At 40.7% G+C, this 144179-nt stretch overlaps 2 protein-coding genes across 6 annotated transcripts; both read left to right on the top strand.

Annotated features, from left to right (window-relative positions):
* Positions 1-16614: 16614 nt before the first annotated feature.
* Positions 16615-27430, top strand: LOC128534657 (myelin-associated glycoprotein-like; the record flags this gene model as incomplete). Its single annotated transcript, XM_053509107.1, has 9 exons — positions 16615-16999; positions 17217-17528; positions 17611-17868; positions 21575-21832; positions 22920-23207; positions 25877-25970; positions 26077-26095; positions 26906-26990; positions 27113-27430. Coding segments are annotated over 9 exons (1728 nt in total), but the record flags the coding sequence as incomplete, so codon positions are not given.
* A 12864-nt stretch (positions 27431-40294) lies between these two features.
* LOC128533917 (B-cell receptor CD22-like) lies at positions 40295-135869 on the top strand. 5 transcript variants are annotated; one of them, XM_053508145.1, is made up of 15 exons: positions 40295-40358; positions 57742-57827; positions 57963-58328; positions 58469-58780; positions 58863-59120; positions 70285-70542; positions 88218-88475; positions 93657-93914; positions 95919-96176; positions 98875-99132; positions 103103-103360; positions 130266-130574; positions 133389-133479; positions 133626-133680; positions 134070-135869. In XM_053508145.1, exons 2-15 carry the CDS (start codon positions 57770-57772, stop codon positions 134502-134504), a joined length of 3432 nt encoding a protein of 1143 aa, XP_053364120.1. In that variant the 5' UTR covers positions 40295-40358; positions 57742-57769; the 3' UTR covers positions 134505-135869. The 5 variants fall into 5 exon arrangements, with proteins under 5 accessions (XP_053364120.1, XP_053364122.1, XP_053364124.1 ...); XM_053508147.1 differs by lacking the exon at positions 58863-59120; XM_053508146.1 differs by lacking the exon at positions 95919-96176 and having other exon boundaries at positions 40296-40358.
* Positions 135870-144179: the final 8310 nt, after the last annotated feature.

Genomic DNA, 144179 nt, shown 5'->3' with positions numbered 1-144179 from the left:
TGTGCTGGTAACTGTAACCTGTACGTTACTGGACTGAGTTGTTCCAAGACTTCGAATGGACCAACATACCTTGGGTTAAGTTTTTTGCAGGGCTTTCAGAGGCGCATATCTCTCGTGGAGAGCCATACCTTGTCTCCAGGTTGGTAGGTTGGAGCGTTGGATCTGCGCCGGTCGGCATTGGTCTGGTACCTCCTCACAGCTCTCTGCAGATGATGATGAGCCTCCTCCCAGACTCTTTCGCTCTCCCGAAACCAGAAGTCCACTGCTGGGAGGTCTGACGGTTCCCCATTCCAGGGGAATAACGGAGGTTGATAGCCTAAGATACACTGGAAGGGGGTGAGACCTGTTGTGGATTGACGTAGGGAGTTCTGGGCGTACTCAGCCCAGCCCAGGAACTGGTTCCAGGAGTTCTGATGGTTGTGGCAGAAGGTTCGGAGGAAGCGCCCGATTTCCTGAATTTTCCTTTCTGTTTGTCCATTGGTCTGGGGATGATATCCTGACGACAGACTTACACTTACTCCTAAATGGTGAAAGAAGGCTTGCCATACCCGAGATATGAACTGGGGTCCTCGGTCGGAGACAATATCCTCTGGGATTCCATAGTAGCGGAAGACCTGGTTAAAGAGTACTTCTGCGGTGGTCATGGCTGTTGGTAAGTTCCTGAGGGGGATCAGGCGGCATCCCTTTGAGAATCTGTCGACCGCCACCAGCACGTAGGTATGTCCTTCCGATTCGGGCAGATCCGTAAGGAAGTCTATTCCGAGATGTGACCATGGTCGCTGAGGAATGGGCAGGGGAATGATCTTCCCAGCAGGAAAGTGTCGAGGGGTCCTGGCCATGGCACATTCCCGACACCCCTGGACATACCTTCTGACATCGCGTCCCATGTTGGGCCACCAGAAGCGTTCTTGTAACAACGCGAGAGTCCGGTCTATTCCTGGGTGCCCTGTGCCTAGTGAAACATGTACTGAGTGGATGAGGGTGTTGCGATCATCTTCTGACACAAAACGACGTAGTGGTGGACAGTCTGGTGGAGGTGCTGGAGCCGGTTCTGAGAGGAAAGAAGGAAGTTCCCACTGAATCGGGTTTACAAACAATTTTTCGGGTAGGACGGGTACGGGTTCCTCGATGGAATCAGTGGGAGAATACAGGCGGGAGAGCGCATCTGCCTTAATGTTCTTAGTTCCCGGTAGGTAGGAGATCTCAAAATCGAACCGAGTAAAGAACATGGCCCATCTAGCTTGTCGTGGGTTTAGCCGTTTTGCCTCCCTTAAATATTGTAGGTTTTTGTGGTCAGTGAGGACTAGAAATGGTTGGGCTGCCCCCTCCAGCCAATGTCTCCATACCTCCAATGCCATTTTAATAGCGAGTAATTCTCGGTCGCCAATGTCATAGTTTACTTCCGTCGGACTGAACTTGCGTGAAAAGAACGCACATGGATGGTAGGTGGGTGGTTCTCCTTGCTGTTGGGAGAGAATGGCTCCCGCTCCGACGGTCGATGCATCCACTTCTACCACGAACGGCAGTGTGGGGTTAGGGTGGACAAGGATGGGAGCAGAAGTGAACATTTGTTTTAAGTGTTGGAATGCTGCGATGGCTTCGGGAGTTCACTTCAATGATGTGGGTTTGCTGCAGAGGAGGGAAGTCAAGGGGGCTGCTGTGGTGCTGTAACTCTTGATGAACCGCCTGTAAAAGTTGGCAAATCCTAAAAATCGCTGTAGCTCTTTAACAGTAGTAGGTTGGGGCCATGTGGTTATGGCTGCTACTTTCTCCGCGTCCATCTTCACTCCGTTCTGGTCGATGACGTAGCCCAGAAACTGTACCGAGGGCTGGTGAAATGAACATTTTTCAGCTTTCAGAAATAAGTGGAACTCTCGTAGACGTTGGAGTACCTGTGTAACATGATGCCGATGTTGTCTTTCTGACTTGGAGAATATGAGAATGTCGTCAATGTATACGATGACGAATCTGTGAAGGAATTCTCGGAGTACTTCATGCATGAAGTTCTGAAATACTGCGGGGGCATTGACCAGACCATATGGCATCACAAGATATTCATTGTGACCTGTAGGTGTCACAAAGGCTGTTTTCCATTCGTCTCCCCTCCTTATTCGCACCAGATTATAGGCGCCCCGAAGGTCTAGTTTCGTGAAGATGTTTGCGTCACAGAGACATTCGAGAGCTGCTGGAACTAGGGGTAATGGGTATCGGAACTTGACTGTGGCGTGGTTGAGGGTACGGAAGTCGATGCAGGGACGTAAGCCACCTCCTCTTTTTGCCACGAAAAAAAAGCTGGAGGCTGCTGGTGACGTTGAGGGGCAAATGTAGCCATGTTGCATTGCCTCCGAGATGTACAGTAGTTCTCCATGGCACTTCGCTCAGGGAGAGACAGAGGGTAGATACGTCCCCGGGGTAGTGGTTCTCCTGGGATCAGGTCGATGGCACAATCCCAAGGTCGATGGGGCGGCAGCTGAGTTGCCCTTTTGGGGCAGAAGATGTCCGCGAAGGAGGAGTATTGCGGAGGGATACTCACGGATTGTTGTTCAGTGGGGCTCTCGATGGAGGTGGTCTGGATTGGTAATGGTTGTGGTTTTCCTGGTAGCGTTGGGAAACATGTTGTCGTACATCTTTCTCCCCATTTCAGCACTTCACCTGTGGTCCATGACAAGATCGGATCGTGTTGAATTAACCATGGTCGACCCAGGATGACGTCAGAGGTGGAGTCTTCTAATACTAACAACTGGATCTCTTCCTGATGGAAAAGGCCAATCTGCAGTTTGACGGGGCCCGCCAGTAGATGTACAGACTCTTTGGATAGGGGTTTTCCGGTTATGGATTGGACCTGGTAGGTCTTTTCGGTCGGACTGGTCTTGAGCCGGAGGTACCGGCATAATTCCCTGGAGATAAAGTTGCCGGCTGACCCTGAGTTGAGTAGGGCTGCCACTGAAACCGACATATGACAAGAAGTGGGGTTTACATTAGTGGTTAGAGGTTGCAGTTTTTCAATTTTAGTTAAAATCAAACTCACCACAGTGCGAGATGGTCGGATGGGGCACTCGGCTCTGAGATGCCCCGTGTCGCCGCAGTACAGGCAGAGACCCTGGGACAGCCGTCGGTTTCTCTCCGCCAATGTTATCCTTCCTTTTTCCAGAACCATTGGTTTATCCTTGGGTTCTGGAGTTGCTACCTTTCTCGGCAATCCAGCCACTGGGACGACTTCGTTTCCGGAGTTGGTCTGGCATGATGCGAGTCGTACTGAACAACGAATAGAGAGCTGAATGAACTGTTCTAACCCCATGTCATCATCGTATGTGGCCAACATGCGTCGGAGAGCGGGCTCCAGCCCCTGACGGTAGGTGGTTAGGAGAGCACTCTCGTTCCATCCACTCGTTGCTGCCAAAGTGCGAAATTGAAGAGCATATTCTTGTACCGATAGAGTACCTTGGGTAAGATGATATAGTTGTTCTCCAGCAGACACCTCGCTGTCGGATCGCTCAAAGACCTCCTTGAAATGATCCATGAAGAGCTCGTACGACTCGATTAAAGGTCCACCATGCGACCAGATTGCCTCGGCCCACTGTAATGCCTGTCCAGATAAGAGAGAAATTACATAGGCAATTTTAGACTTCTCGGTCGGGTACAAGGATGGCTGTAGGTTGAAGGTCAGCGAGCACTGCAGCAGAAACCCCTTGCAGTTCCCCTCTGTGCCGGAGAAGGGCGCTGGTCGGGCCATTGGGCTGGCCACTGGGGGCACCGAAGAAGCCGCGGTAGCCGCGGCCGGTGATGGTGGCGGCGGTGTTAGCATCGCTTGCCGGAGTAGACTCACCAGCTCCCGTAATGGGTCTGTTTCGCTCATCTTGATGTGTTGGTGTGGTCCGGGCTTCTGTAACAAAGTGGGACTCCACACAGGGGTAAGTATCAAGATAAGCAGTTTTTATTTAATTCGGAGCACGTTGCGGCAGGGCTGGAATCTTTAGCTTATTAGCAACTAGGGCCGGAATCTGTTAACCTTCACTTCTCTTATTGTTCGCGAAGGGACATTGAATTATACAGCGACAAAAACCTGGAACTGACGATCGTCGACTAAGACCCACACACCACAGCAAGAACGGAGCTCCACGCTCAGGGACCGTGACTGGAACGCTGTAGAAAGCAGAGGTATAAGGTAAGTAAACAGGTAAGTATTAATCTTCTTACTTGAACGTTAGACGTTGGGTCCTCACTCATGGGTACGAGCCCGGACGTTGACTGAAGTGTGGTGTGTGGTCTTTATGCGTTTACGCTGATTACTGACAGGTGGTGGTGGTTAGTACTCAGGCGATAAAGGGCGCTGTGTTGGATTGAGTTCGGAGCCTGGCCTGACTGTGACAAATTTACATTTAGGCATTTGGCAGACGCTCTTATCCAGAGCGACTTTCAAAAAGTGACCATGGCGTTGGTGTGCTCGACTGGCCAACAAACTCACCAGACCTGAACCCATAGAGAATCTTTGGGGTATTGTCAAGAGGGAAATGAGAAATAAAGACCGAAAAATGCAGATGAGCTGAGGGCTACTGTCACAGAAAGCTGGGCTTCCATAACACCTCAGCAGTGCCACAAACTCATCACCTCCATGCCATGCCACATTGAGGCAGTAATTAAAGCAAAAGGACCCCCTACCAAGTATTGAGTATGCATACAGTAAATGAACATATTTTACAGAAGGCCAACAATTTACTAAAACTTTTTCTTTTATTGGTCGTATGAAGTATTCTAATTTGTTGAGATAGTGAATTGGTGGGTTTTTGTTAAATGTGAGCCTGAATTATCAGAATTAAAAGAACCAAACATTTCTAGAGTCTGTCTGCATTGAATTTATTTAATGCACAAGTTTTACAATTTGATTCGAATTACTGAAATAAATGAACTTTTCCACAACATTCTAATTTATTAAGAAGCACGCACACAGATACACATGGTTGTTGACAAATATTTAGGGCCCAAGCTGACATCAGCCCTATTACGTCATAGTGTGCAAGTTGGCGATGGCTTTTTGTAGGTCTTAACACGCTCAATAGACAAACAGGTAGTGTGGTGCGCCCGGGTGGCGATGGCGCAGGATGTTAGGGCCCACTCATCATTGCTTGAAACTATAATAATAATAATAATATTAATATTAATTTTATTTATTATAAATATTATTATTATTGATATTATTATCATTATTATTACCTTTGCTTTTTGTGTTTGTTTTTCAGTAGTTTTTATCCCTAGTGTCACTTTATGTTTGACTGTTAAATGTATGTATATATTTTTAATCTATTTATTTCTATTTTTATTTTGTGACTTGATTCTAAGCTTTGGCAGTACAAGTGTATGCTGGAGCCATCATACAGTATATTGTGCATATGATTAAACTCCATGCAGATATTGTAATTTTCTCTGTGCTAATAGAGTATACAGAGCGTGAGCCGTGCAGGGTGAGGGGTGTGGTGTGTGTGCGCTGAAGGCGTCAAGTGCGTGTGTGCGCAAAACCAATGCCCTTATTTTCATAATCTCAAAAGTTGGCAGCTATGCCACACATATTTTAGGAATAAAAATTATATGGTAAATTTGTCATCAGACTTTATAACACGAAGCATTTATATTGTGAATCGGACTTTATATAATATCTACATTTAATATGGGGATTTTTGGCTGCTGAATGCTGCAGAAAAGGTATGGAGGTGTTACCAACGATAACTCGATAATGAAACTCAAGAATTGATATCGGGGCGTTATTGTCAGGATGGACAGCTGTAATTTTTGATCATGCTCCAAATGTCCTCCTGACAATAACGACACTAACAGACATGACAGAATTTACACTGAGCAAAAAAGAGGCTGTAAGCATGTACTAACCTCTACCGAACACTCCAAATTAATGTAAATCTGTAGTGTACTTTAATGTGTGGATTCATAATGTATTTATTTATTCATTTATCATATTTTATTAGCTATAATAGACACCTAAACTAAAACAACTTCCTGTTTTAATAGTATTTTACACACCACTGACATGTGAGAGGAAGTGTGTGTGTGTGTGTGTGTGTGTGTGTGTCTGTGTGTGTGTGTGTGTGTGTGTGTGTGTCTGTGTGTGTGAGGAGGGGTGTGAGCAGGGGTGTGAGGGGGAGGTGTGATTACCATTTTTAACTTAACTGGTGAATTGAACATTCTAGGTAGAACCATTCTCTCTGTCTGTCTGCCTGTAATATTAATGACTAGCTGGATTAACCATCATTTATGGGAAATAGTTAAAAGGTTAAAGTTCAAAATAAACTGATGGGCTTTAATGCAATCAGTGATATCAGGTGTGTGTTTACATGGAGACAGTAGCGCATTAGTAGATTATTTTACAGTAGATTATTAAATCCCACACATAACTGTTCATAACATCACTTTTACTCCACATTTAGATTCACTGATGGTGCAGATTAAACTTCAGCCAGAGATCTAAGGACTGCAGGAGATTCAGTAAACTCTAGACAGAGATTTTTTTGTGATGCTGAGACAGCATCTAGTCAGAATTCTTTCTGAGACGGGTTTTAGATCCTCCCATGTATGAAATGTAAAGAGATCATTGAAAGAGCGAGTACTGACCAACGTACAGACAAAACCTCTCGTTTTATTATGGAGTATTAAGTTTTTAAGACTTAGCTGTAAAATATGTCGGCTACACTCTCGTTAGTCGTTAATTTTCTATTATTTATTCTATACATGCTGTAGGTAAATCTACCGTATGACTGTTTCACCAATCAGACGCAGCAGGAATTATCACATGACTCCATTTGACCAATCAGCCGTGGTAACAATAACCACATGTAGTCACATGACCACACCCAAACCGGATCTTCAGCTGGCATCCTTGGCATTATACAGTAAAAACATGTTCCGCTTGTAAAAGAATAATTTTATACTGCAGTGTCTTCTCTGTCTTCCAAAACAGACAGACACTTTAGCCTATAAACACTCCACTTCTAACCTGAAGAAACATAAGTTTATCTTTTTATTGAATGTTGCAATGTTGGCATAAATAATTATACTATAATATACTACACTATACTATAATATAATATACTATAATTGTAAGGGCCATATTTCATTCTTGTGATTTGTTGTTATGTTTATCTTATTTCAGTTTATTAGTTAAGCATTAAGCATTAAGTATCATACATATAATTTGTATTGTGACATCATTTCATGGGTTGTTCTGTGACATCATCCCACAGTTATGCAGTTCCATGTCTATCACGCATGTTAGTTGTAGTTGTTGTTAAGACACGGAAGGATACAGAAAGGTTTGGAGCACACAAGCTTTTGACCATGATAACGTTAGACAGTAAGCTAAAAGGAATACAGTAAAATAAGTTGTTGTAACTGTAATCTATCGAAGCTACAGAACACAGCAAGCGACTTGTCGTGACTACAGTGGATTTATGCAAGAAACTGTAACAACCGTTGTTTTTGATGTTGAAAATAAACAAGAGACAAAAAAATCAACAAAACGTCTGATGTCGTCAGTGACACTGTGTAACTAAAGACACGCGTCAGAACTTGTGAATAACATGCACCTACATTAAAGTCAAAAGCTTGGCTCCGCCGCAGAAATGAAGATAAGTGACTTAAGATTGTGAAGAGCGCGCGTGCGACTTCAAAAACGCGCATCAACCGAAACCGAAAGCGAGAAGAGGACTTGTCTGCCTTAAACTTCACCATGTCACACGGCGAGGACAACGCCGCTATCGCCGAATCTGAGCAGGTGATGGTGCTCGACGAACTGAAGAGCGCCAGAGAAGGCAAGTGGAGTCAGTTGACTGTATTATACAATGAACTAGAGGCGCTTATGGACAATGCTTGCAATTTGCATGACGTTAAAGCCAAGCGCCGCCAATATAAAGCGCTGCTAAACGACTTTATTGAAAGTAATGTAACAGTGCGATCGTGCGCAAAGGATGAAGAGCGTGAAACTGATCAGCAACACTGGTTTCACCCTAGATTAACGCGCTGCTCAGAATTCATGGTAAGAGTGGAGTCGTGGATCGCGGACACTAGTAATCGCTTTAAGTTGTCTCAAACAGTTGACGATGGAGTTTCGCCAAACGACAGTGTGTCAATGGCGGAGCGTAAGACGCCCGCCCCCCAAAGGCACGGAAGCGTAACGTCAGCGGCATCCAAGAGGTCCTTAACGTCAGCAGCATCCGAAGCTCGACTAAAAAAGGCAGAAGCCAACAGAGCAGCTTTGCTGGCTAAAGCAGCAACTTTGAGCCATCGGCAGGCGCTGGAGCTGGAGGAAGCACGATTAAAGGCTGAGGAAGAGCAATTGAAAGCACGACTAAAGGCTGAGGAAGAGCAATTGAAAGCACGATTAAAGATTGAGGAAGAGCAATTGAAAGCACAACTAAAGGCTAAACAAGCACAATTAAAGGCACAAAAGGAAAGGCTGGAAATGGAAACGGCGCTTGCAATGGCCGATGCTGAACTAAATTCTTACCAGAACCGCAAAAAACAACATTCTGCCAGACGGAGCGTGGTCGTCGAAACGAGTGGTGCACGCCCCCCGGAACCAGAGCAAAACGACCACTGCAACCACAGTTCGGCAACGGAATACCTCGAGCTGCCATCACGCCTCCGAGCAACCGACTTAAGCATGCCAGTGAGTGCCCAACCCATAATATCAAGCACCCTGATGGAACGGCCTTCAGGCGAACACTCACTTTACAACACTGACATAGTGGAGCCTCAGGGTAGGATGCCACCTCAGGCAGATCTTACAGAAATGTTTGCAAAGAGTCAGAGGCAACATTCCTTACCTCCGCGCAACGTTCCTCCATTCTATGGTGACCCTCTTGAGGTCACGTCCTTCGTAAGAGCTTTTAAACATGCCATCGAAACCAACACTGATAGCAATCATGAAAGGCTGTTCTTTCTCGAGCAGTATACTGAAGGACAGCCTAAGGACCTAGTGAGAAGCTGCCTGCTCATGCCAGAACATCGTGGCTACGCAGAGGCTATGAAACTGTTACATGACAATTTCGGAAATAGACAAATAATCGCTACAACGCTGATGCAAAAGGCACTCAACTGGCCGGAAATAAAGTCAGAGGACGGAAAGTCGCTAAAAACTTTCTCCCTGTTCCTAGTAGAATGTTACAATACCATGTCAAGCATCGATTACATGGATGAGCTAGACAATGCTACCAACTTGAGAGGTGTTGCCTCAAAACTGCCCTACAAATTGCGTGAAAAATGGAGAAGCCACGTATACAAGTACGAGGAGCGCAATCAGGAAAGAGCTAAGTTCGTGCAGCTGATGAAATTCGTAGAACGAGAAGCAAAGGTAATGTCCAACCCACTCTTTGGAGACCTGAACGTTTCGACTAGTGGTAAAAAACACAGCAGCAAATCCTCTCCAGGATTCAAGCAAAAAATTTAAGAAAAGAGGGGCAGCAGCTTTGCGACCGGCGTAAAACAGGTTGGTAAAAATCATAGAGACTCAATCACAGTAAAGAGTAGTGGTGCATTAGTTATTAGTGCCTTCACTAAACCTTGTGCATCCTGTGAGCAAGATCACACCCTAGACGAATGCCACAAGTTTAACAATGAGACATACAAGGTCAAATTGGACTTTCTAAAAAAGAATGGATTCTGCTTTGGCTGTTTAGTAAAAGGACATTTAAGCAAAGACTGCACGAAGAAAATTACCTGTCAGTTGTGCTCAAAGAAACATCCTCGCATGCTACACATTGCAGCAAAAGACACAGCTCAAGCGATCGCAAAGGCTGACGAAACCGAACCAGTTCAAACATTGCCTGTTGCAGCGAGTCACGAAATGAGTGCGTGTATCGGGGCTGGAGATGACTGTATTCTCTCCATAGTACCTGTTAAAATAAAGTCCAAAAAAGGCAACAAGACAGTAGAAGTATATGCTTTTATGGACCCAGGTAGCTCTGCTACCTTTTGTACAGAGTCACTAGCAAGGCGATTAAACGTACAAGGTAAAAAATTTGACATCATGTTAAGCACCATGAACGCGAAGAAACAAGTAGAAAGTTACGTGCTTACTGATCTAGAGGTTAGCAGTCTGGAAGAAAACACCTTTGTTGAACTCCCCAAAGTGTTCACACAAAAGAGTATCCCAGTCTCAGTGGAAAATATTCCACAACAGCACGACATTAATAAGTGGCCATACCTCAGCGAAGTAAAACTGCCTTACATTAATGCTGGAGTTGAAATTCTCATAGGTAACAAAGAGCACAGGCTCCTAGAACCATGGCGAGTAATTAACAGCAGGCGCAATGGGCCATATGCAGTAAAGACTGCTCTTGGATGGACCATAAATGGACCTCTTCGAGAGTCGGTCGAGGAAGGCACATGTGACAATGAGCAAGTGAGCGTTGCAGTCAACAGAGTCTCCATCGAAAGTGTGGAACAAATGCTGATACAACAGTACAACCATGATTTTCCTGAACGGAACTGTGATGACAAAGCTGAGTTGTCACAAGAGGACTATCAGTTTTTAGACTCTGTAACTAACTCCCTGCAATTTACCGATAATCACTTCTACATCGGTCTCCCATTTAAGAAAGCAGCTACTCAAATGCCCAATAACCGAAGCGCAGCCATGCAGCGCTCACTGAACCTCAAACGGAAGTTTAGGCATAACCGCTCCTTTCACAAAGAGTATTTAAACTTCATGAATGACATGTTTGAGAAGGGTCATGCAGTCAAGGTCCCCACACCCCACCTAAGTCGACAAGACAGGCAGGTGTGGTACATACCTCACCATGGTGTGTACCATCCTCAAAAGAAAAAGCTAAGGGTAGTCTTCGACTGTGCTGCCAGCTATCAGGGAATATCATTAAATAGCGAGCTTCTGCAGGGACCCGACCTGACAAACTCACTCATTGGGGTGCTCGCACGCTTTAGACAAGAAGAAGTTGCCATGATGGCAGATGTGGAAGCCATGTACTATCAGGTCAGAGTTCCGGAAAAGGACACAGACTTGTTGCGTTTCCTGTGGTGGCCGAATGGAGACGTGAGTCAGGACTTGGTTGAGTATAAAATGGTTGTTCATTTGTTTGGTGCAAAATCATCTCCAAGTGTAGCTAACTTCGCCCTTAGGAAAACAGCAGAAAAAAACCTCAGCAATGCATCTGCCGAGGCAGTCAACACAGTACTTAAAAACTTTTATGTAGACGACTGCTTGAAGTCTGTCTCTAGTTATAGTCAAGCAGTTGCGCTATATAGTAATTTTACCAAACTGTGCGCAAGTGGAGGGTTTCACCTCACCAAGTGGGCAAGTAATAGTCGTACATTGCTAGCTTCCATCCCTGAGGGTGAGAGAATTAAAGACATAAGGGACTTAGATTTGAGTAAAGACGCACTCCCTGTTGAAAGAGCTCTAGGGGTGCTGTGGTGTATTAATTCAGACACGCTCAAGTTCAAGATTAGTTTAAAAGAGCGGCCTGTGACTAGAAGAGGAATCTTGTCAGTCACTAGTTCAATTTATGACCCCTTAGGCTTCCTTGCACCAGTCATACTGCCAGCTAAGATCTTAATGCAGCAGTTATGTAAAGAGAGACTCGCTTGGGACGATGACATTCCCGAACAATTTATAAAAAGATGGAGGGCCTGGCTACACGAGTTGCATCAATTGTCTGAGTTTAGTGTAGCAAGATGCGTAAAACCAGTTGACTTTGGAGTCACAAATACAGCACAACTTCACCACTTCTCAGATGCAAGTGAAATGGGATATGGAGTTGTCTCGTATATTAGGTTAGTAAATGCTGATGGACTTACATTGGTGCATTCATGATGGGGAATTCTCGCGTAGCGCCCTTGAAACAAACTACTATCCCCCGAATGGAATTGACACCGGCAGTGGTCGCCGTAAACAATGACAAAATGTTGAAAGGTCAACTGGAAATAGAACTGCTGGACTCTGTGTTTTGGACCGACAGCACAACTGTCTTGAGATACATTGTTAATGAAAAACTTCGCTTTAAAACCTTTGTCGCTAACAGAATCTCCATCATACGAGAGTCAACCAAGCCACAGCAGTGGAGGTACGTCAACACTTCAAAAAACCCAGCTGACGCTGCTTCCAGAGGAGTTTCCTGTGAAAAATTCATGAAAAACAACAATTGGATCCATGGTCCCCCCTTTCTTAAAACACCAGAGAGTAAATGGCCTGAGAACATTCACGATCTGTCGACCAAAGAGGATGACATTGAGATTAAACACTCAGCCTCAGTGAATCTCGTAAAAACTACAGAGAGCACAGATGCCGTGAGTAAACTGATTAACTATCACTCTGACTGGTATAAGCTAAAAAGATCCGTTGCCTGGATTCTTTGCGTTAAAGACATGCTTAACCAGAAAACAAAAGGGATTAAGGGACAGGCAAACAACTCAATAACAGAAAACCATAAGTCTCTAACAATTAAGGACTTAACAATGGCAGAAAACGAAGTCATTAAGTTTGTTCAAAACCAAAAATTTAAAGACGAAATTTCCATGTTACAAAAGGGTAATGCATCCGTAAAAAGAAACAGTTGTCTTTTCAAACTAGATCCAGTACTGCAGGACGGAGTGCTAAGAGTTGGAGGACGTCTTGGTAGGTCTGCAATGCCTGAGCATGCAAAACACCCTGTCATTATACCCAAAGACTCACACATTGCAACCCTAATCTTAAGAAACACTCACGAACAGGTTGGACATTGTGGAAGGAATTATATGCTTTCAAAATTGCGGCAGAAATACTGGATTCCGACAGCAAATTCCCTTGTGAGAAAGTTTCTGTCCAGTTGTGTGACATGCAGAAAGATCAGAGCGAAGAATAGTGAACAAAAAATGTCAGAACTGCCACGCGATAGAATAACACCAGATCACCCACCGTTCACTAACGTAGGGGTAGACTATTTTGGACCCTTCGAGGTCAAACGGGCTAGAAGTAATGTTAAAAGATATGGCGTATTGTTTACTTGTCTGACAACAAGAGCCGTGCACATTGAAGTCGCGCAGTCATTAGATACAGACTCCTGCTTAAATGCTATTCGACGCTTCATGTGCAGAAGAGGCCAGGTGTCAGTTATGAGAAGTGATAATGGAACACACTTTATAGGCGCTGAGACTGAACTGCGTAAAGCTATCCAACAGTGGAATCAGTCAAAAATTGAAGGCGTCCTCATGCAAAAGGGGATACAATGGATATTTAATCCTCCTGCTGGGTCTCACTTCGGTGGAATATGGGAAAGGCAGATAAGGTCAGTAAAAAAAATCTTGAGGTCTGTATTAAAAGAACAAACACTAAACGATGAGAGCTTGCATACATTCCTGTGTGAGGTGGAAGCCATAATGAATGACCGTCCCCTTACCACCACTACAGACGATCCCACAGACCTGGAGCCCCTGACACCTAACCACCTGCTGCTTATGAAAAAACAGCCAAACTTGCCTCCCGGACTTTTCAAAAAAGAGGACATTTACGCACGTCACATGTGGAAGCAAATTCAGTACCTTGCCGACTTATTCTGGAAGCGATGGGTGCGTGAATACTTGCCCTTGCTTCAGGAGCGCCAAAAATGGTCTCAGGTGAGAAAAAACCTCTCGATTGGAGACGTAGTTCTAATAATTGATGAGTCTTCTCCAAGAAATTCATGGGTCGTCGGACGGATCACGAAAGTGTTCCCTGATAAAAAAGGACTTGTGAGACGTGTACTGGTCAAAACTAAAACCAGTACCCTGGAAAGACCCATCGATAAGCTGTGCCTGATATGTGAAATGGACTGTTAATTACCTTATAAAGTAGTCATGTTCCTTTCATTTGGTACGCAGCAATATGAATACCTTAAGGTAAACCGTTAAAAAATGTTTAAAGTGTTAAGAAAGTTAATTCTAAAGTGTTAAGAAAGTTAATTCAAATTTTAATCCAATAGTAAATGTTGTGGCCCAAGTGTAAAATGTAAAAAATGTGTGTAATTGTCAGTCTTCCTGCCTGTCAATTAGGGGCTGGAAATGTAAGGGCCATATTTCATTCTTGTGATTTGTTGTTATGTTTATCTTATTTCAGTTTATTAGTTAAGCATTAAGCATTAAGTATCATATTCATAATTTGTATTGTGACATCATTTCATGGGTTGTTCTGTGACATCATCCCACAGTTATGCAGTTCCATGTCTATCACGCACATTAGTTGTAGTTGTTGTTAAGACACGGAAGGATATAGAAAGGTTTGGAGCACACAAGCTTTTGACCGTGATAACGTGAGACAGTAAGCTAAACGGAATACAGTAAAATAAGTTGTTGTAACTGTAATCTATCGAAGCTACAGAACACAGCAAGCGACTTGTCGTGACTACAGTGGATTTATGCAAGAAACTGTAACAACCGTTGTTTTTGATGTTGAAAATAAACAAGAGACAAAGAAATCAACGAAACGTCTGATGTCGTCAGTAACACTGTGTAACTAAAGACACGCGTCAGAACTTGTGAATAACATGCACCTACAATAATATAATATAATATAATATAATATAATATAATATAATATAATATACACTGTTACGTCCTGATCTAGCTGCAGGTCAGGTCACAACAGACAATAAAGAAAATAAAAATTGGGAATGCCAAAATATTAAATAAAAATAAAAAAAACCACTAACCAAAGCCATGCCACTCCACCTAACTACCTAACAACAAAGCAAACCAAAATACATTGAGACTTACCTAACTCCCTCCCTAGCATAACCAGGACAAGGGGGGCAAAAAGGGCATTGACATTATTATTGAAACTGCTACTCAGTACTTGAGTTTTCACCGAATCCTTTTTTACTTTTGAGTAGTATTTTAGATGACTACTTTTTACTTCTACTTAAATAATATTATTCTGAGGTACAGCTACTCTTCTTGGGGTAGATCTTTTGGCGACCCCACCCACCTCCGCTTGCATGTGGGACTCACCCTGCAGTCATCAGTTCTGTCTGACAATCAGCAGGGGGTCATTTTAAGTTTTTTTGTTTCCAGGGAAAAAATGTTGTACATTAGCTTTGACTGTGTTAAGAAAAGCCACAAACTACACTTTACTGCATCACAGAGCTAAACAGAGCTGCATTAACATCCTGCACTCCGTGATCGTACAGACACACACTGAGTTACACTGAACACACTGTGATACTGTAGTCTATCACACAGGAAGTTCATTAAGTTTATTATTAACAGCAGTTAAACAATGTCTTACTGAATTTATGTTCTTCAACAGATCAAATGTTTTACATGAATTTATAATATTTTTTATATAATTTGTAAAGGCACAAACAGGAAGTGAGGTCTTATGCAGCACACATTATTAGAATATTAAAAGTATTTTTATAATATTAGGTTATTATTGTCATACCGGTGATTACAGTCATACATATAAGTAATACAGTATGTTACAATGTGTGTGTTAGTGTAGTGTATAGTTGTTTGTTTTTCCAATAAAATAAAATAATATATTTAATTACATAACATGCATTACCAATGTAGCTTTTAAATATTTGATTTACTCTGTGTGTGTGTGTGTGTGTGTGTGTGTGTGTGTGTTAGTCTTCTCTCCAGGTGATCTTTCCTGAACAGAGAGATGAAATCAGCAGAGAACTTCATCATCATTTGTTTTTTGTTTGAAGGTTTGTGTAGAATTTATATTTAATGTATATTTAATTTATATTTAATGTGTGTGTAAATTGGATTTTTCCTCACCACGAGGGGGCGCTAAGCTATAATGTAGATAATTTATTCAGATGGAGGGGATGTAGAGGAGGGCTTGTGTTTGCGGACGCTGTGGTTTTTCCGGAGATTTGAAGCCACTGTCGCTCAGGTTGAGGATTAGTTTCCCCTTTTCAGTCCATGAAGACCTTCTTTAGTCTGAAGGAGTCTGTTTATTGTAAAACGGAGTGGTGTGGAGTTGTGATCCATAGAGTCAGTGTCCGTTTCACACGCGCTTATATGCAGTGTCTCTCACGTGCACTTGACGTCACAAGTTCCTCTGACGTCACAGTTTTGTGGAGTATCACACTGCTGCTCCTCTGACTGACTGATCATCTCACCTGGACCATCACTGGTGATTATCATCATCTTCAGCTCCATCATATTCAGCCAGGGCTGAACGGTTTACAGCGTGTTACCTCAATCTGTTACCTGGCGACACCAAACCTATAAAACTCATTTAATATTTAGTTATTCATCATCATTGTTGTTATTCTTCTCATTTTCTATTTGTTTCTTTTGGGTTTGTAAATTGATATCTATATGAAATAACTTTATAAAGTGACTCCACCCCTTTATGCGTGTTCTGGTTTGAGTAGTTAATGAGTAAAACCTACAGTACTTATATCAAAGTGTATACTGTATTAGGGAATTGTGTTGGATCCCCTTTAAGTGTGTAATTTAATCCTCATACGTGTGTTAAACTCAGGCAGTAACTCAATCAGTTCGGTGTAACACAACTGCAGTCTGGAGGAAATATTTATACACACTTTACATTACTGCTGTGTGTGTGCGTGTGTGTGTGTGTGTGTGTGTGTGTGTGTGTGTGTGTGTGTGTGTGTGTGTGTGTTTGTAGCTGTTTTGTGCAGTGAATTCTCCATCAGTCTACCAGAGAGTGTAGAAGCTCTGAGAGGACTCTGTGTTCTCATACCCTGCAGTTTTCAGATTGATAAAGAATATGATGTACAGCTCCAGAGAGATCCTACAGGAGTCTGGACAAAAGACAGCACTGACCATCAAACAAACACAGTCTTTAACTCTAAAATCCCTGAAGAGAACAAGATTAAAGGTGAAATTTTAGGAGACCTCCACATGAAGAACTGCACCACCATCTTCTACAACATCAGTGAGAGTGACAGAGGAGTTTATTACTTTAGAATAGAAACTCCAGGAACACTGAAATACACTTATAATTCTCCATCAGTATCTGTAAGAGTGAGAGGTGAGAGCTGCAGCAGTGTGTGTGTGTGTGTGTGTGTGTGTGTGTGTGTGTGTGTGTGTACAGTGTGTGTGTGTGTGTGTGTGTACAGTGTGTGTGTGTGCGTGTGTGTGTGTGTGTGTGTGTGTGTGTGTATGTGTGTGTGTGTGTGTACAGTGTAACTGTAATTACACTAATAATGCACTGGAACACATTTAAAACTCATCTCTAATGTGATACTGTGTGTTTATCTCAGACTCAATAAGAGTGTATAAGGAGGATCAGGGGGAGGTGGAGGACCTAAATGAGGTGATGGAGGGAACTTCAGTCAGGATCATCTGCTCTGCTCCATCTCCTCCATGTCTCTTAAAGCCTCCCACTTTTACATGGAACTTCCTGCCTGAGAAGAGAAGACAGGAGCAGAACCACAACACCAGCTTCAGCTCCTCTCAGCTGAACTTCAACGCTACTCACCTGCATCATGGACTGGATTTCACCTGCACTGCCACCTACTGGCTACAGAACAAAACTATATCATTACAGACCTCTCTTACACTCCATGTTCTGTGTAAGTGCTGATTAATCAGTTCACATTCATTACACTTTTAATGATTCATGGAGTCTCCTAAATCCGGTTCTTCCTCCTTCAGATGGTCCTAGAAACACATCAGTATCAGCATCACCATCTGCTTCAGTGGTTTTGGGCAGTTCAGTGTCTCTGAGTTGCAGCAGTGATGCAAATCCAGCAGTGCTGAACTACACCTGGTACAGAGAGAACGGAGAACAGATAGGAACCGGAAACCATCTCACCATCAACACCACTGATTCTACACACAGTGGTTTATACTACTGTAGAGCTCAAAACCAGCACGGAGATCACAACTCATCTGTCTACCTGGATGTACTGTGTGAGTACAGGCTTTGTACATATATGCAGTTTTTATTCCATGCAAATCAAACCTTTGTGCTTTTTTTTTAAATCTTAGCAGAGGTTAATTTATTTGCGCGCACACACACACACACACACACACACACACACACACACACACACACACACACACACGCGCGCGCACACACACACACACACACTTTCGGTGGCAGAGTCTGAGATGGACTACATGTACAGTTGCCCAGGGTGAAATCTTGTCAGTGGTGACAGAAAGTAATTAAAAAAATCTAATTTTAAAATGCAGAATGATAATTCTGTCTATCGCTTGTTTGAATATCACATTTTCGTGTCATGTAGGTCAGTTAATCTTTTCGTTGACCTGATTTTAGTTCATGACTGAGACGAACACCAGTGCAATCAGTAAAATTAGTCATAAAGTGAAATGCTACAGAATAAACCACATTTCATTCATAAAACTGTGAATACAGTATGTACTGTACAGTTTCACATGTAGATTTCCTTCCTTTGATCTGTGTGAAATCATTAAGAATAACATATAACTAGTCTTAATTGGGGCCTGGTAATGTTCTGATGAATAAATGAACAAATTAATTAAACAAATTGGTTAATAAATTGATTAATGAATACATGGATTCATTGGGTTATTAATTAATTGATAATGATTAATTAATTAATTAATTAGTTAAAGATCAAAGCCATCAGATGTACATTTAAAAAAAGAGAAAAGAGAATGCTGGTATACATCACTTTGAGTATAATGTTATATATGTAATAAAATACACCAGTATGACACTTATGATCTACCTTAGTAGATGTTGGTAGCTTACATGATGCTGGATATCATTTCAGACAGTTTCACACATAATAACGTCTGTAGCCACAGCAGAACCATTACTGCCTAACTACAACATTCCTGATTTGGATAACTTTCACTGAAATGACCTCAGACATGTTTTGTGTGATTGTATTGAGTTCAGTGATGTAGAGTGATGTGACCTTGATGCTGCTCTAAACAAACTCTAGTGTGGGTCTACTATGTATAAATTAATGTTTCCTTTAAAAGGGCCGCCATCATACAGTACAGTTTGTCCAGTGCTGATGAAAAGCAATGCAGCATGTTTTTCATAGTCTTCATACTCTTTTGTACATGAATCCTTCCATGGCTTCACTTCCTGATGGAGTTCAGTTGGTTTTTTAACTTGCTAAAATCCAGCCATCTAACAAAAGAGACATCAGCTGTATTACTTACAGTTAAAAATGAAAGTGAACTTCATGTAAAACAGGTGCCTCACTGGTTGACTTTGAAGTGATCACCTGTTCAAATGAGAGAAATGTAGATTTCCCCTCTTTGTAGCTGGACTGTACATAATGCTCAGCCTATGATGGACAAGGCTTCCTTCTTTTCAGTCCATCCCCGTTTCTCATTGGACTCAGAGAGAGTAAACAGGCTGGTGAAGTCATTTTCACTGGCTGATGTATATTTATCTTTATTTCACATTTTACTTTATTAAAATGCATGCTATATCTTTCTATATTAAAGAGAGTATCTTTGTATAATATAAAAAGCTGATAACTGAGGCCATGTTTATATTAATCTTAGGGATGAGTGGACTACAGACTTCTGGACATATTTGGCCAAAGGAGTCACTTGTACCCGTTAGGTGCTGGTTTTGGCTATTGCTCAGCATTTTCCATTTTAATCTAATTTTAATTCAATAGTACTTTCAACAATGGACATTGTCACAAAGTATCTCTGCATAAATATATAAGTTTCACATTCATGAATTTTAATCTAACAAGCAATTTAGAGTTGTTGTGGTAAGAAAAATAACCAGATTTAAATGAATCCATCTGCATCTGAATGATACCAGCACAATTATGAAGTATACCTTGTATATAATTATATACTATATACAGTATCTAGGTAAACAATGCAGTTGTGTAAAGAGGAGCGTATGGTCTTCTGAAGAACATTCCATTTAGGTAAACTGGTGTTTGATATCAGCTGGGGTGTGAGAGATACGGGTTAGTAATCATTAGGGCAAATTACTGTATCCTGTATTAAAATACTGGATTTTTGCATGATTGTGGTGCTTTTGAGGCATGCAGAGATTGTGCATGAGGGTAGGAGAGATTAAATCTGTGTAAATGCCTCTGTACAGCCCAGGTCTGGACTACACACCCATGTAGACCAGCAGGTCCATTGTTGATGTTGGGACACACTAAAAATTGAATGTATTCACTAATAACTAACCTTGTTAAATACTACATACAGTGCAACCTCTTGAGTTTCCCTCAGTTATTTGATATAAAGGCTTAAACTTGCAGATCTTGCTGAAACATCTGCCCGCATTATTCAATCTAAATTGTTCCATTGTCTTTCAAAACAACTGCAAAAACACCCACACTCAAGAAACCTGACACAGACCCTAATAACTTGTGTAATTTCACTTTTTCTCTCAAATTACTTGAGAGAATAGTAGATTAGGTTCAGGCTCACTTGTGCAGCGCAGCCACCCATCAGGTTTATTTATAAAGCTGCCTATTATCTTGATTAGTAATAGGACAGCTGTGGCGTGTAATTCTTACCCCTCCTGTTGAATTGCTGTTATTTGTATTTTTTTCTGTGTTTTACTCTCAAGAGACTTTATCTCCAAATCACGATGGGATTCCCGGTGATGTAAGGGAGTCAGCTGACCATGCTTACAGGGAATATCCCAGGGAAGGCCAACGCTCAATTGTTGTCTATGTACATATGACAGGACTGTGAATTCTTCTGTCTCTTTGGGACAGTGTCACAGGACAGGGCCGCTGCTCTTAATGTTTGCAGATTAAGACATACTGTAAATCCGCTTCTTTTTAAATATCATATATATTTTAAATTCTGCTTCTCATCTTAAAGTCTTCACAAAATAGCACCTCACTGATATCTATTCACGTTCTCATACTCATAAATCCTCTTCTGCTGTCCGGCTCATAGCACAGCTGCCTGTTTAATAACCACAGGGTCTGAAGACTTCAGCTGTTCTGATCCCCACCTCCAGAACTCTCTCACTGATAATATTCATAATATTAACTCTCTCTCCAACTTTAGATCCCATTTCAACATGCACATTAACTCGCTTTTTTATTATTGTATAAAATTTTATGACTTTGTTTAGATTTAATTTATTTAAATAATTGTATTATTATTATTGTTATTATTATTGTTATTATTATTACTATTAACTTGTTTAGTAGTACTGCCAGTAGTGATACATCCAATAACATGAAGTTCATCTTAAATTCCTCATTTCCTCCTTCAGATGGTCCTAAAAACACATTAAAAAAAATTTAATCGCCAATCGCCATTTTATCGTGTTGGCTATAGAATATAAGCCTTGTTTTTAGGCTTTAGGTTTTGGTAATTATGTAAAACATTGCCAACATTCCTGCAAACCACACATTATCTACATTCTTTCGCTAATGTAGCACCACTGTCACAGCAGCAAATGCACAGATAACAGACAGAAATTATATTGGACCATAATTAATGCCACGAAAAAATATACTTTTGGGACACTGCTGTAAATTTCCATAAATCAATAAATGTTTACCTAATTACAAAAAGAAATTAAGAACCCTTTTGGGAGTCGGTCAAAACAATGACCCAAAGGTCAGATTATTTAACAATTGCTTGAATCCACATGTTCTTCCTCCTTCAGATGGTCCTAGAAACACATCAGTATCAGCATCTCCATCTGCTCCAGTGGTTTTGGGCAGTTCAGTGTCTCTGAGTTGCAGCAGTGATGCAAACCCAGCAGTGCTGAACTACACCTGGTACAGAGAGAAAAGAGAGCAGATAGGAACCGGAAACCATCTCACCATCAACACCACTGATTCTACACACAGTGGTTTATACTACTGTAGAGCTCAAAACCAGCATGGAGATCAAAACTCATCTGTCTACCTGGATGTGCAGTGTGAGTACAATGCTGTGCTGTGTGTGGTGGGGCATTGGTGTGTCAAATAGTTTATATTAATATGGGCTCCCAGTCATAAAAAGAAAGTCAACAATGTTTTGCTGTCATTTTACTAATGACTTAACTTTGCCAAAGAAATCATAGGAATTTGGAAAATGTTCACAAAACACAAACAGTGTTTTCTGCCAGGGTCAGGGCATCAGGGAACCATTTGGGGGTTTAGGGGTGACAGTTGGTGATGTTGGTGCTTGAATGGACAAAGAATGACCAAGGAGCAAACATGAGTAAGATAGCATTCCTATGTCATGCACCTCATTCTGATAGGGTTTTTTGGGTATTTTTACAATAGGACCCCCTGGATTATTTCCAAAAACACTTTACCTCAAAGTCTGATTCATTTTAATTAGTGAGAACACGATTGAAAAGGTGGTCTTGGGCACAGTACAGCATACTTGTGCATGAATCAAATCAGATAGAGAAGAATCTACCTGAACATGGAAGTAGATTGCTGTTTAGATGTTCTGTCGTTACTGCCAACTGTCTCCCCGAAATCTCTGTATACACACAGCCCAAAACTCAACCTACACAGCCATAACTGATACACTAGGAAAAGCAAGAGCATTGTTCTTTACATTATTTCAGAAATATCTATAATATTAGGCACAGCACAAAGAATGATGTCATTGCTCTCTTCTTCTCTTGTTTTTAATGGTGGCTTACAAATCAAGTAGGTACGCACTGCAATCTGCTGTATTGGCTGTATTAGTGGATGAAAATGCACAAGTGTACCCAGAGTTCTCAGTACTTGGGTACACTTGTGTATTTTCACCCACCAATAGGTAGGGAGGGGGAGCAATCATTCCTGGCCAGGGTACAAACTTATAATGCCTTATGTGAAATTACTCTAAGAATGAGTATACTGAAACCTTTAGGACATTTTCACCTACTAAATATTCCTGGCACTGAAGGTTGCAAAGTTCTTGATTTTTTAAAATATGGTCCACCTATGTTAAAAGTAAAGAATCTAGACTTTCTCCAACTAGACAACACTTTTCCCTCTCTCTCTATCTCTCTCTCTCTCTCCCAGATGCTCCTCAGGTCTCTCCTTCCTCCAGCTGTAACATCACTCAGGATTTGATAGTGTGTTCTTGTGAGGTTCATGGAAATCCATCTCCTAAACTGATATGGCGTCTCTCTAATCAACATTCTCCCACCAGCAGGGACGAGTCTGTTAATAACACAACCTTAAGAAGCTTCATCTCCATCAGTCAGTTATTTACACACATGCTCACTGTGCAGTGTGTTGGCTCCAGTAGGCTGGGCACTGACACACAGATTTTCTACATAATGAAAATGGTTCATCACTCTGCAAAAGGTTAGAAACATCAAAAAATCACTAATTTAAACCTTCACATGTTGTTCATAAATTAGAAGTGTTCTTTTCCACTTAACTCCTTAGATCTTATTATACACTGAGAAATAAGAAGAGACAAGACAAAATAAGATAAGATCATTAATCTTAACAATCTTAATAAATGAATCAATAAATGGGAATTCCAGTGCAAGAGAACTTGACAATAAGTGTTTAAATAATATCATATCCGCGGAAATATATTAAACAAAGAAATATTTTATTAATATATAAATTTAAGTATAGTAGAAAATGTAGACATATAAACAAATTGAACTAATAGAAACATAATTTATATTTTAAGAGAGTTAGTGAAACCAGCTCTGACCTCCATTTCCCAGCAAGCCCCATGGCCACCTAGGACTACAACATCTAACAGGGCTTCCACACGATCAGGTTCTCATGCCACACAGTATGAGCAGAATCTAAAGCGCTCATCTTTATGAAATCAGGTTTAGCATGCACTAAACATGTCTGAAGTTACCAAGCCTTTGCTTAGTGTTTTAATCTGCTTTTGACCACATTTTTCTTTTTCTCCAGATTCCAATTTTTGCTTTGACCCTGTCATCGTTGTTTGTACATTGACTGACCCTGCCTGTTTTTAACCTTGCCTCGAGAATAGTGTATTTTTTTATTTTTTTTATTGGTATTTATAATTATCGATCCTGTTTTTTTTTTTTGTTTTTTTTTGCACTTGTATGATTTAACAGATATATTAATTAAATAGCAAGTAAACTTGAGAAAAAAGTCCCAGACCCTGTGTAAAATCCAGTGCTGGACCAGTAGTGTTTGGAGTTAAAGACTTTATCAGCAATGCAAGTATCTATAAAAGATTATATTGGCTTTCACTGCAAAATGAGATAAATCTATTGTAGCAGATCAAACAACCTCTGAGAAATCCTGATTGGAGGATGTTCATATGATTCAGCAGGTGTACCTTGTGCCTCTTGTACAGAAGGTAAAATGGATCTCCTGAGCATTGTAGCTGTATCTGTTTTATATTAGCTGTATTTTATTTTGTAAATATTACTGCATCATGGCCCAAATGGTACAAACCGAGTGTTACTGATAATTTAAAGTTTCTAAAAGAAGAATATATAGTCATTTTCTCCCTGCCAGAGTTGCCGTCAGACAGGCCTCAGATTGCCAGATGGAATGATGAGAATTATACCACTGTCTGTTAATTTTAATGAATACAAACTCCACAAAAACAAATCAGATTTTTTTGTGTTGCTAAAAAGGGAAAAGAAACATAAACAATCTGATAGATGGAAGTAAAAAGTGTAAAGATAATTATGAGAAATAAAAATGTAGTTCAACATTGACCTGTGATCTTTATGTTTACAATAGCATAGCTGATCACTAACACTGCGGGGTCGTCATTGTAACATTTCCTTGATTTTACTAGTTGTTTGATATTTTGTTAGCAAAAAAAAAATAATAATATGAGCTATGCTATCGTGCTATATGTACCAAAAAATAATTAATATAACATTTACTGACTATATTTACAATTAAAACAAATTTCATGACCAGTCTAGTAATGTATAGGAGCTTATGTAATAGATAAAATCTTTGATAAAATTTCTCAATTTCTTAAACCATTGTTTTGACTTGTCATTATGTGTTTATATTCACATGCAGGAACAAGAACTTTAAATCAATGTCAAATTAGTAATCAATTAGTAGTTAATTAGTTAAGTAAGCAGGACTTGTTTTGGCCACATGCAAATAATCTCCACATGCAAATAATCTTTGCTATATTGATATTTTGTCCTTATATGTACAGTATATTTTACTAGTTAATTTTATTTTCTAACATATTTCTTTTATTCATATTTATTTTTTTTATGTATAAACTTTTTTTTTTTAAGGGCACTGGTGGTCGTATAAGCATTTCACTGCATATCGTACTGTCTATGACTGTGTATGTGACAAATAACATTAGAATTTGAATTTGAATCTGACAGCTATAAAAGTGAGCCTGTCTTTCTAAGCTGCCCGTAGTCTCATGATGAATTGATATTCACTAAATAATGTTAAAATATAAATAACTGTATATTTATATAAATGTTTACAGTTTCTAGTCTTGCAATCTAACAGTTTTTAATCAGCTAAATATACTTGTTTTCTTCTAAGTGACACCTAACAATTAAAGCCTGGGGAATTATTCCTCATAGTCCTGGACATAATAGATGAGGATTGTGGGGTTAAGTGGTGTTGAGCCAAGTCCACAAATCATAAGACTGAGTTACAAAGTCAGAATGGAGTGGGCAGTTCAGTCTCTGGATCAGCAATGGAAACAATCACAGCAAAGCAGTGTAGAGCGAGTAGCACCTCTTAGTGGTGGATCGTGGAATTACAGACCCCACTGTTCTCTTCAGTGCCACATTTCCAGGCGTGTTGTCCACGGATCAGTGCTATCTGTAGGGGATGGAGAGATTGTAATCCCCTGATTTACAGCTTAACTTCACTAGAACCTGAGCTAATGGTGTTCATGCTTACAAGCTGCTTGGGCTGGCTGTATAGCAGGTGTTGAGTTTAATCCCATCATTACAGGCAGTGGATTTATCAACCACGTGTTCAGTTTCAATGGGATAAATTTTTATATTAACTTGTGTTTTATCTCCCAGAACACAGACACACTGCAGTACTTTACCTGGTTCTCTCTGTGGTTCTCCTTCTGTCTCTTGGTGTTATTGGATTTCTCATCTACAGATTAAAGCAGTAAGTCAGCAGTAAGTTGAGTAATGTTTCAACAATTTAAACTTATTTTAAAGACTAGAATGTACCTGCATGAATAAAATTTTTTTTTTTAGAAATTTGTTCTTAGATTGTCCAGGAAAATAAAAGTAAGTCAAACTATTATTATTATTATTATTATTATTATTATCATAAGTGTGCATTGATGACCGTTAAAGACTTAAAATAAACATTTAAAAGGTTAAATCTAATAATAATCTGCTGATATTAATACAAAGAAATCCCATTCTGTAAGGTTGAGTATCTTACGCCTTGTTTACACTAAGTTGTCCTTCTTTGGTGCTCAGACAAATACACTCCCTGTTCGGTAATCGGAGAGTGAATCACAGATGAGAAATGGAAAAAGTAGATCAAAGGATAAAGATGAAGTTTTGTCTTAAAACCACTCCAGCGTGTTAAAATTCACTTATACCACTTCAGCGCTGTTATTTCAGCCAAAGTGAAAATATGAACTAATCCCAGTCAAAATATTCACTTTATCTTTTCTAATTAATATCTATTGGTGCAGGTGTTTGTTTACATTGAGACAGTAGCGCATTAGTAGATTATTTTACAGTAGATTATTAAATCCCACACATAACTGTTCATAACATCACTTTTACCCAACATTTAGATACATACTCAACAGTACACATCTAAGTACTGCAAAAGTTTCATTACATTCTGTCCAGACAGTTTTGTGTGACACTGTGACATACAGTACAGTACTCTAGACAGACAGACAGACAGACACATTTTTCTGAGACAGAAAGGTTTCTGATCCTCCAGTGTATGAAACATCATTGAAAAAGTGCAAGTTTGGACCAATGTACAGACGAAATATTTCCTTCATTAATATAGATTATTATTGTTCTTGTTATTCTTCTTATTATTATTATTGTTAATATTATTATGTGAAGGTTCTAGAGGGAGGAGACACGTACGCTTCTCTTCAGCTCTCAGCTGTACAGAACTCTGAATATGAAACTCTGCAGACTAACAGAGGTGACGTCACATCACTCATTAACACTCATTATTAACTTTATTCAGTTCAACTTATTTATTACTCCAGGTTTTAATAAAGAACCTTCATAAAGTGCTGATGGATGTGTGCTTTTGTGTTTCAGAGAGAAGAGAAACGAAGCACAAAGACTGAAAAGTTTGATTTATTATTATTTTTTGTCATGGAGTAAAATAGTCATTACTGAAGAATATTAAATTATATTAAATATTTAGATGTTTGATTTTTTTCATCATTTTATAGTTATATGTGATGCTGTGCAAAATTAATGGAACAAATGAGTTTCTGTTCTTTAGATTAGTTTTACAGGGAATTAATAAAGCTTGTATGTTTGATAGTAAAGTAGATAATATAGTCATTTTAATAACTGCTATTGATACAGTGCAGCTCACATAAATATTCGGTATGATTTAGCTGTAATTGCTATTTAACTCTTAATGAGTCTTGTTTCTGTTTCCATAAAGTTGTGTTGAACTTTTTGTACTGAAACTGAATAAACAATTCTCACTAGATTCACAAAAGTTTTGTTTATTTTATTTATACTTAAATGTCGATGTTGATAAAGGCAAATCAGCCTTAAATTAGCAAGATCACAGTGCAGTTATTTTATATTTAATTATGACCACAAAACTCGATGACTAAACACTTAGATACATTAAAAAAGAGACATTGAAAGAGAGACATACTTTCCTGTATGTAAGCAAATTGCAGCTATGTTACAGTGACCTAAAGGCCACTGGCCATTTTTATTGCAATGAAGGTTTGTTGGGAGGGCGTAGGAAATGTGCTCTGCTTTAAGTTTAGAGCAGAGTTTGTGCTTATGAGAATTTCATGTAAAATCCACCAGCCAAACCTATGTTGAGTTTGCATTTGAGAAATCTGTATTGTTTAATAAACTAGTGTTATTCCTTTGAGTTGAGAATGTTTCTATTGCCATAACATGGGTCATCTCATTGCTGTTTGTCCTATTTTAGCTCATAAAAAACGTAAGAAAACACAGACCCAGCCCAAAGGTGTCGCATAAAAACACCAACAATACACCAGTAAGATAATACACACTCGCAATCCTCTGTAGATCCTGCTTTCAATCCTTTTATTATAGAAAGTGTAATATATTGTTGGTGTATTGATGGTAAAAGAATTAAAGACCTAAATAACTACACTTAGTACATTGATGTATAAAATTGAGTAAATGTAATAAAAATCACAAGGTAATGCAATTGTTACTCCGAGTGAAAATGAGTCAAATAATTGAGTAGATGTAATTGAAGGTTGAAAAAAACTAAAAACTAGACTATTATTTAACAAACAAATGTGCTACAGTTACTAAATATTTTAACTGAATTAAATCATTCTGGTCTATCATAAAATTAATGTTAAACATTTATTTTTTTTCAAATTTGACAAGGCATGAAGTCTAAACCTTTCTGCAAATGACATGTAGCACTGTCGCCTTGCACCTCCAGGGTCCAGGTTCAGTTCCCGGCAGGCTCGAGTCCCATCTCTGTGTGCATGGAGTTTGCATGAGGCTAAAGCCAAAGAACGTGTGAATGGAAGTATATTCTCTTAAAGTTGACTAGAAGGGAAAAATGTGGTAAGAAAAGGTGCACAAAAAACAGAGAGGACCACCGTGTACAAACTTTGTCAAGCAACACTGATTTAATAACTTGGCAAAGTTTAAGAAGCAGTGGAGTCAACCTGGAGCCAGTCCCTAGCAAACTTTTGTTGCTCTGGATGTTTTTCTAGTCTCATGAGACTGAATTGTGCTTTCTCATTACAAGCCCGACTTTGTTGTTGTGACTTTGGAGAAACAAAGATACAATAAGGGACTTTTGAGAAAGAAGAAACATTAGAGAAAGCTGAGACATACATGAGAAATAGAAATGCATTTGAAAGAGAAGCAAATGAGCAGTATATAAGACCGTAATAAGATTAAAGTCAGATATAAATGACCATGAATGAGAAATATTAACAACAAAAATCCTTAATTAACAGCATACAGTGAGCCACAACAAACCCCACCTGAGACCAGTCAGTGTCCATACTGACCTCTGTCCACCACAACATTAAAACCAGCAGGTTAACGATATTACAAATATTACAGTTTACTATCACCACTAATTTGTAAAAATATATGTAAATAAATACATAAATAAAAAAAGCTTAAATGTGCAAAATACAATATGCAGTTTTTATTGTGTTATATTGTGCAATATAACAGACACCAGCAAAATCTGGCAAATCAAGACACTAAATGATACAAAATGTCACACAACCTGATAAAGATATTAAGTTTCACACTGCTTAACTCAAAGTATGATTTATACAGGAGTTACACAAAGTCCACAGCACTGTGACGATCTTCCAGTGAAAAGAATCAGTCCAAAAGGAACATTTTAAAGGGAAAATTACTTGTTGTATGTAAGGGCTACAGGAACAGTGCTGGAATTTGTTTTTTTCACCAGCTACATCAGTCTTCTCTTGTGGTGGATGTCCAAAGTCTGACTCCTGAAGCTGCTTAATATCTAATGGAACAAAGAAAATGTATTAAAACGTTGGAGATTTACCTAAACACCATTCAGCTACTCCATTCCCAACTGTCTGAAGGATGAGCTTGGTTTGAGTTTGCTCGTGAGCTGCTGCTTACCTGATTGATGATGTGGTGCTGATGGAGACTCCGGAACATTCTCCTGCAGTTTCTTTGTTGAGATTCTTGTTCTCCTTAAAGGTTTCTTAAGTGGTATGCTTCTGAAAAGAACCCAGTTAAAGTGAAGTGTATACAGTGGTGTGAAAAACTATTTGCCCCCTTCCTGATTTCTTATTCTTTTGCATGTTTGTCACACTTAAATGTTTCTGCTCATCAAAAACCATTAACTATTAGTCAAAGATAACATAATTGAACACAAAATGCAGTTTTTAAAGGAAGGTTAACGTTATTAAGGGAGAAAAAAAACTTCAAATCTACATGGCCCTGTGTGAAAAAGTGATTGCCCCCCCTGTTAAAAAATAACTTAACTGTGGTTTATCACACCTGAGTTCAATTTCTGTAGTCACCCCCAGGCCTGATTACTGCCACACCTGTTTCAATCAAGAAATCACTTAAATAGGAGCTACCTGACACAGAGAAGTAGACCAAAAGCACCTGAAAAGCTAGAGATCATGCCAAGATCCAAAGAAATTCAGGAACAAATGAGAACAAAAGTAATTGAGATCTATCAGTCTGGTAAAGGTTATAAAGCCATTTCTAAAGCTTTGGGACTCCAGCGAACCACAGTGAGAGCCATTATCCACAAATGGCAAAAACATGGAACAGTGGTGAACCTTCCCAGGAGTGGCCGGCCGACCAAAATTACCCCAAGAGCGCAGAGACAACTCATCCGAGATGCCACAAAAGACCCCAGGACAACATCTAAAGAACTGCAGGCCTCACTTGCCTCAATTAAGGTCAGTGTTCACGACTCCACCATAAGAAAGAGACTGGGCAAAAACAGCCTGCATGGCAGATTTCCAAGGCGCAAACCACTTTTAAGCAAAAAGAACATTAAGGCTCGTCTCAATTTTGCTAAAAAACATCTCAATGATTGCCAAGACTTTTGGGAAAATACCTTGTGGACCGACAAGACAAAAGTTGAACTTTTTGGAAGGTGCGTGTCCCGTTACAGCTGGCGTAAAAGTAACACAGCATTTCAGAAAAAGAACATCTTAGCAACAGTAAAATATGGTGGTGGTAGTGTGATGGTCTGTTTTTTTTTTGCTGCTTCAGGACCTGGAAGGCTTGCTGTGATAAACCACCACCTTGCCTTCTGCGAATATGCCATACAAACACTCACGCCAGCGGAGAAATCATGACAGAAAGCTAGACCGTAAAAGTGGCATAGCGGAGGTCTCTCCCCTAGATTTTTTTTGGGGGGGAGCAATCGCCATCTCGCCCGAGCTGGCGGAATAGATAAAGGACAGCGAAGAGCAAGGAGAGAGAGAGCTGTTGCAGAGCTGGGAGGGCTGCCGGCTCGCCGAACCGGCGGACTGGCTGGAAGACAGCGAGGAGCAGTGAGAGATAGAGGCGCAGGCTCACCATCCTGCGGACGCCGTTCAGAGGTGAGGCAGCTGAGGGAAACAGGTTCCCATGCTCCGACGCAGAAGGAAGGGACCAGGGAGGTCGAGTACGTCAGAGGGGGCCCGAGGAGGAGCGAGGAAAGAAGGAGGACGGGACCCGAGAACTGCACAAGTTCTGGGCAGAGGTGAATGGGGAGCGCATCAGTACGGCGACGAGGACGCGTTTCCTCCACCTCCACCGCCGCTGCTCGGCGTAGAGGATGACGCTGCACTGCTGAACAGTGACGACGACGCGTTTCCTCCACCTCCTCCACCGCGGCGTGAAAGTGCCCGGCTTCGAGGACGGCACGCTTCTTCCGCTGCCTCCCGGCTTCGAGGACATCGTGCCAGCTCCTTAGCCTGGCCTCGGGGACGTCACGCTTCTTCCTCCGCCTCCCGGCTTTGAGGACATCATGCCAGTTCCTCAGCCGCCCAGTTCAGCGGACGTCGCTTCAGCTCCACAGCCGCCCAGCTCAGCGGACGTCGCTTCAGGTCCTCAGCCGCCGTGCGCATATCATAAGCATTCTCACAGCCTCCTGTTTCATTCACCCCTTTAGAAGTCCTGCGTTAGGGCTCTTACACATTAAAACATTGTGTGCTGTAGCTCTACATACTGCACCATGTACTGTAACAAAATGCAAGCTGAATTGTGAGAGTTTTTGTGTACTGTTTTTTGGACCAATAAGTAATATTTCTGTCTTATCTGAATTTAGTAAGAGAAAATTAATCGGTCATGTAATCTTTTATATCTTTGACACATTCAGTTAACTTGTATATCTAGTTTTGATGAGATGTATAGCTGGGTATCATCAGCATAGCAATGAAAACTAATCCCATGTCTTCTAATGATGTTACCCAAGGAAAGCATGTATATGTAGAACAGCAGAGGTCCTAAGACTGACCCTTGTGGGACCCCGTATTTCATTACCATTACACTGGAGAGTTCTCTATTCAGATTTACAAAATAGTATCAATCAGACAGGTATGATCTAAACCATTTTAATTCCTGTCCCTGAATACCTATATGATTTTATAAGCGATCTACAAGAATATTATGATCTGTAATGTCAAATGCAGCACTAAGATCAAGTAAGAGTAGTATTGTGATGCAGCCTTGGTCTGAAGCTAAAGACAAATCATTTGTGATTTTAACTAGTGCAGTTTCTGTACTATGATGGGGCCTGAAACCTGACTGAAATTCTTTACAGATATTGTTTTTCTGCAAGAATGTGCATATTTGAGCTGACACCACCTTTTCTAATATCTCTGATAAAAACAGAAGGTTTGAAATCATTCTGTAACTTGTTATTTTAATTTAGTTTTTTAAGAAGACGCTTAATAACTGCCAACTTGAGAGGTTAAGGGACGTGACCTAAAAATACTGAGGAATTAATAATGTTTAGAAATGGCTCTTCATCTGTATGTATCACTTCTTTTAGATCCATTTAGAACTCCAACTGGATCTAACTGGTTTGTTAGATTCAGTTAGTTAGAACTGGATCTAACAAACACGTTGTTGATTTAGCTGTGGTAATAAGTTTATACAGCTCTTCCTGTCCTAGCATTGAAAGCATTGAAAATCTAAATGTGGAACTTTAGGCTGGACTGGATCAGGGAATGCTGTCAGAGGGTGAACATCCATTATTTTGTTCCTGATACTATAATTTTTAATCATTGAAGAAATTCATAAAGTCTTTACTAGTAAACTGTGATGGAATACTCTTTACAGATATCTTAAATATTGTAGCGTTTTTCACCCGGAAAGGATGTTGGAGAGACGAGTGAGCTAATTGCTGCCCAATGCAATGGCTGGGAGTACTTTATTTTGCACACAGCATGTATAGCATGAGCAGCACATTCACACGAGCACCTATATCCAATCCAGCCTTAGCATGAACCAGAGCACATTCAACAGGTCACACACAGTCTAACACATTCAAACCTGGCCGAAACCACTAACCCAAACACCCTTCCCCAATAGGGTGAACACATAGAAACCCCTGCAAGGCACGCTGGTCGTCAGCCGCCGCCCCGCCCACGCCACACTGGTCGGCGATAGGTTGCTTACGGTCCAGTTGTGGCACAGGCGAAACTATGCTTTGCGCTCTAGGCGATGCAGTAACGCGGCTGCACGCCGGCTCGACGGCTGATCACCACCGGAGAGTCCGGAGGACTGCGCGAGGGGGACGTTCTGGATCGAAGGTCTTGGGGATTGGTCTTCATCGCCACCGCACACGCGCTCTTCCACTCGCTCGCAGTACCGATGGCGCGCTTAGCCGCACGGCCGTCGGGATAAAGCGTCGGCGTAAGCGTGTGGGTTTCCCCGCTCGGTCTGCTACTGGATGTTTACCTGGTGCGACTACCTGGTACCGCCCCGGGTGTGTGGTACTAACACATGCGACGGTGGTTTGGATATTAGCAACCTAGCTACCCCGAAATTACCACGCAGAGTCCCGTCAGCCAAATTCAGCACCGCACCCCATCTCTCCAAAATGTCCGAACCCAAAATGTAGTCCTCCTCGACATTCCCCACAAAGAACTCGTGTGAATGGGTTCGCTCACCCATTTGGACTCGCTCGCAGAATGTTGAAACCGGGATCAGGCAGTCTGCAAACGCGCTCGCTTTGTCTGAGTAATCCAGAGCGTAGCAGCGAAACATCTCGGGTTACTTTGCTGTAACCCTGTTCCCTGAAAAGGCGGGAACGAGATGCTGCGTGAAAACGCTAAGGGAAACATCTTGTCATGTTGCCAGTTGTGAAGCATGGCTTATATAACCTTGGTCGGGTGACGTCATCTGATGAAACGCACCTGTAGGTTATAAATAGGAGTGAACCGGAAACATTCCTCAGATTGATTTGTCTGAACGGACGTCCGGTCACGTAGGCATTGCGGCATTGGGACGCAGCATCTCGTTCCCGCCTTTTCAAGGAACAGGGTTACAGCAAAGTAACCCGAGACGTTCCCTTTCAAAGGCTACACTCGATGCTGCGTGAAAACGCTATGGGAACGAGAATATCAAGGCCGCCACACTGCAAGTGTCTGGACCCCAAGGTTGTGTAGCGTGTGCGCACAAGGCCGAGAAGGTCTCAGAACTATATCTGGGAAGCTGACTCGAGGACCTGTGAGCCCGGAGTGGCATGAACATCCAGATTATAAAATCTAACAAATGTGTGCGGAAAGGACCACGCCCCCGCGTCACACACTTGCTGCAGGGGAATACCTCCTGCTAGTGCAGTAGATGAGGCGATCCCCCTGGTTAAATGAGCCCTGGTTCCTAGAGGCGAAGTGGGCCCACGCGCCTCATAGGAGAGGGCAATAGCATCTCTCACCCAGTGTAGTGGCGGCCGAGGACAACTTTTGCGCTATCAATAAGAGGCGCAAACACTGTTGATGGACCCTCGCCAAGACTCCCAGGAGCAGAGCTATCAGGAAAAGCGCATAAAGGCATAACCAGGGCCATGTACGGGCCACGGCGTCCAGACCCGGGGTAGCTGGAGGAGTCAGAGAGTCGTAAAGGGGACATTTTCTGATCTTGCGAGGCAAAGAGGTCCACCTCTTTTACCTGAAATTTCTCCCAGATTGACTGACTATTTTGGGGTGAGGTTTCCATTCCCCGTGTGTCAGAGATTGACTGGACAGAACAACTGCTCCCACATTCATATGCCCTGGAATGTAAATCGCCCTGAGGGAAAGGAACCTGGTGCGCTAGCTATTTAGCAGTGCAAGCACAGTCCGCCCTGGCGATTAATATATGAGACTGCCATAGTGTTTTCCACCGGCACTAGGACATGGTAGCCTCTCAATGAACTGCTGAAGGAAGTGCTTTAGGGCCAGAAATAGAGCCATCATTTCGAGGCAATTGATGTGCCGCGCGAGAAGATGGCCTCTCCAGCTCCCTTGGGCTGGATGGTCATCTAAGACCGCACCCCAGCCCATGAGGGAAGCGTCTGTCGTTAGCATCTGCGACGACAAGACGAACTTAGAGTGGGACCCAAAGTCAGAAACCGGGGTCTGAACCACATAGGAAGGGTACGAAGCACCTGGCGCGTAACCTTTATTGGGGATTGGCCCTAGAGTGAAATCCCCTGGTTCTTAGCCACAACTGAAATGCTCTCATGTGCAGAAGGCCCAAAGGTGTCACCGTGGATACAGCTGCCATAAGAGCTAAGATCTATGAAAGTGATGGTCACTTTCTGGTCTAGCTTGATTTCCTTGAGGGTGTTGAGAATGGATTCGACACGAGCGGGAGACAGCTGTGCCCGCTTACGATCGAATCCCATGTGACATCCAATATGTTGTCCTCTGAACAGGAAAGAGCACGCTTTTCATGGCGTTGGGTCTCAATCCTAAGAAACAAAGATGAGCTAGGATGACATGCTGATGTCAAAGCGCTAGCTACTGAGACTGGACCAGCCAGTCGTCTATGTAATTCAAATATGGATGCTCTGGAGTCGGAAGCGCCAGAACTACATCCATGCATTTCATATGTGCGGGGTGAGAGAGCTAGACCAAATGGAAGGACCCGATACTGGTAAGCTTCGCACCCGAAAGCGACCTTAAGAACCTCCTGTGTTGTGGCAATATTTCTATATGAAAATGGTCCTGGGCACATGAACCTCAGGGCTTCTTTGTGAAGAAGACAATATGCCAGTCTGAGCTCTTTTAAGACGGATTGCGAAGCGCAGTGCGACAAACCCAAATCTTTACGAGGGGGTGCCCGGCTCAAAAACACTCTGCTTGTGTGTTTCACGCCTTGCAAGCGTCAGACCCGGTCGAGACTGGGTGGCCGACAGTCCCAACTCTTGAGCACAGCGGGGAAGGAATTTCCGAAGGCTTGTTCATATAACTTTGCCTCATGAACCTAGTGGCGAACGAGTTAACGACATCGCCAAACAGGCCGGACGGCGAAATAGGGGCATCAAGGAGGAATGAGCGATTCTACGCTTGATGCCGCTGAGATTCAGCCATAAGTCTGTGGCCTTGCCAGTACTCAAGTCTCTCAGCAGGTCAGCCTGGTAGACCTGCAAAACCGTCATGGTGTGCAATGGAGCACTAACCAGACCTGCTGCCTGAAAAGCTTTTCACTCCAGGGAAGATAAAAGTCTACACAGCTTGAAAGGAAGTATTAGCTTTTTAGGGAGGATGATGTCCCAGGAGAAAAATAGCCTGGAAGCGTCTCTTCTATCTGGGTGTCATCATATAACCCTGTGCTTCCACCTCAACTATATTTAAACAAATAAATAAAGTAGATGGCAGGAAAACACAGGATAGATACAGCTTACTCCATGAAAGGGTTAACTCATATGGAGATTGCTAAGAAAAAGGGAGAGAGCGTTGTTGAGGCTCCATCCCCCGGCCAGGTGGGAGTGCTTGGGTGCTATTTCCATCTCCGCGGAGCGAGAGAGAATGTTTATCCTTGCCCATTCACAAGAAGCGCTTGCGAGCGGACAGAGGGATTTCCCGATCCAACGAGGAAGTGAGAGATAGGAGTTTTAAATCTGTCTCTCACAGCTCTGCTGGATACACGCATTTTAAGCCCCAGAAATGAGCCGCGGCCCGGTGCTTCTCAAGGAATGCGGGGCGCACGCGAGCACTTTATTCGAAGCAGTAAAGTGTAAAGATCGCCCTCCGATATGTGTTTATTAGACATGGAGGGATATCTCAATTAAAACTCTGCCATATCGGTGAGTTAAACACTTTCTTATTTTGCTGGTTTAAACACACACGCATACAGAACAAGGTCAGTGAAGACAAAAGATCTGAGGAATGTTTCTGGTTCACTCCTATTTATAACCTGCAGGTGCGTCTTATCAGATGACGTCACCCGACCGAGGTTATATAAGCCAAAATTTGCCGTGTTTGATACACACATGCTTCACAACCGGCAACATGACAAGATGTGTCCCGTAGCGTTTTCAAGCAGCATCAAGTGTAGTCTTTGAAAGGGAACAGTGGAGCCGGTGTCCACGAGCGCCCGTAGTAAGACGCCGTCCAGCACACAGTTGACATAAATTCCAGCGCAGTTTCCTTAACATCCCGACTGGAAGTTAACTCCAACATTTTGGGGGAACAAGGACGGTTGTGGGAGGCAGCTTCCTCTTAGCGCCCCCCGGAGCTAGTTTACCGGCTGCTGGGGTACGCTGTCTCTCAGGCCTGAGAACGTTGCAACGGTAGTCCCAAGGTCCCGTGCCTCAGCATCGCCGCGAAACCTCGGAGACTTACCTACCGAGTGCCCCTGAGCCATTAGGCGCTCGGTAGGTGAACCTGTTTCCGCCATTAGGGGTTCAGCGCGCTCGGCCTCGCACAGTGTCCCAGAAAGGGAGGCTGGTGCCGCTAACCTGATGTGCTCAAAGAGCGGCGGCGGTTGAAGTTCTCGGAGAAAGGCGCGATGAGCTAGCTCTTCCTGCTTATCGGGCTCGAACTCTGGATAGCCCCGGCACGCGGGGCCTCTTAAGTCCATGGCGAATGCCCCCAGTGGCTCAGAAGCGCACCGCTTGCGGACCGCCAGCTCCTCGCATGCTGCCTGCTTATGGACACCCTCGCCGAACCGGAAGTGAAGCGACTCCCGTAGCTCAGTCCTTCCGCTCATCAGCCAAGAGGTCTTTCAACGCCTGGTGCGCGTCACTCTCCAGCGACAGTGCTACTCGGATGGCGGTTTTGGCCGGGAACCAGCCTGCGAAGTCGGCGGCTAGCTCCACTTGGGCGAAAAATGCGTAGGGTTAGACGGCGCCATTGTAGGAAGGAAGGGGCAGCTGCAGGTCGTTTTGCTGGCTGATGGCGCACGAAGCTGTAGCTTGCTTTGGTGCTTGCGCAGTGTCAACATTGGGCTCCGCCCCGAGATCCAGTGCCGGGATCTTCATCTCTCCGCTCTGCTTTGGTCGAGCTTCTTTGCTCGCGCTAGCCCCATCAGAAAGATGCTCTTTCTCCTTCCTTAACTCCTCCGCTACTCGGCGGCCTGCTTGGATCTTTTTTAGGTTCTCAATAGTGCGCTCCAACTCATAACTCTCCATCCCACTTCTGACACCAATGTAGTGTTTTTCACCCGGAAAGGATGTTGGCGAGAGAAGTGAGCTTAATTGCTGCCCAATGCAATGGCTGGGAGTACTTTATTTTGCACACAGCATGTATAGCATGAGCAGTATGTATTCACACAAGCACGTATATCCAATTAAGCCTTAGCATGAACCAGAGCATATTCAACAGGTCACACACAGTCTAACACACAAACCTGGCCGAAACCACTAACCCAAACACCCTTCCCCAATAGGGTGAACACATAGAAACCCCCACAAGGCATGCTCATCTTCAGCCGCCGCCCCGCCTACACCACAATGTTTACATAGTTGAGTTTCCTGCTGCTGCTTCCTCAGTGTTTAACAATGTTAAAAATAAACACATACAAGGTCGTGCAGGTGTAAGGAGCCTTCTGAGTGGCAAAGGGAGAGAGCCCTGAGAGAGCCACAGCGGGGCTACGCAGATCCTGTACTGCCGCAACATGCTCTGTGCTGCCACAGCTGGACACTATACCTCACTTTCTGCTGTTCAAATCTGGTTTTGTCTGCATTTATTTTTAAAGTGTTCGAGTGAAACAAGCAGACTTACGGTTTGGTGTGCAGGGTGGACTGTTACAAATGAGTATAATTGTAAGGGTCCACCACCAGAGGTCGCTGTTTTTTATTTGTAGTTTTTGTTGGCTGACTCAGTTTCCTAGCAGGCACCTCGGTCAGGTGATGCGAGGGCACACCAGAGCCGAGGTAGCCATTAACCCATCTATAAATAGCTGTTTAGACTGGGAAACTGGGTCGAGCATTTTTGGTTTAACCACTGTCCGTTGTGTGGGCATTTTGTTTTGGTTTGTTTAGTTCTTTGTTTAGTTTATATTTTGATTTAAGTTGTGTTGACTTGGGCTCTCTTATTGGCAATGTTTTCTGTATATGTTTTGTGTGTCTATGTTGGTGGAGCTGTTGCAGTCATGTCTGGTGTGGTTGTTCTTCTCCTGTTTTCTTGTATTTAGCTAGAGCAGGTAAGTAGATAGGTGTGTGTTTGGCTAGGAGTGTGTTGAGCTAAAATCTAAGTTGAGTTACCGTAACTAGCATGCTTCTAGCCATAGCCCCTTTGTCTATAGCTTTTCTGTGTTTCCTGTCTCCCTAGATCCCAGTGAGCCTAGCCTTTGAGTGTCCCCTAGCCTAGCCTTTGAGTGTCCCCTAGCCTAGCCACTGGGTATCCCTTGTCTCTGTGTTTCTGTGCCCCAATTCCCTAGTGTGTGTTGAGCTATTAGGTAAGTGTAGCTTAGTGCATGTTGGGGCTAAAGACATGCTTAGCTAGGTGTATGTGTAGCTAACTGCCATGGTTAAGTCCAGCTTAACCATGTTTAGCTAAAAGCCATGCACGTGTCTCCCCTAGTCTCTACGTATCTCCCTCTAGTGTCTCCCTCTAGTGTCACGTCGGGAGTGTTGTCTAGTAGTGTCCAGTTTCAGCTCCACGCATAGTCTGTGTGTCCCGTCACATGTTTGTCCTCCTTCAGCCTGTGTCTCGCCACAGGATGTGTGTTGGTCCTTCTACCTGTGTTACGCCACAGGAAGTGTTACCTGTCCTTCAGCCTGTGTCCTGCCAGAGAGTCCCTGTTGGCACAAAGTTATTAAATATTGTTTGAGTTTGATTGTTTCTTTTGTTTGTTTAGTTTTTACTTATACTTTTGTGTTTAATGTTCATTGAACTGTATCAAATATATTAAGAGTGTGTTAAAAATATAATTCAGTTAGCCAAATGCTAATTTCTATTTGTGATATGAACTTAAAGCCATGTTCCTTGCTCAGCAGTACCATGGTGCTAAATGTGCAGAAACCTGGGTGTGTCAGAGCATGTGTTACTGCACATGGAGATCTGTCTTACCAGAATTAATACAGAGGAAGTTGCTCAATATCCAGTATCTAATGTTTGTTTGGTAGGGGATTTGTGGTCATCCATACTTTAACCAATTATTACATGTATGTTTACCATACATTCATGTATGTGGTGATCGTACAACCACCCACAGTGTTGTGCATACACGTATTTCTACTACAGACTTAATCTGGTAATATAGTTACACACTAGTGAGTTTAGCCTTGTGTTTTAATCATAATTTCTTAAATAAGAGAATAATGTAAATAACTTCCTGCTGGTTAAGAGACCCCTGGCTACTGAGAGAGAAAGAGGAAGTTAAAGTGTTAGTGTAACTGTGATGTTCATCACTTCAGCTCAAGAACTAACAAACTCTGGTAAGAGACACTGTACCTTTAATAATAATAATAATAATAAAAGTTTATTATACTTGATCATAAAGTAAACAAACTGTGTAATCATCACCAGCAAAAAAGTACAAAATTTTTTGAACTTGAGATTGACTCTTCTTTAGCGTATTTACTCATAAGTATTTTCTTCATCAGATGCTTCAGTTGCACTACACTATCTTAAACATGTATTTTTTCAGTTGTTTTCAAACGGATATTTCTCTTCTATTGTCATGTCTGAGTTGAGCAGGGAATTATAAAGATAAACATTATGTTGCGTCAATATCATGTTGCAGATTCATCTGTTTAGAACAGATGCGATGAGCTTTGTAATGTTGTAGTGTGAAATATTTCTAATATTTACAACCTGGCTTCTGTGGTGAAGTGACATGTGGTACACCTTTAGCTATAGTTCTATAGCTCAGCTTTGAGGCAGGAGATGGGGATTTGTTACTCCTGTATAACAGTGTGACTGAAATAGATGAGTATGTTAAAATTAAAGCTTAAAAAGCCTGTCCAGGTGAATGTTGATCTACTGGAAAAGCTCAGTGTAAAGCAAAGGCACTGGTATTGTGTTACACCCCCAATACAGTGTGTTTATAATCATCAGGTTATTAATTAACTTATGGAAACAAGATGTATAACATGAGGAGGGTCAGATAAGGGAGAAGCTTTAATGCTATTACAGTGCTGAGTGTTTAACCATGTAGATTAAAGCACTATTAACATTTTGAATTGTTTGGCCACAATGATGTTGTATTCATTTGGTGTACTTATATACACCAGAGGAGCTTGTGGAGGTTGTGTAAATCATACACAGTTTAACTGCACTTCAGGGTAAACTGCAAATATATGCTATTTTTGTGTGTGAGGCATGGGGGCTATATATATATATATATATATATATATATATATATATATATATACTCAACAAAAATATAAACGCAACACCTTTGTTTCTGCTCCGATTTTTCATGAGATGGACTTAAAGATCTAAAATTCATTCCAGATACACAATATTACCATTTCTCTCAAACATTGTTCACAAATCAGTCTAAATGTGTGATAGTGAGCACTTCTGCTTTGCTGAGATAATCCATCCCACCTCACAGGTGTGCCACATCAAGATGCTGATCTGACATCATGAGTAGTGCACAGGTGTACCTTATACTGCCCACAATAAAAGGCCACCCTGGAATGTGCAGTTTTGTCTCACAGCAAAATGCCACAGATGCCACAAGCATTTAGGGAGCGTGCAATTGGCATGCTGACAGCAGGAATGTCAACCAGATCTGTTGCTTGTGCATTGAATGTTTATTTCTCCACCATAAGCCGTCTCCAAAGGCATTTCAGAGAATATGGCAGTACATCCAACCGGCCTCACAACCGCAGACCACGTGTAACCACACCAGCCCAGGACCTCCACATCCAGCAGGTTCACCTCCAGGTTCACCTCCACCACCTGTTGAGTTGATTAAAACAGCTGTCCCCAATAATTCGGTGTAATTAGGATGCTTTAGAACAGCTTGGACTATTTGGAATGGTGTAGAACTGTGGATTTTCCCACAGACTATGACAGTTTGCAAAGGGTATCATTCTTTCATCGTCCCAGAAAGGCACCATACCTTACCCAAAGACACTGGAATGTGCGTCGGACCTTTTCGAGGAGTAACCTAGATAGAGATGTGAACTCTAGTCATCTATCCTGTAGTCAGATGAGACTAAACTGGAGCACTTTGGACATATTGATGTTGCTTATGCTTAGGGTAAGAATGAAGAGGCCTTCAATCCTATGAATTCCATCCCAATCGTCAAGCATGGTGGTGGTCACATCATGCTATGGGGGATGCTTCTCTGCCAGTGGTACAGGTAACCTTATTAAGATAGATGGTATAAAAAAGAGGACTCTGTCAAGATCCTTGATACCTGGCAGAATCAGCACAGAAGCTCAAACTGCCAGAGGATAATGACCTGAAGCATACAGTGCAAGTGGTCAAGCAATGGTTCAGGGGTAAGAACATACTGTAAATGTTCTGGAGTGGCCTAGTCAGAGCTCATGAACCCAATTGGGAATTTGTGGAGAGAGTTGAAGATCTGGTTTACAGCTAGGAATCCTTCCACTCTCCAACAAATGGAGGCTTTTGAGAAGAAAGAGTGGAGAAACATTCCACATCAGACCTGTAAAAATCTTGTGGAGACCAACAAGCAGCATTTGCAGACTATCATTAAGAACAAAGTATTTTCTATTGATTATTGAAACATTGTAATAGAAAGGGTATTAATAATTCTGAACATGGTGATTTTGGAATATTTGTCATTAAAAACCCATGAAATGTCATATTTATTAAAATATGTTTTTTCCAGTTGTTTATCACATATTAAATTAGTGAAAGTATTACAGTCTGTGAGGGTGTTTGGGTGTGTGAGTGTGTGTCTGTGTGTGTGATGTTTGTAAATGATTAATGACACTTCAGTTTGTGAAAAGTAAAATACACATTGAAAAAATATATATATATATATATTTCTACAACAAACAAAAACTGGCAGGGTGTGTTGTGTGTTATTATCTCTATTCTTTTTAGCAAATCAAAATACTTTGTTGGTGCTCCCAGTCAATAAAATGTGCAAATAAAGTAGGAACAGAAAAGTGTTTAAATAAAATAGAAAACAATACAATAGTTTTATTTCCAAATGAATTGCACTAGGTAATATTGATAGTTCTGTAATGGATTAAACCCTGTCCAGGGTGTACCCCACCTCATGCCCTAAGTCTCCTGGGATAGACTCCACCCTTATGGAAATATATTTCTATATATATTAACTGTGAGGGATTTATTTCCAATTTCCCTTAATATTTGATATGAATATGGCACAATCATTAGTAATGGATTGATGTCAGCGCAATCTTTATAAGTGTCCTTGTTTACTTAGTAAGTGCTCTTGTTTACTTAGTTCTCACATGATGTTTTTAACCTTGATTGTATTTTTCAAATTCAAATTTTATTTGTCACATACACAGTCATACACAGTACGATATGCAGTGAAATGCTTGTACGACCGCCAGTGACCTTAAAAAGAAAATAAAAACTATATATAAGGAATAAATATTAATAAAAAATATTTATTAAATAAATATGTAAATATGTATTGCATGAATGTGTCCATCATTGTCCAGTCAATGTCAATGTTTAAAAGATATTACTTCTGTAGCGGAATCCTTCAGGGAGCGGAATCGCTTCCCAGACCGCAACAGAGAGAACAGTCTATTGTTAGGATGGCTGAGGTCCTTCACGATCTTCCTGGCCTTGGTCCAGCACCGCTTGCTGTAGATCAAGTGCAGGTCAGGGAGCTCGGTGCGGATGATGCGCTCAGCTGATCGCGCCACCCTCTGTAGAGCCCATCTGTCCTGCATGGTGCTGTTTCCAAACCAGGTAGTGATGTTTCCCATCAGGATGCTCTCTATGGTACAGGAGCAGAAATTCCTGAGCACCTTAGAGGGCAGTCTAAAGTCTCTCAAACGTCTGAGGTGGTAGAGACGCTGCCGGGCCTTTTTCACCACGGTGTTGATGTGACAGGACCATGACAGGTCCTGCGTGATGTGAACACCGAGGTATCGGAAGCTGTCCACTCTCTCCACTGGTCTCCTGTTGATGATGGGGGTCTGGTAGTTCCTCTCCTGCTTTGTACTAAAGTCCACTATCAGCTCCTTTATCTTGCTGACGTTCAGGAGGAGATTGTTCCTCTGGCACCAGTTCTCCAGATTTACAATCTCCTCTAGGTAGGCCGACTCATCATTGTTGGTGATCAGGCCCACCACGACAGTGTCGTCAGCAAACTTGATGATGGCGGTGGAGTTGGTAGCCGCCACGCAGTCGTGGGTGTACAAAGAGTACAGCAGGGGGCTCAGAACACAACCCTGGGGGGCTCCAGTGCTGAAAGTGAGTGAGGCTGAGACATGTCCGCCTATCCTTACTGCCTGTGGTCTGCCAGTCAGAAATTTTCCATTCCATTTCTTCCATTGTTTTTGCCTTTCTTGGCCTTGGGTCGATGTTTATATCGTAGTATAACATGAATGTTATGTCATTTATGTTTGGATTTCATTGCCCAGGCTGACTAATTGACGCATGCATGCAAAATAAAACTTTCCAGCTGAACCCTGGCTCTGAGTCTCCTGATTCCTTCATCATTTAATGCTCTGGTCAGACCTAGAAGATTTTATTTTTATTTACAACTGTCAATATATTGAATGATTTAGTGTTCAAGGCCCATATTCACAAAGCTTCTTAAGCCTAAAAGATGCTCCTAGTGATGAAATTCTAAGAAAATTCTTAGAATTATGACATTTTCTTAGAATTTCCCCTTAAATTTAGGACTAAATCTTAGTAAAGATAAAAATGATTCACAAAATATTTTAGTCCTAAAAACAGCTCGTAAGGCAAAAATGGTTACGAGTAAGGAGGAGGACTTTTAAGAGTCTTTAGAGTTTCTATGGCAGAGGACAAAATGGCGGAAAGAAGAAATATTCTCCTAACACTGAACGTAAAGCTAAAAGTAAACACTGCTCTACTGTCCAATTAGATTTTCTTGTTTTACTTCCTTCCATCTCTCTCGGATGGTTGGCTACATACCATCCAAAAAAGCAACTTAAATAGACTGTCCTATAATCATGTAAATTAGTAAAAGCTGAGCCATTTTGCTCCTATCAATCTGAAATATATTAAAAGTAATAAAATCATTATGATAAATAAATGTAAGAACTTAAATGTACATTTGGCTGTTTAATTATATTTAACAAAGAAACTTTGCATAAAGTAGCCTGTACTCATGCTTATACAATTTTTTATGTGCAAACATTTTGATTTCACTGTCTTTTCTATTATCATATATTCTATTTTCACAAAGAGCACATTTCAAGACCTTTACAGAGGTCAGAGGTTATTTTTTATTAACCAATCACAGTCCTTGAATTGCTGCATTATCCCTAGCAACGGGGTCAACCACACCTCCTCACTAAGATAAAGGTTTTTGTACTGTCCTTACTCAGAGTAGCTCTGAGAAGTTTGCTAAATCACGTTTAGTCTAGGACTTCCAGATAGGACTTTTTAAGCTAAGATAGGAGCTCTCTAAGAGAATTCTAAGAAGCTTTGTGAATACGGGCCCTGATCGAATTATATTCACAATATATAAAATCATATATTAAGAAATATACTTATATATCTTAATGTATGTAGTTTTATATTTAACAATATACTTTATAATATATTGAATATGATTACATATATCTATTTCTTTATAATATGCTCATGCAGTATGCTTATGGATCATTTGCATAAGCCACATACATGACAATAATTAGATTAAAGCCAGACATAAATGAGATGCATGAAACACAAATAAATCGAGCCCATGCATAAAAATAAATACACTTAAATGTACAAACTACAAAATCTGGAAAATCAAGACACTAAACAATACAAAATGTCACATGACCTGACAAAGATATTAAGTGTCACACTGCTCAACTCAAAGTATGATTTGTTGTGGGCCACAGGATTGTGACAATCTTCCAGTGAAAATAATCAGTCAGAAAGGAGATGAAAAAGAAAAAAAAATGGAAAAGTTTTCTCACTGGCTACATCAGTCTTCTCTTGTGGTGGATGTCCAACAAGTTTATTTGAAAGTCTGCAACTCCTGAAGCTGCTTAGTATCTAATGGAACAAAGAAAATGTATTAAAACATTTGGGATTTACCTAAACACCATTCAGCTACTCCATTCCCAACTGTCTGAAGGTTGAGAGGTGGGCTTGAGCTGGCTCATGGGCTGGTGCTTACCTGACTGATGATGTGGTGCTGATTAAGACTCCGGAACATTCTCCTGCAGTTTCTTCTCCTCGATGGGCTAAGGTTCTAAGGTGGCATGTAGTGATGGGGAGTTAAAATCATTTTAGTGACTCGGTTCTTTGAATCTCGTTCATCAAAATGAATCTTTTTTTTAAATCATTTACTTAATTTCATTCAATAAAAAAGACCGCCAGTACGTCTACATACATAAATTTTGTCTATAGTTCCAGTAATGAAAATATTACAATGCAGCTAAGGGCATATTATAATAATCAGAATGAGTAGCTCACAATCATATCTTTTAGTCTGAGTCGTTCGTTCTTTTGAGTCTATTGCATTGCATAGCGTCTATGGATGTCATGTGACAAAAGAATGAATGACTCAAAGTAGAAGAGTTATTGATAAAGAATCGCTCAATTCTGTTTCCTGTACATAACCTACGGAGGTTTTGCAATGCTTTGTGCATGCGCGCCCAATAGAACATGAACTAATCACTTTCCGAGAGTTATCCTTTTCACAAAAAACATATTGGTCTGGTAACTGTTAAACACTGTATAATAAAACTACTGTTTTTCAAAAGCTGATCATGCTGTAACATTAACTTACTATTTTAAAAACCATATTAATAATAATACTGTAACCAGATGATTGATTTTTACCATTGAAAAACAAACAATTAAAAAACAAAACAACTTTCAACCTCACTAGCGTTAGTTAAATAGACATGCTAATCCACAGGTAGAATTTAAATTCCTTTTGCAATTTAAGATCAAACTTAAGCTGTGTAATTTTCAGTTAAAATATACTAAATGTTTTTTGACCACGGACTCTACTACTTTAACATTTTTTCATATTCTATCGTTTTCTTTCAAAGGCCACACTCGATGCTGCGTGAAAACGCTATGGGAATAATATATTTTTTTATTCAATTCAATTTTATTTATATAGCGCTTTTAACAATGGTCATTGTCTCAAAGCAGCTTCACAAAAATGAAAGAAATTCATAAAATAATAATAATAAAAAAAAAATAATAATGATAATAATAAATTGTGTTTGTGTGAGAAAAATGTGTCTAGATAATAATGAGATGAATGAATAAAATGTCTCTGATGAGCAAGCCAAGGGTGACAGCGACAATGGCAAGGAAAAACTCCCTGAGATGGCAATGGGAAGAAATCTTGAGAGGAACCAGACTCAACAGGGAACCCATCCTCATTTGGGTGATAACAGATAGAAATGATATAACATCATGTGTGTTATGCAGCTGAAAGTACAATATAACAGAAATTCTTTAAATTAACATGAAGTCCAGTTCAGCATAGGGATGAGTCAGTAGGTGCAGAGGGCAGATGGGATCTGAATCACTGGGAGCACAGAAGCAGGATGTGTAGCTCCAACCATAATAAAGCAGAATCCAGCTGGAGCTGGTCCTTCTCTGGATGCCTCAGGATCCTCGCAGGGTTGGCCTTTGTCTGCTGAAGCTGGTACAATCTCCAGATGCTTTGGGATGGGTAGAAAAGTACAGAACAAATGGAGAGAATTAGCGTAGTTGCCATTCAGGATAGATGTACTGGAGTATGAGGTTATGGGATGAGTTGAGTGCGTCTTGAGTCTACTTTTAAACTGGGAAACTGTGTCTGAGCCCCAAACACTGTCTGGAAGGCTATTCCAAAGCTTTGGAGCTAAATATGAAAAAGCCCTACCCCCTTTTGTAGATTTTGAAATTCTGGGAATTACAAGAAGTCCAGAGTTTTGCGATCTTAAGGAGCGTGGTGGATTGTAGCGTATCAGAAGACTGGTTAGGTATGTGGGAGCTAAACCATTTAAAGCCTTGTATGTAAGTAATACTACATATTACTTACATAAATAATGTAAACTGAACATTAATTCTAAACTGAACAGGTAGCCAGTCCAGGGATGAAAATATTGGGGTTAAATGATCATATTTTCTGGATCTAGTGAGAACCCTGGAGGCTGCATTTTGGACTAACTGTAGCTTGTTTATTGAGGATGCAGGACAACCACCTAGTAAGGCATTACAATAGTCCAGTCTGGAGGTCATAAATGCATGAACTAGCTTTTCTGCATCAGATACGGATAAGATGCTCCTAAGTTTGGCGATATTTCTAAGATGGAAAAAGGCTGTTTTTGTGATATTGGAAATATGATTTTCAAAGGACAAGTTACTGTCTAATATTACGCCCAGGTCTTTTACTGTTGAGCTGGTAGTTACAGTACATCCTTCTAAACGCAGGCTGAATTGTGAAAGCTGTTGTGTGCTGGTTTTTGGGTCGATCAATAATATTTCTGTCGTGTCTAAGTTTAGTAAAAGAAAGTTATTGATCATCCAATCTTTTATGTCCTGGACACACTCAGTTAATCTGGATAACTTAGGTATTTCGTCTAGTTTTGTTCAGATGATTGGGTATCATCATCAGCATAACAATGGAAACTAATCCCATGTCTTCTAATTATGTTACCCAAGGGAAGCATGTATTATTTCACTGGCATTACACCAGACAGGGGCGATCTCCACAATTACTCGATTAAAGTGCTTCGCATGCGGCTCGCATTCTTTACAGAGAAGCTATAGGCTGCGGCACATTCCTGGGGCTTAAAACGACGTGCATCTGGCAGAGATGTGAGAGACGGATTCCTCCTTTCTTTCATGGAGTAAGCTTTATTCATCCCGTGTTTTCGTGCCATCGACTTATTTATTAATTTAAATACAGTTGATGTGGAATCAAGCGGTGTTATATGATGACACCCCAGATAGAAGAGACACTTCCAGGCTATCTCTCTCCTGGGACGTCATCCTCCCTGAAAAGCTAACACTTCCTTCCAAGCTCTGTAGACTTTCATTTTCCCTGGAGGGAAAAGCTTTTTAGGCAGCAGGTCAGGTTGGTGCTCCACTGCACATCATGACGGTTTTGCAAGCCTACCAGGCTGACCTGCTGAGAGACTTGAGTAGTGGCGGGGCCACAGAATTGTCTCTTCGTGTAACAAAGCAGATGGACCATGCTATTGTCTGTTTTATGGCTGCGATGGTTTCCGCGGAGAGGCACTTGTGGCTAAATTTCACAGGCATCAAGGATAAGGATTGTGCATCGTCTGTTCTCATGCTCCGCCACCACTGGTGTTTCTAGCAACACCAGTCACAATAAAGTGTTAGCTCTTTGTTTTTTTCCTGCCATGTTTCGGGATGCCAAACATCTAAAATCCCCCCGTTTAACGAAGCCACTGAGAACTGGCAGCGTGGAAGCTACTGCCAGGTATATCTCCTTGGGTACTAAGCACTGTAGAGAGAAGCTACAGGATTAAATCTCACATCACCCTACGCATTTCAACGGCGTGGTCTCCACTTCCGTGAAACCGGAAAGGGCGCATTTGCTGACTGAAGTTGCTGAGAAAAGGGGCCATAGAACATGTTCCCCTACCAGACAAAGAGTCAGGCTACTACAGTCGGTATTTCTTGGTTCCCAAGAGGAACGGGGGGCTGCGTCCAATTTTTAGATTTTCGCGGGCTGAACCGCTATCTAAAAATAAATAAATACAGCTTCAAAATGTTGACTGTCATTGTGCGCACAAGGGTCCAGACACTTGCAGTGTGGCGGCGTTGGTATTCTCGTTCCCATAGCGTTTTTACGCAGCATCGAGTGTAGCCTTTGAAAGGGAACGTCTGGGTTACTTTGCTGTAACCCTGTTCCCTGAAAAGGCGGGAATGAGATTCAATTCAATTCAATTCAATTCAATTTTATTTATATAGCGCTTTTAACAATGGTCATTGTCTCAAAGCAGCTTCACAAAAAATTAAAGATTTTTTTTTTTTTTTTTTAGAAAAGAAAAGAAAAGAAAATATTTGGAAGTGTGTATGTGTGAGAAAAATGTGTCTAGATAATAATTAGATGAATGAATGATGAATGAAATGTCTCTGATGAGCAAGCCAAGGGTGACGGCGACAGTGGCAAGGAAAAACTCCCTGAGATGGCAATAGGAAGAAACCTTGAGAGGAACCAGACTCAACAGGGAACCCATCCTCATCTGGGTGATAACACATAGAAATAACATCATGTGTGCTGTGCAGGTAAAAGTTCAATATAACAGAAGTTGTGTAGATTAACATGAAGTCCAGTTCAGCACAGGGAGTCAGTAGGTGCAGAGGGCAGATGGGGTCTGGATCACTGGAAGCACAGGAGCAGGATGTGTAGCTCCAGCCATCATAAAGCAGAATCCAGCTGGAGCTGGTCCTTCTCTGGATGCCTTAGAAACCTCGCAGGGTTGGCCTTTGTCTACTAAAGCTGGCACAATCTTCAGATGCCTCGGGATGGGTAGAAAAATACAGAAAAGATGGAGAGAATTAGCGTAGTTGCCATTTAGGATAGGTGTACTGGAGTATGAGGTTATGGGATGAGTTACGCGTATGCCAGATTAAAGAGATGCGTCTTGAGTCTACTTTTGAATTGGGAAACCGTGTCTGCTCCCCAAACACTGTCTGGAAGGCTATTCCAAAGTTTTGGAGCCAAATATGAAAATGCCCTGCCCCCAGATGCTGTCCACATTAGATTTTTTAAGAAGCGGCTTAATAACTGCCAACTTAAAAGGAATTAATGAGGAATTAATAATGTTTAGAAGTGGCTCTCCAACCATATGCATCACTTCTTTTAAAAATCTGGTTGGGATTGGGTCTAACAGGCACGTTGTTGATTTAGCTGTGGTGATATGTTTATACAGCTCATGTCCTATACCTGTAAAGCACTGAAAATTTAATGGTAAAGCTATAGGCTGAACTAGATCGTGAGATACTATTAGAGGTTAAACCTCCGTTATTTTTTTCCTTATGCTATCGATTTTTTCATTAAAGAAGTCCATAAAGTCTTCACTTGTCAATAGCTGCACATACTGTCTTTATACGTGATTCGAAAAACTTCTAATTTAGTTTTTCTCAATTTTCGCTTGAGGTTACGGGTTGCTCTCTTTAGGCCGCGAGTATGACTATTGTACCAAGGTGCAAGTGTTTTATCTCTGACTTTTTTTAATCTGATGGGAGCAACAGTGTCTAATGTACTGGTAAAAATAGTGCCCATGCTGTTAGTCACTTCATCTAGATCATCTGCATTTAGGACTCTAAAAAGAAATTGGGACAGATCCAGCAAATAACTTGTGAATCTGTCTTTAGTAGATCGGATTCATAATTCTACAAATCGATAACGTGGGGAGACACAGCTAGTCTGTTTTACGGGTAGAGTATATATCAAGAAGTGATGATCTGTGATATCATCACTTTGAGGTAAAATCTCTATATTAAAGACGTCTATACTATGGGATATAATTAAATATAGCGTATGATTACAGCGGTGAGTTGCTCCATTTTGTTTAACCCCAAAGGAATTTAGTAAGTTCATAAATGTTAATGTTAAATGAACCAGTCAGATGGTTCGTAGTGTCCTGGAAATGTTGTCAGAAAGGACCGCTCTGCTAGGGTGCAGGTCATCAATGTGGTAGAGCCTAGGACGCTCCCAGAAAACAGTCCAGTTATCAACAACGGGTAATCTCTGTTGTTGACACCAAGATTGTAACCATTCATTAAAGGCAAATAATATACTGAACTTCTTGATTCCTCGCTAAAATGTGGGAAGCGGTCCAGATACAATGATCTTCGTCATGGGTAATGTGCTGTGGACCTTCTCAACCAGGATCCTGAAGTTCTTCTTTAGGATCTCTGTCTGCCTCTATGAAGAACCACAGCTTGAATGTTTTTTCTTAGGGCCGCAGGCACCTGTGCAGCAACATCAAGAACACGTGCACCAGGTAAACAGCGTGTGTGCACCTTACCTTTAGCCGTTGTAGCACGCACGTGCCGGGCGATGGAGTCTCTGATGACCTGCACATCGTGTGCCATCTTGCGGAGAGGAGAGAAGCCGTTTCGGGTCGCGATCTCGAAGACGGATGGTGGCAGAGGAGGTGAGGTCCTCGTCTGAAGCATGGCGTGCGCCTTCCGCTGCTGCTGTATCCAGGCTTTGTGGTATCCCAGTGCCTGTGTGAAGAAAACCCGGGTGGGCCGCGTCCTCGGTATTGGAGAATTTACCTGGGACAGGTGAGTGACGGTCCACGACGATTTTAGCATGGCTTTCCGCTGCTGTAGCCAGGCCAGCTTCACCTGTAGGTTGCGGATCAACTTCTCCACGGCCTCCAGCTCCAAATCCTTCGAGTGCAGCTCCAATGTATCCTCACCTGCATTCAGAGGCAGAGTCACAACCGTCATGGTGTGTGGAAATGGAAATAATTCCTAGAAGCGGTGTGCTACAAAACAATTAAAACTTAACGTTATAACAGGCGTTTTGATAGAATATATTATAAGATACTATAAAATACAAGCATGTGTGTGTGTGTCGAGAGAGAGAGAGAGTGTGAACCGTCACGGTGTCAACCCAGATAGCACAGGTACATCGCGGTGATGTCTGCTAAAGAGCGTATTATCTGGTAAACATTGCGTTAGTTTTTTATAGTTGTATTTTGATCGTCTGTAGATCGCCTGTTTGACCTGTTAAATGATACATCATCTTTACATCCATCGTCTTTACATCTATACGACATCTATACGATGTATCTTTATCATCCGAAATTTGCTGGTATGTGGACAGGAAGCTGCAGCATCAGCTATGACTTTAATGATTTAAGGGGAAATACGTGATTATTTTTTTTATCCAGATATTTTACTAGAATGTATAGCACATTTAAAGGCGAACACTACATTACTTTGTAGATGTAAATGCAGGTTCATGTTCCTTTTCCCATTTTTCTTTCTTATACACTCAAAAAAATTAACTAAAAATTAAGCTACCTGTTACATGTACTTAAATGTAATATGTGTTTTTTACATAATAATTTTATGTAATAGTAATGTAAAAAAATTATGAACATGAATAAATTATGTTGTTTTTGCATCAAATTTAACAACTTAACATGTATTAGATTCAATCATGTTGAGATAATACAAAGAGATCTTGTCACTATAAAAACGAGAAATATCGCGAGAAGACATCGCGAGAAGATATCACGAGAAAAGAACACAGTTTGTTGAGAAGACAAACGTTTGGCGGGCATGTGGAAAAGGTAAGCAGGAATTTATTCCCATCTTTCTAAATAGAAACGAAATACTGAACATAAATGTCACCTGCTGTTTAACGATGTTTAGTCACGTTATTTTGGTTAATCGGTTAATATTTTCGCTTAATCTGCGGGTCGGTTCTGGTTTCGGTCTGTTCTCATGAGTTGTGAAGCGATAGGAACAAAGTATAAATATTGTCCATTTGCTAATTCTTGTTCTCCGACAGAATCGGATGCTGAAAAATTCATCAAAGATTTCCTTCGCTTGGCCCCAGGGAGGATGTCATTTTTTGTTATTTGTTATCCATGTATATATGTTATAAATATAAAGTGTATTGTTTTGTCTGTATATACTGGAGTTTGTTATCTCATTTTCACATTTTTGTATAAATTAATAAAATTTTGCTTGTTATTAAATGTATTTTTTATAAAAATAAACAAATCTGTGTTCATTATTAGTTGAGAGCGTGGTTTATTTATTTATTATCATATTTGGTCATTGAAACATGCATTAGGGAGGATTATAGACCTGCCGAGGGTATTTAATTAAAATAATTGGAGAGGGGTGTTTTAATAAAACAACGTCTATCTGACATGAATCAGACCTTTGGCAGATGTATAAACATCTGATTAACATTGTCTCAATTCAAATCAATTCAATAAAATTTTATTTGTATGGTGCTTTTAACAATTCAACAAGTCATTGTCGCAAAGCAGCTTTACACAATCAAATGAATTATTTAAGTTTGTATGGAATGTGAATGTGTATGAATCAAAATGGTCAGATAGTCCCTGGTGAGCAAGCCAAGGGCGACAGTGGCAAGAAAAAACTCCCTGAGATGGTAATAGCAAGAAACCTTGAGAGGAACCAAACTCAACAGGGAATCCATCCTCATCTGTGTGCTAACGGATAGCAGGGATTGATCTGCACTCATACTGTGTGTTAGGTGGCAGCCAGTTCAGCTATAACAGTTGATGTTAATTGATGTTAATATGGAGTCCAGGTAGTTATTGGAGACTCAGGTAGCCTTGGTGGAAATTCCAGTCCTGAACTATCGAGCAACTGCAGCCAAGTCAAGTCCTCTGAGAAACGGCTGTCACCACCAGTCAAGGCCAGAACTGTCTTCATGGTAGTGTGAAACCGTCCCCAGACACCAGACGCATCCCAAAGACACACACGGGGCATCCATGTGACGAGATCTTCAACCAGAAGCTCCCTGAGATGAAAGCAACCAATCACCTCACCGTCAACAAACCTGAGTGATCAATGAGAGTGGGGAAGACAGCATCTAAACATACCAGTTCACCATAATACTCTATGTCCATGAGTCCTCCAGATCTACTTTACCCAAGACAAATCTATTTATAAAAATGCTTGATTAAATAAATAAGTTTTTAGCCTAGACTTAAACACTGAGACTGTGTCTGAGTCCCGAACACTACAGATGGTACTCAAGCAGTATTCTGGTTTTACCGCCACGCCTCATGGTGGCGACATTTGGGTTTGTGTGTTTGTTGGCTTTTACTGCTGAGTGGCACTATATAACTTTAGACTGGCCAGTCAGTTTCCTTGCTGTTTTCCCCAACGCATTCATAATAATTAGTCTACTTCTGCTGGTGTGGCGTTTCTTAACTCCACCCCCGATCAAAATGCTCAAGATATGGGCAGACACAAGCAGCTTTATTTCAGTCATTCATCTATCATGAAGAGAGGCGAAATATAGTTGCTGATTAAACACTGCATTTTTTAAAAGTGAATGTGAGAAGTGAAAACGCGCAATGTGAGCAGCCTTAATTATTAATAATTAAATAATTATTCAAAGTTGGACATAAAGAGCAAAAAGCACCATAAGTATTTTTTTATTATTATTATTAATTTCATGTTCTTTTGCTGTTTGGGCTCAGCGTTGAAAATGTTTTTACAAGCCCTTGAGCTGTTGTTTGTGCTGTTTTCTTTAATAATAACAATAGACAGATAAAAACAGAGAGTCTGTCTAAACAAAATTAATTGCAGCCGTTTAGCAAATGTCCCTTTGCGCCACCTGGTGGTCATTTCACAAATTACTTTGAATTGCGACTGATTTATTTTGGCTGTTGCCGTTTGGCCGCGGCAGTCATAGACATTCCCCTTGAGTAACCACTGTATTTGGAAGGCTATTCCAAAATTTGGGGGCTTTGTAAGAAAAAGCTCCGTCCCCAGCTGTAGTTTTCATAATACGCGGTACTGACAAGCAGCCTGCATCCTTTGATCGAAGTAGGCGTGGCGGATTGTAAGACACTAGCAGTTTACTCAAATACTGCGGTGCGAGACCATTTAATGCTTTATATGTCAAGAGTAGTATTTTAAAATCAATGCGAAATTTTACAGGGAGCCAGTGAAGTGAAGATAAGATAGGGGTGATGTGCTCGTATCTTCAGGTTTTAGTGAGGACTCTCGCTGCTGCATTCTGGACTAGCTGAAGCTTGTTTATGCACCTAGCTGACCAACCAGACAGTAAGGCATTACAATAGTCCAACCTAGGATATATATATATATATATATATATATATATATATATATATATACACACACACACACACACACACACAGGGTCCACTCATATATTGCAATATATTAATAAATATAAGCATTAGTTTCCTATATATAGAAATCTATTATTTAATATATTGCATTATACTTTACAATATATTGCCATATTTTTTTTTCGTAAGGGAATCCCCTAATGACCCTGTATACATGATAATGTGGTGTAGATGATGAGTAAAAACATTGCTCTGTTTAAAATGGTGTTATTGCACATTTGCTATTGCACAAGACAATAAGATATTTTATTTATATCATTAGATAGTGTAACTATATTGTAAAGTTTCACTGTATCGCTCTTGGTCAATCAGGAAGCACAGAGCTTCTTTCAGCTATTTGAACTCCCTGTGCTGATCTGTCTAGACTTTTTGGACATTTCTGAGTGGGATTGTAGAGCTGCACCTGGAAGATTTAAGAGTCTCAGCAGTGTAACTGTCTGTAAGGCAGAAATTGGAAGCAAAGTCATGTCCTCACCTGTCTAAGGCTGCAGCACCTTTTATTTTGCACTGACTTTTTATGTAGTATGTTTTCGCATCTGCTTCTAAGGTCACCTAATGCTTTTGACTATATAAATTTATTTACTTATTTATTTTTATTTTTCATTTAATGAGCATTAGGAAATTCCCCAGCCATAAGTAAGAGTCAAGACTAAATCATTTCACATCGGTGTTGTGTAGTATGACAATGACAATGTGGCTGCAAATGTGTGACAGAAAAATGTTATCATTATTTTTAAGATCCCAAACGTTAAAAAAAAAAAAACAGAAAGTAAGAACAAAGAACTAGACTGCTCTGTGCTGAGGCTACCATCCACAGTGCTGTTGTTGTCGTGCATCTTGCTTTAAACATAATAAAAGTCCCACACATTTTTTTTAAAATTCTGCTTTAATAATTTCTAATCATTTCTTTGTGTTTAAATCTAATAACTAACTTACCTAATCATTCTTTTAAGAATAAAGTAATATTTTCATTTATTCTGAATGACATTGGACTATTAGTGAGGTATCAATAAAAAGAAATAAACCTAAAACAAAAAGAGGCATTATCGACAGATATTCTTTCATCCATGACTTATCTTTAATACTAATAATAGTATTTAGTTCATAAGACTGAGCTGTAAAATATATCTGATGTTTATCTAACATTTTGCTGTAGATCAGACGTACATGCACTCATCACTTTTGTCTGACAATCAGCAGGATGTGATTTTAAGGGTTTTTTTCCTTCTTCTTTCAGAAAAATGATTTTGTGGATTTGGTTGAACTGTGTTTAGAAAAGCCACAAATATTATTCAGTTGCCCTTTACTGCATCACAGTGATAAACAGCGGTGCATTTACATCCTTCACTATCTGATCTAACAGACAGACACTGAGTTACACTGAACACACTGTGATACTGTAGTCTGTCACACAGAAAGTTCATCAAGTTTATTATTAACAGCATTATTAACAGCCTGCATTTCAGTTAAACAATGTCTTACTTATTACTGAATTCACTGAATTCATGTCCAATGATAGATGTTTTATATGAATTTATAATATTTTTATGTAATATGTAAAAGCACAAACAAAAAGTGAGGTCATATTCAGCACAAACCGTTACAATCTTAAACAGTCCAAAGCCTTTATATATTATTATGTTTTTATTGTGCACTAAGAGAAAAGGGAAATTTAGTCATACAGTATGTTACAATGTTTGTGTTAGTGTAGTGGTTTTATATTTGTTATTTTTCTTCATTAAATAAAAATAATATATTTTATTACATAACACATTAACAAAGTATGTTTTAAATGTTTGATTTACTGTGTGTGTGTGTGTGTGTGTGTGTGTGGGTTAGTCTCTTCTCCAGGTGATCTTTCATAGAGATGAGCATAAAGATGAAATCAACCGAGAAACTCATCATCGTTTGTTTTCTGTTTGAAGGTTTGTGTAAAATTTAAGTAAGGTTTGTATAAAACTCAGGCAGTAACTCAATCAGTTCGGTGTGATTCTGTAACACAACTACAGTGTGTGTGTGTGTGTGTGTGTGTGTGTGTGTGTGTGTGTGTGTATTTGTAGCTGTTTTGTGCAGTGAATTCTCCATCAGTCTACCAGAGAGTGTAGAAGCTCTGAGAGGACTCTGTGTTCTCATACCCTGCAGCTTTCAGATTAATAAAGAATATGATGCACAGCTCCAGGGAAATGCTACAGGAATCTGGACAAAAGACAGCCATGACCATCAAACAAACACAGTCTTTAACTCTAAAATCCCTGAACAGAACAAGATTAAAGGTGAAGTTATAGGAGACCTCCGCAAGAAGAACTGCACCACCATCTTCTACAACATCAGTGAGAGTGACAGAGGAGTTTATTACTTTAGAATAGAGACTTCAGGATCCCTGAAATACACTTATCATTCTTCATCAGTATCTGTAAGAGTGCGAGGTGAGAGCTGCAGCAGTGTGTGTGTGTGTGTGTGTGTGTGTGTGTGTGTGTGTGTGTACAGTGTAACTGTAATTACACTAATGATACACTGGAACACATTTAAAACTCATCTCTAATGTGATACTGTGTGTTTATCTCAGACTCAATAAGACTGTATAAGGAGGATCAGGGGGAGGTGGAGGACCAAGATGAGGTGGTGGAGGGAACTTCAGTGAGGATCATCTGCTCTGCTCCATCTCCTCCATGTCTCTTAAACCCTCCCACTTTTACATGGAACCTCCTGCCTGAGGAGAGAAGACAGGAGCAGAACCACAACACCACCTTCAGCTCCTCTCAGCTGAACTTTAACGCTACGCACCTGCATCATGGACAGGATTTCACCTGCACTGCCACCTACTGGCTCCAGAACAAAACTATATCAGTACAGAGCTCTCTTACACTCCATGTTCTGTGTAAGTGCTGATTAATCAGTTCACATTCATTACACTTTTAATGATTCATGGAGTCTCCTAAATCCTGTTCTTCCTCCTTCAGATGGTCCTAGAAACACATCAGTATCAGCATCTCCATCTGCTTCAGTAGTTTTGGGCAGTTCAGTGTCTTTGAGTTGCAGCAGTGATGCAAACCCATCAGTGGTGAACTACACCTGGTACAGAGCGAAGGAAGAGCAGATAGGAACCGGAGACCATCTCACCATCAACACCACTGATTCTACACACAGTGGTTTATACTACTGTAGAGCTCAAAACCAGCATGGAAATCACAACTCATCTGTCTACCTGGATGTACTGTGTGAGTACAGTGCTGGAATATTCTTAATGCAAAGATAAGATAAGATAAGATAAGATAAGATAAGATAAGATAAGATAAGGCAAACCTTTATTTATCCCACAGCGAATTGAATGAATTGCACACAGGTGATATTGCACAGTTTAACAATGTTGTTATTGCACACAAATTTAAGATGTTACAACTGTATTGTAAAATAGAATTATTATATGTAAGATATTGTAACCATTGTAAAATTTAAGTATTGTATATGTTTTATTATATAACAGTATACAGTACAACAGTGTGAATTATGGATACTAGTTCACTGGGGGCATCTCTGATTATAATTGACCATACAAACTGACCATTTTGATTCATACAAATTCACATTTCATACAAACTTAAATAATTCTTTTGACTGTGTAAAGCTGCTTTGCGGCATTGAAAATTGCTAAAAGCGCTATACAAATAAAATTGAATTGAATTGAATTGAATAATAGCACCAGGGATAAAAGACCTTTGATATCACTTCTTCAGATGATTAGGATGTCACAGCCTGTCACTGAAGGAGCTGCTCAGAGATTATACTGTTTCATACAAGCGGTGAGAGTCATTCTCCAGCAATGACGATAGCTTAGTTACCATCCTCCTTTCTCCCACCTCCTGTACAGTGACCAGGTAAATTCCCAGGACTGAGCTGGCCTTCCTAATCAGCTTGTCCAGTCTTTTTCTGTCTGCAGTAGGGAACCTGCAGTGCTCCACTTTGTAGGCCACCACAGAGTCCAAAAAAGTCTTCAGTAGTGCTCCCTACACACAAAAGGACCATAGTGTCTGGGGATAACAGCGTCTGCCAAATGCCTAAATGTAAATGAAGTCTCCTCAACAGAAAGAGTCTGCTCTGTCCTTTTCTATAAATTGTATCTGTGTCGTCTGTCCAGTACTATGGAGTGATATCCCAGACAATATTCAAAAGGAATTGCAAATTGCAATTGTGTTTCCCATATGTGGACGCACAAAGTGTGCCATAATTCAAATGCAGTTGCAAACTTTGCATTAACGTTTGCTGTTTCGCCTTCTGACTGCCAAATTTCAAATGAAAAAGAAAAGTTAATTTGTATTTGTATTTCCCATGTCTTACAAGTCATGAACCTGACATATTTAAATAGCAAAATCAATGACCACGTTTGCTTTTTCACTTTCTCTGCGTCGCGGGTCAAGCCGGCCAAAATTCAAACGCAATCGCTAATCCATTTACAATTGCATTTCCAACACATTACACAGAAACCTGTCAATCAGCGTCAGGGGCGGGTCTATACTGTGGGGCGGGATTGTGTGGGGAGTGACGTCAGTCGCAGTCGCCGACCACGAGAGGGGAATTTGAGCAATGGAGGTGAACCGAGATTATCTCATCTGTTTATCAAGAAATAAACACACAAAAATGACAAATCGCATATTTTCTTACTCTGAAGTGGACAGAAAAGCTGTTACAAATAAATTTATTTTTAGATCTTCTCCTGTTACAGCCTGCTGGAGCTAAATCTGTCAGAAACGCTGCTTACCGGCGCTTTATAACGATGGAGAGTGCATGACCAAGACCCAACCGTTTGTTTACAGAAGAATACACAAGATTACAGAGAAATACCTCACAGGACATTAAACATATTACACTGTTAGGCTACAGTATGGATTATTTGTTTATTAATTTGTTTAATTGATTAATAAATCATTTAAAATAAATGATTACACACAATTCTTGTGGCAATAAAACAGATAATTTGTTAAGTGAGAGTTAGGGTGTTTTTTATTATAAAAATATTAATAATTGTAAAGATATGTATGAGAATAAATGCACTTTGGTACAGTCTATTATGAGTTGCAAAAAATGACAATTTAATCAACAAAATTCAATAACTTTTTTGCTATAGAGATTTAGCATTTAGAAAATGTAAAACCAACTGTACTATTATGCACTCTATCCTCGCTAATAACTACTACCCTTCCTTTTGCAATGTTCAGTTTGATATTAATTCAGTTCATTTTTATATCAGTTTTTTGAAAAATAAAATAAAAATGAAATCAAACTGAAACTGATGGACTGGATTATAGTACAGTATTATAGTAAAAATCGCTTCGTGTAATTTTTCATCACAAACAATATTTATTTAGTGTTTACATTTTTGTATTACATGACAAACCCCTGCAAAATAAATGTTCCACAAAATAAACATTATATGAGAATTTGTATTACGTGTTTTAATTTTTGTGTATTAATTTGTCACGTGCCTAGGGTTAATTATAATAGTAATAATATATTTGACAATAATATGAATTTTTGATTATGATGTCCTAATATTTTGATAGAGATTTGGTGGGGGGTGCAATACATGATAGGGCATTTTAGTGCATAACACTACTGCTGTTCACCTCCATTGCGTAAATTCCACCCTCTTGGTTGGCGACTGCGAGTGACGTCACTCCCCATACAATCCCGCCCCACAGTATAGACCCGCCCCTGACGCTGATTGACAGGTTTCCATGTAACGTGTTGGACATGCAATTGCAAATGGATTAGCGATTGCGTTTGAATTTTGGCCGGCTTGACGCGCGACGCAAAGAAAGTGAAAAAGTAAACGTGGTCATTGATTTTGCTATTTAACAAATGTAATTTGCAATTCCTTTTGAATATTGTCCGGGATATCACTCCATACAGTACAGTTTGCAGCAGCATTTGGAAATTTAAATAAATGTGTTGTGCTTCACTGAATATCCACCAGATGGCGCATGGAAGGACTTTATCTAAAAACCGGACCAAGTACAACAAAGAATTGTGTATAATTAGTTAGCCTAAAACAATATTGTTTCCAATGCTGAAGCAAGCATGAATTTTATTTAGTTTTACAATAGAAAATGATAAAATGAGATGCCCAAATCCGCGCTTTGAAATTCATAGTAAGTTACTTATATAGTTTTGTAATATCTTAACAGGGAAAAAACAATGAAAGACATGGCAATGCCTCGGTTTAAATGGTATTAAAATTAATTTAATTTCCTGATAGTAGGCTATCTGATAGTGTTAACTATGCGAATGTCCTGATTTGTGAATATGTAAACATATCTTATTTAAAACATGAAAATGTTGCGCCATCATCAGAAGACATGAATGAACCATATATAAATATATATATATATATATATATTTAACTATAACTATAATATATAATACAATATATATATTTAACTATAACTATAATATATATATATATATATATATATATATATATATATATATATTTAACTATATATATATATATATATATATATATATATATATATATAGTTTAATCATATTAAGTAAATATTATTTTATGAACACGAGGTGCTTTGGGCTTTTCATCATGTTTTTATCTGTTTTTATCTGTTTGTGTCCAGCATTAAATAATTATTTCATCCATTATTTGACCACGGCTGGGAATAAGAGCTGGAATGTGATTGTAAATTTATGACTGAAATAAAGCTGTTCTTTGCCTTGCGGAAACCTGCGGCTACTTTCACTTTACAAAAGGCAACATTTTGATCAAAAGGCTGCTAATCGCGTGCGATTTATTGATAAAAATGCAGATATTCTCTGCCAGAAATGTACCAAAGACAAATATGTAGCGAATAACAGGGCTCCCACAGAGAGAGCAATCAAGGGATCACAGTCCAGACACCCTCTCCCAGCATGCATGACGCCATCCCGATAACCATAACTGGTTCGCCATCTAAAGGGATGCTTTGAAGTAGACCCCAAAACCAAGGGGGTAAATCGGCGATCCGGTAAACAAAGCAGACGGTTTTACAGCTTCACCCCGAGCTGGGGGGAGAAGTCCAAGTCACACCTGGACACACTCCTGACCTCCGGAGCACATGTAATGTATGCACGAAAGAAGGGACCACATGAGGTGCGGTTAAGCCCCGCAACCACATCCGATTGGACCAATCACCAGTGGGACGGACTGACCCCCGAAGGGACAAAAACCCTAAGGGCGTCTACAGAAAAGAGTCGGGAAGTTAACATCAAAACTGCAACTACAACATCTTCCAAGCAGCCCCGGCTCCAGCCCTTGCGGCGGTATGCCGCCGCTGCTGGCATCATCCGATCTTTAAGAACTCTCAACGAGACTTTGTGCCAAAACTCCAAAGTCCCGCAACGAAGGAAACCTCAGGAGAAGTTCCAGAGCGCAGCCATCGGTAACCAGACAACCAACACCTCACCGAAGGGCTTTCCCGGCAGACGTCATCTCTACAACAGCGCACCAACCGATCAGCAACGCCGTGATTCCCTTCGCTGGAGGCGAACCAATGGATGAGACCTTAAAAAAAAAAAGTAAAATAGTAAAAACCCTACAAATACATGTACTGTATATAGGCTACTCACGTTGTTTTCGCGCGGAGAGATTGTGTGTGCCTGCACGAAGAGTTTGTGAGTGTCCATGCGCGCTTCTCATGTGTATGCACGGAGAGAGTTTGTGTGTGTTTGTGTCTCATATTTGACATTTAAATGGACATTCATCTGAAATGCACATTCTTGATACTTGTTGATAAGTGTATATTAATAAGTTGATAATTGTCAAAGTATTTGTTGACATATAATTAGGAGAATGCTTTAGTAATGGGCTCTAAAAGACAAAGGATTATTTCAGATGTGCCAGTTGACACCACCCATGCACCGATCACAAACCATAAAAAATGTTTTGAATGACTTGAATTAAAATGACACACACATGTGTGTGTGTATATATATATATATATATATATATATATATATATATATATATATATCGTGTATATTAAACTTTAAGTACTGTAAGTAAGCATGATAATAAATAATGAATAATCATTGTGTTCTGGTGTTTATAAATATATAAAATACTCACCAAGGTCTATTAATTTGAACTAATTGTAATTATTTAGGTTAACAGTACTCCATATGTTCAATGACAAAAGGTCTAGGAAGGAAACAGGTTTAGGTATTGTACACAATTTGAATATATTCCGTAAATTTATGAATTACACTCAAAGTATCAAATCCAACTATGAAGTCTGATTTAATTGTTATCATTAAACATTTTATATCTACTTATGTTTATTTTTTTATTTATGTTTATATTTTGCTGGCGAAATACATTTTAGGCAGAGACGTCTGCTCGGTCTTGTTAATTTATTTTAAAACCCCCAATTTTGCGAATTCCCCCATCCGCAAAACCTGTTTGATAACTTCACACCTATCGTGAATGATAAAGTCCTTATTTGATATAATTTTATTATTTAATTAATTATCTTATTATAAATATGATTCTTATTCTCTATATTCTTGTCGAGTATAGTCCTTCAGAGCAAGCATTGTGTCAGAAGATTCTGCGGAATCACTTCTTACCTTTCATTCACGATACGTCTAAATTTACCAAACTGTGTGCGCTGTTGGCAAATACTGTATTCAATTCAATTCAATTTTATTTGTATAGCGCTTTTAGCAATTTTCATTGCCGCAAAGCAGCTTTACATAGTCATAAGAATTATTTAAGTTTGTATGAAATGTGAATTTGTATGAATCAAAATGGTCAGTTTGTCCCTGGTGAGCAAGCCGAGGGCGACAGTGGCAAGGAAAAACTCCCTGAGATGGTAATAGGAAGAAACCTTGAGAGGAACCAGACTCAACAGGGAACCCATCTTCATTTGGGTGAAACAGAAAGCAGTAAATGATCTGCATTTATACAGTGTGTAGGGTGGGAGGCAGTTCAGCTATAATAGCTGATGTTAATTGATGTTAATATGGAGTCCAGGTAGTTATTGAAGACCCAGGTAGACTTGTAAGAAGTTCCAGTCCTGAACTATCGAACTGTCAAGTCCCCAGAGAAACAGTTGCCAACACCAGTCAAGGCCAGAACCATTTTCTAGGTAGAGAGAATCATTCCCAGACACCAGACGCATCCCAGAGAGACACACGGGGCATCCATGTGACGAGATCTTCAGCCAGAAGCGGGGCACCAGGATGGGTCAGACAGGTCCTGTAGGGGGGTTTAGATTAATTAAGAAGAAAGCGGACTTCTCTGCTAAATTGTATTTCCCTGGGAAAACATAAAATAGATTTAAAAAATAATAATGATTATTGATAGCAATTGAATCAGAGTCAATAGTTGGATTTAATACTTTTATTTTTATTTACTGTATGGACAATCGTATTATGCATTCTCTGGAGAATAAACAAACCTGGTAGATTGTCTTGAGCAGTAGAGGACTGGTGATCTGGAGCACCATGAAACATTCATTGAAATGCAGTTCTTATAAACACAAAAAAAATAAACTACACAGCAAAAATATATTATGACTTAAACAAATCGACTCGCATCGGAGCGCGTGTGTGTCTGCACGCGTCTCATACTGAAGGTGTGTATGCAGGGGCGGACTGGGACCAAAAACTGTCCCTGGACTTTCTGGCCCACAGCAGCCCACATCATGTAGAGATACATTTTTACCACCAGATACTAATATAAAAATATAACACAATACAGAAATCAATGCTATTTAAAAGTATCACTGAACATATATTGGGTCATATTAGTTAAACAAAGGAAAGAACATCAAGACAAACAGACAATATTTTAAACAGAATGGCAATAAAACTGAACAGGTAAGCTGAAATAAAATTAGTAGCAGCATTAACTCGTGCTAGTATTTATTATGGTAGTCAATATTAATTCAAAATAATGTTTCTCAGTGGTATTTTGAATTAATATTGACTGCCATAATAATTAAAATAAGTAACTAGTTTGCTAGCGTGAGCTACTGCTGCTACAAATTTTATTTCAGCTTACCTGATTTTATTCTAGCTTTTACAACACGGATGGAATAGACCAAACTAATTAATATTGAGGAAGGGCAATATATTCGCATGCGCAGTAACATGAAACACAGCGTCGATCCATATGCATAGAAAAGAGATAGAATATTATGGTTTCCTCCATTTGATCAGCGATCCACCGGGAAAACTCCCGGTGCTCCAGATGGCTAGTCTGCCACTGTGTGTATGCACGGAGAGTTTGTGTGTGTGTTTGTGACGTTTTCTTCTCCTTCAAACATGCTTCCAAGCAACCAACCAACCCTGGCCTCCAAACTCAGAAGACTACGTGTCATAGCCGATGCTGCTCCTTTGATCTGCTGGTTACAGACTAATTAGTGTAAAGTAGCCAGTAAAAGCCAACATAAAAATAATTTAATACCTTTAGCACACCACTGACATGTACAGATTGTTTTAATGTTGTTGCAAGAAAAATACATACTGTTTTCTTTTTTACGAGCCAGGTGTTCACAATTTTTTTTTTGTGCTTTGAGGCGACTTGTTCTCTTTTCCAGAACACTGTACAGACAGTAAAGAGTTAGGATACAAGTAGAACAAAATCAGAATGTCTAATAAAGTCAGTGAAAAAATCGGTAACTGAATAACTACTATATATTATTAAAAGGCTTTTTTACCCTTTATTTTTTACCCGCACAAACAGCAACATTCTTCATGGAATAAAACGTCTTTGCCTCTATGGCTGTTGCTACTAATATCTGTAGGAACTGCAAATGCCTACGATTGTTTTATTTAATTTCTTTTATAGCTTAGGACCCTCCCTCTACCTCCCCCGCCCCCTCCCCCCCCCAAAAAAATAAGGTGAATGTCTGCACCAATCACTAACCAGTAAAATGTTAAGAATTTAATTGTGTGTGTGTGTGTGTGTGTGTGTATATACGCTGAAGAACCATTTAAAGCTATTTATTCATTTATCTTTTATTTGCTTACTTACTAACAAGGTAATGCTTTAGTAAAGGTCTCTAAAGCAACAGCAATATGAATGACAATGGAATATCACAGAATGTGTGAGTTGACGCCCATGCACCAATCACTAACAAATTAAAATGTTGGATTTGAATTAAAATGCCACTTCTCTCTCTCTCTCTCTCTCTCTCTATATATATATATATATATATATATATATATATATATATATATATATATATATTTGTGTTATATAACATTTGTGTGTTAAATTAATTATCTTAAATCATTGTGTTCACCCATGGGTTTACTGCATAAACACCAGAACAAAAGAGCTAGGGAGGAAACGGAAACATTTCTTTTTCCGTGTTTTTGCATTGAGTGTGATTAAAGTACCCGAAATAACACAGAATTTTGACCCAGCATAAACAATCCAATAATTTGTTTACAGAAACCTACTAGTACTACTACTACTAATGAATGGAGGAAGCACAGTCAAAGCCCGGGAATTCTGCGTGCTGTCGCGTTGTATTTAGCGAGTAGCATATATTTCTGGTTTTTTTTTTGTTTTATTTTATTTCTGTAGTTCTATCAATAAATCTGCTTATATCTGTGCACGTGTTTATCAGCCTTTTGATCAAAAAGCCGCATGCACAACTTACTTTCACTTTGCACAAGGCAGTGTTTATTGTTTAGTGTATATTTAAAGCACATAAACACAATAAAACAATAATGTTTTAGGCTAACATATCAAAATTCTTGTATTATTAATACTCCGTATTAATAATCCGTATTAGTTGTACTCCGTCTTTTTGCACACGCACGCGGGTGCGTTATAATAATAATAAGTATAATAACAATAATAATAACAATAATAATAAATTCCGAGCACTACTGCTACCACTACTACTAGCTCAACAGTAAAAGACCTGGGCGTGATATTAGACAGCAACTTGTCTTTTGAAAATCATATTTCCAATATCACAAAAACAGCCTTTTTCCATCTTAGAAATATTGCCAAACTTAGGAGTATCCTATCCGTATCTGATGCAGAAAAACTAGTTCATGCATTCATGACCTCCAGACTGGACTATTGTAATGCATTACTAGGTGGTTGTCCTGCATCCTCAATAAACAAGCTACAGTTAGTCCAAAATGCAGCCGCCAGGGTTCTCACTAGATCCAGAAAATATGATCATATAACACCTATATTATCATCCCTGCACTGGCTACCTGTTCAATTTAGAATTAATTACAAAATAGTACTACTTACATACAAGGCTTTAAATGGTTTAGCTCCCTCATACCTAACCAGTCTTTTGATACGCTATAATCCACCACGTCCCTTAAGATCACAAAACTCCGGACTTCTGGTAATTCCCAGAATTTTAAAATCTACAAAAGGGGGCAGGGCATTTTCATATTTGGCTCCAAAGCTTTGGAATAGCCTTCCAGACACTGTTCGGGGAGCAGACACGGTTTCCCAATTCAAAAGTAGGCTCAAGACGCATCTCTTTAATCTGGCATACGCGTAACTCAACCCATAACCTCATACTCCATTACACTTATCCTGAATGGCAACTACGCTAATTCTCTCCATCTTTTCTGTATTTTTCTACCCATCCTGAGACATCTGGAGATTGTGCCAGCTTCAGTAGACAAAGGCCAACCCTGCGAGGTTTCTAAAGCATCTTGAGAAGGACCTGCTCCAGCTAGATTCTGCTTTATGATGGCTGGAGCTACACATCCTGCTCCTGTGCTTCCAGTGATCTGACCCCATCTGCCCTCTGCACCTACTGCTGAACTGAATCTACACAACTTCTGATATATTGAACTTTCACCTGCACAACACACTTGATGTTATTTCTATCTGTTATCACCCAGATGAGGATGGGTTCCCTGTTGAGTCTGGTTCCTCTCAAGGTTTCTTCCTATTGCCATCTCAGGGAGTTTTTCCTTGCCACTGTCGCCGTCACCCTTGGCTTGCTCATCAGAGACATTTCATTCATCATTCATTCATTTAATTATTATCTAGACACATTTTCTCACACATACACACTTCCAAATATTTTCTTTTCTTTTCTTTCTTAAAAAAAAAAAAAAAAAATCTTTCATTTTTTTTCTTGTGAAGCTGCTTTGGGACAATGACCATTGTTAAAAGCGCTATATAAATAAAATTGAATTGAATTGAATACTACTACTACTACTAATAATAATAATAATACTGAATGGAGAAAGTGCAGTCAAATAAGTACCACCATTGAAGGAGAGAAGAAAATGAAGAATAAATATATATCAGTATTTACAGAATAAATACATATCAGTTTGAGCTTGACATGTTTATGAGCCCTGTCGCTTGCTCTTAGGTGCCTAAGAGAGATTTTCAGCTTTAGTAGACACACACTACTTCATGTACGTGCATGTTATTTACAAGTTCTGACGCGTATCTTTCTTGTTACACAGTGTTACTCACGACTCCAGACGTCCGTTGATTTCTTTGTCTCTTGTTTTATTTTCAACACCAAAGTACAACGGTTGTTACAGTTTCTTGCATAAATCCACTGTAGTCATGACAAGTCGTTTGCTGTGTTCTGTAGCTTCGGTAGATTACAGTCACAACAACTTATTTTACTGTATCCTTTAGCTTACAGTGTCACGGTCAAGAGCTAGTGTTCTCCACACCTTTTTGTATTCTTCCGTATCTTAACAACAACTGAACAACTAACATACGTGATAGACATGCAGATACACAACTGTGGGATGATGTCACAGAACACCGTATGAAATGATGTCACAATACAACTTATGAGTATAATACTAAATGCTTAAACTAATAAACTTAATGGACTTAATGTATAATGCTTAACTAATAGACTTAATGCTTAACGCTTAACTAACAGACTTAATCCTTAATGCTTAACCAGTAAATTGAAATAAAATAAACACAACAACAAATCACAAGAATGAAATATGGCCCTTACACTTCAGATTGAAACACGACTGCCCCTACGGGTAATGAAGGGCTTTTTACAGCGCGGCTAGTCGCGGGATCTCTTGCGTTTTTAATGGCCAGATACACAAACATCTCTGCTATCATACAGTAATCAATGCCCTGTAGATGAAGTTCCTACATTCAAACTGACGACCCTTTCTCTGACCAAGACCAGATGTCCTCGCCTTATCATTTATTCTGATGCAACTAGTGCTGGAAAAACTTCAAAATAAGTAAACAAGGTTCAAACTTTCAAGGTTCAAAAGCTAATTATAGGGATTAAAACACATTTCAAAATCGTTGATTTTCTTTATCTTTATCTAAAAGGAAAATACTGAAATTGATTCAACATCACTCCCCTGTTTCACATCCCTCTATTCCTATTCCTTCAGATGGTCCTAGAAACACATCAGTATCAGCATCTCCATCTGCTTCAGTGGTTTTGGGCAGTTCAGTGTCTCTGAGTTGCAGCAGTGATGCAAACCCAGCAGTGCTGAACTACACCTGGTACAGAGAGAATGGAGAGCAGATAGGAACCGGAGACCATCTCACCATCATCACCACTGATTCTACACACAGTGGTTTATACTACTGTAGAGCTCAAAACCAGCATGGAGATCAGAACTCATCTGTCTACCTGGATGCTCAGTGTGCGTACAGTGCTGAAATATTCTTAATACAAAGTCACATAAGATAAGATAAGATAATATTCCACAGTCTAACAATGTTGTTATTGCACCGTTTCCATTGCACACAAATTTAAGATATTATAACTGTATTCTAAAATAGAATTATTATTTTTAAGATAATGTAACCATTGTAAAAATTTTAATATTGTATATGTTATAATATAATGAGATGGCGCCGCAGATGGCTGCCTCGGTGTGGAGCCCTCTATCTGTCTTACTGTTTTTGTTAGTTTGTCCTGTTTTTTGTTTCTTAAAATACCCCCTGCAGTTTGCCTATAGAGCAAACAGGTCTGTTGATGATGCAGTCAACATGGGAGTCAACTTCAACATCTGGACAAACCAGGGGCTTATGCAAGGGTCTTGTTTATAGACTTTTCATCAGCTTTTAATACGATCATCCCAGCACTGTTTCAGACCAAACTAAACCAGCTCTCTGTTCCTAGCTCTATCTGTCACTGGATCACCAGCTTTCTGACAGACAGGCAGCAGCTAGTGAGACTGGGAAAATTCATGTCCAACAGCCACACCACCAATACTGGAGCCCCTCAGGGATGCGTTCTCTCCCCACTGCTCTTCTCCCTCTACACCAATGACTGCACCTCTACAGACCCCACTATCAAGCTCCTAAAATTTCCGGATGACATCACAATCATCGGCCTCATACAGGACGGTGACGAGTCTGCTTACAGAAGTCAGGTCAAGCAGCTGGCTGTCTGGTGCAGTCTCAACAACCTGGAGCTGAACACGCTCAAAACAGTGGAGATGATTGTGGACTTCAGGAGGAACCCACCTGCACTTCCCCCACTCACCATCATGAACAGCACTGTGACAGCAGTGGAGTCATTCCGGTTCCTGGGCACGACCATCTCTCAAAACCTGAAGTGGGACATTCACATTGACTCCATTGTTAAAAAGGCCCACCAGAGGTTGTATTTCCTTCGCCAGCTAAATAAATTCAAGCTGCCACAGGAGCTGCTCACACAGTTCTACTCAGCCGTCATTGAATCCGTCCTGTGCGCTTCAATAACTGTCTGGTTTGGCTCAGCTACGAAAACAGACATCAGAAGACTACAAAGGACAGTTCGGACTGCTGAAAGAATTATTGGCACTGCTCTGCCCACGCCACAAGAACTGTATACATCCAGAGTGAGGAAAAGGGCTCGGAATATCAATTTGGACCCCTCACACCCAGGCCACCTTTTATTTGAACTTTTGCCATTGGGTCGACGATATAGAGCACCTAACACTAGGTAGGACAGTCAGGCACAAAAACAGTTCCCTTTCAAAGGCTACACTCGATCCTGCGTGAAAACGCTATGGGAATATCTTTTCATGTTGCCCGGTTGTGAAGCATGTGTGTACCAAACACACCAAATTTTGGCTTATATAACCTCGGTCAGGTAACGACATCTGATTAGATGCACCTGCAGGTTATAAATAGGAGTGAGCCGGCAACATTCCTCAGATCTTTTTCTTTACCGCATTGTGCGCGTGTGTGTGTCAGAAAAGCATAACAAAATATAAAACAAGCAGAATTAAATCTTATAAAACTCACCAGATAGTATGGCGGAGTTTAGAGTAAGATGTCCCCCTCCTTGTAAAAATTTCCTTTCGGAGGGCGATATGCATACATTCTGCTTCGAATGTTTGGGTGAGAAGCACGCTCTCGAAGGGCTTAATGGAGAGTGTGAGCACTGTGATCTTCTCCCCATAAAGCTGCTTTGCGTGCGCCTCGCGTTCTTTAGGGAACCACAAGCCGCACTGCACTCGTGGGGATCACAAGCAGATCTGGCCGAGGCGCGAGAGACGGAGTCCCTCCTTTCTCTCGCCCTTTCCCCCGATCCCAATGTCTCTCCTTCCACTTCACGAGTGCACTCCGGTGCTTCTCGCGGGTGTGTTGAAGAGACTCGTTCTCCTGCTTCTGTGGAAATGGAAGTTGCTTCCTCAGAACGCTTCTCAAAAGATGAGAGAGAATATGAGGAATTGCTCGAAGTTATAACGCGTGTAGCCGAATGACTGCATATTGACTGGCACAGGAGCAGGCTCACCCAAAACAATCTAAATTAGATGACAGATTTCTGTCGGGTGGCCAGGAGATGGAGCCAAAACACCGCTCTTTCCCATTTTTTGATGACCTCCACAACGAGTTATCTCGTTCTTGGAGAAATCCTTTTTCTTCCCGTATTTTTGTACCATCGACTTCATTTTATTCGAACATCGTTGATGTAAAAGCACGAGGTTATGTGGTGATGCCCCAGATAGAAGAGACGCTTGCGGGCTATCTCTCTCCTGGAACATCATCCTCATTAAAGAAACCAACACTTCCCTCCAAGCCGTGTAGAACTTCTTCTACCCTGGTAGGGAAAGCGTTCCAAGCAGCAGGTCAGGCCGGCGCTTCCTTGCACACCATGGCGGTTTTGCAGGCGTATCAGGCTGATCTCCTCTAAGATTTGAGCACGACCGGCACACTGAATCATGACGCATTCAATGAATTATGCCGGGCTACTGATTTATCCCTGCGTGCGACTAAACAGACAGCCCGTGCAATCGGCCGTTCCATGGCCTCCTTGGTGACCGCTGAAAGGCACCTGTGGTTAAACCTGACAGGCATCAAGGACAAGGATCGAACATTCCTCCTTGATGCCCCTGTCTCACCTTCCGGCCTATTCGGCGACGCTGTGAATTCCGTCGCCACTAGGTTCCGAGAAGCTAAACTGTATGAACAGGCTTTTGGGAAATTTCTCCCACGCCGTGCTCAAGAGTCGAGAAGCTTACCAGTATCGGGTCCTTCCATTCGGTCTAGCTCTGTCACCCCGCACATATACAAAATGTATGGATGCTGTCCTGGCTCCCTTGCATCTCCAGGGAATCCATATTCTCAATTACATAGACGACTGGCTAATCCTGGCCCAGTCTCAGCAGCTAGCGCTCCGACATCGCGATGTTGTCCTAGCTCATCTCCATTTGCTGGGATTGAGACTCAACGCTACCAAAAGCGTTCTCGTTCTGGCTCAGCGGACAACATACTTGGGTGTCAGATGGGATTCGATCACTATGCAGGCACAATTGTCTCCCGCTTGTGTCGAATCCATCCTTAGCGCCCTCAAGGAAATCAGGGAAATCCCTTACCGGCTGGGGTGCGGTCTTGGATGGCCGTCCAGCTCAGGTGCGCTGGAGAGGTCATCTTCTCGCATGGCACATCAATTGCCTCGAAATGATGTCTCTATTTTTGGCCCTACAGCACTTCCTCCAGCTGAGAGGCTACCATGTTCTAGTGCGGATGGACAATACATCGGTAGTCTCCTACATAAATCGCCAGGGCGGACTGCACTCGCGCCGCTTGAACGAGCTAGCGCATCAGGTACTGCTCTGGGCACAGGACAAGTTCCTGTCCCTCAGGGCGATTTACATTCCAGGGCACATGAATGTGGGAGCAGATTTACTGTCCAGACAAGCTGTGACACACCGGGAATGGAAACTCCACCCCGACATAGCCAAATCTGGGAAAGTTTCTTTACAGAAGAGGTGGACGTCTTTGCCTCCCAAGAGACAATGTCCTCTCTACTACTCTTTGACTCATCCAGCTCCCCTGGGTCTGGACGCGATGGCCCATACGTGGCCCAATTTACGCCTTTATGCGTTTCCGCCAATATCTCTGCTCCCGGGAGTCCTGGCGAGGGTCCGTCAACACGGTTTGCGCCTCTTACTGATAGCGCCCCGTTGGTCGGCCAGAGTATGGTTCTCGGATCTAATATCTCTCCTCGATGGCTCACCTTGGATGATTCCAGTGAGGAGGGATCTTCTGTCTCAGGCGCAGAGGGACAATATTTCATCCCCGACCCAAGCTTTGAAACCTTCACGTTTGGCCCCTGAACGGGACCAACTAAGTCAAGCTGGTCTCCCAGCCAGCGTTATTGACACTATTCTAGCCACTAGAGCTCCCTCCACTAGGAAAGCTTATGCCCTCAAATGGAATGTTTTCGAAAGTTGGTGCATGACGAAGCAGGTAGACCCAGTCCACTGCCAAATTGTTTCAGTGCTGAAGTTCCTGCAAGATAAGTTGTCCTCGGGCTTGTGCCCTAGTACCCTTAGGACGTACGTGGCCGCTATCTCAGCCTGCCACGTTCCAATCGAGGGGATTACTGTGGGAAAACACTCTTTAGTTGCCCGTTTTATTTGTGGAGCCAAACGGTTGAGGCCTTCCACTAGAGCCACGACCCCTTCATGGGATTTATCTATCGTGCTCGAAGGTCTAATTGACACTCCTTTCGAACCGCTAGAGTCAGCGCCTGACAGGCTTCTGACTCTTAAGATGGTTTTTCTTATGGCCATTACCTCTCTCAAGAGGATTGGGGATCTGCGCGCCTTGTCAGTCTCCCCATCCTGCCTGGACTTTGCCCCTGGGCTAGTCAAGGCCATTCTGCATCCTCACCCGAACTATCTCGTGAAAGTTCCATTTTCAAACATGCACCCTGTTGTTCTTGAAGCCTTCTGTCCTCCGCCTTTTACAGCTTCGGAGCAGGAGAAACTTCACCTATTATGTCCAGTACGTGCTCTTCGGATTTACTACGCAGACCATGTCACATTGGGTGAGAGATGCTATTGCTCTCTCCTATGAGGCGCGTGGGCTCACTTCGCCTCTAGGAATCAGGGCTCATTCAACCAGGGGGATTGCTTCATCTATTGCACTAGCAAGAGGTATTCCGCTGCAACAAGTGTGTGACGCGGCTGGCTGGTCCTCTCCGCACACATTTATTAGATTTTATAGTCTGGATGTTTCTGTCACTCCGGGCTCACGAGTCCTCGAGTCAGCTTCCCAGACATAGTTCTGGAACTTCTCAGCCTTGTGCGCACACGCTACACAATGCGGGGTCCAGACACTCGCAGTGCGGCGACGCTGGTACTCTTGTTCCCATAGCATTTTCACGTAGCATCGAGTGTAGCCTTTAAAAGGGAACGTCTCGGGTTACTTTGCTGTAACCCTGTTCCCTGAAAAGGCGGGAATGAGATGCTGCGTCCCAATGCCGCACTGCCCACGTGACCGGACGTCTGTTCAGACAATCAATCTGAGGAATGTTGCCGGCTCACTCCTATTTATAACCTGCAGGTGCATCTAATCAGATGACGTCACCTGATCGAGGTTATATAAGCCAAAATTTGGTGTGTTTGGTACACACATGCTTCACAATCGGCAACATGAAAAGATATTACCATAGCGTTTTCACGCAGCATCTCGTTCCCGCCTTTTCAGGGAACAGGGTTACAGCAAAGTAACCCGAGACGTTTTTTTCCCCAGGCAATCTCCGTCATGAACAGTTAAACATTAACTGCCAATATATGTGCAAAATTGTGTACAGTACCACAGTGCAATATACTGTATAATACCACAGATTTCAGATATTTCTATAACTTATTTAAAAGAATCTCACACCCTACTCCATTTGATGTCAAACCTTTTTTTTTTTTTTTTTTTGTCGTGCTGTTTTCGTCTTGTCATTTGTTTTCTGTTCTGGAAGCTCTGTCACTAAAACAAATTCCTTGTACGTGCAAGCGTACTTGGCAATAAAACTCTTTTTGATTCTGATTCTGATATAAGAGTATACAACAGTGTGAATTATGGATACTAGTTCACTAGGAGCATCTCTGATTATAATAGCACAAGGGATAAAAGAATTTCAATATCACTTCTTCATACACTTAAGATGTCACAGCCTGGCACTGAAGGAGCTGCTCAGAGATGAAACTGTTTCATACAAGGGGTGAGAGTCATTCTCCAGCAATGATGATAGCTTAGCTACCATCCTCCTTTCTCCCACCTCCTGTACAGTGACCAGCGAAATCCCCAGGAATCAGCTTGTCCAGTCTTTTCCTGTCTGCAGTAGGGACCCTGCAGCAGATCACTTTATAGGCCACCACAGAGTCCAAAAAAGTCTTCAGTAGTGCTCCTATCACACAAAAGGACCATAATCTCTGGAAAAGAGTGTCTGACAAATCTTCTTCTTTGTCTTTTGGCAGTTCCCTTTCAGGGGTCGCCACAGGAAATCATCTGCCTCCATTTAACCCTATCCTCTGCATCCTCTTCTCTCACACCAACTAACTTCATGGCCTTTCTCACTGCATCCATAAATCTCCTCTTTGGTCTTCCTCTAGACCTCCTGCCTGGCAGTTCCAACCTCAGCATTCTTCTACCGATATATTCACAATCTCTCCTCTGAACATGTCCAAACCTCCTCAATCTGGCCTCACTAACTTTATTTTCAAAACATCTAACATGAGTTGTCCCTCTGATGGACTCATTCTTGATCCTATCCATCCTTGCCACTCCCAAAGAGAACTTCAACATCATCAGCTCAGCTACCTCCAGCCCTGCCTCATGTCTTTTCTTCAGTGCTATGGCGTTATATTCCTGCCACAATTCTGAGCAGGTGGTTTGACATTTTAAGAGCAGTCAAAGCACTCTATGCGCGTGCAATGTCTCCACTGCGCACTCAACAGCTCAATTCTGTGCGTGCAGGTTCTTCCCTACTCGCTCAATGTGTTCTCCGACTCTGCCTGCACGCTCGCTCAACATTATCCAGCATTACAAAACTGCCACAAAACCAGCCAATCACAGACTTCCACACACTACTTCTGTTTGGCTGTTCCTTCTCTATAAGTTGGCAATATTCGACCGCATAACGCATACTTGAATTCATACGTTAAATTCTTTGTCGCTTGTTTTATTTTCAACATCAAAGTTCAAAAGTTTTTAGTAGGGAAATATCGCTCTTACATCGAGCACGCACAGAAAAGAAATTTTGCATGCGCATGGGAACGAGAGTACCAACGCGGAGTGCGATGAGCAAACTGAATCCTGTAGCCTTTCTCTACAGTCTTTAGCACCCAGGGAGATATGCCTGGCAGTAGCTTCCACGCTGCCAGTTTCTCCGAAAGGGGTACAAGTTTTAGTGCGCGGGGGGGTGTTAGTGGTTCGGCATCCTGGAATATAGCAGGATAAAACCGAGGCACTGACATATCTCTGGAGGTCGGTAAGTCCGAAACACCATCTCTTTTTTTTCTATTCTCTCACATCCGTGGACTTCACGGATCTACTGTGTGTACTGACAGACTAGGGGCTATGTATGCAGGATAATATTACCCTGTCCAGTGGAAATACATGGGTAAAGTTGCATATGCGATTAACCCCCACACAAACATTACTGCATTTTTTAGAAGAGAACTCTATGAATGGACAATTATTGTCATTAGGGAAATAATTACCTTCTATACTACATTTAGGTGACCTATCTTTTAAACATTTGGTTATGTGAACATAAGTGGTTTCCCATTTTTGTTTTGCATTTAACACAAGTGTCCACTTTTTGCCAAGGGTAGGTGAATTGTCTCCATATTTCGTAAAAGGCAATACTGTAACTTCCTGAGGCATGAAAACGTAGGTTATTGGTATAATTACACCCAAGGGCTGCTGAGTTTGGCCTTCATATTTGTTTGTTTGTAGTATGCCAGTATCTGCAGGACGGCCATGGTGTTTATCGGTATGATGCAAGATGTGTTGTCTGAAACACCAGAGGCGGCGGAAACTGAACACTGACCCCCTGGGGGTGTCCGGGGGGGCATGCTCTTATAGGAAAGAGCGTTGAGTGCCGTTCCCCGGGGGGGATCACCCCCACATTCCCAAATCTTTCAGCAGATCAGCCTGATACGCCTGCAAAACCGCCATGGTGTGCAAGGAAGCGCCGACCTGACCTGCTGCTTGAAACGCTTTCCCTACCAGGGTAGAAGAAGTTCTACACGGCTTGGAGGGAAGTGTTGGTTTCTTTAATGAGGATGATGTTCCAGGAGAGAGATAGCCCGCAAGCGTCTCTTCTATCTGGGGCATCACCACATAACCTCATGCTTTTGCATCAACGATGTTAGAATAAAACGAAGTCGATGGTACAAAAATACGGGAAGAAAAAGGATTTCTCCAAGAACGAGATAACTCGTTGTGGAGGTCATCAAAAAATGGGAGAGAGCGGTGTTTTGGCTCCATCTCCTGGCCACCCGACAGAAATCTGTCATCTAATTTAGATTGTTTTGGGTGAGCCTGCTCCTGTGGCCAGTCAATATGCAGTTGTTCGACTGCACGCGTTATAACTTCGAGCAATTCCTCATATTCTCTCTCCTCTTTTGAGGAGCGTTCCAAGGAAACAACTTCCATTTCCACAGAAGCAGGAGAATGAGTCTCTTCAACACATCCGCGAGAAGCACCGGAGTGCGCTCGTGAAGTGGAAGGAGAGACATCGGGATCAGGGGAGAGGGCGAGAGAAAGGGGGGACTCCGTCTCTTGCTCCTCGGCCAGATCTGCTTGTGATCCCCATGAATGCAGCGCGGCTCGTGGTTCCCTAAAGAACGCGAGACGCGCGCGAAGCAGCTTCATGGGGAGAAGATCACAGTGCTCACACTCTCCATTAAGCTCTTCGAGAGCGTGCTTTTCACCCAAATATTCGAAGCAGAATGTGTGCATATCGCCCTCCGAAAGGGAATTTTCACAAGGAGGTCGGACATCTAGTTTTAAACTCCACCATACTATCTGGTGAGTTTTTTGAGATTTTAATTCTGCTTATTTTGTATTTTTGTCATGCTTGCTGACACACACATGCGCACAATGCGGTGAAGAAAAAGATCTGAGGGATGTTGCCGGCTCACTCCTATTTATAACCTGCAGGTGCATCTAATCAGATGATGTCACCTGATCGAGGTTATATAAGCCAAAATTTGGCGTGTTTGGTACACACATGCTTCACAACCGGCACCATGAAAAGATATTCCCATAGCGTTTTCACGCAGCATCGAGTGTAGCCTTTGAAAGGAAACAATCACCTCACCGTCAACAAACCTGAGTGATCAATGAGAGTCACCTACCCACACCTGAAAATTGTCAGGTATATAGAAACAACAGGAGGTGTTTAAAAGCTTACAGACTTACCAGCCTACATTTACCTTTGGGCAAGTCCACAGGTTTGCTAAAGTGAAATTTACCAGGGTCATCTCTTTTTTTTCTATTCTCTCACATCCGTGGACTTCACGGATCTACTGTGTGTACTGACAGACTAGGGGCTATGTATGCAGGATAACATTACCCTGTCCAGTGGAAATACATGGGTAAAGTTGCATATGCGATTAACCCCCACACCCACATTACTGCATTTTTTAGAAGAGAACTCTATGAATGGACAATTATTGTCATTAGGGAAATAATTACCTTCTATACTACATTTAGGTGACCTATCTTTTAAACATTTGGTTATGTGAACATAAGTGGTTCCCCATTTTTGTTTTGCATTTAACACAAGTGTCCACTTTTTGCCAAGGGTAAGTGAATTGTCTCCATATTTCTTAACAGGCAGTGGGGTGCAATAACTTCCTGAGGCATGAAAACGTAGGTTATTGGTATAATTACACCCAAGGGCTGCTGAGTTTGGCCTTCATATTTGTTTGTTTGTAGTATGCCAGTACCTGCAGGACGGCCATGGTGTTTATCGGTATGATGCAAGATGTGTTGTCTGCATTTGCTTCTGCTGCTGTGACATTATTAAGGGGCAGTGCTACCCAGCTCAAGGTCATGACATGGCATATCCAACACAAGTCATTGTGTATGTCTTTCATATTATCACCAATGTCTAATGGTACAGTTGTGTTCAAAATACACTCAACAAAAATATAAACGCAACACCTTTGTTTCTGCTCCGATTTTTCATGAGATGGACTTAAAGATCTAAAATTCATTCCAGATACACAATATTACCATTTATTGTGGTCAGTATAAGGTACACATGTGCACTACTCATGATGTCAGATCAGCATCTTGATGTGGCACACCTGTGAGGTGGGATGGATTATTTCAGCAAAGCAGAAGTGCTCACTATCACACATTTAGACTGATTTGTGAACAATGTTTGAGAGAAATGGTAATATTGTGTATCTGGAATTTTAGATCTTTAAGTCCATCTCATGAAAAATCGGAGCAGAAACAAAGGTGTTGCGTTTATATTTTTGTTGAGTGCACTGTAATAGCAGTGTGTTGAAAAAAGTAAGTAAAGCTCCATATCCATATCACACAAATGCATTAGACTCCCTGCACATTCTATTCTGAATCACAACATGAAAAATGTGCTAAATGGATTATTAGTTTACAGAAAGTGAAGAAAAAAATGTTAGTCTGTTCAAAAGAACAGCAGTGTCAGCATTCATCTTTACAAAGTGATGAATTTACCACTTAAACAAAAATGCTTGTTTTAATCTTTCTTGTGCATCTCTGAACTAATATTTAGTTGTATAACCTTGCTTTCTGAGAACTGCTTCACATCTGTGACAATTGTAATATACAATTCCTCTGCCACAATTCCTCTGCATTTCTTGGTTTTGCCTCAGAAACAGCATTTTTATAGTCAGGCCACAACTTTTTTATTAAATTAGGGCGTGGGAATTGGGCTGGCCACGCCGTAACGTCAATCTTGTTGGTTTGGAACCAAGATTCTGCTCGCTTATTGGTGTGTCTGTGGTCGTTGTCTTGTTGAAACACTAATTTCAAGGGCATTTCCTCTTCAGCATAAGGCAACATTACCTCTTTAAGTATTCTGATGTACCCTACATCATTCTATTCTAACATATTCTAATTCTCATATTCTAATAAACATATTTTAATTCTCTTCTAGGGTCAATGGCAGCCGTAAAATGCATTTCACTACATTTCGTACTGTGTATGTTTGTGTATGTGACAAATAAAATTTGAATTTGAATTTGATATTCTGACTGTAGGCCAGTCAATGTGTTCTTTGGTGAACTGTAACCTCTTCAGCTCATGGTGTTTTTTCAACAATGGGAATTCTTGCTGATAGCTTGGCTTCACTTCACATAGCCATCTTCTAATAGTAACAGTACTCACAGGTAACTTTTTAGTTGTTCTTTGACCTGCTGGAACTGATCATTGGCTAAGTCTTTACCAATTTTGTTATTCTTCGATCCATTCGAATGGTAGTTTTCCGTTTTCTTCCACATTGTTCTGGTTTTGATCTCCATTTTAAAGCATTTGATACCATTTTAGCAGAGCAGCCTATCATTTTCTGCACTTCTTTGTATGTTATTTTCCATCTCTAATCAACAACAACCCGTTTTACTCTGATTTTCAGAGAGAAATGCGCAGGACAACCTTTTCTGCATTTATCCTTATATATAAGGGGAACTTGTTTGACACCTGTTTTTCACAGAATAATTTACCTCTCCAATTGAACTCCACACTGCTTCTATTCTGAACAGTCCCATTTCAATTAATGATTAATTTACACAGAAACAAGTGCACCCAATCATGACTGTTGGGTCTGTTGGTTTTCTATTACTCCACTAAATCTACAAGTGAAATATTGACCAAGAAGAAATATAATTTCTCCCAAAAACAATTATTGATCTGGTTACTGATGTTGGCCTGCTATTATTTAGAACACAACTGTAGAGCACATCTCAAAAGCAATCTCAGTAATTAATAATTCTACATTTCCCTTCTATTTTTTCTTTTTTCTTTCTTTATTTTCCCTGGAATACCACATTTCTCAAACATAACTTAGATGTTATATTTACCACAGGACCTCCACAAGGTCTTTTTTTGGTTGTTGTTTTGCTGTTACCCATGATTTTTATTTTTTTACTAATTTATGCGTGCCACTACCTCACAGTGAACTCAACAGTCCCCTTGACTGTTACTGTACCTGTGCACCTTGCACCCTGACTTGATACATGTCCAGACGTTCTTACACCAAGCACGTCCGCTGCGGGGCCAGGTTTTCGTAAACCTCTTTTTTTGTGCACCTTACATTTTTGGGTAATTCACGGTCCCTTACCCGTGTGATAGATCCGAGTCTAAATCTATCTCAGTCACTGTGAGAAAGCGCACTTCTTACATTTACATCTTCATTTAGGCATTCGGCAGACGAATGCCTAAATTTAACTCAATTAAAGTTTGTTTCTTTTCTTTCCTCGGCCATCTCTTTCTATGCTTCATCAGACAGGTTTAAAGCTTCTATAGTCTATGTGGAACCTTACTACAAATATCAGAATTAATACATGATTAAAATGTTTCCATTACATTGGGTCAAAATAACCCAACCAGGTGCTCATTTATAAATGACTAGCTACATCTCATTTGACTCAACATGATCAACCCAACAATGTCTTTAATGTTCCTGAAATAACCCAGAATTTTGACCCAGCATAAACAACCCAACAATGTGTTTACAGAAAGAACAGCATTTTTTAAAGTGGATTTTTTAGAGTTATTCCAATGTTTTGTTCTGAAAGTCTATTTTTGTCAGTTTTTTCTATGTTTAAAGATCGATGTCTTTAAATGTAAACCCTTTAAAATAATAACATTAAACAGATACAAACAGAGATAGGCTATATACATAACAGTAATTTTTTTGTACAAATAAAATTGTCAGCTAGTAAACTTGATCATCTGTCTGAACAACATTTCACCATTTTTTTAAACTCATTGTTGTACAGTAAATGATAATAGTTTTTGATTAAAATTTTTCATGTTTGTTGTATGAAGTTCTTACATGCGGAAATTACCATCATTGTAATATTTCTTCAATACAACATGTTCTTATGATTTTTTTTATGACTTAAGCTGTAATTATGTTTAAAAACTGCGGCAAATGAAAATGTCACTTTGCGCCACCTGGCAGCCATTTTACAAATGACTTTTTGCCACGGCGGGGAGTACGGCGGTAATAGACATTTTTGTTGACTACAGTACCTACTGAATGACTGTAAACAAAGTTTGGTGCCTTTGATGTCCAGAGTGCATTTCACAAATACTTACCCATACACTCGGAAAAAAAAAAAAAAACATGACGTGCTGGAAAAAAATAAGTAAATGCTTATTTACTTGTGGTCTTTAACTGGTAGAGGAGGAGGCGTCGCAGTTATTTACAATGATAATCTGGCTATCGTACAAAAACACAGATTTAAATTTAATGCATTTGAAATTCTCTTTAGTAATATAAAGTCAGCTTAGACGATTCCGCTAATCATCATTTACAGACCTCCAGGGCCATACTCTGAATTTCTCTGTGAATTTGCAGATTTCCTTTCAAACCTTGTCGTTTCCGTAGACAAAGCGTTAATTGCTGGAGATTTTAATATTCATTTTGAGAATCCAGAAGACCCTCTGAGAACAGCATTTATGTCTATACTGGACTCAGTAGGAGTAAATCAGTGTGTAGTAGGACCCACTCATAAAGCAGGTCACACTTTGAACTTAATATTATCCTTCGGATTAAGTATAAGAAACATAATTACAATTCCACAGTCTGAAGTTATATCAGATCACTGTCTTGTCTCGATTAAAGTGTCTCATAGTAATAATGTACGCACAGCACCGCGCTACCGCCTTAAACGTACATTCACATCAAATACCACACAGAGCTTTATCGATAATCTTCCAGAGTTATCAACTTTGATTGGATCGCCATTTGATTCCACAGAACTCGATCAAGCGACTGAATATCTAGAGTCAACACTTCGTCATAGCTTAGATAATGTAGCTCCAGTTAAAAGAAGAATGATTGGAGATAAGAAACTCGCTCCTTGGTATAACGATCACACACGCACTCTAAAACAAACCGCTCGGAAATTAGAACGCAAATGGCATCAAACTAAATTGTTAGTTTTCCAAATAGCATGGAAGGAGAGCATCCTGAACTATAGAAGAGCTCTCAGTGCTGCTAGGTCAATGTATCTCTCCACTTTTATAGAAAATAACAAAAATAATCCTAGATTTTTATTTAATACCATAGCTAAATAAACTAAAAACAAGACCACTGCAGAAATCTCCACAACAACATACAGTAGTGAGGATTTCATGAACTTTTTCAATAACAAAATCATAAATATTAGGCAAAAAATTCAGGCTTTAAAACCAGACAATTTAAGTGATACAGATGATTAATTTATCAAATCACATCAGAACCTAGAATAGTTTACTCCCCTTGAAGCGAGTGAACTAATTTCACTCATCTCCTCTTCAAAATCGTCAACCTGTAAATTAGATCCTATACCGACACATTTTCTCAAGCAGATAGTTCCAGCAATAACAGAACCCCTGTTAAAAGTAATTAACTGTTCACTCAGCAGTGGGTATGTTCCTAAATCCCTTAAATTAGCAGTTATTAAACCACTAATCAAAAAACCTGACCTTGGCCCTTGTCAGCTTTCCAATTACAGGCCGATATCAAACCTCCCGTTTATCTCTAAAATTCTGGAAAAGGTAGTATCACAACAGCTAAGTTCATATCTACATAGGAATAGCATACATGAACTGTATCAGTCAGGATTTAGGCCTCATCACAGCACAGAGACAGCGCTCGTTAAAGTAGTAGATGACCTCCTAGTGGCCTCTGATCAGGGTTGTGTCACTATACTTGTGTTACTTGACCTCAGTGCAGCTTTTGACACTATTGTTCATGGTATTCTCCTTCACAGATTAGAAAATGTAGTAGGAATTAAGGGAATGGCCCTCTTATGGCTCAGATCCTATTTGACTGATCGTTATCAGTTGAGTTTGGTGTTCCACAGGGTTCTGTTTTAGGCCCACTGCTTTTTTCCCTTTACATGCTTCCTCTAGGCAACATAATTCGTAAACATGGTATTAGTTTTTATTGTTATGCTGATGACACACAAGTATACGTTTCAGCAAAACCAGATGAGAAAAACCAGCTTACTAAAGTTGAGCAATGTGTGCAGGACATAAGAGATTGGATGTTAATTAATTTTCTTCTGCTTAATCCTGATAAGACAGAAGTTCTAGTCATAGGACCACAAGCAGCTAAAAGTAAGCTTTCTGATCACACTGTGATTTTAAATGGCCTTTCTGTTCCATCAAGTGCAACAGTAAAACACCTCGATGTGATTATAGATTCAAGCCTTTCATTTGAAGCACATGTAGATAATATTACCAGGATAGCATTCTTTCACCTCAGAAATATTGCCAAGATAAGAAATATATTGTCACTAAACGATGCAGAAAAACTAGTTTACGCTTTTATCACGTCTAGGTTGGATTATTTTAACGCCTTACTGTCTGGTTGTTAAACTAGGTGCTTAAACAAGCTTCAATTAGTCCAGAATGCAGCAGCGAGAGTCCTCACTCGAACCAGAAGATATGAGCACATCACCCCTATCTTATCCACATTGCATTGGCTTCCTGTGAAATTTCGCATTGATTTTAAAATAGTACTCTTGACGTATAAAGCATTAAATGGTCTCGCGCCACAGTATCTGAGTGAACTGCTAGTGTCTTACAATCTGCCACGCCTACTTTGATCAAAGGATGCAGGCTGCTTTTCAGTACCGCGTATTATTAAAACTACAGCAGGGGGCAGAGCTTTTTTTAAGCCCCAACGTTATGGAATAGTCTTCCAAATAGTGTTCGGGACTCAGACACAGTCTCAGTGTTTAAGTCCAGGCTAAAAACCTATTTATTTAGCCAAGCATTTTTATAAATAGATTAGCCTTAGGTAAAGGTCTTGGGGACTCATGGACGTAGAGTATTGGGTGAACTGGTATGTTTGGATACTGTCTTCCCCACTCTCATTGATCACTCAGGTTTGTTGACGGTGAGGTGATTGGTTGCCTTACTTCTCTGGAAGCCCTCATGTTTGTGTTTCCTTTTGGCTCTCCCTTTTTAGTTATGCTGTCATAGTTAGTCCTGCCGGAGTCTCTGCTTGCACTCTGCACTAAATATACATTAACTTTTTACATTGTTCGACTGTGACCATACCTAAATGTTATTTCTCCATCTCTTTGCTCTCTCCTTTTCTGCTCTCTCCTCTCTCTCTCCCCCTCTCCTTTTTCCTCTACCTATCTCTCTGTCGAGCTATACATGTTGCTCCTGAACTGCCAGTGATCCAGACCCCCTCTGCCCGCTGGACCTTTCTAACTCATCCTGGAGTCCTCCAGGAACAAACTGGACTTTAATCTTACACATCTCCTCTTATACTGAACTTCCAGTCTCGCATATTATTATGCACATCAATCCCTGCTATCTGTTTTCACCCAGATGAGGATGGGTTCCCTGTTGAGTCTGGTTCCTCTCAAGGTTTCTTCCTATTACCATCTCAGGGAGTTTTTCCTTGCCACTGTCGCTGTCGTCCTAGGCTTGCTGATCAGGGACAATTATATAATTTTGATTTATACACATTCACATTTCATACAAACTTAATTCTTTTGATTGTGTAAAGCTGCTTTGTGATGACGTAAATCGTTAAAAGCGCTATACAAATAAAATTGAATTGAATTGAACTGAATTGAGTCTTTAACTAAAATGCTGAAATATTCAGCTGGGCATTGGAGCTGGCTGGGTGCTTGTCATGGAGGCTATGTTAAACAACTGAAACAAAGCTTGGGGCTTTTGGTGAAAACATTATGCTGGCATATCCATGGCATCCCTAAAGTCAGGTAGTGGCACCAACATGACATCAGTGAGACTGGGGTGCTGTGCGGGAGTGAAGTTTTAAATTCTGGTTAGGACTCCAGCATGACATCCATGAGGCTGGGGTGTGAACTGGGCATGATGTCATCAAACCAGGGCAGTGGAGGGCGTGTGGTGTATATGCAGCTAGATGGTGGAACTCTGCTTGAGACTGGGTGCTGGAGGTCAAACCATTGAGCTCCCTTATTTAGATGAATCAGGTGGGTGCTGATCCCTACTCTTGGGTGGTGAGATCCCATATCCACTCCACTGCATGCTGTGCTGGAACACAATTCGACAAATGTCCCGCTATATGGCCTCATGGCAAGCTATAAGACGGGTATTAAAATATTCATAAATAACACAAAACTAAAAAAAAAAAAAAACAGAGGTAAATCCAGCAGATACTCAAATGGGAGCAATTTAAACAATGATAAACAAAAAAAAAAAACTAATAAGATGTAAGACATAGAACAAATAAAACTATGAACTTAAATAAGAGAACTAAACTGTAAACCTGTGAACAAATGTGGGAAGCAAAAGAGGAGATAAACTTAAAAGGCCCAAACATAATTCACAAAGAACAACAACCAGAAGTCCAGGTGCAGCTCATTAAAGATTGTCACGAACTAACCTGGATGATCGGAAGACTTTAGCACTAGCAGTTAGCCCTTTGTAGCGTGGATGGTAAACCCAAACGCGGAAGTAAGCGAATAGGCAGGATAACCACGCGATTTTATCTAAGGACTCTCACACAAGGGGAGCAAGGGAAAAACACAAATTTAACCCGCGTCCTATAAACACACACTCGGATCAGAAAGCAAACCCAAGAAAATGAGTACTCACGATTTGGCTGACGGACAATCTGGACCAACATGGGCGAAACTCAATGACTGAGCGAGTGTAAGGCGCCATCTTGGCTCCTTTTATGCTTCCTGTTTCGCGGCCGTACTACTTCCGGGTCCTAGTGCCGGTCGCGGAACGGGTGTGTGTGACAAAGATATTAAAATACATTTAAAATTTGTCGATTTTCTGTGTCTTTACCTAAAACGACAGAAATTTCAGAAAATACTGAAATTGATTCAACATCACTCCCGTGTTTCACATTCCTCTGTTCTTATTCCTTCAGATGGTCCTAGAAACACATCAGTATCAGCATCTCCATCTGCTTCAGTGGTTTTGGGCAGTTCAGTGTCTCTGAATTGTAGTAGTGTTGCAAACCCATCAGTGGTGAACTACACCTGGTACAGACAGAACAGAGAGCAGATAGGAACCGGAAACCATCTCACCATCAACACAACTGATTCTACACACAGTGGTTCATACTACTGTAGAGCTCAAAACCAGCATGGAGATCACAACTCATCTGTCTACCTGGATGTTCAGTGTGCGTACAGTGCTGAAATATTCTTAATACAATGTCACATAAAAAAAGATAAGACAGGATAACATAAGATAATATAAGATATACCTTTATTGATCCCACAGCAGGGAAATTTCTTTGTTACAGCAGCAAAGAAAAAGTTGTGCAAATAGTAAATAGAGACAGTACAGTGTATAAATACAAAAGAAAAAGAAAAACAATACAATAATTGCACTTTTAAACAAATTGCACTACTCCAAAAACTTGCACAAATGTAATATTGCACAGCTTCTATTGCAATGAGGATAATATTGCACAGCTAAAAATGCTGCTGCACAGTTTCTATTGCAATGAATTGCACATGGGTAATATTGCACAGTTTAACAATGTTGTTATTGCACAGTAACATGAGACACAAGATGGAGTGTAGTGGAGATGGCATCGTCGGTTGAGCGGTTAGGACGGTACGCAAATTGCAGTGGGTCCAGTGGGGGGGGGCAGGGGGGTCTTGATGGGTCTCATGACGAGCCGCTCGAAGCACTTCATGATGGTGGGTGTAACTGCAACGGGACGGTAGTCATTGAGACAGGACACATAAGACTTCTTAGGCACAGGAACGATGGTGGTGGCCTTGAAGCACGTGGGAACGACGGCGCTGCTCAGAGAGATGTTGAAGATGTTGGTAAGAACATCTGCCAGCTGTTCCGCACATTTTCTGAGCACTCTGCCTGGGATGTTGTCTGGTCCAGAAGCTTTACGTAGGTTGACTCTGCGTAGAGTTTTCCTCACATCAGCTGTAGTGAGACACAGCACCTGGTCGTTTGGTGGAGGGGTGGTCTTCCTCGCCGCCACGTCGTTCTGTCTGTCGAATCGAGCGTAGAAGTTGTTCAGCGCATCTGGGAGGAAGCCATCACCATCACAGGCAGGTGATGTCGTCCTGTAGTTTGTGATGGCTTGTAAGCCCTGCCACATGCGCCGCGTGTCGCCGCAGTCCCTGAAGTGATTGTGAATTCTCTGGGCGTGTGCGCGCTTCGCCTCTCTGATGGCCCGATGGCCCTTGCTCTTCTAAGGGCCACCTTGTCTCCCGCTTTAAAGGCAGAGTCTCAGGTCCTCAGAAGTGCACGCACTTTCGCAAAAATCCACGGTTTCTGGTTGGGTCGTGAAGTGATGCTCTTGGAGACAGTGACATCATCGGTGCACTTGTTTATGTAGCTGGTCACTGATGACGTTTACTCCTCCAAGTCAGTGAAGTCGCCGTAAGTTGCTGCCTCCCTAAACATGTTTCAGTCAGTGTTCTCGAAACAGTCCTAAATAGCAGAGATGGCTCCTGCTGGCTAGGTTTTCACCTGCTTCAGAACCGGTTTTGAACGCCTGATGAGTGGTCTGTATGCTGGAATTAGCATAACGGACATGTGGTCTGAGTACACGAAGTGGGGACGTGGCGGCGAGGAAGACCCCCCGTCCACCGAACGACCAGGTGCTGTGTCTCACTACAGCTGATGTGCGCCGGGGATGTTTGTGTAAACAAGATCCAGCGTTTTTTCCCATCTTGTTGCAAAGTCCACATATTAATGGAATCTAGGAAGCACTGACTTGAGATTTGCATGGTTGAAAGATGAATACTGTAGGTGATGAATTAGGTGGGTGCTGATCCCTACTCTTGGGTGGTGAGATCTCATATCCACTCCACTGCATGCTGTGCTGGAACACAATTCGACAAATGTCCTGCTATATGGCCGTATGGCAAGCTATAAGACAGGTACTAAAACATTCACTAATAACACAAAACTAGAAAACAAAATAAAGGTAATTCCCGCATATACTCAAATGGGAGCAATTTAAACAATGATAAACAAAAACAACAAACTAATAAGATGTAAGACATAGTACAAAAGAAAACTATGAAATTAAATAGGACAACTAAACTGTAACACCTGTGAACAAATGTGCGAAGCACAAGAGGAGATCAACTTAAAAGTCCCAAACATATGTGGCGAGTGCTAGGGGGGCGCTGGCTCGTGCTCTGCCGCTCCCCTACTGTTAACTACTGTAGCCAATTACGCCACCTTGGGAATTGCACCCAAGGAAATAAACTACCCTAATTATTAAATTAACTAAGGCACCCAGGTACATTCACTGAAGATGCAATAGGCATGGATTTCGTACATAAACGTTTATTTTCTCACAAATCATACACAATGTAATAATCCCAGAGTTATGTATAACAATACTAAAAGTAGCTTTAGTTTGGCGACATCAAAGATATGCTAAGCTAAGAATGACACACATGATAAAACGTACCATCAGACTAGAGCTGGAGCTTACCAGTGGATGGCCGACTATGACAGACAAGGAGGGGATGAAGATCCAGGCCAGAATCACCCCAAACACACGTGAATCACATCCACCCACAATTCACTGACAATCGACACAGAGGAGTGACCAACACGCACACGAAGAGGGGAAACAAACCCCAACACGTCGCACTGCCACCACCTTTAGCTCACAGCTCTACAAGATTGAGACATATACACAGGTGTGAAAAACTATTTGCCCCCTTCCTGATTTCTTATTCTTTTACATGTTTGTCACACAAAATGTTTTTGACCATCAAACACATTTTACTATTAGTCAAAGATAACACAAGTAAACACAAAATGCAGTTTTTAAAGGATGTTTTATATTATTTAGGGAGAAAAAAAATCCAAACCTACATGGCCCTGTGTGAAAAAGTAATTGCCCCCTGAACCTAATAACTGGTTGGGCCACCCTTAGCAGCAATAACTGCAATCAAGCGTTTGCGATAACTTGCAACGAGTCTTTTACAGCGCTCTGGAGGAATTTTGGCCCACTCATCTTTGCAGAATTGTTGTAATTTAGCTTTATTTGAGGGTTTTTTAGCATGAACCGCCTTTTTAAGGTCATGCCACAACATCTCAATAGGATTCAGGTCAGGACTTTGACTAGGCCACTCCAAAGTCTTCATTTTGTTTTTCTTCAGCCATTCAGAGGTGGATTTGCTGGTGTGTTTTGGGTCATTGTCCTGCTGCAGCACCCAAGATCGCTTCAGCTTGAGTTGACAAACAGATGGCCGGACATTCTCCTTCAGGATTTTTTGGTATACAGTAGAATTCATGGTTCCATCTATCACAGCAAGCCTTCCAGGTCCTGAAGCAGCAAAACAACCCCAGACCATCACACTACCACCACCATATTTTACTGTTGGTATAATGTTCTTTTTCTGAAATGCTGTGTTACTTTTACGCCAGATGTAACGGGACACGCACCTTCCAAAAAGTTCAACTTTTGTCTCGTCGGTCCACAAGGTATTTTCCCAAAAGTCTTGGCAATCATTGAGATGTTTTTTAGCAAAATTGAGACAAGCCTTAATGTTCTTTTTGCTTAAAAGTGTTTTGCGCCTTGAAAATCTGCCATGCAGGCCGTTTTTGCCCAGTCTCTTTCTTATGGTGGAGTCGTGAACACTGACCTTAATTGAGGCAAGTGAGGCCTGCAGTTCTTTAGATGTTGTCCTGGGGTCTTTTGTGGCCTCTCAGATAAGTTGTCTCTGCGCTCTTGGGGTAATTTTGGTTGGCCGGCCACTCCTGGGAAGGTTCACCACTGTTTCATGTTTTTGCCATTTGTGGATAATGGCTCTCACTGTGGTTCGCTGGAGTCCCAAAGCTTTAGAAATGGCTTTATAACCTTTACCAGACTGATAGATCTCAATTACTTTTGTTCTCATTTGTTCCTAAATTTCTTTGGATCTTGGCATGATGTCTAGCTTTTGAGGTGCTTTTGGTCTACTTCTCTGTGTCAGGTAGCTCCTATTTAAGTGATTTCTCGATTGAAACAGGTGTGGCAGTAATCAGGCCTGGGGGTGACTACAGAAATTGAACTCAGGTGTGATAAACCACAGTTAAGTTATTTTTTAACAAGGGGGGCAATCACTTTTTCACACAGGGCCATGTAGATTTGGAGGTTTTTTTCTCCCTCAATAACGTAAACCTTCATTTAAAAACTGCATTTTGTGTTCAATTATGTTATTTTTGACTAATTGTTAATGGTTTTTGATGAGCAGAAACATCTAACTGTGACAAACATGCAAAAGAATAAGAAATCAGGAAGGGGGCAAATAGTTTTTCACACCATTGTATTTAAAAACAAAAAAAGAAAGAAAGACAGGAAAGAGACAAAACTTTTAATTTAAAAATAAACTCAAAGAATGCATACACCGCCGTAAGATAGCAAAGCAGCCCGCCAATAAAGCAGCAGTCATGCAACACAGCAGTGAAGCCAGTATATGGTGTATATTTATCCAGTAAAGCAAACAAAATGAAACAAAAATAAATCATGCAGGCAAAAACAGCGTTCATGCGAAGCAGCATTCAGGCAAAGCAGCGTTCAGGCAAAGCAAAACAAAACAAAGCAAAACCGCAGCGTTCATGCATTTGTCCACAGCACCCAGTTCAACCTATAGTTCCTGTTTCCGGATGCTGAATGAATAACCCCTAGCAATCCCGGTACAACTAGGAAGTACAGGGAACGAGCCACTTACCGACTCCAGTCAGGCAATGTTGTTAACAACGCAACCCAACCGTCTAGGTAAAAACTGAGACGGAAGCGGAAGTCAGACACGCAACAAAACGATGTGCACGCTACGCACAGGAAAGTCCACAGAAAAATGACATCACTTATATGGAAGCGAAAGTCTGACGCACCATAAAACAGCGCGCGCACTCTACAAACAGGGCTGGTAAAAAAATACCTCTCTGTTAATAAGTCCAGAGGAAACCTGTGGCAAGACCGGAAATCAGGTACACAACCAAAAGGAGGCGGGCGCGCTACCTGAAAGGCTCTTCCGCTACCTTTATAACAGCCCACAGGCAAGCGGATTGGCTAGCGCCTGGAAAAATCTCGGACACGAACTAGGTAACCCGGAAGTCCTCCAACCAGGAGTATGCCAATATAACCGGTTGTAAATAAGGTGCTCACATAAATATAATCAACATGATGAGACAGCTCATCCTGCTACACATTATTCACAAAGAACAGAAGTCCAAGTGTAGTTCATTATAGAGATTAAAATACATTTAAAAATTATTGAATTTCTTTATCTTTACCTAAAACGACAGAAATTTCAGAAAATACTGAAATTGATTCAACATCACTCCCGTGTTTCACATTCCTCTGTTCTTATTCCTTCAGATGGTCCTAGAAACACATCAGTATCAGCATCTCCATCTGCTTCAGTGGTTTTGGGCAGTTTAGTGTCTCTGAGTTGCAGCAGTGATGCAAACCCATCAGTGGTGAACTACACCTGGTACAAAGAGAAAAGAGAGCAGATAGGAACCGGAGACCATCTTACCATCAACACCACTGATTCTACACACAGTGGTTTATACTACTGTAGAGCTCAAAACCAGCACGGAGATCAAAACTCATCTGTGTACCTGGATGTACAGTGTGAGTACAGTGCTGGAATATTCTTAATACAATGTGACATAAGATAAGATAAGATAAGATAAGATAAGATAAAGTAAGATGAAATAAGATAATATATTATAAGATAAGATATACCTTTATTGATCCCATAGCGGGGAAATTTCTTTGTTACAGCAGCAAAGAAAAAATTGTGCAAATAGAAAATAGTGACAGTACAGTGTATAAATACAAAAGAAAAAGAAAAACAATACAATAATTGCACTTTTAAACAAATTGCACTACTCCAAAAACTTGCACAAATGTAATATTGCACAGCTCCTATTGCAATGAGGATAATATTGCACAGCTAAAGTGCTGCTGCACAGTTTCTATTGCAATGAATTGCACACGGGTAATATTGCAAAGTTTAACAATGTTGTTATTGCACCGTTGCCATTGCACACAAATTTAAGATGTTACAACTGTATTGTAAAATAGAATTATTATATGTAAGATATTGTAACCATTGTAAAATTTAAGTATTGTATATGTTTTATTATATAACAGTATACAACAGTGTGAATTTTGGATACTAGTTCACATGGAGCATCTCTGATTATAATAGCACCAGGGATAAAAGATTTTTGATATCACTTCTTCAGATGATTAGGATGTCACAGCCTGTCACTGAAGGAACTGCTCAGAGATTATACTGTTTCATACAAGCGGTGAGAGTCATTCTCCAGCAATGACGATAGCTTAGTTACCATCCTCCTTCCACCCACCTCCTGTACTGTCACCAGGTAAATTCCCAGGACTGTGCTGGCCTTCCTAATCAGCTTGTCCAGTCTTTTCCTCTCTGCAGTAGGGACCCTGCAGCGGACCACTTTGTAAGCCACCACAGAGTCCAAAAAAGTCTTCAGTAGTGCTCCCTACGTTATCTATGAATAAGAGCATCTGCCATTTTTGTTGACTAAAGTACCTACTGTATGACTGTAAACAAAGTCCAAAAAAGCAGGAAAGCAGAACAAACTTCGTGTCTATGATGTCCATAGTGCATTTCACAATGACTTACTTATACACTCGTAAAGAAGAAAAAACATGAAGTGCCGGAAATCTTCAAAATAAGTAAAAAAGGTTAAAACTATGACTTGTGGTCCCTAACTAAAATGCTGAAATATTCAGCTGGGCATTGGGGCTGGCTGGGTGCTTGTCATGGAGGCTATGTTAAACAACTGAAACAAAGCTTGGAGCTTTTGGTGAAAACATTATGCTGGCATATCCATGGCATCACTGAAGTCAGGTAGTAGTGGCACCAACATGACATCAGTGAGACTGGGGTGCTGTGCGGGAGTGAAGTTTTAAATTCTGGTTAGGGCTCCAGCATGACATCCATGAGACTGGGGTGTGAACTGGGCATGATGTCGTCAAACCAGGGCAGTGGAGGGCGTGTGGTGTATATGCAGCAAGATGGTGGAACTCTGCTTAAGACTGCGTGCTGGAGGTTTAACCATTAAACTCCCTTATTTAGATGAATCAGGTGGGTGCTGATCCCTACTCTTGGGTGGTGAGATCTCATATCCACTCCACTGCATGCTGTGCTGGAACACAATCCGACAAATGTCCTGCTATATGGCCTTATGGCAAGCTAGAAGACTGGTACTAAAACATTCATTAATAACACAAAACTAGAAAACAAAATAGAGGTAAATCCAGCAGATACTCAAATGGGAGCAATTTAAACAATGATAAACAAAAACAACAAACTAATAAGATGTAAGACATAGTACAAAAGAAAACTATGAAATTAAATAGGACAACTAAACTGTAACACCTGTAAACAAATGTGGGAAGCACAAGAGGAGATCAACTTAAAAGTCCAAAACATAATTTACAAAAAACAACAATCAGAAGTCCAAGTGCAGCTCATTATAGAGATTAAAATACATTTAAAAATTATTGATTTTCTTTATCTTTACCTAAAACGACAGAAATTTCAGAAAATACTAAAATTGATTTCACATCCCTCTGTTCTTATTCCTTCAGATGGTCCTAGAAACACATCAGTATCAGCATCTCCTTCTGCTTCAGTGGTTTTGGGCAGTTCAGTGTCTCTTAAATGTACTAGTGTTGCAAACCCATCAGTGGTGAACTACACCTGGTACAAAGAGAACAGAGAGCAGATAGGAACTGGAGACCATCTCACCATCAACACCACTGATTCTACACACAGTGGTTCATACTACTGTAGAGCTCAAAACCAGCATGGAGATCACAACTCATCTGTCTACCTGGATGTGCAGTGTGCGTACAGTGCTGGAATATTCTTAATACAATGTCACATAAGATAAGATAAGATAAGATAAGATATGATAAGATAAGATAAGATAAGATAAGATATACCTTTATTAATCCCACAGCGGGGAAATTTCTTTGTTACAGCAGCAAAGAAAAAATTATGCAAATAGAAAATAGTGACAGTACAGTGTATAAATACAAAAGAAAAAGAATACAATAATATTGTATTGTTTGTATTATACTAGTATAATATTGCACAGCTAAAAATGCTGTTGCAAAGTTTAACAATGTTGTTATTGCACAGTTGCCATTGCACACAAATTTAAGATATTATAACTGTATTGTAAAATAGAATTATTATATGTAAGATATTGTAACCATTGTAAAATTTAAGTATTGTATATGTTTTATTATATAACAGTATACAGTATACAACAGTGTGAATTATGGATACTAGTTCACTGGGAGCATCTCTGATTATAATAGCACCAGGGATAAAAGACCTTTGATATCACTTCTTTAGATGATTAGGATGTCACAGCCTGTCACTGAAGGAGCTGCTCAGAGATTATACTGTTTCATACAAGCGGTGAGAGTCATTCTCCAGCAATGATGATAGCTTAGTTACCATCCTCCTTTCTCCCACCTCCTGTACAGTGACCAGGTAAATTCCCAGGACTTAGCTGGCCTTCCTAATCAGCTTGTCCAGTCTTTTCCTCTCTGCAGTAGGGAACCTGCAGCGGACCACTTTGTAGGCCACAAAAAAGTCTTCAGTAGTGCTTCCTACATAATCTCTGAATAAGAGCATCTGCCAAATGCTTTAATATTTTATTTATATTAATTATATAATTAATATTTTTGTTTAAATCATCCCGGTGGACGCCTTAGTGTGCCGTATTCGGCCCGCGGGACAGATGTTTGACACCTCTGCTGTAAACAAAAGAATGCAGGACATCACATGCTTTTTTACCGTCAGCAGAGGGGGAATTCATGCAGCTATCGCGATAACATGCGTGCCTCCCCTAGGCAGATATTATGATCTCATGGCAATGGCTAACAGCCAATGCAAGCCATCAGATTTGCTCTTTAATAGTTATGTGACTTGGCTTATTCTTCACAAATACTGCCAGCCCTCCTCCCTTTCTCTTACCACTCTCCGCTGTTCTGTCCATGCGCAGTACTTGTAATCCGTCCAGAGCCACAATCATATCCGGTATTAGCTTGGTTAGCCATGACTCTGTAAACAGCAAGATGCTACAATCCCTGATGCCTGGTAAGAGCTGCTAGTTCATCCGTTTTTTTGGGTAGAGATCTATAATTCCCCATGACAATGGATGGGAGAGTTGGTTTGTAATGTCTCCTTTTGGCTCGACACAGAGCACCAGCTTGTTTTCCTATCTTCCTCTTCTTAGCTTGCGGGGAATATCTAGCTTTTCCTGAAGTAGCAATGCTGTGTTGCTAAATGCTAACATCAGATCTCTGGTGTAAACAATAGGATCGCGGTTATGAACAGATGTCCCACATACATATGGTACTCATTTGGAATAATGACTTTACCGCCGCATCTCCCGGTGACAGCATTTAAGTTTGTGTGTTTGCGGGCTTTTACCACTGAGTGGCGCTATATAACTAGACTGACGCCTCTGGCCTTAGTTCATTCTCTCAGGGATTAATGAGCTGAACGTAGTAGCGGATACAATAAAGTCAAACATTGTAATTAAACAAATTAATAATCACAGTACTAAAATTACAGTACAAATTTAGGAATTAATTTAAATATAGGTGTTTCTTATTTGCAGCAAATTTAAGCAAAGTAAATGTGAACTTGAGTGTCAAAAAATGAACTGAAACTCTGTGTATACTTGTCTCACAGACGTAAAAAATATATATTTATAGGAAGAGAAATTTGTGCTTTTATATAAACTAACAAAAAACTAATTTCAGATGATGTAATTCGTATGAAAAGTGAATTATAGACACGCCCACTGCTGTGGAGGCGACGAGATGACATGATCACCTCCAACACTACAGCCGAAACCAAAGAAGTCACAAATTTATCAATGAATTATTTAAATGGTCAGAGTCAGTCTCCCTGCTGTTTTTCTCTGACACATTCATAATCATTAGTCTACTTCTGCCGCTGCGCTTTGGAAAACGTTATGCATGCGGTTTAGTGCTGTTAGACTAAGTAGGAAATTAAAGAGAAGGATCATGGCTAAACATCCCAAACCTCATTTAAATTGAATTAACAAATCATTTTCAATAGTTATGGCATTTGACTATGGTTCGGACGGTCCCAGGTTCAAATCCCACGACCATCAGGTTGTTCCTGTTGGGCCCTTGAGAAAGGCCCTTAATCCTCAACTGCTCAGATGTATAATGAGATAAAATATCTAAGTCACTGTGGATAAGGGCATCTGCCAAATGTCGTAATGTAAATAATTCTGTATCTATTTTAGTTGTGCCAGCTAAGTTAAATATGAACATAAATAGCACAACTGCTCGGAACACTAAACTCAACTTAAAAGTCCCAAAAATAAATTTACACAAATCACGAAACTCAGAAGAGGCCCCTTTGCAGCTAGTTTATGAATAAAAAAAGAAACGATAAAGATATCTAAAGATAAAGCCAGAAAAAGACATATACTGAAATTGATTTAACATCAGACCCCTGTTTCACATCCTTCCGTTCTTCCTTCTTCAGATGGTCCTAGAAACACATTAGTATCAGCATCTCCATCTGCTTCAGTGGTTTTGGGCAGTTCAGTGTCTCTGAGTTGCAGCAGTGATGCAAACCCAGCAGTGCTGAACTACACCTGGTACAGAGAGAACGGAGAGCAGATAGGAACCGGAGACCATCTCACCATCAACACCACTGATTCTACACACAGTGGTTTATACTACTGTAGAGCTCAAAACCAGCATGGAGATCACAACTCATCTGTCTACCTGGATGTACAGTGTAAGTATGTGGCTCTCATGCTTATAGGGGTTATAAAAGAATTATAATTTAAAAGAGTGCAACAGGTAAGTTCTTGTGTAGAAACAAGTGATGCATGAGACCGCTTGAGAATGTTCATTCGGTGTCATTTATTAAGAGTTTATTTGAGTATCTTGGACTTATTGTGTAGAAAATACATACATACATACATACATATATATATATGTATGTGCTTCTTGTTTGATGCTGAGCATCATGTGATCACAACTGAGCCAACGTTTTTTCTCTGTCTTTCACTGCGGAATTGTGGGTAATCGTCTCCCCTGATGGGTCTTAGTGCGTGTCTCTTACTGGTATAATCAATATCCGTGCACGTGTTTACTGTTTACCATGACACTGTGACCACATGTGTGTGCGTAAAACATATTTTATTTTGTATCTGTATGCGTGTGTGTACAGCGCCATGTAAAGTAAAAACAAGTCTCATTAGAAACTATAAAAATAAATTTTTATTCTTTGTATCAGCCTGCTCAATGGTGTGCATGCCATTGGACACCGAGCCACACACACACACACACACACACACACACACAGACTCTGTCACAATTCTTTTCAAAGGTAAAGTTCAGGTTAATTTGTTTTATTTTTACTTTACAGTGGTGATTCTGTTTGTGTGTCGTTTAATTAAGTGTCATTAGAAAGATTTCTTATTTTTTCCGATAAAACAGTGTTTCCGCTGTGTGCGCGCGTGTGAAAAGAGTGGAGGAAGGGTAACTGTGTAAGACAAGAAAGGGGAGAGAGGTGCTAACTTTAGATTCACACACACTGACACACATATACACACATACACACACATACTCAAAGCCTGACAAACGGAAACACTTATCTGTCTGGATTTAATTTTACTTTTTTTAAGGGTAAAGTGCAGGTTAATTTGTTTTATTTTTACTTTATTCAATTCAATTCAATTCAATTTTATTCATATAGTGCTTTTAACAATGGTCATTGTCTCAAAGCAGCTTCACAAAAATGAAAGAAATTCAGTAAAAAATAATAATTAAAAAAATAAAGAAATTTAAAAAAAGAATATATTTTTTAAATAAAATAATTAATAATAATAATAATAATAAATTGTGTATGTGTGAGAAAAATGTGTCTGGATAATAATGAGATGAATGAATGAAATGTCTCTGATGAGCAAGCCAAGGGTGAAGGCGACAGTGGCAAGGAAAAACTCCCTGAGATGGCAATAGGAAGAAACCTTGAGAGGAACCAGACTCAACAGGGAACCCATCCTCATCTGGGTGATAACAGATAGAGATGATATAACAGCATGTGTGTTATGCAGCTAAAAGTACAATATAACAGAAATTCTTTAAATTAACATGAAGTCCAGTTCAACATAGAGATGAGTCAGTAGGTGCAAAGGGCAGATGGGGTCTGGATCACTGGGAGCACAGAAGCAGAATGTGTAGCTCCAACCATCATAAAGCAGAATCCAGCTGAAGCTGGTCCTTCTCTGGATGCCTCAGGATCCTCGCAGGCTTGGCCTTTGTCTACTGAAGCTGGTACAATCTCCAAATGCCTCGGGATAGGTAGAAAATTACAGAACAAATGGAGAGAATTAGCGTAGTTGCCACTATTAGAGGTTGAACCTCCGTTATTTTCTTCCTGATGCTATCGATTTTTTCATTAAAGAAGTCCATAAAGTCTTCACTACTAAAATGTTGTGGAGTACTCTCTGCAGGCATCTTAGGTTTTGTTAGTCGAGCCACTGTACTAAATAAGAACTTGGGAATATTTTGGTTTCTTGCTATCAGATGTCACAGCCTGTCACTGAAGGAGCTGCTCAGAGATGAAACTGTTTCATACAAGCGGTGAGAGTCATTCTCCAGCAATGATGATAGCTTAGTTACCATCCTCCTTTCTCCCACCTCCTGTACAGTGACCAGGTAAATTCCCAGGACTTAGCTGGCCTTCCTAATCAGCTTGTCCAGTCTTTTCCTCTCTGCAGTAGGGAACCTGCAGCGGACCACTTTGTAGGCCACAAAAAAGTCTTCAGTAGTGCTTCCTACATAATCTCTGAATAAGAGCATCTGCCAAATGCTTTAATATTTTATTTATATTAATTATATAATTAATATTTTTGTTTAAATCATCCCGGTGGATGCCTTAGTGTGCCGTATTCGGCCCGCGGGACAGATGTTTGACACCTCTGCTGTAAACAAAAGAATGCAGGACATCACATGCTTTTTTACCGTCAGCAGAGGGGGAATTCATGCAGCTATCGCGATAACATGCGTGCCTCCCCTAGGCAGATATTATGATCTCATGGCAATGGCTAACAGCCAATGCAAGCCATCAGATTTGCTCTTTAATAGTTATGTGACTTGGCTTATTCTTCACAAATACTGCCAGCCCTCCTCCCTTTCTCTTACCACTCTCCGCTGTTCTGTCCATGCGCAGTACTTGTAATCCATCCAGAGCCACAATCATATCCGGTATTAGCTTGGTTAGCCATGACTCTGTAAACAGCAAGATGCTACAATCCCTGATGCCTGGTAAAAGCTGCTAGTTCATCCATTTTTTTGGGTAGAGATCTAACATTCCCCATGACAATGGATGGGAGAGTTGGTTTGTAATGTCTCCTTTTGGCTCGACACAAAGCACCAGCTTGTTAGCACCTCTTCTTAGCTTGCGGGGAATATCTAGCTTTTCCTGAAATAGCAATGGTGTGTTGCTAAATGCTAACATCATATCTCTGGTGTAAACAATAGGATCGCGGTTATGAACAGATGTCCCACATACATATGGTACTCATTTGGAATAATGACTTTACCGCCGCATCTCCCGGTGACAGCATTTAAGTTTGTGTGTTTGCGGGCTTTTACCACTGAGTGGCGCTATATAACTAGACTGACGCCTCTGGCCTTAGTTCATTCTCTCAGGGATTAATGAGCTGAACGTAGTAGCGGATACAATAAAGTCAAACATTGTAATTAAACAAATTAATAATCACAGTACTAAAATTACAGTACAAATTTAGGAATTAATTTAAATATAGGTGTTTCTTATTTGCAGCAAATTTAAGCAAAGTAAATGTGAACTTGAGTGTCAAAAAATGAACTGAAACTCTGTGTATACTTGTCTCACAGACGTAAAAAATATATATTTATAGGAAGAGAAATTTGTGCTTTTATATAAACTAACAAAAAACTAATTTCAGATGATGTAATTCGTATGAAAAGTGAATTATAGACACGCCCACTGCTGTGGAGGCGACGAGATGACATGATCACCTCCAACACTACAGCCGAAACCAAAGAAGTCACAAATTTATCAATGAATTATTTAAATGGTCAGAGTCAGTCTCCCTGCTGTTTTTCTCTGACACATTCATAATCATTAGTCTACTTCTGCCGCTGCGCTTTGGAAAACGTTATGCATGCGGTTTAGTGCTGTTAGACTAAGTAGGAAATTAAAGAGAAGGATCATGGCTAAACATCCCAAACCTCATTTAAATTGAATTAACAAATCATTTTCAATAGTTATGGCATTTGACTATGGTTCGGACGGTCCCAGGTTCAAATCCCACGACCATCAGGTTGTTCCTGTTGGGCCCTTGAGAAAGGCCCTTAATCCTCAACTGCTCAGATGTATAATGAGATAAAATATCTAAGTCACTGTGGATAAGGGCATCTGCCAAATGTCTTAATGTAAATATTTCTGTATCTATTTTAGTTAGTAGTGCCAGCTAAGTTAAATATGAACGTAAATAGAACAACTGCTCGGAACACTAAACTCAACTTAAAAGTCCCAAAAATAAATTTACACAAATCACGAAACTCAGAAGAGGCCCCTTTGCAGCTAGTTTATGATTAAAAAAAAGAAAGGATAGAGATATCTAAAGATAAAGCCAGAAAAAGACATATACTGAAATTGATTTAAGATCAGACCCCTGTTTCACATCCTTCTGTTCTTCCTCCTTCAGATGGTCCTAGAAACATATTAGTATCAGCATCTCCATCTGCTTCAGTGGTTTTGGGCAGTTCAGTGTCTCTGAGTTGCAGCAGTGATGCAAACCCAGCAGTGCTGAACTACACCTGGTACAGAGAGAACGGAGAGCAGATAGGAACCGGAGACCATCTCACCATCAACACCACTGATTCTACACACAGTGGTTTATACTACTGTAGAGCTCAAAACCAGCATGGAGATCACAACTCATCTGTCTACCTGGATGTACAGTGTAAGTATGTGGCTCTCATGCTTATAGGGGTTATAAAAGAATTATAATTTAAAAGAGTGCAACAGGTAAGTTCTTGTGTAGAAACAAGTGATGCATGAGACCGCTTGAGAATGTTCATTCGGTGTCATTTATTAAGAGTTTATTTGAGTATCTTGGACTTATTGTGTAGAAAATACATACATACATACATACATATATATATGTATGTGCTTCTTGTTTGATGCTGAGCATCATGTGATCACAACTGAGCCAACGTTTTTTCTCTTTCTTTCACTGTGAGTTGTGGGTAATCGTCTCCCCTGATGGGTCTTAGTGCGTGTCTCTTACTGGTATAATCAATATCCGTGCACGTGTTTACTGTTTACCATGACACTGTGACCACATGTGTGTGCGTAAAACATATTTTATTTTGTATCTGTATGCGTGTGTGTACAGCGCCATGTAAAGTAAAAACAAGTCTCATTAGAAACTATAAAAATAAATTTTTATTCTTTGTATCAGCCTGCTCAATGGTGTGCATGCCATTGGACACCGAGACACACACACACACACACACACACACACACACAGACTCTGTCACAATTCTTTTCAAAGGTAAAGTTCAGGTTAATTTGTTTTATTTTTACTTTACAGTGGTGATTCTGTTTGTGTGTCGTTCAATTAAGTGTCATTAGAAAGATTTCTTATTTTTTCCGATAAAACAGTGTTTCCGCTGTGTGCGCGCGTGTGAAAAGAGTGGAGGAAGGGTAACTGTGTAAGACAAGAAAGGGGAGAGAGGTGCTAACTTTAGATTCACACACACTGACACACATATACACACATACACACACATACTCAAAGCCTGACAAACGGAAACACTTATCTGTCTGGATTTAATTTTACTTTTTTTAAGGGTAAAGTGCAGGTTAATTTGTTTTATTTTTACTTTATTCAATTCAATTCAATTCAATTTTATTCATATAGTGCTTTTAACAATGGTCATTGTCTCAAAGCAGCTTCACAAAAATGAAAGAAATTCAGTAAAAAATAATAATTAAAAAAATAAAGAAATTTAAAAAAAGAATATATTTTTTAAATAAAATAATTAATAATAATAATAATAATAATAATAATAATAAATTGTGTATGTGTGAGAAAAATGTGTCTGGATAATAATGAGATGAATGAATGAAATGTCTCTGATGAGCAAGCCAAGGGTGAAGGCGACAGTGGCAAGGAAAAACTCCCTGAGATGGCAATAGGAAGAAACCTTGAGAGGAACCAGACTCAACAGGGAACCCATCCTCATCTGGGTGATAACAGATAGAGATGATATAACAGCATGTGTGTTATGCAGCTAAAAGTACAATATAACAGAAATTCTTTAAATTAACATGAAGTCCAGTTCAACATAGGGATGAGTCAGTAGGTGCAAAGGGCAGATGGGGTCTGGATCACTGGGAGCACAGAAGCAGAATGTGTAGCTCCAACCATCATAAAGCAGAATCCAGCTGAAGCTGGTCCTTCTCTGGATGCCTCAGGATCCTCGCAGGCTTGGCCTTTGTCTACTGAAGCTGGTACAATCTCCAAATGCCTCGGGATAGGTAGAAAATTACAGAACAAATGGAGAGAATTAGCGTAGTTGCCACTATTAGAGGTTGAACCTCCGTTATTTTCTTCCTGATGCTATCGATTTTTTCATTAAAGAAGTCCATAAAGTCTTCACTACTAAAATGTTGTGGAGTACTCTCTGCAGGCATCTTAGGTTTTGTTAGTCGAGCCACTGTACTAAATAAGAACTTGGGAATATTTTGGTTTCTTGCTATCAGTTGGCTAAGATGCTCGGTCCTAGCAGTTTTTAGAGCCTGTCTAAAATTCAAATTCAAATTTTATTTGTCACATACACAGTCATACACAGTACGAAATGTAGTGAAATGCTTATACGACTGCCAGTGACCCTGAAAGAGAATTAAGCTTATAATAAGAAATAAATATGAATAAAAGAAATAAGATAGAAAAATTAAATTGAAAAAAATAAATTAAACTAGGAAAAATAGAAATAAAAATAGAAATATGCTGTACATGAAAAATAGAAATATACTGTACAAATTGAAATATACTGTACCGTACAAGAGCATTTAAGGAATTGAGAAATTTTGATATTTTGTAAGAAAGATGGTGTGCAAATATGCATAGAACAAAGTGACTTTGTGCAAAAGTTATTAAAGTGTCTTTGTGCACTGGTCCAGGATGTAAACGTAACCATGTAATGTAGATGTGAAGGTAGGTGTGTGTGGAATTGTAGAGCTGTAGAGCTCGTCTGTCCTGCATGGTGCTGTTCCCGAACCAGGTTGTGATGTTTCCCACCAGGATGCTCTCTATGGTGCAGGAGTAGAAATTCCTGAGCACCTTGGAGGGCAGTCTAAAGTCTCTCAAGCGTCTGAGGTGGTAGAGACGCTGCCGGGCCTTTTTTACCACGGTGTTGATGTGACAGGACCATGCCAGGTCCTGCGTGATGTGAACACAGAGGTATCTGAGGCTGTCCACTCTCTCCACTGGGCTCCTGTTGATGACGGGGGTCTGGTAGTTCCTCACCTGCTTTGTACTGAAGTCCACTATCAGCTCCTTTGTCTTACTGACGTTCAGGAGGAGATTGTTTCTCTGGCACCAGTTCTCTAGATTTCCAACCTCTTCCAGGTAGGCCGTCTCATCGTTGTTCGTGATCAGGCCCACTACAACAGTGTCGTCAGCAAACTTGATGACGGTGGTGGAGTTGGTAGTGGCCACGCAGTCATAGGTCTACAGAGAGTACAGCAGGGGGCTCAGAACACAACCCTGGGAGGCTCCAGTGCTGAGAGTGAGGGAGGCTGAGACATGTCCGCCCATCCTTACTGCCTGTGGTCTGCCAGTCAGACAATTTAAGATCCACTGACACATTGATGAGCTGAGTCCCAGGTGCTCCAGCTTGGTGGTAAGTGTGGAGGGAATTATGGTATTAAACGCAGAGCTGTAGTTGATGAAGAGCATTTTCACATAATTCCCCCTCTGAGTGTCCAGGTGAGTGAGAGATGTATGGAGGAGATGAGAGATTGCATCGTCCGTGGAACAGTTTGGACGATAACCGAACTGTAGTGGGTCCAGTGTGTCTGGTAGTGAAGAAATGATGAAGTCTCTGACCAGGCGTTCAAAGCACTTCATTACTACTGAGGTGAGGGCTACAGGGCAATAGTCATTGAGAGAAGCAGGATGAGGTTTCTTTGGGACAGGAACAATGATGGACTCTTTGAAGCATGTGGGGATCACCGACTGAGATAAAGAGATGTTGAATATCTCAGTGAACACAGGTGCTAGCTGGTCTGCGCAGGCTCTAAGAATACGGCCTGAGATGCCGTCTGGTCCTGCTGCTTTCCTGGTGTTCACTCTCTTGAAGGCTCTCCTCACGTCGTGCTCGGAGATGACACACCGGCATCCCATTCACAACTAATTTCTCCCGGCACTTAAAGAAGCGCAGAGGGCGGTTGCTGCTGGACTATTATGTGCCTTTAGAGCCCAGTTTTCTCATTTGCTGTTTATCTTTTCCTGGTTTTGACTTCTTGCTCTGGTTCACTCTGACTTTTTTGAATCTGATGGGAGCAACAGTGTCTAATGTACTGCTAAAAATAGTACCCATGCTGCTGGTCACTTCGTCTAGATCGTCTGCATTTAGGGGTCTAATAAGAAATTGGGACAGATCCAGTAGATTACTTGTGAATCTGTCTTTAGTAGTCGGATTCATATTTCTAACAAATCGATAACGTGGAGAGACACAGCTAATCTGTTCTACGGGTAGAGTATATATCAGGAGGTGATGATCTGTGATATCATCACTTTGAGTTAAAATCTCTATATTAGTGACATCTATACCATGAGATATAATTAAATCTAGTGTATGATTACAGCGGTGAGTTGATCTATTTATATTTTGTTTAACCCCAAAGGAATTTAGTAAGTCCATAAATGCGAGGGCTAAAGTGTCGTTAGCATCATCTACATGAATGTTAAAGTCACCTACTATCAACACTTTGTCAGAGTTAACAATTAGGTCTAATAGCAGATGTCCAAATTCTTTAAGAAAATCGGCATATGGCCCTGGGGGTCTGTACACGGTGGCCAGAGTAAAATATAGCGCGGGTTTATTATGTATTTCATTAAGTGCAACATTGATGACGAGCACTTCAAATGAGTTAAACCTGGGCCTTATTTTCTGAGTAACAGTGAGTACATCTTTGTAGATAGTGGCGACACCACCACCGCGACCAATTAGACGGGGCTCGTGCTTATAAAAATATCCTGACGGAGTAGACTCATTCAGACCAATATATTCATTTGGTTTAAGCCAGGTTTCAGTGAGGCAGAGTGCGTCAAGGCAATAATCTGATACCATTTCATTAACAATAAGTGCTTTAGGCGTAATGTCTCCTCACCTGCACACAGAGGCAGAGACACAACCGACATGGTGTCTAAAAATAGAAATAACCGGTGCGAAAGAGCGTAAACAAACTTGTGATAGCCGGGCTAACGGGCTAGCGATGCTAATGAAAAGCCGGCTAGAAGCGGTGTGCTGCAAAACAATTAAAACTTATGCGAAATAAACTTATACGAAAACGATATAACACGCGTTTCTAGTGAATATATTATAAGGTAGTATGAAATACTTATCTGTTATATGTTTACTCTTCGTAAGGGGACGAAAAAGTAGAAAAATTGGTCAGTCTGGCGGAGCTCGGAAAAAAGCCTCTGAGTCGATGGCATCTAGTGGAAGTGTTGGAAGTGTTGGTTCCTCAACACTTCCTGAACAATGTGTGCAGAGTGTCAGAGAGATTATCCTGCTGGAAGACACTGCAATCTGCTGGTGGCTACGTACGTTCTGAGAGAAGTAGGGCATAAGCCTGATGACAACTTTTCTTGCAGAAACTCCAGCACTGAAATGTAAAACATGCACCAACTTTCAAATACACTCTTTATCATGCTCTTTATCTAATATTTGAAAGCATAAGTTCTTTTAGAGGAGGGAGCCCTAGCACTTAAAATAGTTTCAATTACACTGGCTGGTTAAGACCAGTATCTCCTAATTGGTCCCGATCAGGGGCCAGATGTGAAGGTTCCAGAGCTCAGGCCAGAGATGAAATATTGTCCTCTGCGCCTGAGACAGAAGATCCCTCCTTACTGGAATCACCTACGGTGAGCCATCAAGGAGAGACATTAGATCCGAGAACCACACTCTGGTCGGCCAGTTGTTGACGACCCTCGCCAAGGCTCAAGGGAAGCACATATCTGAGCCACGTATGGGCCAAGGCGTCCAGAACCAGGGGAGCTGGAAGAGTCTGAAAGTAGTAAAGGGGACATTTGCTGTTTCCTGCAAGGTAAAGAGGTCCACCTCTGCTACATGAAATCTCATCCCAGATTGACTGACTACTTCGGGGTGGGGGTTCCATTCCCCGTGTGTCGGAGCTTGACTGGACAGCAAATCTGCTCCCACATTATATGCCCTGGAATGTAAATCGCCCTGAGGGACACGAACTTTTCCTGTGCCCAGAGCAGAACCTGATGCGCTAGCTCGTTCAAGCGGCGCGAGTGCAGTCCGCCCTGGAGATTTATATATGAGACTACCGTAGTGTTGTCCACCCGCACTAGGACATGGTAGCCTTTCAACTACTGGAGGAAGTGCTTTAGGGCCAGAAATAGAGCCATCATTTTGAGGCAATTGATGTGCCACGCGAGAAGATGACCTCTCCAGCTCCCTTGGGCTGAATGGCCATCTAAGACCGACCCCAGCCTGTGAGGGAAGCGTCTGTCGTTAGCATCTTGCGACGACAAGATGGACTTAGAGTGGGACCCAAAGTCAGAAACCGGGGTCTGAACCACATAGAAAGGGTACGAAGCCCCTGGCGCGTAACCCTTATTGGGGATTGGCCCTAGAGTGAAATCCCCTGGTTCTTAGCCACAACTGAGATGCTCTCATGTGCAGAAGGTCCAAAGGTATCGCCGTGGATGCAGCTGCCATGAAAGCTAAAGTGATGAACAGTTACTTTCTGGTCTAGCTTGTGTTCCTTGAGGGTGTTGAGAATGGATTCGACACAAGCGGGAGACAGCTGTGCCCACCTTACGATTGAATTCCATGTGACACCCAAATATGTTGTCCTCTAAACAGGAAAGAGCACACTTTTTGTGGCGCTGGGTCTCAATCCTAAGGAACAAAGATGAGCTAGGACGACATATCGATGTCGAAGCGCTAGCTCCTGAGACTGGGCCAGCCAGTCGTCTATGTGTGGGGTAAGAGAGCTAGACCAAATGGAAGGACCCGATACTGGTAAGCTTCGCCCACGAAAGCGAACCTCAGGGACCTCCTGTGTTGTGGCAATATTTCTATATGAAAGCATGCGTCCTTCAGATCGTGGAGGGCGATGTGAGAACTGAATCCTGTGTGTGGGGTGGGGGGTGTTAGATGTTCAGCATCCTGAGACATGGCAGGAAAAGACAGAAGAACTAACATTTTATTGGAGACCGGTGTTGCCCGAAACACCAGTGGTGGCGGAGCATGAACACCGATCTCCTGGAGGTGCCAGGAAGAACACTTCATTCTCAAAAGGAATTCTACGTGCCTCTCCCCGTTGGGGGGCCCACGGCCCCCACGGTCCTGGGCACATGAGCCTCAGGACTTCTTTGTGAAGGAGACAGTGTGCTGGTCCGCCTTCTTTGAGGCGGATTGCGAAGCGCGGCGCGCTGATCTGCTACCTGAAAAGCTTTTCCCTCCAGGGAAGATAAAAGTCTACAGAGTTTGGAAGGAAGTGTTGGCTTTTCAGGGAGGATGATGTCCCAGGAGAGAGATAGCCTGGAAGCGTCTGTTCTATCTGGGGCATCATCATATAACCCCACGCTACCACATCAACTATATTTAAATAAATAAATAAGTTGACGGCACGAAAACACGGAATGAATAGCTTAATAGGTTGCTAAGGAAAGGGAGAAAGCGTCATTGAGGCTCTGCCCCCGACCACCCGACAGAAACCTGTTGTCTAATTTAAGTGCTTGGAGGCTATTTCCATCTCTGTGGAAGCATCCAGCGAGTGCAAGAGAAAGGAGGGGAAATCCATCTCCCACAGCTCTGCTGGATGCATGGATTTTAAGCCCCAGGAATGCGGCGCAGTTCGTAGCTTCTCTTTAAGAATGCAAGCTGCACGCGAAGCACTTTAATCAAAGCAGTACAGTGGGGGCCATGACAAACAGCCGCTTGGAGCATGATAGGTCCATAACAGGACCGTGACAGGACTATGATCGATCCGTGCACGGAATGTGATCCCCCGCGATGACGTACTTAACGATGCCCCGCCCCATAAACGCCCCCATGCGCTTTCTAAAAAGATGGTTGCAATGCTGTATAATTCCGCCAGATGGAGCATTGACTGCTTCAGTTAACTGCAGTGTCCAAGCAGCGGTTACTTTATTTAATATATAACATAACTTACGTCAACATAGTTTCATAAATAGATGATGTGGTAAAAAAGAGGGATAAAAAACGATTCATAAAACAGATTTAAATCACTCAATACACAACCCATGATGCTTATGCTATTTTTAATTAATGATTAAATTAATTAATTAATTAATAAAACTATAGCAATATTTTTCACGACATCCTTAATAATACTTAAAGACACGGTAACATCTGTAATTTATTTATATTAGTCGTAGGTACGGAATACAAATGCGGGCTATGTACAGTATTTTACATTACGGTGTATTGATCTATTTCCGTTTAATACACTGGAAGATAATATTTTGCTGCAAAGTAAAGCTTAAAATTTTACTTCTGCTTAAGTTTGTTTTCGTTATATTTTTGATGTTTTCGCTGATGTTTTTTTTCGCTGATAGTCAAAAATTGGCATAACAAATCGATTAATGGCGCATAATATCTGGAACAAATACGGATCAGTATGTCTTTAGTCATTTAACCAGCATAACGTCTCCCCCATCAAAGATCTGATGGGACATTAATCACTTATCACTACGGTGAATAGATGCGGCAGCAGAGTCAGATTAAATCCCCATAAACATTCACACTTAAAAACAATACTAACAGAACTAAACAGTTCCAGAGGGTCAGCGCCTGTTATCGCAGGATCACCTACAGGATACTACTGTAATTTTACTGCTTATATATTTTTGCCATAGTTTCATTTGGTTTTACGCAATTTCATGTTTTATTTGTTTGTGTGTGTACGTGTGTGTGTGTGTGTGTGTGAGAGAGAGAGAGTGCGTGCGCGAGAGAAGGCTTATATTGTGATTTGTCCAAGTTTACTAAAGACTGGCTTACTACTACTAATAAAAATATTTCAATGTAACCCATGGGTCTCAATCACAAAATCAGCCAACGCTGTCAACAGGTGACAAGACAAATTATATAGGCTACTCTGAAACGTTAATTTGAACATTTATATATATATATATATATATATATATATATATATATAAAAACATAAATATAAAAACAATCGACTATTATTGTCAGGGTCAAGTTTACGGGGCTTCTCAGTCTTTCGTTAATTTTACTACTGACTCGAAACCAATGTGGCTTATTAAAGATGCACTGTTTTATTGAACATGGCTGTTTTGTAATGTTCTGCAGAATAAACACTGTCTACGGTTCGAATATACTATGAACGTCTTAAAGTCACGTCTCTAGATCCTTCTGCAGTAATGTTATCGTGGTGTAAATTATTAACGTATCGATGTATTTCACTTGCAGACAAAATAGTCTAGTAAGAAAGTAACGAATTTGTCACTACTCTTCTCTTACGCAGCACGGCTAAAAAGATAATAAAAATGACACCAATCCTGCCATGATGCTACCCTGCCCATAAACAACACTGGCTGGGGAGATGAACTCAGACTTTCCAAAACTTACTATTATTTTATGAGATGAAATTAAGCTAGGATGAAGAGAACAGAAGTGAACTCTCCTCTGTGTAATATCTAAGTAGAGTGTAACTGGATCAGCCACAAAATGCCCCCCTGTCTAAGTCTGATTAGGAAAAGCTCACAGACACCAAACCTGCAGCACTTTGGTGTAATTTTTATTATCTTTTTAGCCTGAGAAGAGAAGAGTAGTGACAAATTCGTTAGTTTTAATAACGTGATGTTTGATTGGATATTATATAATTTCCAAGTTTGATAGTGTCGATTTTAGAGTGCATTACGTGCGATGCGAAAAGGAAGTGAATAAACACGTAGCAATGCAAAGAGGACAGACCTGCGAAATATTTAAGCAATATAATGGGTTGGGTTCCATCGTTTTACTGAATGCAACTGTGTCCACAAAACCGAGCGCAGGGAAAGAAAAACACTTGCTAACGCGTTTGAGTGAAAAGGGGCGGCGGCTTTTCTTTGAAGATAGCGATTGCGTAATGGGGGGGCAAGCCGTGGCGATGGGGCGTTGTAGGGCATAACACACCTCTGAACGTCTTTTGTCTTGTAAATGATTATCTTCGTTCACCTTCCAATCCTCCACAGCGCACACACTCTCCACACTGTTGCTATGTCTGTTGGGGCACTTGGTTATACACAGCACTTTAATGTATGAAACACTTACTTCCTGGTTTGTTTTATTTTAAATATTGCTTATTACCTTTTCCCGCAAAATAAACATTAAACATAAACAACATGTTATCATGGTGTAAATTATTAACATATTGGTGTCTTTTAATTAAGGACAAAAACAGACCCTGCGCTTGTGTACAGCTGTGTTCATAGGTTTAATCAACGATTTACAAGACAACAGTTAAAGCGTTTGTGGATAAGAGATGTGTGTGCGCGCTCCTGCATTTCTCCGTTGGTTTAACACAAACATTTGCGCACAGACAAGTCTAAAGTACTTCTCCCCCCGCCAAAAACACACACACACAGAGCAATTAGCACCATGTCACAGTCAGTATTCTCCACTGAGGTTTCTTACCTTCCACTCCTTCTAAAGTTTGTCTTTGCTCTTTTGATGGAGTTCTTAAAACCCCCAAAAAATTTTATACTGAGAAAAAAATTATTATGGGTCACATAATCACAAACACAAACTAGCACAGATACATATGATCAAATGTTTAACTGTTGTTTTCATTTGTTTCTATAACCAGTAACAATAATAATAATAATAATAATAATAATTATTATTATTATCATCCCAACTCTTTGACTATTTAAAACAATGTCGGGTCCCATTTTTGCACATTGAAGTTGTTGGTTTAAGTAAATGTATTTTTAAATGCACAAACAATCCCCCAACAATTAAAACACACACACATGACTTTAAAAATAAAATTTATTCTTCCAAAACCAGTCAAAGATAAAACAATAATTTGTATAAAACAGGTTAAAACATGTTAAATTTTTGCTTAAAGGTCATTAAAATACCCGGATAACACCAGCTGCTTATCAGTCTCTATCTGGTTCTTTTATATTAAAATATCATTAAAAAATATATATATATTAAAGATGAAACTGTTTAATTCTTTGTTTTCCCCCTAAAGTATCAGACGTTTTGCAATTCTATGTTCAGAACATACAGTAGACCTGACCAAACATCATTCTAAAGCTGTTGCACTGTGACGTCATCCCTCCTACAGCTCCCTCAACAGCTTGTTCAGGCTCCTCCAGTAGCTCCAAAAGGCCAACCGTCATCCGTCTGACCCCCCAATCCTCCACAGCAGAGCTCTGATTAACAGACAACAGGAGAATTTAGTGAAGACAAAGATAAATAAACTTTACAGAATATCTAGTTGTAATAAATATAAAAGATATTAGTAAACCTACACCACAGAGTGTGTAAAATACTGTTTTGGGGAATTCTGGAATGTAAATAAACTGGGATAACTTTAACCATTGAACTTTGTTAGTGTTAACCCCGGTCTGTCTGTAGTATCGTCTGCATTAAATTAACCGAGAATTTACTTAATGCTCTTTTCATACAAATAAGTTAAGCGATATAACACTCGTATATATTAGTTCATCTCTGAAGCCAAACTATAACTTCCCAAGTACTGAAGCCCCCCACACCTCCCCCCACTCCTTAACTGATAAACACCTCAGAAATTAATAGTATTTTCGAAGCTTTAGTGTCTTTTTTAGTTAAAGAGGAGTGACATTGTGAGTTTGTGACACTGACAGTAAGCTGTAATGTTAACTCCAGACTTGGTAAACAGATCATTAAGTTATCTAAAGTTACATCTGACCGCTGCTGGTGCTGCCTGTGATTTTCAAAAACGGCCGATAAAAAACTAAACTGGGAAATAAACTGTAAACTAATCCCAAACAAATTTTATAAATTAAAACACCACTTACCGCGAATAGTCCATTAAGCCGCCATCTTCATCTCTAGTGCAGTTTGTCAGCGTCAGTTGGGCGAGGGTGGGGGGTGGGTTGTTAAAATCACGTGATTGCAACTCAGCGCAGCTAAATTGCTGGCTTGTGTTAACGTGTCCTTGAGAACGAAGCGCCATCTAGTGGTGGAACCAGGTAAATGCATAAATAGGGCTTGAATGGGCGTGTTTACTGTGAAATCTTGCCACGCCTTTCTCGAAGGAAAAGGAGGGGGGACTACGGCGTGCATAGGGCAGCCGTACGCCATTCGTACGCCATTTACACGGTCGTGGCTATTTGGCGTGGCTTCATCTGTAAGTGTGAAGATCGCCCTCCGGGATGGATTTATTACACGGCGGGACACACCTCGCTTGAAACTTAACCATATCGGTGAGTTAAACACTTTCTTATTGCACTGGTTTACACACACACACAAACACAAAACGTCATGAAGACAAAAAGATCTGAGGATTGTTTCCGGTTCACTTATGACCTGCAGGTGCGCTTCATCAGATGACGTCACCTGACCGAGGTTATATATGCCAAAATTTGGCGTTTGATACACACATGCTTCACAACCTGCAACACAGAAAGATGTTTCCATAGCGTTTTCATGCAGCATCGAGTGTAGCTTTTTAAAGGGAACTGCGTTTGAGTCCTGCTCCTCTAACTCTCTTCATCTCCCTGCCGTGCCTGACAGACACTATATCAAAATTATGGAAAAAAATCTACTTGACCACAAATCGAAACCCAAAGGCAAATTCTAGAGTTATTTTAAAATAAAAATGTATTGGCCAGCCACATTACCATACCCAGTACAACATGCAGGCAAATGCTGTCATGTACTAGCTCACATACATGGTGTAAGTGCAGATGAAGATGATTACAGTAAACAGACTAACTAAACCATACAATAAATTAGGAATTCAAAATATTACATGAACAGGACACTAAACCAAGAATCAAGAAATGAACACTAAAACAGCAGTAAACTAAACTGCACGGTGCATTGCGAGAATTAAGTTCTGTATATGTGACAAGATTTAATTTGATTTGAATCCTGGTGAGGGCCCCAGCATGATGTTTATGAGGCTGGGGTCTAATGCGGGCATGAAGTTTTCAAACCAGGGCAGTGGAGCAAGTATGGTGTCATCCAGCTAAATGGTGGAAGTGCTCAGCTCTTGAAATCACCTGGGTAAAACAGCAGCTTAAGGATGTTTTCTCACTGGGACCGATTGTTCTGTTCTGTTCCCGAGCACAATTTATCACCCTTCACAATGTTTGTGTGCACACTACATCAGTTCCAATCCCAGGCACGCTTGCATATTTACACAACTGGATTCAGTAGGTGGCGGTAGATACGTAGTTGGTTTGTCTTCCTCCAAACAGAGAAAGAAGAAGAAGCAAACGATCAGGTCATGAACTGTGAGACACCTGTTAATGCTCCGTGTGGATCCAAGATGCATGGGATTAGAAGTGCAAAATGTATTATTAAAAAGAATTCAAGTTAAATACCATTGACGTAAGTGGTGCGACAGAAAAGTAGCCGTCCAATACAAGAAATGTATAAATTAATAATTAAATCATTGCACCTTGTGCAATTTGTTGAAACTAGAACAATTTTCAGTTTGTAAGTGCAATTATTGTATTGTCTTTTCTTTTTCTTATTCTCTTTATACACTGTACTGTCCTTATTTTTTTTAATTTGCAAAATTTTTTCCTCGCTGCTGTAAGGTTTATCTTATTAAAATAAAGTATTTTTATATGTACTTGTACTTACATAGCAAGAGGGTGTGTGTTACGGAAATTAAAACAATGGCATCATGGCTTTAAACAGTTTGAGATTTCTCCAGGCATCAAGAGTCTCTGGCTCTTCCTTTTGCACATCACATTTTGTCTCTTTCTTTGTTGTTAGCTGGTCTTGTGCTACTGTCAGTGGTCTCAGTCTATGTTTCCTCCAGTGTCTCCAGCGTCTGAAAGAAAGTACTGTATAAAAGCAAGAAGCAAGAAATTGACTGAAGATTTCAACCATAGCAGCTTGCACAAATTAAATTCTTCTAACATTCAAATTGGTCACAGGAATCACCGATAACCTGAAATTGTGTGTGGAGCTTATGTGGATCATTAGCTACCCAGGTTTTCAGGAAACATCTAGGAAACCTAGGAAGCAAAACGTCTCGGGTTACTTTGCTGTAACCCTGTTCCCTGAAAAAGCGTGAATGAGATGCTGCCTCAAAACGCTATAGGAACATATTCTTGTGTTTTCAGTTGTAAAGCATGTGTGTATCAAACACAAACCAAATTTTTGGTATATATAAGCTCGGTCAGGTGATGTAATCTAATGAAGTGCACCCGCAGGTTATAAATAAGAGTGAACCGGAAACATTCCTCAGATCAATTCTGTCTGAAAGGACATCCAGTCCTGCAAGCAGTACGGCATTGGATCGCAGCATCTCGTTCCCGCTTTTTCAGGAAACAGGGTTACAGCAAAGTAACTCGAGACGTTCCCTTTCAAAAACTACACTTGATGCTGCGTGAAAACGCTATGGGAATGAGAATACCAACACCGCTGCACTGCAAGTGTCTGGACCCCCGGGGTTGTGTTGTGTGTGCACAATAGCCAAGGAGGGCTTAGACCTAGCATCTCTCACCCGATGTGACAGCGTTTGGCATAAAAAAGGCTGCTCTGACTTATGCCACTGGCCTTTCCAGCAATGAAACAATTCGGCAGTGGACAGGGTCTACATGTTTTACCATGCACCAACTTTCAAATACACTCCATTTGAGGGCATAAGTTCTTCTAGTGGTGTGAAGGTTCCAGAGCTCAGACCGGGAAGGAAATATCGTCCCCTGCGCCTGAGACAGAAGATCCGTACTGGAATCACCAAACATGAGCTGTCGAGGAGAGATATTAGAGAATCTGGGCCACGTATGGGTCATCGCATCCATCGCCCTGAGGGACAGGAACTTGTCCTGTGCCCAAAGCAAACCCTGGTGCGCTAGCTTGTTCAAGCGGCGCGAGCACAGTTGGCCCTGGCGATTATGTATGAGACTACCATAGTGTTGTCCACATGCTAGGACATGATAGCCTCTCAACTGCTGGAGGAGGTGTTTTAGGGCCAGAAATAACGCCATCATTTTGAGTCAATTGATGTGCCACGCGAGAAGATGGCCTCCCCAGCTCCCCTATTTGCCTCCAGGGATTGGCCCTTTAGTAAATACCCTGGCTTTTAGCTGGAATGTACATCGCCCTAAGGGACAGGAACTCGTCCTGTGCCCCAAGCAGAACCTGGTGTGCTAGCTTATTCAAGCAGCGTGAGCACAGTCCGCCCTGGCGATCGTGTACAGGACTACTGAAAATAGGGGGTGAACGCTGGCGCTGTTAGCTGCCGCTACTCACGGGAGCGATTTGTTTGTTTGTTGCTCTTATGTTTTTCTGACACGTTTCCGTAATTCTACCGTGTGTTGCTGCACATGTGTAGTAGTCTAACTACAGCTGTGTTTTACCCTGACCTGTCTGCTAACCGGGGTTACTGTCAGCGCGTGTATTGTGTATTATACCTGCCCCTGGCTCCAAGCGCCTAGTTCCAGCTATTAGCAGTCGTTTCGGCCGTATCGCCGGCTGTCGCGGCTTTTTTCCCGGCTGTTCTGGCTCACTGCTGATCCCCGGTCATGGACGCTGGCGGTATTGCGGCTACCGACGACCACTGACGATTACTGGCGGCTGCTCCGACGACCACTGAGGGCTACCGGTGATAATCGGTTTCTGTCCGTGACTCCCTATCGGCTGTTCGCGCTATCGGTGGCTACCTGGTGCGGTCTAGCAATCATTTATTAGCCGCTCTCTGAACTGAGTGCCACGCCATCTTTCTGTGACCTACTGCCCTGTGCCTCTAATCAGTGGGAAATATGAGGCTTGTTGACTTGCAGGTCCAGGCTATATCTGCTTGGATCATCCTCTCACTCATCTGTATTCCAGTAGCTTCGATACTACGATATACGGCATCGGAACTTCTTCAACTTCGGTCCTGTCATTCTCAGCCACCATCAGCACTGCTCTCATATAAGGATATCATTTACATACCTCGCCGTAAATATGTCCACCGGGGATCTCGTCGGAATTACAACTTTGATGACACAAGAGCAATACGCTCATTCTGGACTTCAAAACCTCGTCCACCAAGAAAAACTATACGAACTGTTGACCACAACGTGCTGGTGCACCCCATCAGGTCTGCTGATACAGGTACTGTCTCAAGTGCTATTCTCTTGTTTGGCCTATGGAACACGCGATCACTCTCAACTAAAGGTCCTGTGCTCCATGACTTACTATGTGAACATAAGTTTGATTTCCTGTGTTTAACTGAGACTTGGCAGCATAAGGATGACTTTACACAGCTTAATCAGTCTACTCCAACAGGATATACTTATGTTTGCAAACCTCGCACAACTGGTCGCGGTGGAGGTTTAGCAGTGATATATCGCGAGAAATGGAAAGTGTCACATGTTTCTGCACCTGAGTTTACTTCTTTTGAGTCCATGGTTATACAAATAAATGGTCCAGTTCCGACCATTCTTGTTAATGTATACCGTCCTCCTAAGGTTAATAGCAACTTTTTAAATTATTTTTTAACGTTCTTAACCTATATTAGTTCTCTGTCTCCAAATGTGATTCTGGTTGGCGATTTTAACATACATGTTGACAATGAATCAATTGCATGCACTAAGGATTTTTTGTCTTGTCTTGACAGTTTTGGCATACAGCAATACACTGATTTTCCAACTCATCTGAAAGGCCACTCATTGGACCTTGTTTGTTGTTCTGGTATTACTCCCGTTGGTCTCACCACGTCCGACCTAACACTTTCCGACCATTTTCTGGTTTTCTTTAAAGCTAGCTTAAATCTAGCAAAGCCCAATAATTGACGTACCATCACATTTCGGAATACTAAGAACATTGATACAATGGCATTTACATCTGACCTTACTACTCTTCTTATGAAAGACTATTTAGTAACTCCGGATGGTTTGGTTTCTCATTACAATGAAGCGTTACATTCATCATTTGATATGCATGCACCTATAAAATCCAGAACTGTTTCATTTGTTAATTCTGCTCCCTGGTTTACATCTGATCTGCGTAGGCTAAAAGCTCAAGGTCGCCGTCTAGAACGTCTGTGTATTAAAACTGGACTTGTTGTTCACAAAGAAATGTATTCTGACCATATGAAACAATACAAAACCGCTATTAATACAGCTAAATCCGAGTACTATTCAAATCAGATCGCATCTAACGAAGGTAATACAAAAACTCTCTTTACTCTTGTTAAAAACATTTCAAAGCCTCCTGATTCTCTACCTGTACAGTTGCATACAGCTGAACTATGTAACACACTACTCATTTATTTTTCTGAAAAAACAGAGAACATACATAAATCTCTGTTCGTTTCTAATCCTCTTCAAGTTCCTTTTTCCTTCACTCTTTCACATGTATTCAACTCTCCTCTCTCTTCTTTTAAACTACCTACAGCTGATGAGATCGCTTCTGTTATTCGGAAATCGAAACCAACTACCTGTCAATTAGACCCTCTTCCAACTCAATTAGTCAAAGTTTGTCTTCCGGTTCTCTTACCATTCATCACTGAGATCATCCACTCTTCTCTGACTTCTGGCATCGTCCCCAATCTCTTTAAAACTGCATTAATAACTCCTATACTCAAGAAACCAGGTGCTGATCCAAACAATTTTGATAATTTTCGTCCAATTTCAAATCTGCCATTCTTATCAAAAATCCTAGAGAAGGTTGTTTCAGCACAGGTACATGATCACCTGTCAATTAATAGATTATATGAACAATTTCAATCAGGTTTCCGTCCTCAGCATAGTACTGAGACTGCCCTTGTCAGAATATCCAATGATCTTCTGGTAGCAGCTGATTCAGGACTTCTGTCTATTTTAATACTTCTTGATTTAACCTCAGCATTTGACACCATCTCCCATAATATTCTATTAGAAAGACTAAAGTCCATTGGAATTGTAGATACTTCCTTGGCTTGGTTTTTTTCATATCTCTCTCACCGCACTCAGTTTGTTCAGCTAGGCCAGATCAAATCTACACCTTTACCCATCACTGCAGGAGTGCCTCAGGGGTCAGTCTTGGGGCCCTTACTCTTTATCATCTACTTATTGCCCTTGGGGAACATTTTCCGGAAATACAGTGTTCAATTTCATTGTTATGCTGACGACACCCAGCTTTATATTACTTCCAAACCTACTTCTGACCTTCCTCCATCTTCTCTTTCAAATTGTTTAGCTGAAATTAAATCTTGGTTCTCAAATAATCTTCTTAAACTCAACAGTAGTAAAACTGAAATACTCCTCGTGGGCACTAAAAATACTCTATCGAAGGCCAATAGTTTTTCCTTATGTATCGATGGTTCTACAATCTCTCCTTCAACACAAGTTAAAAGCTTGGGTGTTATTCTTGATAGCACCCTATCCTTTGAAGCACATATTAATAAACTCACTAGGACAGCGTACTACCACATCCGAAACATTAACCGTCTTCGTCCGGCCCTCTCAATGAGAAGCGCTGCTATCCTGGTACACGCCCTCGTCACCACACGCATCGATTATTGCAATGCTCTATTTTTTGGTCTTCCCCTAAAACTCCTACATAAGTTACAATTAGTACAGAACTCAGTCGCTAGAATACTAACTAGAACTCCTACAATGGACCACATAACTCCTGTTCTTCAACAGTTACACTGGCTTCCTGTTCAACAGCGCATACATTATAAAATTCAGTTTTTTTGTTTATAAGGCATTACATAATCTGGCTCCGTCATATTTAACAGATCTTCTCCTAACCTATACTCCTTCAAGAAATCTGAGATCATCATCGTCACCAAATTTGGTTCTTCCTCGTATGCGTTTGGCAACCATGGGATCTCGAGCTTTTAGCTACGCTGCCCCTTACCTGTGGAATCTACTACCTCTTGATATCCGAAATAGTAACTCTATTTCTGTTTTCAAATCCCGTTTAAAAACACATCTCTTCAGGCAGACATACTTTTAACACTGCATTGCTTGTATATTGTCCTTTACTATTGTTGTTGGTTTTTTATTTTATTTATTTATTTTATTATTATTATTATTATTATTTATTATTATTATTATTTTTTTTATTTTTTATGGTGTGTAAGGTGTCCTTGAGTGTCATGAAAGGCGCCTACAAATAAAATCTATTATTATTTATTATTTATTATTACTGTAGTATTGTCCACCTGCACTAGAACATGGTAGCCTCTCAATTGCTGGAGGAGGTGTTTCGGGGCCAGAAATAAAGCCATCATTTTAAAGCAATTGATGTGCCACACGAGAAGATGGCCTCCCCAGCTCCCTTATTTGCCTCCAGGGATTGGCCCTTTAGTAAATACCCTGGCTTTTAGCTGGAATGTACATCGCTCTGAGGGACAGGAACTCATCCTGTGCCCCAAGCAGAACCTGGTGTGCTAGCTTATTCAAGCGGCGTGAGCACAGTCCGCCCTGGCGATTGTGTACAGGACTACTGTAGTATTGTCCACCCACACTAGAACATGGTAGCCTCTTAAATGCTGGAGGAAGTGTTTCAGGGCCAAAATAGAGCCATCATTTCGGAGCAATTAATGTGCCCCGCAAGAAGATGGCCTCTCCAGCTCCCTTGGGCTGGACAGCCATCTAAGACCACACCCCAGTATTGGGTCTTTCCCCAGCCCATAAGGGAAGCGCCTGTTGTTAGCATCTTGCGATGACAAAACGCAGATAGAGTGGGAAAAAAACCTGGGTCTGAGCAACATAGAAAAGGTACAAAGTCAAAAACCCGGGTCTGAGCAACATAGAAAAGGTACGAAGCCCCTGTCGCATAACCCTTATTTGCCTCTGGGGATTTGTCCTTGAGTAAAATACCCTGGCTTTTAGCCACAACTGAAACGATCTCATGTGCAGAAGGCCCACATGAGACCCAAAAATCTGCCATGAGACCTAAAAATCTCAGAAAGTAAAGAACAGTCACTCTCTGGCCTAGCTCGATTTTCTTTAGGGTGTTGGAAATGGATTTGACAGGTGCAGGAGACAGCTGTGCCCGTGTTGCGATCGGATCCTACGTGACACCCAATATGTTGTGTTCTGAGCAGGATAGAGAACGCTTTTTATGGCATTGAATCTTAATCCTAAAAAATCAAGATGAGCTAGCACGACATGCCGATGTCGAAGCGCTTGCTTCTGAGACTGATCCAGAATCAGCCAGTTGTGTATGTCATTCATAATGTTTGTGACAGAAATAGGCCGAAAGGAAGGACCCAACACTGGTATGTTTCGCCCCGAAAGTTCAATTTCAATTTTATTTTATTTGTATAGCGCGTTTAACAATTGTCATTGTCCCAAAGCAGCTTTACACAATCAAAAGAATTATTTAAGTTTGTATGGAATTTGAATGTGTATGAATCAAAATGGTCAGATAGTCCCTGGTGAGCAAGCCGAGGGCGACAGTGGCAAGGAAAAACTCCCTGAGATGGTAGTAGGAAGAAACCTTGAGAGGAACCGGACTTAACAGGGAACCCATCCTCATCTGGGTGAAACAGAGAGCAGGAATTTATCTGCATTCATACTGTGTGTTGGTTGGCAGGCCTGGATCACTGGCAGCTCAGGAATGACATGTGTAGCTCGACAGAGAGAGGGGGAGAGAGAGAGGGGGAGAGAGGGAAAAGAAAGAGCGGGAGAGAGAGCAGAAGAGGACCTGACCTCGACCCCTGTCAGCTGTCCAGTTACAGGCCAATATCAAACCTCCCCTTTATCTCTAAGATTCTGGAAAAGATAGTAGCGGAGCAGCTATGCTCATATATACATAGAAATGGCATACATGAACTGTATCAGTCAGGATTTAGGCCTCATCACAGTACAGAGACAGCACTCGTTAAAGTAGTAAATGACATTCTATTGGCCTCTGATCAGGGTTGTGTAACTATGCTTGTATTACTTGACCTCAGTGCAGCTTTTGACACCGTTGATCACGCTATTCTTCTTCACAGATTAGAAAATGTAGTAGGAATTAAGGGTACAGCCCTCTCCTGGCTCAGATCCTATCTGACCCATCGTTATCAGTATGTAGACTTAAATGGTGATTATTCTGCATGGTCTCTAGTGAAGTTTGGCGTTCCGCAGGGTTCAGTTTTAGGTCCAGTGCTTTTTTCCCTTTACATGCTTCCTCTGGGCAACATAATCCGTAAGCATGGTATTAGCTTTCATTGTTATGCTGCTGATACACAGTTATATGTCTCAGCAAAACCTGATGAGAAAAAACAGCTTACTAAAATTGAGCAATGTGTGCAGGACATAAGAAATTGGATGCTAATTAACTTCCTTCTGCTAAATCCGGATAAGACAGAAGTTCTAGTCATAGGACCGCATACAGCTAGGAGTAAAATTTTAGATCACACCGTAACTTTAGATGGCCTTTCTGTTCCATCAAATGCAACAGTGAAAGACCTTGGTGTGATTATTGATTCCAGCCTTTCATTTGAAGCACATGTAGATAATATTACCAGGATAGCATTCTTTCACCTCAGAAATATTGCCAGGATAAGAAATGTATTGTCGCTAAACGATGCAGAAAAACTAGTTCATGCTTTTATCACCTCTAGGTTGGATTATTGAAATGCCTTACTGTCTGGTTGTTCAGCTAGATGCATAAATAAGCTTCAGCTAGTCCAGAATGCAACAGCGAGTGTCCTCACTAGAACCAGAAGATATGAGCACATCACCCCTATCTTATCTTCACTCCATTGGCCCTGTGAAATTTCGCATTGATTTTAAAATACTACTCTTGACATATAAAGCATTAAATGGTCTCGCGCCACAGTACCTGAGCGAACTGCTAGTGTCTTACGATCCGCCACGCCTACTTCGATCAAAGGATGCAGGCTGCTTGTCAGTACCGCGTATTATGAAAAATACAGCTGGGGGCAGAGCTTTTTCTTACAAAGCCCCAAAATTATGGAATAGTCTTCCAAATAGTGTTCGGGACTCAGACACAGTCTCAGTGTTTAAGTCCAGGCTAAAAACCTATTTATTTAGCCAAGCATTTTTATAAATAGATTTGCCATAGGTAAGGAGCAGATCTGGGGGACTCATGGACGTAGAGTATTATGGTGAACTGGTATGTTTGGATGCTGTCTTCCTCACTCTCATTGATCACTCAGGTTTGCTGACGGTGAGGTGATTGTTTGCTTTACATGTCAGGAAGCCCTCATGTTTGTGTTTCCTTATGGCTCTCCCTTTTAGTTATGCTGTCATAGTTAGTCCTGCCGGAGTCACTGCTTGCACTCTACAGTTAATATACATTCACATTATACATTGTGTGACTGTGACCATACCTAACTGCCATCTCTCTTCTTCTTCTCTTTCCCCCCTCTTTCTCTTTCCTCTCTCCTCCTGTCTCCCCCTTTCACTCTTTCTCTCTCCCTCTGTCGAGCTACACATGTCGTTCCTGAGCTGCCAGTGATCCAGACTCCCTCTGCCCTCCGGACCTGTCTGACCCATCCTGGTGCCCCGCTTCTGGCTGAAGATCTCGTCACATGGATGCCCCGTGTGTCTCTCTGGGATGCGTCTGGTGTCTGGGAATGATTCTCTCTACCTAGAAAATGGTTCTGGCCTTGACTGGTGTTGGCAACTGTTTCTCTGGGGACTTGACAGTTCGATAGTTCATGACTGGAACTTCTTACTAGTCTACCTGGGTCTTCTATAACCACCTGGACTCCATATTAACATCAATTAACATCAGCTATTATAGCTGAACTGCCTCCCACCCTACACACTGTATAAATGCAGATCATTTACTGCTTTCTGTTTCACCCAAATGAGGATGGGTTCCCTGTTGAGTCTGGTTCCTCTCAAGGTTTCTTCCTATTACCATCTCAGGGAGTTTTTCCTTGCCACTGTCGCCCTCGGCTTGCTCACCAGGGACAAACTGACCATTTTGATTCATACAAATTCACATTTCATACAAACTTAAATAATTCTTTTGTCTGTGTAAAGCTGCTTTGCGGCAATGAAAAATTGCTAAAAGCTCCATACAAATAAAATTGAATTGAATTGAATTGAAGAGGAGAGATAACAGTTAGGTATAGTCACAGTCACATAATGTAAATGTATATGTGCAAGCAGAGACTCCGGCAGAACTAACTATAACAGCATAACCAAAAGGGAAAGCGAGAAGGAATCACAGACATGAGGGCTCCTTGAGATGAAAGCAACCAATCACCTCTCTGTCAACAAACCTGAGTGATCAATGAGAGTGGGGAAGACAGCATCTAAACATACCAGTTCACCATAATACTCTACGTCCATGAGTCCCCCAGATCTGCTCCTTTACCTAAGGCAAATCTATTTATAAAAATGCTTGATTAAATAAATAGGTTTTTAGCCTGGACTGAGATTGTGTCTAAGTCCCGAACAGTATTTGGAAGACTATTTCATAACTTTGGGGCTTTGTAAGAAAAAGCTCTGCCCCCAGCTGTATTTTTCATAATACATGTTACTGACAACCAGCCTGCATCCTTTGATCGAAGTAGGTGTGGCGGATCGTAAGACACTAGCAGTTCAGACAGATACTGCGGTGCGAGACCAATTAATGCTTTATATGTAAAAAGAAGTATTTTAAAATCAATGCTAAATTTCACAGGGAGCCAATGAATTGAAGATAAGACAGGTGTGATGTGCTTGTATCTTCTGGTTTTAGTGAGGACTCTCGCTGCTGCATTCTGGACTAGCTGAAGCTTATTTATGCACCTAGTTGAACAACCAGATACAGTAGTAGGGCATTACAATAATCCAACCTAGAGGTGATAAAAGCATGAACTAGTTTTTCTGCATCATTTAGCGACAATATATTTCTTATTTTGGCAATATTTCAGGGTGAAAAAATTTTATCCTGGTAATGTTATCTACATGAGCTTCAAATAAAAGGCTGGAATCTATAATCACACCAAGGTCTTTTACTGTTGCACTTGATAGAACAGAAAGAGCATCTAAAGTTACAATGTGATCTAGAATCTTACTTCTAGCTGTATGCGGTCCTATGACTAGAACTTCTGTCTTATCTGGATTAAGCAGAAGGAAGTTAATAAGCATCCAATTTCATATGTCCTGCACACATTGCTCAACTTTAGTAAGCTGTTTTTTCTCATCAGGTTTTGCTGAGACATATAACTGTGTGGCGTCAGCATACCAGTGAAAACTAATACCATGCTTACGGATTATGTTGCCCAGAGGAAGCATGTAAAGGGAAAAAAGCAGTGGGCCTAAAACTGAACCCTGTGGAACACCAAACTCCACTAGAGAACATGCAGAATAATCACCATTTAAGTCTACATACTGATACCGATCGGTCAAATAGGATCTGAGCCAGGAGAGGGCTGTACCCTTACGTCCTACTACATTTTCTAATTTGTAAAGAAAAATACTATGATCAATGGTGTCAAAAGCTGCACCGAGGTCGAGTAACACAAGTATAGTGACGCAACCCTGATCAGAGGCCAATAGGAGGTCATTTACTACTTTAACGAGTGCTGTCTCTGTGCTATGATGAGGCCCAAATCCTGACTGATACAGTTCTTGTAAGCTATTTCTATGAAGATATGAGCATAGCTGCTCCGCTTCTATCTTTCCTAGAATCTTAGAGATAAAGGGGAGGTTTAACATTGGCCTGTATTTGGACAGCTGACAGGGGTCAAGGTCAGGTTTCTTAATAATCGCAGCAGGGGTTCTGTTATTGCTGGTACTTTCTGTTTAAGAAAATGTGTATAGGATCTAATATACAGGTTGATGAATTTGCAGAAGAGATGAGTGAAATTAGTTCATTCTCTTCAAGGGGAGTAAGATATTCAAGGTTCTGATCTGACATGGCTAGTTAAACATCTGCTTAAATTACATTGTTTGGTTTCAAAGCCTCAATTTTATGCCTAATATTTACAATTTACAAAAGTCCTCACTATTACACGATGTTGTTGTGGAAATTTCTGCAGTGGTCTTATTTCTGGTTAATTTGGCTACGGTATTAAATAAAAATCTAGGATTATTTTTGTTATTTTCTATAAGAGTGGAAAGATACGTTGATCTAGCTACACTAAGAGCTTTTCCATAGTTCAGGATGCTCTCCTTCCATGCTATTTGTAATACTAACAATTTAGTTTGACGCCATTTACGTTCTAATTTCAGAGCGGTCTGTTTTAAAGTGCGCGTGTGATCGTTATACCAGGGAGGGAGTTTCTTATCTCTAATAATTTTTCTTTTAACTGGAGCTACATTATCTAAGGTGTAACGAAATGTCGACTCTAAATATTCAGTCGCCTGATCGAGTTCTGTGGGGTCAGACGGAGATTACTGATAAAACTCTGTGTGGTAATTGATGTAAATGTACATTTAAAACGGTAGCGCGGCGCTGTGCGTACATTATTACTATGACACACTTGAAAGTAAACCTCAGGAACTTTCTGTGTTGTGCCAATATTTCTATATAAAAATATGTGTCCTTCAAGTCAATTGTCACAAACCAATGCTCTGGTTGGATTTGAAAAACAATCATTTTGACAGTCAACATTTTGACAGTCAACATTACTTTTTCAGATAGAGGTTTAGCCCGAGAAGATAAAAAATCGGACGCAGCCCCCCCTTTTTCTATGGCCCCTTTTCCCAGCAATGTCTTTAATCTTAGAGTCAGCAGGTGCGCCCTTTCCGGTTTCACAGAAGTGGAGACCACGCCGTTGAAACGCGGAGGGCAATGTGTGAACTAAATCCTGTAGCCTCTGTCTACAGTGCTTAGTACCCAAGGAAATATAACTGGCAGTAGCTTCCATGCTGCCAGTTTTGCCGAAAGGGGCACAAGTTTTGGCAGCTCGGTTAGACGGGGAGTGTTAGATGTTCGGCATCCTGAAACATGGTAGGGAATGACCGAAGAACTAACCTTTCGTTTGAGACCGGTGTTGCCCGAAACACCAGTGGTGGCGGAGCATGAACACCGACCTCCTGGGGGTGCCAGGCAGAACACTTCTTGAAAGAAATTTTATGTGCCCCTCCCTGAGGGGCAGCCCCCCCACGATCCTGGGCGAATGAGCCCCAAGACTTCTTCGTGAAGAAGATAGTACGTAGATCTGACTTCCTTAAGGGGGATTGCGAAGCGCGGCGCGCCGCACCCCAGTCTTACATTTAGATTTTGTAGATCTAAATGGAGAACTGTCTGGTGTAATGCCAGTAAAATATGGGGTCCCACAAGGGTCAGTTTTAGGACCTCTGCTGTTCTCAATATACATGCTTTCCTTGGGTAACATCATTAGAAGACATGGGATTAGTTTCCATTGTTATGCTGATGATACACAATTATATATCTCAACAAAACCAGACGAAATACCTAAGTTGTCTAGATTAACCGAGTGTGTCCAGGACATAAAAGATTGGATGACCAAAAACTTTCATTTACTAAACTCAGACAAGACAGATATATTACTCATCGGCCCAAAAACCAGCACACAACAGCTTTCACAATTCAGCCTGTGTTTAGAAGGATGTCCTGGTACTGCTAGCTCAACAGTAAAAGACCTGGGCGTAATATTAGACAGTAACTTGTCCTTTGAAAATCATATTTCCAATATCACAAAAACAGCCTTTTTCCATCTTAGAAATATCGCCAAACTTAGAAGCATCTTATCCGTTTCTGATGCAGAAAAGCTAATTCATGCATTCATGACCTCCAGACAGGACTATTGTAATGCATTACTAGGTGGTTGTCCTGCATCCTCAATAAACAAGCTTCAGTTAGTCCAAAATGCACCTGCCAGGGTCTTCACTAGATTTTGAAAATATGATCATATAACCCCAATTTTATCATCCCTGCACTGGCTACCTGTTCAGTTTAGAATTAATTACAAAATAGTATTACTTACATACAAGGCTTTAAATGGTTTACTCCCACATCCCTAACCAGTCTTCTGATACGCTATAATTCACCACGCTCCTTAAGATCACAAAACTCTGGACTTCTTGTAATTCCCAGAATCCATGCGCGCATGGGGAAATCCCGCTTCTGCAGGCAGACGATATGCAATCGCTCAATCGCATATATTAGTTATCTGCAGTAGCTCCTCCATACCTGCGGAAGCGAGAGTAGGTCTCTCCTGTAAATTTATAAGAAGCGCCAAGGTGCGCTTGAGAAGTGGGCAGAAAGCTTCCTGATCCAGCGAGAGTGCGAGAGAAAGGGGGAATTTCCATCTCGTGCACGTCTGCCAGATTGCACTGTTTAACCCTAGGAATGCGCTGCGGCTCACCATTTCTCTTTTTCACGTGAAGCACTCGAAACAAGGGAGTGGAGATAGACATTGCTATCAGGACAAGGTTCTAAAAAGATTTGCAGCATAGCAAATGTCAGTTTGATACTGTTTTTCAGTATCGTTTATATGATATATTTCTGGTTTGTTTTAATTCTCTATCTCTCTCTATGTCTCTCTCTTAGATGCTCCTCAGCTCTCTCTCTCCTCCAGCTGTAACAAGACTCAGGATTTGATTATGTGTATCTGTGAGGTTAATGGAAATCCATCTCCTAAACTGGAATGGCGTCTCTCCAATCAAACTGTACTGTCTTCACATACTGGTCCCATCCAAGTCATGTCTCTGGGCAACATGAGTTTAAAAAGATCAATTTCATTTTCTATTCCACAGTCAGTTAAGGACACACCCACTCTACATTGTGTTGGCTCCAATCATCTGGGCATTGCTTCTCAGGTCTTCTTCTTAACATTCAAGGCTCAGTGTCCTGCTGCAGGTCAGAAAAATATACAGATGGTACTCAACCAGAATAACAGAATGATAACCAAAGAATGATTTAGGACTCTGTGCAGATCAGGATGAAGTAAGCAGGATTCATTGCAGCAATAAAATAATGCAGCAATAAAAGTGAGGAATGTTTAGATCTCCACTAGAACGGTATATGGTCATAAACCCTAGCATGATCAGGAGCAGTCAGGAGGGTCAAACAGTTACATTCACACTCATTATATACAGTTTGCAAGGGGAGGGATGCACACCGTATAATTCATTTTTCTTGCAAATTACTTTCCATTATTTTTACACATTTTGTTTAGCTTCCAAAAAATAAAAGGACGGTGCTTATTTTTACTATACAATTCCTGATTTTTCTGATTTATTCTACAGTTCATTATTACTTATTATGACTTAATTAAGTCACATTTAAGTATCTTATTACTTGAAATTTATTCTCATTTAGTAACCCATTTATTCATGCCATGCTCCACAGTCCATTCTCAGTCTATCCATTCCATTCTCGTTCCCCTTGAACTAAACATTTTTGCTCCCTGTGGTTTGGAATCATACTTTACCGTAGCCATTTACCACAATATTACCATTTCTCTCAAACATTGTTCACAAATCAGGCTAAATGTGTGATAGTGAGCACTTCTGCTTTGCTGAGATAATCCATCCCACCTCACAGGTGTGCCACATCAAGATGCTGATTTGACATCATGAGTAGTGCACAGGTGTACTCTATGCTGACCACAATAAAAGGCCACCCTGGAATGTGCAGTTTTTTGCTTTATTGGGGGTCTGGGGAGTCAGAACCGGTCAGTATCTGGTGTGACCACCATTTGCCTCATGCAGTGCAACACATCTTCTTCGCATAGAGTTTATCAGATTGTCAATTGTGGCCTGTGGAATGTTGGTCCACTACTCTTCAATGGCTGTGCGAAGTTGTTGGATATTAGTGGGAACTGGTACACGCTGTCGTATACGCCGGTCAAGCACATCCCAAACATGTTCAACGGGTGACATGTCCGGTGAGTATGCTGGCCATGCAAGAACTGGGACAATTTCAGCTTCCAAGAACTGTGTACAGATCCTTGCAACATGGGGCCGTGCATTATCTTGCTGAAACATGAGGTGATGTTCATGGATGTATGGCACAACAATGGGCCTCAGGATCTCATCACGGTATCTCTGTGCATTCAAAATGCCATCAATAAAATGTACCTGTGTTTTTCGTCCATAACAGATGCCTGCCCATACCATAACCCCACCACCACCATGGGCCACTCCATCCACAACATTGACATCAGCAAAGCGCTCACCCACACGACGCCACACACGCTGTCTGCCATCTGCCCTGAACAATGTAAACCGAGATTCATCCGTGAAGAGAACACCTCTCCAACGTGCCAGACGCCATCGAATGTGAGCATTTGCCCACTCAAGTCTGTTACAGCAACAAGCTGGAGTCAGGTCAAGACCCCGATGAGGACGACGAGCATGCAGTTGAGCTTCCCTGAGACGGTTTCTGACAGTTTGTGCAAAAATTGTTTGCTTATGCAAACCAATTGTTTCAGCAGCTGTCTGAGTGGCTGGTCTCAGATGATCTTGGAGGTGAACCTGCTGGATGTGGAGGTCCTGGGCTGGTGTGGTTACACATGGTCTGCGGTTGTGAGGCCGGTTGGATGTACTGCCATATTCTCTGAAACGCCTTTGGAGACGGCTTATGGTGGAGAAATGAACATTCAATGCACGAGCAACAGATCTGGTTGACATTCCTGCTGTCAACATGCCAATTGCACGCTCCCTTAATGCTTGTGGCATCTGTGGCATTTTGCTGTGAGACAAAACTGCACATTCCAGGGTGGCCTTTTATTGTGGGCAGTATAAGGTACACCTGTGCACTACTCATGATGTCAGATCAGCATCTTGATGTGGCACACCTGTGAGGTGGGATGGATTATCTCAGCAAAGCAGAAGTGCTCACTATCACACATTTAGACTGATTTGTGAACAATGTTTGAGAGAAATGGTAATATTGTGTATTTGGAATGAATTTTAGATCTTTAAGTCCATCTCATGAAAAATCGGAGCAGAAACAAAGGTGTTGCATTTATATTTTTGTTGAGTGTATATACTTAAGATGGCTGAACACCCTGTGAAGTATACTTGGCAGGGTACTTCAGGCTGATTGGAACACACCTCTATAGTCTAATATCTTAACCACTGAGCTGTATGTTCTTGAGCGTTTATGCTGTAGCAGTAACAGAGACTGCTGACAGGATCAAAACAGTCTGTATCTCAGTGTGGCAAGGTGATGGGTAATGCTCTGCTGTACCACACCTCATATCACATTCATTTGCCCTGATCACATTGGCCACTGTCACTTGTAGCTAATCAATGCTGCCTGCACAAAATACAGTGATAAGGCACATGAGGTCACAACACCAAACTGATGTGATAAGGGTGGGATTTTATGACATTGCCTCATATTTAAAACACACCTGATTTGAAGTTTAGTTGCATTGGAACCGTCACTTCAAACTGCAGCCAGTGAACTCTGTGTGGTACAAACAGATCAGAACTTTCTTCTTGGCACAAGACACCTAGAACAGAATGCATGTCAAATCCCTATCAAAGCAATTTATAAGTGATGTTATTGCATCATCATAGCATTGCGTGAAAGCATTGTTATCATGACCGATGTAAAAAACATCAATCAAAAGTCAGTGTAAATGAATGAAATAGTATGTTGGAATGTTGTTTAGGTGCCTACAACTTTCATCATTTTAATTTCTCTGTTTTATTGATTAAGTTTCAGGTGTGAATATTTCCTCTGTGCTGATTGGTGCTGTAGTTGGAGCGTTACTAATGATGATCCTGGGTGGGAGTTTCCTGGGTGTAAAGTATGTTCTTTATAAATATGTTAACTTTACATATTATAGGAATATTAACCTTAAAAAAGCTCAAACATTTTAGCCACAAAGATGATTTTGTGTATTATTATAAATAAACACAAACTTATTATTTTTTTATATATATATATTTTCAGAAAATTAAATCATTTTGAAAGAGAAACTACAGTGGGATTGCCATTAAATGAGAAGGTTAGTGTGAAATCACACCACAAACACACACACACACACATACACACACATATATATTAATTTGAAAGTGCAATATTTTAAGGCAGCATGTAGTGTTTAGCACTGTGGCCTCGCACCTCCCAGATTAAAGGTTTGATTCCTGCCTCGGTTGTGTGTGTGTGTGGAGTTTTCATGTTTTCTCTGTGCTTGATGATTTTCCTCCCACAGTGCAAGGACATGCAGTGTTGCCCATTGTGTGTGCATGTGTGCCCTGTGACGGATTGGCACTGATCCAGGGTGTACCCCACCTTGTGCTCTGATTCTCCTGGGATACATTCCAAGCATCATGTGGGCCTGTAAAGAAAATAACCATAGAGAATGAGTAAATAAATGATTTTATTGCTTTACAGAAGGAAGACGGAGAGTCTGTGTATGTGAACAGAACAGATTTATCAGGGTCGCTCCAATACTCCACTGCGGTAGTTCCACATGGAACAGGAAATGACATCAGAGGAGTGTCTTCAGTCAGAGAGACAGTGGGTGGGACAGGAGAAGCAGCACTCGAGGAGGTTAAGGAAACCTCCCTGATCAATATGGACAGTATAATGATGCAAAACTCAGCAGAGGAGGAGGTATTGTACGGAAATATCACACGTCAGACAGAAATAAAGCAAACTCAGGTCAGTTTGGATAAAAATGATGGTAAGGTTGAGGATGATGATGAAATTAGAAAGTCTAAAGAAAAAGAAGAGGCTGAAGGCAAAGCATCAGAGCAGCTTAAAGAGTCAGATGGAGCTGAATGCATTTACGCACAAGTTAAACTTCATAAACATGAAAATAAATAAATAAATAAATAAGTTTAGTGTTTAAAACCACTGTTCAGATGTTCAGGGTACAAACTATGAGTCTAAGTTTTTTTTTTTTTTATATATATACATTTATTATTTCACATATACATTATATATTTTACATACACTCTGCCTGAGAATAAAAGTCACCATTTCAGCAGATTCAATTTATTGGACTAAAAACAATGAAGAGTTGAAATTATTGGAATTCGGTTAAGAATTATTAATTAAAACCTCCTAGTACTTTGCTGAGCCCTTAAGATTGTGTAAAAAATGTGTTCAGAAAAAAATCATGAATGGAGCGCACATAAATGCTTAGTAAAGATGCAAAGGTCATGTGACCTGATGAGTCTGGATTGGGTCTATACCAGAGCAATGGGCGTGTCAGGGTAATAAGGAACAGCAATGCACCCATCATGCATAGTGTCCACTGTACAAGCCACAGTGTTATGATCTGGGGTTGATCAGTTACTCAGGTCTAGACTCAGTAACGTTATGGGGCAATAAAATGAAGTCGGCTGACCACCTGAATGTACTGAACCACCAGAGGATCACATCTATGGAGGGTTTCTTCTTCCCTAATGGCACAGACATATTCCAGGACTCCAGGAGTGTGAGAGAGTGACTCTGGGAGCACAAGGAATCATTTTCACGAATGAATTTGCCACCATGTAAAGTATTATAATAATAATAATAATAATAATAATAATAATAATAATAATAATGATAATAATAATGATAAAGATAAAAATATTTAAAAATAACAATGCTTCATACACAAACTCTCAATTTTGCTTTGTAAAAAAGAAATGCTTCATCTTTAAAATTATGATGTCAGTTTTTTTATTTGCTCTGGTGGACAAGCCAAAGATAATATCTGTTTTGACTTCCAAACCAAAATTTTGGATGGATTTTGCTTCGTCATGTGAAGCAGTTTCGGGATACGAGTGATGAAGCCGGTCGTGCGTATTTCCAGTAGCAGGTCTAAACTTGTTTGTGTCAGTGGAAAGCCAAGAGAAGCTAATTTACATATTGTTTTAGTTTTTTTGGATTCTTTTTTGCAAGAATAATAAGGACATAGCACCCCGGCTCCTCAGAATGTTCGTAACGCTCATATTAATGAAATAATTGGCATTACACAAACACAGGACTTCTATCTCATCTTTTGTTTTAATAAAAAGAACAAGAACATGAAAGACACACAAACAACACTTAAAATGGCGATCTCAAATGTATATTATACAAAACAGACACTGCAGTGCACAAAATACAGCTATTTACGACTATATACTAAATATTTTGGTGTGTATGTGATTGGAGGTATAGACCCAAGTCCTGTATAATTTATGTGTGCGCGCGTGGGTGAGTATTGTATTGACCTTACTGATTTTATGAGTCAATCTGGGAGCATGATAATGAAAAAAGCTGTCCTGTGATACTGTCCAATGGTGAGTCATCCAATTTTGATGTATCTACAAAGAGATAGAAGAATTTACCACCTTGTGCAGTGCTGGGGAAAAGAAGTTGACTAGTCGTATGTGTATACATGAGGCGTCAGCGTATTTGTGCCTTCCCTTTAAACATGGTCAGCTGACCTCCTTGCGTCCCGGGGATTCCATTTGTTTTTTTTAGTATACAACGACATTAAAAATGATCGGCAGCCTAAAATCCCATTATGTGGCTGCGTTACATGGTATCAAGGAGTGCATCAAGAAGGAAAGGGAGCCATTTTCAGTTAGCAGCTGGGGCCAAGTGGAATCATAAATTAAGGTTAAGTGAGGTTTAATATCCATTTATTTCATATTTTATTACATTTACATGTACATGTTTTGATTAATTATATTTTTGGTAATATTTTTTGGGTGGCTGGAAAGGATTATCTGCATGAGAAAATGTGTTTCACAAAAAAAAAAAAAATTGCCTAAAGAACAGAATTAAACAAAATAAATTTAAATGCAGAGGTCCCGCTGTACTTTTAAAATCTGTAGTCTTATACTTTATAACCAACGTATTATTCAGCAGCACTGAGAACAGAATTTGCTCCAGCACCTAGTCTAATTTTATACTTTATTATTAATGTTTTAATATGATGTTCTCCTAGTGTCATTCAGTGCTTAACTATAAAGGAAACATAATCACAGTGTGAAAGATAATCTGACTGAGCGCTTTCTGACTTTAATTTCATTCATCATTTTTATCAAAATAAATAAATAAATAAATAAATGGCCCTTGCGCTGAGATGTCTAATGAAGTCACGTATCCTCTAAAGTAAAGCTTTAATGTCATATGTTAGAATTTAATATTGTGGTGTGTTTGCATTATACACTGTATGTTTTATATGCATTAATACATGCTGAGTTTGTTAACTTAGTGTTGACTGATTAGTGTTTCACGGACTAAAATCTCTTTAAGCATGATGTATATATGTTTTTATATTTTATATTTGAATTCCATGTTAAATCTAATAAGGTTTTCATGAAATGAAAAAATAAATAAAAAAGGTATGATGAAAGATCATGTTTTTGATAAAATTACTTTGTTTTTTAATCTAATTACTGATTTTTTAAAAGTTTTTGTATCATAATCCATGCATTTTAAAATGGCTTTATTATTTTATGGCTTTATTGTATTTATATATACAATTTTGTTGTACCTAATAATATTTATACAGTATAATCAGGGCCTCTTACAACATTCAAATGCAAATTTCTTTTTTTTGTGTGTGATTTTGTGAAAGCTGCCGCTTATTCCTGCAGAAAGCAGCACTTATTACATGTTTTGTTGCATTTCTGCAGTACTCTTATTGATGTTAATTTTACTCTCACTTTGCAAACAGCGCCTATTTAGGGACTATATATACACCACTATATTATTACTGATCCCACATTTCATCAGCCCCGCAAAAGCCGCCACATCCTGTGACTAAAACACAGCTGCTTGCGCTGGTGAAAGCAGCCCTGGCTTAATTACATACACTCAGATAACAAAGGGAGTGGCAACTCCCGCAAAGCTGACCAAATGCAAAATAAACAACAGTACCCTAAAAAACAACATAGATAGATATTTTTTCTTCATTCAAGCTTCCCCCAAACAGTGCATCAATTAGTATTTACAGTGGAACCTTGGATTGCAAGCATAATTCGTTCCGGGAGGGTATGCTTGTATATGAAAACACTACCTCTGCCGCAGACGAGAAGTTCATTTAGAGTTATCAGCCTGAAAAATGACCAATTAACAGCACCTCAGATTAGAGGCGTTATAAAGTCTTTACAGAGCAGAAGTAGCAAAAACATCTCACCATTAACTGTTCAAAGGAGATTAATGCATTTTTTGGACGCCTTTAGCATTCCTTTACAATGTAGAAAGAAATAAAAATCAGGAACATTAGAAAGTGTTCTAAAACTTTTGAACGGTAGTGTACTCAGCAAAAAAAGAAACGTCCTCTGACTTTCAGCTGTTTTTACTTTCAGTAAACTTAATGTGTAAATATTTGTATGAACACTAAAAGAGTCAACACCATAAGACATAAACTAAAAATGTTTCCCAATGTGTCCCTGAATGAAGGGAGGCTCAAAATCAAAAGTACCAGTCAGTATCTGGTGGCCACCAGCTGCTTGAAGTACTGCAGTGCATCTCCTCCTCATGGACTGCCTATTGCAGACAGTCTGAGCACTGATGGAGGGATTGTGTGTTCCTGGTGTGACTCGGGCAGTTGTTGTGGCCATCCTGTACCTGTCACGCAGGTGTGATATTCGGATGTACCCATCCTGTGCAGGTGTTGTTACACGTGGTCTTCCACTGCGAGGATGATCAGCCGTCCTTCCCGTCTCCCTGTAGCGCCGTCTTAGGCGTCTCACGGTGCGGACATGGCGATTTATCGCCCTAGCCACATCAGCGGTCCTCATGCCTCCCTGCAGCATGCCTAATGCACGTTCACACAGATGAGCAGGGACCCTGGGCATCTTTCTTTGGGTGTTTTTCACAGTCGGTAGACAAGTCTCTTTAGTGTCCTGCGTTTTTAGAACTGTGACCTTAAATGCCTACTTTCTGTAAGCTGTTAAGGTCTTAACGACCATTCCACAGGTGCATGTTAATTAATTGATTATGGTTAAATGAACATGCATGGAAAACATTGTTTAAACCCTTTACAATGAAGATCTGTAAACTTATTTGAATTTTTACAACATTATTGTTGAAATACACAGTCCTGAAAAAGGGACGTTGCTTTTTTTGCAGAGTATTGATGGATGTATTTAGACATACATACAGTATATGTGAACATGTCTGTGTGGCTGTGGTCATCATTCGTGTGTTAATCGCCGTGTGTGTCTAATAATATGTAACATTCTATCCCCCGATTGTATCTATATACAGACCTGGTCGTAAGAATGCGTGTGTTTTCCCGCGAGATGCCGCAATTTGGCGCGCAGCGCATGGAAGGACTTTATCTAAAATCCGGACAAAATACAACGAAGAATTGTTTATAATTAGTTAGTCTAAAACAATATTGTTGAACGTGTGTATATGTGCTTCATCCTATTTTTATAATGATGAAATTACCAAATTCGTGCTTTAAAAGTTTCTTATATAGTTTTTGTGATGTCTTAACAGGGACAAAACAATGAAAGACATGGCAATGCCTCGGTTTAATTGGTATTGAAATTAATTTAATTTCCTGATAGTAGGCTATCTGATAGTGTTAACTATGCGAATGTCCTGATTCGTAAATATGCCAACATATCTTATTTAAAATATAAAAATGTTTCGCCATCATGAATGAACAATCATATTAAGTAAATATTCTTTTATCAACACGAACTGCTTCTGGCTTTTTAGAATAATAGTAATCATGTTTTTTGCTGTTTGTGTCGAGCATTGAATAATTATTTCATCCATTATTTGACCACGGCTCGAAATAATACCTGGAATGTGATTGTGAATTTATGACTGAAATAAATAAACCTGTTCGTCGCCGTGTGGAAACCCGCGGCACGTACTTTCTTTTTACAAAAGGCAGCGTTTTTATCAAAAGGCTGATAAACGCGTGTTGTACAGTATATCCAACGCGACAGCGCGCTCAGTTACTGTAATCCCTTTTCTCACCTTTGATGTAGGTGTGAAGTTATCAAAATGGTTTCCCGGATGGGGGAATTGGCAGAATTGAGGCATTTAAAACTATTTAACAAGACCAAGCAGACGTCTCTGCCCAAAATGTACTTCGCCAGCAAAACATAAAATAAATAGAAATAAAATGTTGAATGGTACCAATCAAATCAGACTTTATAATTACTTTGAGTGTAATTCACAAATTTACTAAATATATTATGGGCAGAGCCGCGCATAAACTGTTCAGAACGGTTCGGGTCGTGATACCGCAACACTCCGTGTGATCATCCGGTGGCACCGGTAAAAGGTGTCAGGGCCAAAGACAAAATGCGCTGAAGAAGACACAGGCAAAGCCCAAGCCTCTGTCTGTCTAAGACACCGGCGAGAAAGTGAGGGAGAGAGACACGCATCAGTTTAGCGCGTGCTCTTTCTACTATAAATCCTCAGTAAGGGCATAAGCCCCGAGAGCATCTTTAGTTTTTTAGTTTTTAGTTTTAGTTTCCAGAATCCCGTCCGTTCTCACATAGATGGCGAAGCTCTGTTTATTTTGTGTTTTCAGTTTTCTTTTGGTTTTCTTTTAAGTTTCTTAATTAATAATCCCACGCTATCTTCAAACGGAAATGTCTTCCCGTGTCTGTCATAAGCTCTCACAACAACTCCTATTTCACTGACCCCCTCTAATACCCTGCGTCAGGGCTATTATAATCAGTAAAACATCTCTTGTCCACCACAAGAGAAGACTGATGTAGCTGGTGAGAGAACTTTTCCAGCCCTGTTCCTGTAGCCCTTACATACAGCAAGCAACCAATTATTCCTTTAAAAAAAATTCCTTTATTGTCACAATGCTGTGGGCTTTGTGTAACTCCAGTATAAATCATACTTTGGATTGAGCAGTATGACACTTAATATCTTTATCAGGTTGTGTGACATTTTGTATCATTTAGTGTCTTGATTTGACAGATTTTGCTGATGTCTGTTATATTGTGTGAATTGTAAATTTATTACACAATATAAATAGTTTTTATAATAATAAAAACTGTATATTGTATTTTGCACATTTAAGTTTATTCCATTTATGTATTGATTTTTAAGCATGGGCTCAATTAACAAATTGGTAATAGTAAACTGTAATATTTTAAATATTTTTAACCTGCTGGTTTTAATGTTGTGGTGGACAGAGGACAGTATGGACACTGACTGGTCTCAGGTGGGGATTGTTGTGGCTCATCACTGTATGCTGCTAGTTGAGGATTTTTTATATGTTCTATAAAACTATAATATTTTCTATCAGCCTTTAATCTAATTATGGTCTTATATGGCTCAATTGCATAAGCATATTGTAAAAAAATAGATATATTTAATCAAATACAATATATTATTAAGTGTATTTTTAAATATAAAATTACATACATTATATTTGCCAATATATGAAAAGCAACAATTCCTTATCTATTTCTCAATATATTGTTATATATTGATAAAATATATTATTCAGTATATTGTAAATATATTTCGATCAGAACACTAAATCATTCAATATATTGACAGTTAATATATAGAGAAATATATTTTCTTTGTGTAAGGCTTGAGAGATATCTTGAACAGCAAACAGACCATGTGACTCATACTTCAGGTCATTCTTTCAGCTCCAGAAAATGGAAAGGGGCGAGATCAAAATATCAACTGAATGTCCTTATATTTTAGGTCAAGCTGAAAGTAAATTTATATAATTCTCTCCATGCCTGTTTAACAACACCCGTAACCTGTTAACCCTAATTCAAGTATTATCTGCCCATTTGCTTCTTCTTCCTTATTTATTTATTTTTTATTTTTTTGTGGTTAGCAGCCAGCTTTTAGGTCTATTACTGCCACTCAGGAGACTGGATAGGTAACACTCATCTTTGTAGTCAAGAACAAAGTTTGGTAGGCAGCTATTAGTTGCGTTAATGCCATCTGCTGGACTACTGTGCTTTGAAGAACAATTTATCCACCTCGACTGGAACAGTCCTATTTGCCTAGGGCTGATTTACCGTCCTCCACACTCAGATAAGGACTTTCTTCAGCAATTCACCAACTTCATTGATGATATTGTCACCAAATTTAATTATTGCTGGGTGATTTTAACGTTCATGTTTGCTGCCAGTCAAACCCTCTTTCGAGGGATTTTCTTAATTTAATGGAGGCTTTTAACCTGACACAGTGGGTAAAAGGTCCCACTCATATTCATGGACATACTCTGATTATATGCTCTTTGATCACAAGCCTGTTTTATTTTCCATGTGTCTTCAGGAGCCTTCCTCTTGCTTTTTCCAAAGTGACCTCACTGTCTAGGGTTTATTTCCCTCAGTTTAACATCAATTTTAGTCAGTGTTTTACAAAGTCTTGCTCCCATGATGGCTTGGCCATGACTGCTTTGTTTTCTTGTTTAGATGAAGTTAAATATTGGTTATCTCATAATTTCCTGTCCCTTAATGAAAAGAAAACTGAGGTGATAGTCTTCGGCCCTTCGGAACACATGAAGGCCCCTGATTTTGATCTAGGTCCTCTATCAGCCTTTAGGTCCTCACAGGTTCGAAATTTATGTGAATTCATTTTTAAATTTTACTATTTGTTTTTAAATCAATGCAACCACAGGGGGGCGCAATCCAGTGTCTTTTTGTGCCAGTCCCAAGTCTGGATAAATGCAGAGGGTTGTGTCAGGAAGGGCATCAGACGTAAAACATTTGCCAAATCAATGATGCAAATCACGAATATAAATCCCATACCGGATCGGTCGTGGCCCGGGTTAACAACGACTGCCACTGGTGCTGTTAACCTACAGGGTGCTGGTGGAAATTGGGCTACTGTTGGTCGAAGAAGGAGAGGAGGAAGGCGTGTTCGAAAGCAGATAGAGAAAAGGAAAGGCATGGGTTTAGGAGTGATAGTAGGGACTTTAAATGTTGGGACCATGACAGGGAAGGGAAGAGAGTAGGTTGATATGATGCAGAGAAGGAAGGTGGATATACTGTGTGTCCAGGAGACCAGGTGGAAAGGTAGCAAGGCCAGAAGCTTAGGATCAGGGTTCAAATTGTTTTACCATGGTGTGGATAGAAAAAGAAATGGAGTAGGAGTTATTCTGAAAAAGGAATTTGTAAGGAATGTTCTAGAGGTGAAGAGAGAATCAGATAGGGTGATGAGTCTGAAGCTGGAAATTGAAGGGATAATGTTCAATGTTGTTAGTGGTTATGCCCCACAGGTAGGATGTGAGTTAAAAGAGAAGGAGAAATTCTGGAGTGAGTTAGATGAAGTGATGCAGAGCATCCCCAGAGGTGAAAGAGTGGTGATTGGTGCAGACTTCAATGGACATGTTGGGGTGATGAAAATGTGATGGGCAGGTTTGGTCTTTAGGACAGGAATGTAGAAGGACAGATGGTGGTGGACTTTGCAAAGAGGATGGAAATGGCAGTAGTAAATACTTTCTTTCAGAAGAGGCAGGAACATAGGGTGACATATAAGAGTGGAGGCAGAAACACTCAGGTCGACTACATCTTGTGTCGATGTTGTAACCTGAAAGAGATCAGTGACTGCAAAGTGTTGGTAGGGGAGAGTGTAGCCAGACAACACAGAATGGTCGTGTGTAAAATAACCCTGGTGGTGAGGAAGGCGAAGAGGACAAAGGCAGAGCAGAGGACAAAGTGGTGGAAGCTGAGAAAGGAAGAATGTTGTGTAGTCTTTAGGGAGGAGTTGAGACAAGCTATGGGTGGTCAGGAGGGGCTTTCAGTTGACTGGACAACTACAGCCAATGTGATCAGGGGGACAGGTAGGAGGGTACATGGTGTATCATCAGGTAAGGGGAAAGTGGACAAGGAGACTTGGTGGTGGAATGAGGAAGTCCAGACGTGTATACAGGGAAAGATGCTAGCTAAGAAGAAGTGGGACACTGAGAGGACTAAAGAGAGTAGACAGGAGTACAGGGAGATGCAGATTAAGGTGAAGGTAGAGGTGGCAAAGGCCAAACAAAGAGCATATGAGGACTTGTATGCTAGGCTAGACAGTAAGGAGGGAGAGGTGGATCTGTACAGGTTGGCAAGGCAGAGAGATAAAGATGGGAAGGATGTGCAGCAGGTTAGAGTGATTAAAGATAGAGATGGAAATGTACTGACAGATGCCAGGAGGGTGATGGGAAGATGGAAGAAGTTCTTTAAGGGGTTGATGAATGAGGAAAACGAAAGAGAACAAAGAGTAGAAGAGGTGACTGTTGTGAAACAGGAAGTAGCAAATATTAGTAGAAGTGAGGTCAGAAGGGCGTTGAAGAGGATGAAGAGTGGAAAGGCTGTTGGCCCTGATGACATACCTGTGGAGGTATGGAAGTGCTTAGGAGAGGTGGCAGTAGAGTTTCTGACTAGTTTGTTTAACAAGATCTTGGAAAGCGTATGACAGGGTGCCAAGGAAGAAGCTGTGGTATTGTATGAGAAGGTCTGAAATGGCAGAGAAGTATGTTAGAGTGGTGCAGGACATGTATGAGAGCTGTAAGACAGTGGTGAGATGTGCTGTAAGTGTGACAGAAGAGTTCAAGGTGGAGGTGGG

Source organism: Clarias gariepinus, chromosome 12 (assembly GCF_024256425.1).
Source record: "Clarias gariepinus isolate MV-2021 ecotype Netherlands chromosome 12, CGAR_prim_01v2, whole genome shotgun sequence".
NCBI classification, from domain to species: Eukaryota; Metazoa; Chordata; class Actinopteri; order Siluriformes; family Clariidae; genus Clarias; species Clarias gariepinus.
This window is presented reverse-complemented; position numbering and strand designations above follow the sequence as displayed.

Excerpts from the sequence above, each read along its gene's own strand:
- LOC128533917 (XM_053508145.1), top strand. The coding sequence starts at position 57,770 with ATGAGCATAAAGATGAAATCAACCGAGAAACTCATCATCGTTTGTTTT. Across the intron at positions 59,121-70,284 it reads TGTCTACCTGGATGTACTGT|ATGGTCCTAGAAACACATCA; the intron begins GTGAGTACAGTG and ends CTATTCCTTCAG. Across the intron at positions 130,575-133,388 it reads GGCTCAGTGTCCTGCTGCAG|TTTCAGGTGTGAATATTTCC; the intron begins GTCAGAAAAATA and ends TTATTGATTAAG.